The 144,179-nt window shown below is 43.4% G+C and overlaps 1 protein-coding gene across 2 annotated transcripts; it reads right to left on the bottom strand.

Moving 5' to 3' along the window:
* Positions 1-1,383: 1,383 nt before the first annotated feature.
* On the bottom strand, positions 1,384-107,478 carry xrn2 (5'-3' exoribonuclease 2). 2 transcript variants are annotated; one of them, XM_070889886.1, is made up of 30 exons: positions 107,261-107,477; positions 91,344-91,471; positions 91,151-91,262; positions 86,176-86,287; positions 85,865-85,923; positions 85,670-85,759; positions 82,112-82,184; positions 81,953-82,003; positions 81,624-81,781; positions 79,859-79,936; positions 79,630-79,763; positions 78,646-78,703; positions 78,453-78,560; positions 77,830-77,874; positions 66,034-66,165; positions 56,550-56,659; positions 43,645-43,780; positions 42,924-43,031; positions 40,515-40,604; positions 39,334-39,406; positions 36,081-36,164; positions 35,621-35,715; positions 35,456-35,535; positions 35,312-35,368; positions 34,570-34,638; positions 30,367-30,498; positions 28,616-28,752; positions 10,906-10,969; positions 4,432-4,573; positions 1,384-1,821 (listed from the first exon to the last, which is right to left on the bottom strand). In XM_070889886.1, the coding sequence occupies exons 1-30, from the start codon at positions 107,333-107,335 to the stop codon at positions 1,762-1,764; spliced, it is 2,850 nt and encodes a 949-aa protein (XP_070745987.1). In that variant the 5' UTR covers positions 107,336-107,477; the 3' UTR covers positions 1,384-1,761. The 2 variants fall into 2 exon arrangements, with proteins under 2 accessions (XP_070745987.1, XP_070745988.1); XM_070889887.1 differs by lacking the exon at positions 66,034-66,165 and having other exon boundaries at positions 107,261-107,478.
* Between the last annotated feature and the right edge of the window lie 36,701 nt (positions 107,479-144,179).

Raw genomic sequence — 144,179 nt, forward strand, 5'->3', positions numbered from 1 at the left:
ACACATTAAAACAGGATGCACAGTAGTAACACCAGAATGAAGCATTATCCACAGATTGGGAACCATATTTTTGTACAACTATTACAAAGCACTAAATATAAAGGGTTGCATTTCATTGTACTACCCACTTGGTTGAACAAGTTATTCATTGGTGTGTGGGGACTAACCAAGGAATAAATCTGTTGTATAATATTATAACATTTGGGCAATTTTGACTTTTGACTTCAATGGAAATAAAAATCAGGAGAAGTGTACAACGGGCTGCCAATTCGCTATCACACAAAGTCAAAATTACCCCATTATCTTTAAACAGGCAGTGTTGCTGTCTATCCAAAGACTACACCCAACAAGCCATTTACCAATGTTTACCAAAAATCCAATTAAAACAGCATTTGTGCAACTGACAATTGCTTAAATGACAGATACTTCCCCTCCTTCACTAGTACCACATCCGACAACAAAGAGAACTGGACAAGATGGCCTGCTCCAACCCAGCCACTAGAAAAGTACAAACTGCTTGGTGAAAACTTCCCTTATTTTTTGAGGGAAGGCACCTGTCTTCCACTGGGTGCCACCTGTGCAGGAATTCATTCCATCAGCCCTAATGTTATTCCACCTCCCACACTGACAATGTTCCTGAAAGCCAAGATCAACACACTAATAGGAAAAAGTTTATTCCTCATCAAAATAATTAAACATGGTCAAATATTTTTTTAACTCAGCAAATTGTTGTTTTCTGTGTGTAGCGACCTCCTCATTCATGTTTTCAGATAAGTATCTCGACACTAACAAGCTAACTGGAGTCTGATGACTTAATAGAATTTTCTAGAAAATATTAGGGTAGATTTGAACTTTCACTGCTGGTGGTGGTGGTCCCGGATCGCCTGCCCGTTACACACCACAACAGGTTTTCCTTTCCATTGACTTTGTGGATAACGGACGGCCGATCCACTAGTAGCAGCTTACCACCAGTGATTAAACTTAAAATCTACCCCATCATTAAATTTCTTCATGCCAAGGCACATTATCCAATGTTCATTTACCTATTTAAATCCACCCTGAGAAAGTGCAGTTGTACTCAAAAGCAGAAGAAAAAGAAATAAATCGCACAACTATAGCAACCAAACAAAGAGAATTTGATGGCATTTCTGCAGTGTATCAAAAGCTTCCCAATGTTCCCAGAAATCAAATATCTATAAAGTATGAAGGTCATGAAATATACAGCTTTCAAGAATCGACACTAATCAAAGTAGAGTTCAAAAATTGAAAAATCACCACATTTGAAACATACTATTCAAGAAATGCACAAATACGATTACATTTGTATCTCAGATGAATTAGCTACAAGAAAATTAGAGAAAGAAAAACATGAAACAGAAGGAATTGTAAACGAAAAATGGTAAAGCATTTACTAAAGATCACTTCTGATGTACAGTGTACAGGAATAAAAACTCAATTGGTTTACCAATTTTACGAGGCGTACTAATCCATTATGATGTTAACAATTAAACTTGGCTGCATACATTCTGCAATATTTTTACCACGCCCCAGTTTAAAAAAAAATGGAAACTGCAGAATCCATTTTACAGCAAGTGAAACATTAAGCACAAAAATACATACAAACAAGTATTATAGTTTCACATTAAAAACTAAGTCAGCACTCTTTACAGGTATTATGGTTAAAATTCAGCTTAGATGTATGCTGAACAATTAACTGGACCCTGTAAGGCACAGCTTGTGTTGCAGAGCCAGGTAGAGCTTTTAATTCCAGCTGTGTCTTCCAGAATCTGGTGGCAATGGGTACTGTCTCCCAGAATACACCTGAAAAATAAAATGTTGCCAGGCATTTTTAAACGACTATATAATCAAAGGCAACAATTACAATAAGTACATAAAAGCACAATGATGGCATTGATATTGATAGATGCAAGTTTAAGCATATAAGATTGTACACTGCTGTCATATTTTGGGACTATTTCACCATTTTTAAACAAGAAAGGATTTGGAACCAAGTTACATTTAAGCGGTGTATTTTAAATGAAAGCAGTTCAGAGTTCTCCTTAAAGATGCATGCTGCAGTGCTGTGACAAAGGAGGAATTGGCGTGTCAATGAGTCAGTTATCCAAAGTGACTGCAGGCAACAAGTAATTTATTATCTTGATTCACACTACCAATCAAGATGGTATTCTTGGGTACCGAGCAGCAGGGTGTATGCTGGGACTACAAGCTTGGGCAGGAGGTAGTCAGTTTGGTTGACAGGTTTACTGGTGAATACCTGAATGGAGAAGAATCATGGGGAAGGGAGATGAACAAACAGAAAAAGGCTAAGGGGGTCCCAGCAGTCTAATTATGCCTGGGCCAATGAAAGAAAACCCTCTCATCTTAAGCTCAGGGTCAGTCAGAACCAAAAGGCTGCTCAGGAAAAGTTCAGTTAGCCCAAGAACGTGGGGAAGTGTGGCGTGGTTTTAAAAAAAAAACTACAGGGAGGTGTTTGAAATTAAGTGAAGCAAGTTTAGATCATCACTGTCACTCTGTAAATTCACATGCTCCCTGGAAAATAATGCAGCTTAATGATTTGTATCTGATCTCGCCTCACCACTTTGTTTCTGTTCACCTACTGAAACATGAGAAGTGCATATGTGAAAGACATGATATCCAGTTCCAATTACAAGGGGGCACTAGTGCCGTAATTCCCTTATCCCGGTTATACTATCGTATGATTAGATATTGGGTGGAATCGGTCTGCATATAACTAGCACCATGGAACCTAGAGAATATCTAAGGCACCCCCAAAATTTATAACAACCGCATGTACAATGATAAATCCTTATCTCCAATTTGTTGAGTCAGAAGCCTTAAAATAAGTCAATTTGTATTCCAACGCCATGCCAGGAGTGCAGGACTTGTGGCTATTCTAAACACCAGGACTTCATATGCCTAGCTGTTTTATTTCAGAGGAAATAGGCGCTGCAGAGAGGAGCAAAGTGAGCAAATTTAAGTCAAACAACTCAACCATGTACACTTCCCAGCAGTCAGACTAAAAGTTGCAAAGGCCCAACAGCAAATAAATAGTTTGCATATCAGCCAGGAACTACAGGTATATGGAGAGAGAAGATAATATCTCTTGTATAAAAAGTTTGCATGGACCAAATTATTCAAAAGTTAATCTGTTTTTAAGTGTGCCTAAAACTTTCCTTTGAACTGTTTAAACACGACACTATCTAAGCTTGTAATATGGAAACATTTTACAATTATGTCAAATCCTAGGTTTATTCTTTACAACAATTGTGAACATTTGTGAAATAAAAAAAAAGAGTAATAAATGTATTTTTAAACATGGATAAATGAAGTGGAAACTCCTAAGCAATGCAACTTAATCATTTTCCTATTTCTTCCTCTCAACCCACTTCAAAAAAATAATATAGCTATTTACTTTCCTCAAGTTTATGCCTAAAAAGCTATTAAAACCACCTGATGGGAAAACTACAGAATATATACAAGCATTCCACTGCTGAACTGTATAGTGATGCAAACTAATATAAAAGAAAAATCACCTTCCAAGGTGCTTTTCCTGGTAGGAAATGGGAGGCAATACAATGTAAAGAAAGCTAGTGATAATCAAGCCAGACTCTTTTGTAGCATAATCAATTTTGCTGGCAATCAAAGACATAACTATCCACACTATTTGCACAAGTATGCATGCTAACTAGAAGCATTGCTTCAATAGATCTTCTACAGTGATATCAGCAGATTAAGACAAATCTTGACATTGCCCATCCTGTTGTCCAGGTAGCCTAGTGCATACGGGAGACCGCCTCATTATATATGTCACTGTAGTGGGCAGAGGTGGTCGGCTGAGATGAGGAAGCACCTCTCTAACATTTGAAAACAGATTTTAAAATTGTCTGGAAGGATGAGGGCAATTTAGAACTTTGATCAAGGTCCTTCAGATCAAATACGGCATAGATCAGATTTAATACAAAGTTTCATAACTCTGTCAATCTCAACACTTTGAGATGGGCTGCACAAGATGTTGCAAGTTCAGCATATAGCAAATAACTATTATAGTGACGATGAGTAAAAATGCCAAAACCGTACAAGTTCCTACACTGCTTTTTTTCTTGAATGAACTAGTGCCAAAATTGAGGACCGTTTTCTTCTTTTAACTTGTGCCCAAAATTGGATTGAGGAGGAGGGAAGTGAAATAAATTGGAGAACCAGTGTGGGCTGTAAATCGTACACAGAAGAGAAGGGAGACAGCCATTTTTTTTAGCATGCAGGATTCAGAAGCTGGAACTTGGACAATTTGAATTCAGGCACTTTAAATTATTTAGTTATCCAAAAGATCAAACATTTTCTTGAAATTCTAATGCAGCTTCAATGAAACACTGTAGTTAATTAAAAGAAAGCAATTATTGTTGACTTTGTTACCTGTCGCCCTCTACGATCATCTTGCCTCTGTTGGTAATAGATTGGCATTCCTGATCCAAGCCTTTGCTGATTCTGCTGGAACATACCAGCCTGAGACTGCATGATACGATTCCATGCCAACTGCTGCTCAATCCCCTGGTTTCTATGAAGTAAAAAAAAAAGTTAAGTTTGTTGTTGCTTCTTCCTTTACAATGGCTTACATTTAATTGCTAAGTTCAAAATTTTATGCCCCTCAAAAAAAAGGGGAAAATACAATACAACTTATTTTGTGGAGGAGATAGGGGGCTATGAATCTACCGTCCAATTTTATGGGGGGAAATAAAGGAGGGGAAATGGCCAAATATCCATATAAAAGGCAGACAAAAAAAAGTAGTCCATTACCCCAACCCATTGGAGGATTCCCGGATCTTTGCCAATACCGTTCTAAGTAGCTGCTTGTAAATTTATAAGCAGTCAAGGGACATTTGCCAAAACTACACTATCTCCCTTCAAGGAAGGGTCAGGACTCTTGTTGAATGGATCAGCAATGAGGCAGCAGACGTCAATAATTTAACGGAGGAAAAAAAATAATACAAGTCTGAACTCAACTCCTCCCACAAGTTCTTGTGCCATTAACTTTTCAAGTCTATAATACCAGCAAGTAATACAGAGAAATGTAGACATTAGCCTCGCTCCATTCTAATTTGTTGTTGGAATGCTTTTCTCAATGATTTAAATATACTTTGTGCAATACCATGCAGCAAAACTCTTCCATACCAAGTTAGTAGAATTCAAGTAGATGCTACAAAGATTTCAGATTTTGTGTTTTTCTAAATCTCTTGTTCTCAATTTACTGACCCGGAACATCCTAGTTAAACCATGCCTTTGAAGTTCATCTTAAACAGCTATGTTTTCTGACACCCAAGATCAATGATGATTCATTTGACATCAACTGCGATTCATGAATATTCATATGCTGGTTTTCCAAATGTGCATATACCTGTACGAAGTTTGAATGCTTACAAGCCCACAAATATGTTAAAGTCTAACCACACAATTTGTCCAAACTATTACATATATACAAAATCGAAAACGATGGGTGAACATTAGTGTTTGGAGATTTAATCTTAATAGTTTGATGAGAGTAGTGATTTATTCTTAAGAAGCTTTGCTCATGGTAAAACTTTGTATAGTCCAGCAACTTTGCATAAAAAACCCTTGTATCAACATGCATTATTTATAACTAATGAACTCGAGCCCTTTTCTGATGGCTCCAAGAAGGAAAAAATCTGTTTTGACTGAATCCAAAAAAGACGACAATCCACACAAATAGTAAACAAATCCACCCGTAGAAGGGGGCTTTATTTTCTAAATAGCCAGACACTTTCATGAAGCCTATTCTTTCCAGTTAATTGCAGGTTGTAAATGAATTCTTGCTGCCGAGTATTTTGAATCTAGGGTAGGGCTGTGGCTGTATTTTCCCATCCATTATGCTACTCAATATGTCAGAAGGTCTGATCGGGAAGAAACCTTTTCAAGTCCTATTGATGCAATTTCAATTGACCGTGGTGACCTAGCAACACAAGCACTAATTGGCACAGACTGACTGACATTTGGTGTACAGTTTATATGGGAACAAGAATCCACATCAATTATAACTCAGTTTGCCAGCTTAGATTCCCAACAGGAAGAAATTATTTAATTGTCACCATCACCCTTAAGATGGATATGAAGGAACAGGTATGAAAGCACTGTTAAAGTACCAAGCCCGAAACAGTTAAATTGCATCAATCTATAATATTAAATCAAGCATTCAATTTTGCCTGCAAAAATTGTACTGAAAGTTCAAGATGCTTAAACCTATAGTTTTTAAATACAAGCAACTGGTTAAAACAGAGTATTCATATCCTAGTATTTTCAGGTTATTTCAACTTCCTCTGTTTAGTTATGAATATATAAATACACAGGCATGATCACCATGTACAAGTTTAACGTTTCTTAAGGGGTCAGAGTTGCACCCTCCTTGACAAAGATTCCCTCATTCAGAATAAACAGTTTCCCAGATTTCAAAAAGGTGGTGCATATAGTCGACCCTCCCCCTCCACTTTCTGGAGTTCATGCCAAGGAACCTCCCTTGTTCTCACTTCATGTACAATGATTAATAGACAAGTACTTCCTTTGAGAGAACTTAAAAGCATGGATAAAAACTACTTTTGATCAGCAAATATCAAAAGATTTTTGAAAACTACAATTCGCCCCACTAAATTGTATTGCAACAGTAAAAGTGTCCACTTTGAAAGGTAGGATACAAAAAGGTACAGCATTCATCTTGGTTCAGTAAATTCAAATTGGGCGGGTACAAAATGTTTGCAACTTGTCAGTTATTGTGGTAGCTGCCACTTAAGTAGCCCCAGAGTATTACAAGATGCAGCCAATACTTGCACGTGGTTTGTGCATTACTCCAAAAAATGTGTACAATACACGTGCAACACTAATAGCCTTGGATTAGTAGAGCGAGAGATAGATATTCTAATCACTTTCCTTGACTTTGGAAAGGCAGTCTCTTTTTATGCTGCAGAAACAAATTAACTAGACAACACAGAAGAATGAACAGAGCACAATTTGTTCTTATTTTTCAAATTACAAGAGGAAGAAATGCATGGAACCTTCAACTGAAGATGGCTATCCTGTGTGGAAATATAATACTGCGGAACTGTCTTGAAACCAATAACTAGATTTATTTATATAGGTCCTTCAAAGTAGAAATATTAACATTCAGAAACTGAAGCCACTAAAGATGCATCAACACCCTGGAAATATTTTCAGTTGAACTTACAAAGTTAAAACAATTTCTTGTACAAAAATTTCACATCCAGGCAACATCCCTTACAAAATCCCTTATTACAAAACCATGTCACATTCATTCAACTGCTCAGTACTATTGAACTTTACAAATTCAGTAATCCTCCTCCAGGTTTCTTCTGTATTTAATTCAGTTCAATCTTAAGTAGTTAAAGAAACTGTTTTCGGTTGCCACTAATAACTACTGACCTACAGTGACACCGCTCCACAATAGGCTTGTCAGGCCTGAAAAGTTGTACCAAAGAAGCTGATTAGTACTTGAAGAGGTTACTTGTAGCAAGAATCAATGGTTCGTCTGTACTAATACTGGGGTTCCAGCACAAAATGATAATAGTGGAACACATTAGTTATGCCTCATTAAGCTCCACGATCCTCAAAAGAAATTTGTTTAGCCTACCCAAAAATCTAATGCAGATTTAAGCTACCAATGCTGAATTTTATAATTACACACACAACATACAATAAAGTCACAGTCAATAGGCCGCAAAGGGAATAGCTTCCAAAGATAGATAAGTGATTTTTGTTAAGTTTCAGAAATGTACAAATTTTATATCATAATTGATGCATTGTTTATGTATTTAATTAAATAAACTAAAAGCCAATATTTTTTCTCGTCAAGACACTGAAATAAGGGGAAGGTCAAAGCAAATTAAATTTTAAAAATGGAGTAGGCATTGGCCAAAAACAAGAGACACTATTCTGAATATGAAGGTTAGACACAGGTGGTTAGTTGTTAAGAACACAAAACTACATAATCAGTTATCAGAAAACAAAAGCACTTAGAAAGTTAACTAGCACTTGGAATTAAAAGGGTTTTTCTTATTTTAGCAAATGGTCTCAACTTTGTGTACTTTGCATTTATTCAATGATTGCTTTGTATTAATAAATCCACTAGTCAAGTTCATTAAATCAAAATTAAATGGGATGCAATGGAGTGAAAATATTCAAGCAAAGCAGAGGGTATTTTGTTGAGCTCATTTTTCACCGGATCTATATGTAGTTTGCAAAATGCTGAACAAACTGATCAAGATTAAAGAGGGAACAAGTCACTGCTAATCGGAGGGTCAAATCAAAATGTTAACTGATTACCTAATGCAGATCTGATCCATCTTACTCTCCAAATCACAGCTTTAATTATATGAACAGAATAAAGATCCAAGGCAAGACAAGAAAAATTAAGTTCTCTGAAGCAGAATTACTTGCCATTAGAATGGAGAAGCTCAAGGCCAATTTGTCCAAAAATAGTCTAAGTATTAGAACTAGAACAGGAGATTTCCTAATTGGGGGAAAGTTATTTTCCATATAGCTAATGCCAAAAGTCACTTTGTATGAACATCGACTGAATCTTAGAGCTGCTGAAGAAGGAATGGAATAGCCTCCTTGATTCTGACATCTGATGAGATACATAGCCACTCACCTGCTATCCAGAGAAGATAGTCATGGCAACTCACTGTTGGAGGATAGAGGCAGCAGCAGCACCATCATATGCTACTTTCTTTCTGGGCTCTCATCTGTCTTCTGGCAGAATCTCAAAATCTGGACAGGAAGTCTACTCTGGCACAAAAGCAGCATGTCCAGCTGCATGTAAAGCTCAATGGGATATATTTGGGCGTTGCTGTTTTTTTTTTTAAATATAAAGTAAAATAACTTTTACAGCACTGTTTACTTGGTCACTGAAGAGAAGGTTTCCTTTCAGCTCAGTGGGAAACTGGATATCCTGAGTAAGATATGTCTGCCGAGCAGTATCTCAAGGCACAGATCTAATCCCTGTAATCAAAGGAGGACGGCTGCTAGAGATTAGCAATCTGATTAGCTTGGAGTGTGCCTTTGAGAGACAAAAGCTTGACTTACAGTAACACAGTTCCTGATTGGGAACCCAATGGACCCAAAAGGATGCCAACCTCATTTGGAGGTTGTCTTGAACAAATAACATTTGGATCTAGTCAATTCATTTCTTTCTCTTGTTTACAGGGGACTCAAAAGTATTGTGCTCCAGCAGCTGTGATTTTGTTAATCCCACCACATACACAGCAAGGCGTTCAAGGAGTTGAGTTGTGAATCAAAGCTTTTTTGTTAAGAGCAGGTTATCCCTATGTGAATACGATTCTAGCTACAGCAAACGATTCAGTCCAGGCCTCCACCTAAAAAGTGTTTAGGAATATGGGGGAGACGAATGACAATGTGGTTCATCAGGAGTTGCTGTGGAATAAGTTGGTCCTTGCAGTTTAGGAATTTGGAGAAGAAAGAATTAATAAAAGTAATGGACCAGCATGCCATCTCCCATCCACTATCGGCATCAGTTAAAAGAGCAGAGTAACTATTTGTATTAAGTCTCCCTTCTGCAGGGGGGTGGTGGTGGAGTCGTTGACGAGCCTGCGGGGCAGAGTCGACAAGCGAGAGAAAGTGTTTAGCGGGGTGGGAGAGAGAAAGAGCGCGCTTGGGGTGGGGGTGGTTGAGAGGGGAAGAGGAGAGAGATACAGGTTGGCGGGAGAGAGAGGCAAGTCAGAAGACGGATCCATCCTTCCAACCCCCTGGTGCATACAAGCTTGGTGCATGTGTTACAAGGGACATTTTTGGGGTGGATGAAATCCAGAAGTCACGACACTCACTATTCACTTCATATGCAACAAACCTGTTAACAATCCACACACAATGCCCCATCTATGGACGGTGGGTTAAGGTCCTGCATTTGGATAATGGACTTCGGTTGGAATTTGGTGGCTTTTGGAGAGATCTAGCCTCTGTGGCTTCTGAAGTCAAAATGGATCCAATTACAAATTGGAAAGTCACTCAGAACTAGGGTTGGACAGTCCAGTTATATATTCCAGGGGAACTTCAGGGTGTGGCTTATGGCTTATCTTCCAAGGGGACCAATCAGCAATAGATCATGTGAAAATGGAGAGCCAATCAGAGAAACGGCTGCCTTTCAGTTAGCCTTAAAAAGAACCTTATGGTATAATGCACCACTGTTACTTCAAATATCTGCACATGAACAGGATGATGTAAACACATTGTGTGGAGGAAAGAGAAAAAAAAAAAGAACCCTGGACAATAATTTCCTAGACTACTTATCAAGGAATGCACTTGTGAACAGCACCTAGTGTTCCAAGCACACAAGTAATTGATGGCGCTTTAGGTCCACGAGGTTGATTCCTGAGATGAAGGGGTTGTCACATGAAGAAAGATTGAGCAGGTTTAGAAGACTGAGAGGTGATCTTATTGAAATGTATGATTCTGAGGTGGCTCGACAAGGTAGATGCAGAGAATGTTTCCCCTTGCAGGGGAATCTGGAACTAGGGGGCATAGTTTCAAAATAAGCGGTCGCCCATTTAAAAACAGAAATGAGGAAGAATTTTTTCTTCTAAGGGTCATGAATCTTTGGAATTCTCTACCCCGGGGAGCTGTGGCGGCTGGGTCATTGAACATATTTAAGGTGGAGATAGACATATTTCTGAATGATAAGGGAGTCAAGGGTTATGGAGAGCAGGCAGGGAAGTGGAGTTGAGACCAAGATCAGATCAGCCATGATCTTATTGGATGACGGAACAGGCTCGAGGGGCCAGATGGCCTACTCCTGTTCCTATTTCTTATGTTCTTAACACATAGCCTTAAAATTGCATTAATCAATCTTACCTCTGAGGTATAAGCTGCTGAAAAAGCGGCTGTGGACCCCGCCATGAATCTTGGGGTCTCAAACCTGGAGATTAAAAAAAAGATTTACATTTATATAGCGCCTTTCTTGATCACCAGACATCTCAAAGCGTTTACAGCCAATGAAGTATAACTATACAGGGTATTAACATAACACAATTCTAGAAATTCTTCCCAATATTGCAGTTTTCTAGTGTGAAAAATGTGGTCTTAAAAAAAATCCAACATAAATCCGTTCAGTCTTTATTTGGAACATTACAACTAAGTTTCACTAATACAAAAAATCAGATATCCAACGGTCAACTAAATTTTCATGAAATATCTCATACTAAATGGCAAATCCACACAGCTTTACTACCGGCAATTTACCGTTTCTATTGACTGTAAAACACTTGTTTAAAGTGGTGTTGTAATGCTTCAAAAATATTTTGTAGCATTAAAATATCACACTAGATGTGTAATGGGGTCAGACACTGGCATTTAATCTCTGGTGCCTATGTTCAAATTGAACTTAAACTTTGCTACGTGCAGATAGCCTATATAAAAACTGTGTTAGGCTAGTCTCAGGCTACTTCAGTGCCTAATTCAGCACCAGCTGATACGGAGTGAGACTGCTAGCAATGTTACTCCAAAGCCATCAGGTATCTGGTGTGGGAGATGAAAAATTCTCTCACTGATACATAAGTGGATGCTCGAGTTTGGGGCTGAATTACATTTTTGAAGCGCTCTCTGTTCTGCACCTAGCTATCGAGACTGGCAACACCGTGATTTATGCTGGCACTAGGTCCCCAAAATGGCAAATGTTGAACTTCCATCTTAATCATCCCTCACCTTGATTAGCACAAAATTCAGATAAAAGGTTTGAATTTGCTTTGGATTCGTTTATTGTGCTACCCTTGCAGCTAAGACATATTCAGCACATCATTCAATTTTGTTTGACCTTGCTCAGAGCTACTTGTCTGCAGTTTGCTCAGTGGTTAAGCGACAAACAGTCTTGGCATTTACAAAATGCATTTACATGAAGAAATTAGGTTACAGGGCATACCTGTATATTTATACAAGAACAGAATGTAGATCATAAATATAAATAGTTTGAAGACCCAAGTCATTAATTAGATTCTGGTCTATCCCGAGCAACACTGGAGATGCAGCAGTCAGGTGTACTCTTGGATACATGTACAGCCATTTCTCTCCTATTATGCGCTCCGACATCTAACCTGGGGTTCATGAGGAGGGATACCATGGAGCCTACTAACTCTTCCCACCACACAGATACGTAGCACTTCCTCACAGCAATATTGCAGAAAGAACTCAGCAAAAGGGTGTAGGGAATGCCCACTATCCACTCCACGTCACATTGGTACTCCAATGTATCACCTCATAACAAGGCTCCTTTTATGTAAAAGAAAATTAATACATTTAAAGGCGGTCTCTCATTTAGAAATAATGATTAGAAATAAAGCATCAATTGTGTCAGCCCAGGGAAGTACAGAGTAAGTCATATTCAATGACAATAACTGCACTGCTCAGAGGAAACAAATTTGAACATCTTTGTTACTAAAAGTACAATTATGCTAATATCACTTTGTTTCTAGCATACTTTGTGGAAATTATGGAAAGTTCCTTACAGGTAATCATTTTTCAAGAGAGCAAGCCTCTGGTTTTAGCGGCAGTATTCCTGCCTGAGTTCAAACCCCACTTCAGCACATGGAGACGAGAGCTCTGGCTCTGAATCCAAGGTTACCCATACAGAAGGTTACTCCTATCCAGGTGGCACTTTTCATCATATGGGTTGTAGAGCCCATAAAATCCTCCCGCCATACAGGATTAACCACCCTATCAGCTAAGATAGTTACAGTCATGGACTGTTAATCAACCTGGGAAGGTATGAAAACCGCACAGTTCTTTCAAGAAACAAAATTGAAATCTTCCATCTCTCTTCCTTCCTAATGAAATTCCTCAGGCATCTTTTAACTTTAGTTGAATCTCTCCCAAAAATAGCAGATATTAAATGTGGGAAGGATGCAGTTATCTGCTTTATTTTACTCCAAACACTGGAGCAAATGTCTCAGCAAGCACAGTATGTCACAAGCAAAACTCACGTCTTCTGAATCAATTAAACAAACATTGAAAAAGGTCTCTGATCAATAGCTCGTCTCATTTCAAAACAAATTTCAGTTCAGTCAAAATCCTTTAACAATTCTTATTTTCTTTAATGAACGCGTGATTATCAGAAGTAAAACTGCTGGCAACACTTGTTGTCTAATGAGGCAGGAAGAAAGAAAACATTGGCTGGAATTTTTACCTGGAGACCCGCTGGGGGCGGGGTGGAGTGTGGGAAACACGGCTGTGGAGTTTTAACTCCACGGCATGCATGTGACCCACCTGACTGACAGGCTGGCTTCCAGTTGGTAGGGGTTCGATCCCTGACCCCGGGGGGCTGTTGGCGTGGGAGCTTGGGGACTGGAAGGAAGCGATCCTGCTCCTCCCAGCCCACAAGGATTGCTTCCCGAGGCTGTCCTCGCCTCGCTGCAGCTGCTGGGATTCCCGAGGCCTGGGATCCCTGGCTGGCCAGTTAAACCTGCAAAGCAGTTTTGATCAGAGGCTACCAGTCTCAATATTTAAAGTGTCAATTAGCCTCCAGCCAAAACTGGGAATGGGTGGGTTGGAGTCGGGATTATGATTTAACACATTAACCTCCCACCCGACACCAAAACACCCATTTTTTGGTGTTAAAATTCCCCAAATTGACACTTTTCCGCTGGGTGTTTGCACCTCTATGAAAGCAATAATTAATTCTATGCATCAACTACTACCCATAAAAGTGCTATAATTTGAAGGTACAAGTTCATCCTCATGCAATTACTAGAGCCACAAATCAATATTCCCCCAAGTTTAAATTTGTGTGCGCGACCCCAAAGTTTTGCACATGCTGGAAACTTGACATTGGAAATGCCAGTTGCGGGCTATACGGGACCAGCAGACAGCTGCACAAATTAGAGGGAATGTTAGCTACAACGAACCAAATGTAATAATTGAATCCCATTATTTCGGTTTCCTTTTTCGGCCCTTCTCCTCCCTTTTATTTCACCCAGCCACACCACCTTTCATTACTCACAACACACACACTGGGGACTTAACCTCACCAACCTCCTTCCGGTCCTGATCACCCCACCTACCAATGCCCCCATGTACTCTGCCAGTAGAAAAACAAACCACCGCCCTATGAATTTCTCTCCAGAAGATCTATTCACCAACGAACAAGGTTCTTCCCATCCACTTTATCTCCTGGCTTTGACTGAAACTTGGCTCACGGGTGGAGACATCTCCTCTTTTATGGAAGTCTCCCTGTCTGGCTATACTTTCTACCAACTGACTTGCCTTCGTGGTGGTTTCACCCCGAGAACCAAGTCACACCATGGCTTCTCCCTGCCATCTGCTCATTCAAGCATCTCACCTTGTTACAATCTTCTCACCTAGGCTTTCAAATCCTCACTGTCTTCAAGCCTACGAAGGTTCTCCAAGATATCTTTACTCTTCCAGCCTCTACACGGAATACCACTTCAATTTCTGCTCCCTTTACCCTCGCTCCTCTGAGTTCACTGCCTATCAGTCATCCCTAAACCTCTCCCTCCATAAAAACTCTTCTACCCATAATCATGGTTTCCCCTTTGACCTCGCCACCACCTGTGGCCTCTCTAACCCCACAGTCTTCATCACTGACAAGGCCACCTCCAACCAATTAGTTGTATTCATCACCCTCCCTTCCAACTTCATTTACCCGTCCCACCTCTGGAAAAATTCTTCCACAAGTTTCCAATTCCCACGGTCTCCTATCCTCGTGATTCCCTCTGGTAAGGCCCCTATCTTCAATTCATAAAGTTCAAGGTTGTAGATGAGAGCATATTTTGGTTTAGCCATCCATCACCAGATCCAGCTCGACCACTGGATCTCACTCATCACTGGATCTCACTCATCTCTGCTAAAACTGCCCACGACAGTTGGATCATCCAACATAGCATGTGTCTCTTCAAATGAAATGCAAATTCATTTTGAAAGCTCAAATTACCACTTGTCCCTCCCTCCTCCCTCCCACCCCCCCACCCCGCCGCCAACCACCCAGTCCATCTCGCTGTCCAACCGGTATTCTCTTCTGAGTACTGGTGGGATTCGCGACAGTGCTTCTGGGGAGTGCAGCCAGAGCCAAGTCCACGGCACCATGGGGGTAGGAAGAAGAATGGACAAGCTAGAGTGTTAGGGGATTCAATGGTCAGGGGAGCAGACAGGCGTTTCTGCGGCTGCAGACGTGACTCCCGAATGGTATGTTGCCTCCCTGGTGCCAGGGTCAAGGATGTCACTGAGTGGTTGCAGGGCATTCTGGGGGGGGGGGGGGGGAAAAGAGAGACAGCCAAAGGTAGTGGTCCATATCGGGACCAATGACATAGGTAGAAAGATGGATGAGGTCCTGCAGGCAGAGTTTAGGGAGCTAGGAGAGAATTAAAAAGTAGGAACTCAAAAGGTAGTAATCTCCGGATTATTCCCGGTACCACAAGCTAGTGAGTACAGAAATAGGAGGATAGAGTAGATGAATACGTGGCGGGAGAGATGGCGCAGGACGGAGGGCTTTCGATTTCTGAGGCATTGGGGTCGCTTCTGGGGAGGCGGGACCTGTACAAGCCGGACGGGTTGCACCTCAATGGAGCTGGGACCAATATCCTCACGGGAGGGGGTTGCTAGTGCTGTTGGGGAGGGTTTAAACTAGTTTGGCAGGTGGATGAGAAACAGATTAGAATCAGTAGGGAGGGGAGTAAAGCTGGAATTGGAAAGCAAAAATGTAGAGTGAATTTGAAGGACAGAGGAAACAAGCAGGAAAAAATGGTTAAAATTTTTTTTTAAAAAAGCTTTTTGGCTAAATGCACATAGCATTCGTAACAAAATAGACGAGTTGACGACACAAATAGGTATGATCAGATAGCCATTACAGAGACGTGGTTGCAAGGTGACCAGGACTGGCAACTAAATATTCAAGAGTATTGAACAATTTGGAAGGACAGACAGAAAGGAAAATGAGGTGCAGTAGCACTGTTAAGGATGAGATCAGTGCGCTAGTGAGAAACGATATTGGCTCAGAGGATCAGGATGTTGAATCAGTTTGGGTGGAGTACATTGCAGAACCAACCAGGGAGCAGGTTATCTTAGACCTAGTACTGTGTAATAAGGCAGAATTAATAAATGATCTCGTAGTAAAGGAGATCATTTCTCATTCCTAGACGATCGAGTGACCATAACATGGTTGAATTTCAAATTCAGTTGGAGGGTAAGTTGGTTCTCAAACCAGGGTCCCAAGCTTAAATAAAGGAGACTACAAAAGGTATGAGGGCAGAGTTGGCTAAAGTGGACTGGGAAAATAGACTAAAGTATGGGACGGTTGATGAGGAGTGGCAGACATTTAAGGAGATATTTCATAACTCGCAAAAATATATTCCAATGAGAAGGAAAGAGTGTAAGAGAAGAGATAACCATCAGTGGCTAACTAAGGAAATAAGGGATGGTATCAAATTGAAAGCAAGGGCACACAATGTGGCCAAGAGTAGTGGGAGGCCAGAGGATTGGGAAATTTTTAAAAGCCAGCAAAGAACGACTAAAAAAAATGAAAGGGGGAAAATTGATTATGAAAGTAAACTAGCACGAAATATAAAAAGATACCAAGAGTTTCTACAGGTACATAAAAAAGGAAAAAAAAAAAAAGAGTGCCTAAAGTAAATGTTGGTCCCCTCGAGGATGAGACTGGGGAATTAATAATGGAGAACAGGCAAATGGCAGAGACGTTGAACAAACATTTTGTATCGGTCTTCACGGTAGAAGACACTAAAACCATCTCAATAGTAAATAATCAAGGGGCTATAGGGAGGGGGGAACTTAATACAATCACTAATGAAGTAGTGCTTGGTAAAATAATGGGACTAAAGGCAAACAAGTCCACTGGCCCTGATGGTCTGCATCCTAGTGGATGCATTGGTTGTAATCTACCAAAATTCGCTGGATTCTGGGGTGGTCCCAGCAGATTGGAAAACCGCAAATGTAACGTCTCTATTTAAAAAAAGGAAGTAGACAAAAAGCAGGAAAGTATAGATCAGTTAGCTTAACATCTGTTGTTGGGAAAATGCTGGAGTCCATTATTAAGGAAGCAGTAGCGGGACATTTGGAAAAGAATGATTCAGTCAAGCAGAGTCAGCATGGTTTTATGAAAAGGAAATCATGTTTGACAAATTTGCCGGAGTTCTTTGAGGATGTAACAAACAGGGTGGATAAGGGAGAACCAGTGGCTGTGGTGTACTTGGATTTCCAGAAGGCATTCGATAAGGTGCCACATAAGAGGTCACTGCACAAGATAAAAGTTCACGGGGTTGGAGGTAATATATTAGCAGGAATAGAGGATTGGCTAACTAACAGAAAACAGAGAGTCGGGATAAATGGGTAATTTTCTGGTTGGCAAACAGTGACTAGTGGGGTGCTGCAGGGATTGGTGCCGGATCCTCAACTATTTACAATCTATATTAATGACTTGGATGAAGGGACAGAGTGTAATGTAGCCAAGTTTGCTGATGATACAAAGATGGGTGTGAAAGCAAATTGTGAAGAGGACACAAAAAATCTGCAGAGAGATATAGACAGGCTAAGTGAGTGGGCAAAAATTTGGCAGATGAAGTATAATGTGGGAAAATGTGAGGTTATCCATTTTGGCAGAAATAATAGAAAAGTAAATTATAATTTAAATGGAGAAAAATTGCAAAGTGCTGCAGTACAGAGCGACCTGGGGGTCCTTGTGCATGAAACACAAAAAGTTAGTATGCAGGTACAGCAAGTAATCAGGAAGGCAAATGGAATATTGACATTTATTACAAGGGGGATAGAGTATAAAAGCAGAGAAGTCCTGCTACAACTGTACAGGGTATTGGTAAGGCCACACCTGGAGTATTGCATTCAGTTTTGGTCTCCGTATTTAAGGAAGGATATACTTGCATTGGAGGCTTTTCAGAGAGGGTTCACTCGGTTGATTCCGGAAATGAGGGGGTTGACTTATGAAGATAGGTTGAGCCTATACACATTGGAGTTCAGAAGAATGAGCGGTGATCTAATTGAAACATACAAGATTATGAAGGGGCTCGACAAGGTGGATGCAGAGGGGATATCCCCACTCATCGAGGGAACTAAAATTAGGCGATAGTCTCACAATAAGGGGCCGCCCATTTAAAGCTGAGATGAGGAGGAATTTTTTCTCAGAGGGTTGTAAATCTATGGAATTCTCTGCTCCAGAGGCTGGCTCAATTGAATATATTTAAGGCGAAGGTAGACAGATTTTTGAGTGATAAGGGAGGTAAAGGGAGCAGGCAAGGAAGTGGAGCTGAGTCCATGATCAGATCAGCCATCAAAGGTAGGGGTTAATAGGAAGAGGAATAGGTAGTGGGAAGATGAGAAATAAAGTTCACAATGGGAGCAAGAGGTGGGAGAAGAATAAGTGATTCAACGAGGGGATGGGATCTTCCCCAAAACCCCACCCTAAACGCAATATACAGCTGGTAGTAACTCCTTCCCCTGCTATCGCCTCACACCCAAATGGAAAAAAGAAAAAGACAGAAATAGATGATGAGAGGGAGAAGCAAAATAAGTCAACAGGGGAGAAGCTTAAGAGTAGAGAAAGAAGAAAAAGCAGAGACTAACCATATTCTCCGACTTACTACACACAACGCCATGGGAAATTTTCATATTCATAGAACTGTATCAAATCATAACAGGGACTGAACAGTTGACAAATAGGAAAGAAAACTATTTCAAGTAAAAAATATAATTAGGCAAATCGCTTCAATAAGATAAAGGTGGTCAACCAATCTTAAATCCTTTCTGCCACCATCTTGGCTCCCCACAAACTCAGCACATCCTCTTGGAAAAAAAGGTTTGTAACAGACCTAAAAAAGCTTAAAAAAAAACCCAAAAATGACAAGAAACTCACCTATGTTACAATTCCCTATAACAATGTTTCTCATGGCAAGCCTGTGAGATGCCTGAATCTCGGGTTCATACAAGTTCGCAGAGCCATCACTGTTAGCTGAGGAGACTAACCATGACAACAGCCTATAAACATGCATTCGTTACAACTTTTAGAATTTTTTGATTGACAAGAATGGACATTCACGAAGCATGCTAGATATTTCTGTTTCTAAACCCCGCTCATCCAATGGAAAATTGCTGAATGGAAACTCCCACAGAAATAATTCTGACAATTAAAGTAACTGTAATCTGTTTTTTCTTTTGCATAAAGGCAATATGAACTCCAACTTTTTTTCCGAGGCATTATATTTGAGAACAATTTACATTACTATATTCAAATAATTATTTCCAGCATGTTTACATGAGAGAAATAAAACTTTAAACCATGTCAAATTTCAAAGTTGAATCGTAACCTTTAAAAAAATTAGTCCCGTCAGCATATAGCGGGTGCGTTCATGCCAACACAATTTGCCCGCCATACGCGGTGGAAAGTAAAACCACCTGAATGAAGCTTCCCAAAGACTCCACTTTCTGACCGCCTCCCATAGTTGTTAAGTGAGAACAGCCGCTTGAAGTCTCAATCAGCAGTTTGCACTGTTACCAGTTAACAACTGAGAGCCAGTTGCTTACAGTGCAAACAGATGCTTGAAGTTGCTTGAAGACTTGACTTTGCCCGAATTCAGCACAGCTTTTAAAAAGATAAGTATTGAGCTGCCCAAAATAGTCCGCGCACTTGATACGTTTTAAGCGGCCCCATTGTAACTGACGCTTATGGTGATGACAAATGGTTTGCACCATTTGCCAAATATAGGTGGCTCTCCGTGATAAGCGCAGATAGTGTAAGTGGTGGGGACTGTATTCTGTTACAGCAGCTGCCTTTTATTTGTACTGAACTTGAAAACAATGGTATATAATAGGTAGTATCGTCTCTCAACGCTGTAATATTTTTCGACAGCAGCTTCAAAACCCATGATCTCTGCTGCCGAGAATGAAATGGGCAGCAGGCACATGGGAACACCATCATCTTCATGTTCCACACCATTGTGACTTGGAAATATATCGCCATGGGATCAAAATCCTGGAATCCCCTCCCTAACAGCACCGTGGAAGTACCTTCTCCGCATAGACTGCAGCAGTCACCACTACCTTCTTGAGGGCAATTAGGGATGAGCAATAAATGCCAGCCTTGCCTGCGACACCCACATCCCAGAAACCAATAAAAAAATCATTAAGTTATGGGGGATATTCTGATGCATACCTTGCATTTTGACACTGCAACCAATAATTCACTGAGAAAAGTTACAGGCATGTGTCTCCAGAGGACTTCAATTCATATTCACTACAAAGATACACTGCATAGGAATGAGCTTGCCTCATGCTCACAAGAACCACGCAAATCTAACTCTAGGAAAGGGTAGATGTTGGGATCTTGTAATATGGTGGGACAACCCCCAACATCCTGAAAGGGTTTCCCAGTAGCTTTACTGACATTGTACTATATCGTACTGTGACGAACAAAGAAACCCGAATGCATTCTAGTTCAAATGTTGAAAAATAACTTGTATCTGGAACGTAATGTTGTGGCAACTGTATGTTTAGGTATCAAGTACAATATTTAAATCAGTCGACATAGATACGCTTTTTGAACATGTTTGTATAATTTAATAAATGATTATAGGAATCCAAATTGTCAAACTGAATAATGCAAGTACTACAATGAACTAAATATCTAACAGCAACTTCTATTTGCAGAAACTATCTGCATGATATTGATCATTCTCCTCACATGCAAGCTTCACACATGTTCAAATGAGGGTTTGAACTCAAGCTTTTCATAACTTATAACGAAGACTGATTAGGTTTTAAGTTTGTGAAAATCACTGTACAAGATTCTTGGAACAATTATCCACATTTTTGGGGGATAGGAGAGAGAAATCAAGATATCAATCTGTAAAATGAATATGCTGATTTAACTTGAGCAGCACAGGATACATTACAAGAAAATACCCTGGTTCACCTCGAAGCAATGTTTTGGTTAAAAAAGAAAGCATCCTTTTATACAATTGAGCACTAAATTGCAGAGAGAAAGCTCATCACTTTTCAACCCTATTAGGCCATATTTTTAGATGCTTGTTAATATTTCCATCGTGAACTGAAGTGAGAACTCTTCTAATCAGTGTGACAATCAGGAAAAGCCTTGGTGTTTACTGATTGCACTAATCAAAACCAATTTTCAAATGCAGTTAATTGGCGAGCTTACAATGAAATGAAAGCATGTCATAAATCAGATTCAATTTTGGATCGCAAAAAACAAATATGCTATTCACATCGAGTGCTTGCAGACTGCACTTGACTCCCACAAGTTATCAGCACTCAGACAATTCATCAGCAGCACGTAGACTGAAATATCCTAGTCAAATCAAAGATTGCTGATGGAAACGCCCACAACATATATTTTAGGGTGGAGGGGGGAAAAAAATAACATCCTGATTGACCGCACTGCCCTTCCACTATCTATAACCAATTCTCAACACCACTAACCTTTGACATGATTTTCCACAGGCAGTAAGTGAACTGCAGGGGTGCTGATGACAGCAGAAGACTTGCAATGATTCTATTGCATTAACAATTCAAAATTAAATGTTTTGTAGCACCAAAATGGGAATTAACTGGTTGGAGAAAATTTCAGCAGGATTCTATGTAAATTTGAGTATGTACTGGCAACTGGAACTGAAAAAGCATATTAATTCTAATAACTACACAACAGAAACAAACAGATACACCACAGGGGATGCGCTCATACCAATGATGTTATTGACACGTATTAGGAAGACTGGAGTACTGTGCAGTTGTGGTCCCCTTCCTGAAGGAAGGAGATACTTGTTTTAAAGGGCATACAATGAAGGTTCAGCGGACTAATTCCTGGGATGGGTGGGGACGAAATTGTTCTATGAAGAGAGATTGAATTCTTTACGCCAGAGGGCTGTGGATGCTCAAGTCATTGAGTATATGCAAGACAGAGATCGATAGATTTTTGGACCCGAAGAAAACCAAGGGATATAGGAATAGAACGGGAAGTTGAGGTGGATGATCAGCCATGTACTGAATGGCAGAGCAGGTTCGAAGGGCCGTATGGCCTACTCCTGCTTCTATTTCTTATGTTATGAAGAGAGGCATAGGGAAAACAATGGCAAGATTGCAAGATCAGATATTACAATTTGCTTTAAAAAAGCACTCCCCTTTAAAGGCCACCATATAAACAGCAGGATGGGATTTCATAGTAATGCTACTCAAGATCCAGCAAGTGCCTAAATGAGTAAAACCATCAACAGCAGGTGCCAAACATTCCCAGAGATGGGAGAAATGATTCTATTTGAATGCCACCGTACCTAACTCACAAGATACTGTAGTCACAATGTTCTGTGCTGTATATAAATCCAGCATCTGCGTAGGCTTGCAAGTGCAGCTTATAATGTTATTGAAAATGGACAGGACCCGCTGGTTTACAACTTTAACCTTTTTTTTTATAGCCATCAAAAACTCCCAAGTTACTAACCTGCTATCTTCGAAGTGGTGACAGAAACACCAATATTCACCAGGAAATACCACGTTAAATAAACTTTACAAAGAGCTTGTATTACCCTCGCCCAGTCTGGCCTAAATGTAACTCCAGACCCACAGCAATGTGGTTTATTCTTAACTGCCCTCTCAAATGGCAACTCACCACTACCTTCTCAAGGGCAAATAGGGATGGGCAATAAATGCTAGGCTTGCCAGCGACATCCACATCCCGTGAATGGAAAAAATACTGGATCCTGGTTTGCAGCAGTTTCCAAATAACTATGTGCTAAGAAACATTCACCAAAAAGGTACTTGAGACAGAATTTTGAGGAATGCAGTATAAAGTCTAGAACCAAACAATATTTTCTATATTAAAGACACTAAGTAAGTACAGGTGCAGCGTCCCCAATCCGGAACCCTCGGGACCGAGGCCATTTCCGCGTTGTTCTGGACTTTGGAATGTCTTTGACTTCACGAATCCGGAAACACCCAAGCCCAGGTTCAGGTATTTCCGGAGGGGGGGGGGGGCAGGGCGGTGCGGAGGAGAGAAGAGGCGGGTGCTCGACGAGGAGCTGTTCAGGTTGCCAGCACCGTCGATGAGGTCGCCAGGCAGGGCTCAGCCACCAAGGAGTTGTTCAGGCAAGCCCTGCTGTGGTGGAGCTGTTCAGGCGGGACTCTGCCACCGAGGAGCTGTTCAGGCAGGGCCCCATCGATGAAGTGTTTGGGCAAGTCCGCCGAAGAGGAGCTGATTGGGCAGGGCCCCGCCAAAGAGGAAATGTTCCTATGGGGCCCCGCCAAAGAGGAGCTGGTTGGGCGGCCCCATCATCATGGAGGTGAGACCCAAGGTTGGGCAGTGGCGAGGGGCAGTGAGGCAAGGCGTGAGGTCAGCAGCAGCGAGGAGAGGCTTGAGGTCGGGCAGCGGCGGGACCTTGAGGTCGGCGGGTCCGAATTCCGGAACATTTTACGGATTCAGGATGACCCTGCCACCAATCCATCCGTAGTCCGGATTCCGGAACTCCGGATTTTGGACGCTGCACCTGTATATCAACTTAAGGCAACAATGAGTTTGAATCAGGAACAATTGGTTTCCCATCGCTTAATCAAATAATTCATTGAGCAGCATACTTACTGTTGAGTTCTTAACATATGACAAAAGTGACCTGATGTGTCAAACTTGATCATTGGACTTTGGATCCTCAATTGACTGAAACCAGGTCCAAAGCCAGTTTTCTAGCCATCAGTGTTCAGTGTTAGTAGCGGCGAGAATGTGGAATTCTATTACATGGAGTGGTTGAGGCGAATAGCATAGATCCATTTAATAGGAAGCAAGATAAGTACACGAGGGAGAAAGAAAGAGAAGGGTATGTTGATAAGGTGAGCTGAAGTAATGTGGGAGGCGGCTTATGGAGCATAAACACCGGCATACACCTGTTGGGCCGAACGGCCCGTTTCGCTGCTGTAAAATTCTGTATTTTGACATGGGTCCCAATTCCACCCAGGAGACAGAAGAGAATAGCCAATAGTTAAAATTAAAACAGAATGTGCAGGAAATATCTGAAAACAGAAAAGTCAGGTGAGCATTTTAGTAGACACCTTTCAGATTTCCAACATTTGGAACTAGAGTTTAAAAAAAGGTTCCGTTACAAAAAGGTTCCTTATGGTTAGAAATTAGTATGCAAAAACAAAAAAGCTGGAAAAAAAGTACATAAAATCTAAGTTTTGTTGTTAAGATTTAATATTGCAACCTGGCACAACAGAGCTGTGCGTCATATCTCTCAGAATACACGTAGGGCGCTGCTACAAGGGAACAAGGGCAGGAAATCCAATATCTGCACAGCAACAGTGATGAGGGCTAACGAAGAGGTCGGGGGCTGGTTGAATAATTCAAGAGACCCTTCTGTAACATCTCGCTCACCTTTATCCCACTTTGCTTTTTCTCATTTCCCCTTTCTTCGTCCCACTCCTTTTAATTTTTAGCTTTCTCCTGTTGCTGTCTGCAATTACTTCTTCCTTGTTTTTCTGTGCAGCAATTGAAAGTAGAGAACATTGGGAGATGTGGGGACAGTGAACGGAATTCGTCTTGGGCGGTCGCGAATCCCAGGCTATTAAGCGCGTGCCCAATTTGGAAAATTAGACAGGAATGCAAGATAGGAGACCAATTCACTAGATCGTTTTCTGCCACTGCCAGAGACAAATGTCACTGCCATGTTGTTAAAAAAGTCCACACAGCAAGCAACAGTATAATAGAATGCTGTTTTGATTTAAGAGGAGACAGCAGCATTTGTTTTAAATATAAAGATGCCCAAGTGAAGGCCTCCAGATCATCAGGATGGCAAACAATCATACATACGCACTCCACCTAGGGGCAAAAAAGCAGTACGGAGAGGCACCGAGCTTTCAGTAAGTCATCATCATAGGCAGTCCCTCGACTTGCTTCCACTTCCTAAGTGAGTTCTTTGATGGCAGAACAGACTGATACGAGAGCCACAGACCCTGTCACAGGTGGGATAGACATTCGTCGAGGGAAGGGATCGGTGGGGCTGGTTTGCCGTGCGCTCCTTCCGCTGCCTGCGCTTGGCCTCTTCATGCTCTTTGCGTCGAGACTCACTTGGATACACTTTCTCCAATTCGGGCGGTCTTCGGCCAGGGTCTCCCAGGTGTCAGTGGTGATGTCGCACTTTACCAGGGAGGCTTGGAGGGTGTCCTTAAAGTTTTCGCTGTCCTCCTTTGGCTCGTTTACCACGAAGGAGCTCCGCATAAAGCATTTGCTTAGGGAGTCTCGTATCTGGCATGCGAACTATGTGGCCTGCCAGCGAAGCTGATCGAGTGTGGTCAGTGCTTCAATACTGGGGATGTTAGCCTGGTCGAGGACACTGATGTTGGTCCGCCTGTCCTCCCAGGGGATTTGCAGGATCTTGCAGAGACATCGTTGGTGATATATCTCCAGCGACGAGGTGCCTTCTATACATTGTCCATGCCTCAGATCCATACAGCAGGGCAGGTATTACTACAGCCCTATAGACCATCAAGCTTGGTGGTCGATTTGAGGGCCTGGTCTTCAAACACTCTTTTCCTCAGACGGCCGAAGGTTGCACTGGCACTTCGGCCATCAGAGGCACACTGAAGGCGATGTTGAAAAATCCGCATCAGTGTCTGCCTTTGTTGATAAGAGGCTCCCAAGATATGGGAAATGGTCCACGTTGTTGAGGGCCGCGCCGTGAATCTTGATGATTGGAGGGCAATGCTGTGCGGCGGTGACAGGCTGGTGGAGGACCTTTGTCTTACGGATGTTAAGCGTAAGGCCCATGCTTTCATATGCCTCAGTGACTATATCCTGGAGTTCAGCCTCTGAATGTGCGCAGACGCAGGCGTCGTCCGCATACTGCAGCTCAACGACAGAGGTTGGGGTGATCTTGGACCTGGCCTGGAGGCGGCGTAGGTTAAACAGCTTCCCACTGGTTCTGTAGTTTAGCTCCACTCCAGTGGGGAGCTTGTTGATTGTGAGGTGGAGCATGGCGGCGAGGAAGATTGAGAAGAGGGTTGGAGCGATGACGCAACCCTGTTTGACCCCGGTCCGGACGTGAATTGGGTCTGTAATGGATCCATTGGTAAGGACCACGACCTGCATGTCATCGTGAAGCAGGTGAAGGATGTTGACAAACTTTTGGGGGCATCCGAAACGGTGTGTGTGGAGGCATCGAAAACTTCACAACTCAAGGGCCAGTTCACACATTATAACTCCAGGAATGGATCAGCTGGCAAGCCAAGAACCTTTAAAAAGTAAAAGGTCCAAGTGAAGGAAAGCTGAAGTATTAAAGCAATGAAAGATGGGATTGGCTCCCCATTTTGTCTGCCCTCTCCTGGGTCCAGGGTCAACAGTATTCTTTTTCTCCTTATTCTAAGGTGCTCTGACATTTGCCCGCACATAAAGAGTACCATATAAATGAGTAGTTGCTGTTTTTTTTAAAAAAAAAAGTGAAGGTGATATTTGAACTAATCAGCATATTTGCAACAACAATGTAGTAAAACATCCCAAGGCGATTCACAGGAATATTATCAAACAAAATTTGACACCGAGCCACATGAGATATTAGAACAGGTGACCAAAAGCTTTGCCAAAGAGGTAAGTTTTAAGAAGTGTCAAAAGGAGGAGATAGGGGTAGAGAGACGGAGAGGCTTAGGGAGGAAATTCCAGAGTTTAGGGCCGAGACAGGGGAAGGCACTCCGCCAGAATTGGAGGAGTGCAAAGATCTTGGAGGGTTGTAGGGCTGGAGGAGGTTAGAGAGATAGGAGAACAAAAAATACAAATCTCACAGTTACAACTTACATTTACATTGTTCATTGCACTTAGAAAAGCACCGAAAGATGCTTCAGAGATGCAATGTGATAGAAATCTACACTTAATAGTGTAGATGAACAAAGGGACCTTGGAGTGCTTGCCCACAGATCCCTGAAAGTAGCAAGCCAGATGGATAAGGTGGTTAAAAAGGCATACGGAATGCTTGCTTTTATTGGCCAAGGCATAAAATATAAAAGAGTAGGGAGGTTATGCTTAAATTGTATAGTACTTTGGTTAGGCCACAACTGGAGTATTGCGTGCAGTTCCGGTTGCCATATTATAGGATGTCATCAAGCTGCCTAAGCAGCCAATCACATTGAAGAGTTCTCACTGACAGCAAACCAGGAAATAAAAGGCACAGATTAAATTTACTTTTAAAAAGTTTACAAAGAGCAAAAAAGATTGGGACATACACATGGGGTTAAGGTAGAAGCTGAAATATCAAACTTTAAATTGTATTTTTTTAAAAAGGCTATTATTTTAAATAATCTAGTAATTTTCTATCATAATGATGGAGAAATTTGACATTCCACTAATATAACCTGTGTTTTTCAGGGCCAGAATGGTTGTTCAGCACTCAATATTCCATTAAAACCCCAGTTCCAACAAGGCATAACTTTTAATGAGGTCGTTAACAGCGATATTACAGCAGAAAAGCTTAAGTTCCCATCAGTTCAATCGATTTCACTGATTGCTGGTGATGAGGAGTTCCACAGTGCAGCCTGTGGAAAAGCAGGGAATGACGGACCACAGCTTAAAATTTTTCACGTTAATCTGTGCATGCGCCAAATCCAGAAGTTACAATCAGTTTCAGAGGTGTAATGAGGGCGAATGGCAAAAGTTTGCTGTTATTACCACCACAAAATCCGGGCAAATGGCTTTGCTCTTCCCAAGGGTTAACTGGAGTTAACTGTGGCTCATCGAAGACTGTTGGTCAGACAAGCAATCTGACAACACAGCGGCAGTGGAATGGCTGAGTGTTATAAGCATACAAGTGGAAGCTGATCTATGTCTTCAGATGATGTTACCAAGGGATAGCATGTAGATGAGGAACAGGAGGCAGCCAAAGATAGAACCTCGGGGGACTCCAGAGTACGTGTGTCGGGGTGGGAAGAGAAACCATTGCTCTGATGCTCTGGCTACGATTTGATAGGCAAGAGTAGAACAAAGCAAGAGCAGTGCCACTGAACTGGCGAAAGGAGATGTTTTAGAGGAAGATGTTGTTTGTAGTTGACTCTGTCATAGGCTGCAGAGAGGTTGAGAAGAACAGAAGGAATAGTGCACCATGGTCACAGGATATCATTTGTTTCTTTGGTTAGGACTGGTTCAGTGCTACCGCAGAGGCAAAATTTAATTGGAGGTTCAGACATCGAGTTGCGAGAAAAACGGTCATATATTTGGGAACTTTGGGACTTTGAAAAGGAAGGGAGATTGGGTGTTAGTTTGTAAGGATAAAGGTATGAAGTGTGGGCTTGTTGAGTGGGAACCATTTAAAATGTCAATTAGCATGGAGATCAGGAAGGGAAGTTTAAATGGATTTTTCAACTAAATTTCAAAATGGCCCCTGATTAAACATACCAATCAGGTCATAAGTTTATAATAGCTACCAAGAGTGTTCAACTATTCACACAAGTTTTATTTTTCATTTGTAAAACCGTATCCTAAACCTGCAAATTTTAGACCTAAGTTTATGATACATTTACTATTTATTCTGTAAAATAACAGGTTCAACAAATAACTTACTTGGCAGTGGGACAGTAAGAGATGGTGGTGCTCTCATCAGTGGGGGCCGAGAATTTTTCCCTTGTTGATAACTAGGCGGAGGGGTGTAACTGTAAACACCACTTCCTCCTTGAGCGCGGTCTTTTGACATAACATGGCTAAAACAAAATTAAAGAGAGAATATGTACACTTGTGCATATAATACAAACCAGGTTATTTTTATTTTAAAACAATTTAACTAATAAAATTGCGGTTTGCTCGGAGTGATGGGGACTGAAGCAAATAGCTTATTCAATGATCCATATCCTGTAGCTTTACACAATGTTAAACATTTCTCCCAAAACCAGATATTAATATCTGAGAGTCCATGTTCCACATCCAAAACACAATCCCACAATCACAGAAATACTCCACAATGAAAGCCATAGCCACACTTTCTGATTTATGATTGAGAACTGAACTGAGACGTTACACCGATCAGGAAAGATTGAACAGGCTGGGACTCTTTTTTTTTTAAGAAAACAGAAGACCGAGGGGTGACCCGATACAGATCTTTCAAGATTATGGAAGGGTTTGACAGGGTTGACGTAGAGAAGAGGTTTCCACTTGTGAGGAGACCAGAACTAGGGGCCATAAATAGAAGATAATCAGTAATAAATCCAATTGGGAATTCAGGAGAGAAGTCTTTACCCAGAGAGTGGAACTTGCTACCACAAGGAGTAGTTGAGGCAAATAGCATAGATGCATTTAAGGGTAAGCTTATAAACATGAGGGAGAAAGGAACAGAAGGAAATGTTGATGGGGTTAGAAGAAGCTTGTGTGGAGCATGGACTGGTTGGGCTGTATGGCCCATTTCTGCGCTATGTAACTTTTCAGTCTTGCTGTCCCCACAAAAGGTACTGGCACATAGATTGCACATCACAATGTTAAAGTTGCACTCGAGCTTAAAAATTGCACATGAATGCAAAAGATAAATTACATAAACCATTTCAGGAGCTGATGTGCTGCTTCAGGCTGTACTAAAATATGTGTTAATACCATTACCTGGATGATAAGGAATGTATGTTCTGCTCCCATGGCCAATACGAACATGGACCAAAAGGGAAGGCTGATTTATATTCAATGCTGGAAAAGTTTGTGGGACTAGCCTCACTCTAGTCTTTAAAAATTAAATTTTGCAAAGGATCTCCACTCACATTCCAATCTCTGTCTGACCTGGTGTTAGAGAATCAAATCCCAAGATCCCCCTGCACTAGTACAAAATCCCAAATTAAAACACAAACATACTGAAGGCATTGTTTCCACCCAACAATCAAGTTAATCACATTAAGCCCTTGAATGGAGTCTGGAACTAGCTTCACTGCGGGATAAGTTGTGCGATGATGGAAGGCAATAAGGACAATGGCTGCGGTGCTGGTATCAACTAGGATCCGATTGATAGCGATTGGAGCAGGCAGTGATCAGAGTTGGCTGTAGATCACTTGACTCTCCAGGGAATAAATTTTCTTGAACAGACATTGTTCTTGTGGAATAAGACCAATTCTTAACAGTACATGGAGGTTTAACAGATGGGGTACAGGGGAAAAAGGTAGTTATTGGTACATATTGCATCAGCATCAAGACAAGTAATTCCTGCTTTAAGTCTCTATCTTAAGTAAATTAGGAGGCAAACTCAAAGCTGGAGAGATAATCTTGCAGATGCTGAAATGATCTTGCTAATCATAGCCTATTTAATTGAACTATTACATTTGATGGTTTGGAATGTCACTCACCCCAGTTTTCTAAATGACGACTGGTCCAAGTGTACCTGTTGTCGATTTGGGTTAAAGCCAAGTCTAGGCCTCCAAGGCTGCCTCGAGTTAGACTGCTCCCAGTCACCTGGTTTCAATACTTTAGGAGGCTTTCTGAATAAAAGAAATGGTGAAAACAAAATTTATTGATCATTTCATAGAATTTACAGAATAGGAGGAGGCCATTCAGCTGTCTAATTTAGTCCCACATTTCAGCTTTTTCCTCATAACCCTGCAAATTAGTCTTTCAAGTACACATCCAATTGTCTTTTAAAAGTTCCCATGGGATCTGCTTCCATCACCCTTTCAAGTACAGACAGAGCGTCTGAAATCCAGAAACCTTGGGACCGATGCCATCCCGGATTTCGGAACGTCTTTCTGACATCCCGAATCCAGAAACGACCGGGCTGAGGTTCGGGTATTTCCGGATTTCGGAACGTCTTTCCGATGTCCCGAATCCAGAAACACCTGGGCCGAGGTGGGGGAGGGGAGTTTGGCAGCCCAGCGGGGAAGGCGGCGGACTGTCCGGATTTCGGAACATTTTCCGGATAACCCTGCCACGGATCGACCCGGTGTCCGGATTCCAAATTTTGGACGCTCAACCTTTAGTACATCCCAGAACTTAATACCCTCTGTGAAAAAATTTCTAATTTCCCATCTAGTAAGTTTGGCAATTATTTTAAATCTATGATCTCTGGTTTTCGACCCACTTGCCAGAGGAAATAGTTTCTCCCACTATATCAAAACTCCTCATTCTTTTGAATACCTCCATTACATCTCCCCTTAACCTTCTCTGCTCTAAGGAGAACAATCCCAGCTTCTCCGATCTCTCCACATAACTGAAGTCCCCCATATCTGGTGTCATCTTGCTAAACCTTCTCTGTACCCTGTCCAGGGCCTTAACATCCTTTCTAAAGTGTGATGTCCAGAATTGTACACAATACTCCGAGGCACAAAGGAGATATTTGTAAAATCTTAGCACGACTTCCATTGTTTTTGTATTCAATGCTCAAAGATTTGGGAATATGTACCTCCAGGTCCCTCTATTCTTGCACCCTCCCCCTCAAAACAGTACAATTTAGATTATACTCACTCGCCATGTTGTTTCTCCCAAAGTGCATCATTTCACACTTATCCACATTAAATTGAATCTGCCATGTGTCTGCCTATTTCACCAATCTTTATGTGTCCTCCTGAAAGCCCATATATATATCTATATATAAATATATATATAAAAACATCTACTGCAAAAAATGCTGGCAACCTCAGCAGGTCAGGCAGCACCTGTGGAGAGAGAAACAGAGTTAACCTTTCAGGTCGATGACCCTTCGTTAGAACTGGCCAGTTCTGATGAAGGGGCATCGACCTGAAACATTAATTCTGTTTCTCTCGCCACAGATGCTGCCTGACCTGCTGAGATTTCTAGCATTTTCTGTTTTTATTTCAGATTCCAGCAGTATTTTGCTTTTGTAACATCTACTGCACTACCTTCATCAGCCCCTCCAAAGCAAGGGTCTCTAGTAGTTTTCCCACCACTGGATATTGGACTGATAGGCCTGTAGTTACCAAGTTTTCCCTCCTCCCTTTTTTGAACAAGGGTGTTAAAAAAAAACTGGAATATTGCAAATTTAAGTTTAAAAAATATATATTTTCATGGGATGCGGACGGCACTGGCAAGTGCCAGCATTTATTGACCATCCCTAATTGCCCTCGTGAATATGGTGGTGAGCCACCTTCTGAAACTGCTGCAGTCCTTGTGGTGAAGGTACGCCCAGTGCTGTTGGGGAGTTCCACGATTCTGACCCAGCGACGATGAAGGAACGGCGATATACTTCCAAGTCAGGATGGCGTGTGACTTGGAGGAGAACGTGGAGGTGGTGGTGTTCCCATGCTCCTGCTGCCCTTCTAGATGGCAGAGGTCACAGGTTTGGGAGGTGTTGCTGAAGAAGCCTTGGCGAGTTGCTGCAGTGCATCTTGTAGATGGTACACGCTGCAGCCACGGTATGCCAGTAGCGGAGAGAGTGAATGTTTAAGGTAGTGGATGGGGTGATAATCAAGCGGCTGCTTTGTCCTGGATGGTGTCGAGTTTCTTGAGTCTTGTTGGAGCTGCACTCATCCAGACAAGTGGAGAGTATTCAATCACACTCCTGACTTGAGCCTTGTAGATGGTGAAAAGGCTTTGGGGAGTCAGGTGGTGAGATACGTGCCACAAAATAGCCAGCCTCTGATCTGCTCTTGTTGACACAGTACTTGTGGCTGGTCCAGTTAAGTTTCTGGTTAATGGTGACCTTCAGGATGTTGATGGTGGGGGATTCGGCGATGGTAATGCCGTTAAATGTCAAGGTGCGGTAGTTAAGACTCTCACTTGTTGGAGATAGTCATTGCCTGGCACTTGTGTGGCATGAATGTTGTGGTCAGAGCTTCTGCAGTCTCCATCCTAGCTTTCCTCAGCAATCTAGGATCCACCTCATCTGGACAAAGTGGCTTGTTAACTTCGAGTGATGCCAACCTATTTAACCTCTGCTTTCTATATTTTTATCCTATCCAATATTTCTACTCAATATCTCAGAATTAGGAAGCAAAGGGTAATGGTCGATGGGTGTTTTTGTGATTGGAAGGCTGTTTCCAATGGGGTTCCGCAGGGCTCAATACTAGGTCCCTTGCTTTTTGTGGTATACATAGACTTGAATGTAAGGTGTATGATAAAGAAGTTTGCAAATGATAAAAAAATTGGCCATGTGGTTGATAATGAACAAGAAAGCTGAAGACGGCAGGTAGATATCAATGGACTGGTCAGATGGGCAGAACAGTAGCAAATGGAATTCAATCCGAAGAAGTGCGAGGTAATGCATTTGGGGAGGGCTAACAAGGCAAGGGAATACACATTAAATGATAGGATATTGAGAAGCGTAGAGGAACAGAGGGACCTTGGAGTGCATATCCACAGATCCCTGAAGGTAGCCGGACAGGTAGATAAGGTGGTTAAGGCGGCATACGGTATACTTGCCTTTATTAGCCGAGGTTATCCAAGTACTTTTTAAATGTGGTGAGGGTTTCTGTCTCTACCACCCTTTCAAGCAGTGAATTTCAGACCCCCACTACCATCTGGCTGAAAATATTTCCCCTCAAATACTCTCTTAAACCTCCTACCAATTACTTTAAATCTATGCCCCCAGGTTGTTGACCCCTCTGCTAAGGGAAATAGGCCCTTTCTAGGATAAGAGCAGTGAGGTTATGCTTGAACTGTATAAAACACTAGTTAGGCCACAGCGAGAGTACTGCATGCAGCTCTGGTCATCACATTACAGGAAAGCTGTAATTGCACTAGAGAGGACACAGAGGAGATTTCCAAGGATGTTGCCTGGACTGGAGAATTTTAGCTTTGGTATGAGGAAAGATGGGATATGCTGGGGTTGTTTTCTTTGGAACAGAGGAGGCGGAGGAGAGATCTAATTGAGGTGAATAAAATTATGAGGGGCCTAGACATAGTGGATAGAAAGGGCCCATTTTCCTTAGCAGAGGGGTCAACCACAGGGGGCATAGATTTAAAGAAATTGGTAGGAGGTTTAGAAGTATTTTGAGGGGAAATGTTTTCAGCCAGATAGCAGTGGGGGTCTGAAACTCTCTGCCTGAAAGGGTGGTAGAGGCAGAAACCCTCACCACATCTAAAAAGTACTTGGATATGCACTTGAAGTGCCCCCCGTATCCTGCAGGACTACGGACTAAGAGCTGGAAAGTGGGATTAGGCTGCATAGCTTTGTTGGCCAGCATGGACACGATGGGCCGAATGGCCTCCTTCCATGCTGTAAACTTCTATGGTTCTATGATACTCTCCTCATTCTAGTCTTACATTAACTTCATCCTCTTCTTTTGTGAAGACTGATGCAAAGTACTCATTCAGTACCTCAGTTAGGCCCTCTGCCTCCAAAAGACGATTTTCTTTCTCGTTCCTAACTGGCCCCACCATTCCTTCAACGATTCTTTTTACATGTTTATAAAAGATTTTTGCGTTCCCTTTTACGTTAAGCTGCTAATCTATTCTCATACTCGCTCTTTGCCCTTCTATTTCCCCCTGCTGATTTATTTTCATGATTCAAAGTTGCTACCTTGAATGTTAAAACTTAAAAAAATAAATAAAATCGCAAACCCCAGGAAAAATGTATTGTTTTGAGAAATGCTACTTACACTGCTCCAGGTAAGAAACAAGCTTTGAATATGTAGTTGTCTTCAAACTGAGGGTCCTTGAATAGTATACTGCAAGGAGGGAGGGAAGAGTTTGTATTAAGCAAGACTTCTTTTATTATACACATCAACAAACATAACATAAGAAATAGGAACAGGAGGAGTAGGCCATACGGCCCCTCAAGCTTGCCCCGCCATTCAATAAGATCACGGCTGATCTGATCATAGACTCAGCTCCACTTCCCTGCCCGCTCCCCATAACCTCTTATCATTTAAGAAACTGTCTATTTCTGTCTTAAATGTATTCAATGTCCCAGCTTCCACAGCTCTGAGGCACCAAATTCCACAAATTTACAATCCTCTCAGAGAAGAAATTTCTCATCTCAATTTTAAAAGGGCGGCCCCTTATTCTAAGATCATGCCCTCTAGTTCTAGTCTCCCCCATCAGTGGAAACATCCTCTCTGCATCCACCTTCTCAAGCCCCCTCATAACCTTATACGTTTCGATAAGATCACCTCTCATTCTTTTGAATTCCAATGAGTAGAGGCCCAACCTACTCAACCGTTCCTCATAAGTCAACCCCATCATCTCCAGAATTAACCTAGTGAACCTTCTCTGAACTGCCTCCAAAGCAAGTATATCCTTTCGTAAATATGGAAGCCAAAACTACACGCAGTATTCACAAAACAGACTAAATTGGTGACCAGAAACATTAGAAAGTAGTGATAATTAATTTTCACTTACCTGCATGCATTATTCTGAGCAATGTCTTGCAATGCTGGTATAGGAGAAACTACTACCCTAAAGATAAATACAAAAATAGATTAATGCAACCAAATGCCAAAGATGTGCCCCCCTTAGCTGATTTTTGGTAGACTGAACACTTACTTTCCTGGTTGTATTACATCGCTCTGTAAAGTTAGATGACCTTTTATACCATGGCAAAGTTCAGGAGGCATTTCTAGACCCTATAATCACAAATTTAATTTAGTAGAAATACTTATTTTTAAAAAAGCAGTGAGCAACATTACAAATACACGATTGCACACCTACCTCAGTATCACCTTTTTGCAACTCAACAATGAAGTCAAATATCTTGTGGTGTTTTCCAACAAACAGCATATCGCTTCCAAGACTATTTCGTCGAGCTGCAATTAGGATATTCAAAAGTTTAATGTTATTTAAATATTTCCAGCATCTTTTGTTCAGATTTAATCATGCTATGTTATGTTTACTTACTAAATATAGTAACTAGAGAAGAGATCCTAAAATTAAAGAGGCTAAAAGCCAATACCTTTTCACCAAACTATTTTCATAATCACTAGAGCCAATTAAAAAAATATTTTACAATGCACATGATGTATCATTAAATCAGACATGGGTACAGTGGTTACTGAATCAATAACACCCATCCATTATTATTGGCTTTCCAAGGCATAGTAAAGCATGCAAGTAAATTCTGAAAATCTAAATGATTGCCCAGTTAACCTGATGCAGTTATCAGAATGCTTACTTTCATCAGCAGTGAGATTAGGGTAAACCTCTTCCAGAGCTGCTCTAAGCCGTCGCTCATCAACAAACGGTAGAAGTGCAACACCTAAAGGCAGATAAGCAGTCAATTAGTGCTGGAAATAACTAGACCACAGACATTGATGGGCCTTGCATAAGCAGTTGAATTTCTAGTTAACCTTGCTATTTTCTAAACAAAGCAGCAATTCAAGCTGGATACAAAATGTCTGCAGGGCAAATTTCTGCAAAAGCTTTTTTTCTGTAAAAACACTCGAGTGTTAATCATACTTCAAAATTAACCATTCAGGCATATAAATTCTGAATCAGCCAGGCAGTGGTTATGCACCATTTTATATGTCCAGGGAGATGATGTCAGGGTCCCACTGGGCTTTACCCACTCACCAACATTAATCCTAAACTTGCATAAGTGGAACTAGTGTTTTATTTTTGTTGTTTATTCCATGGCTGCATAACAGTCAATCTGATCAAGCGCTCAAGGCACACAAATCTTTTATCACTCAGGCAGTTTAATTGAGACTTCAGCACAGACCAACGAAGTCATCTGCAGCTCAACATCAGATTTGATCCTGCTGCATTTTTTTGGGAACAATGCTTGCATAAGCATGATTCCCCATCTGATCTGGACAATTGCTCCTTCAACAGAACCAGGATTAAAACCGTCCATATCTGGAGTTAGAACCCCTATAGCAAGAATAGGCATCAACAAATTAAGAATTAGTCAAGCTCTTTTGCTGTGCTTGAAACAGACTTCACGGTTAAGATCGTTCAACATTGGAAGGCAGCAGAAGGCAAACAGGTACAGCGGCTTGGAGCTAGTGGCAAGAAGTCTTACCACACCAGATTTTAACTGGTAGCTAGGCTCATCAAAATAAGGATGAGTTGACTAACATCCAGTAAAACTGAACTGTGGTATCCTATTCATCAGGAGAGACACAGTTCAACAACGATTGGTATGACCGCAGGAATTAACTTATGTAGGAGGAAGGGGAGTCATGGAAATCCAAGATTAAAACATTGACTTCTTTGAGGAAGCCCTGCAAAGAATGTCCATTGCATGCAGACAGTTGGATGACATTAAAAAAGGTTTCGGTTCATTATAAAACTTTCTTCACGGTAGTGGAGAACACCTCAAGTACCAGAGTCTGCAGAATAAGGAATAAAATAAAATAATTGAAATGCTACAGCGATGGTGATGCAATGGGATTGAAAAGGTAAATTCTTTTAATATGCAAAGATGTTCATATTCGACATGACGGTATATCGGAAGTGGTAGAGTGAGCTTCCATATCAGAGTCTGCCTCTCCACAATATTAAATGCTGAGGGCTTGGCTGCAGGAAGGTGGTGGTGTTCCTCCCAATCTTCAAAGAGGAAAAGTGGAAGTTGGACAAATCAAGCAAAATCTGGAGGTTATAGAAATAAAGAGGGAAAAGAGATTGTTGTACTGCTAACTTGTACTACAGTTGCAATTTCTTACTAAACATATACGCTGCTATACGTAACCCTGTCTGCAGTTTGTTCTGAACATGTCCAAGACCGTATGTGGGTCTTCACATGTCAACCACAAATTGTCAATTGGATCTGATGTCACCAGTCCACTCAGGCTCATATCCAATTTGTAGGAGTCAAAGTATTGTAAACATGCCCAGTTTCAACACCTCTGATTCCTCTTAAACAGCTAGCTGGAAACTCAAATGAATATTACAAATAACATGAGCAGCTGGCTGGATGTAAAACGGTCCTTAATTAACTGTAAGAGTCGAAGCTCATGGGTACAAGGCTAGTGATACAATGGACTGGGCATCAACAGGCAGTGGTGAGGTAGGAAGAGGACAGCGAAGAGAGAATCTGTTTACTTTTTAAGATGTGTTTTGACAGCTAGATATTTAGACAATGATTCTTGTCAGAAAGTTGTGAGCAAAATCTTAACTGCTTGTAAGGTCATGTTTAAATTGTATTATTCACGACGTGCAGCAATAACTAAATTAAACTTGCTTGGCAAGTCCTACTTTTCATGATGAAATCTGTGCAACTCAGTAGGGCAAGCGTGTCAAGTATCCTTTGGCAAGAGATTAGAGCAACACAAAAACACAGCCATGTCAGAAAAAGTTTTAGAAACAAAATCTGAGAGCAGGCTATTATCCCACTCAGACAGAGAGACAAGTTTGTCCATTAACTATCATAACAGCAGCTCATTTCAACCAACCACTGTACAAGCAAGAAAATAAGTAACTTTGTTGTCCAAATTCTGTGGTTTGCAAGAGGAAAGGAAGTAACTACAGAAGACTGGATTTTGAAAAACCATCTGAATTTTCCAAGCATGTCTAATGTGCACATTTTCTTTTGACTTGTAGAAACAAGTCATTGGTTATGCCGTTGTTTATGCTCCACAGGACCCTCCGCCCACCCCTCTTCACATAACCTCAAGATATCCTTCTATTCCTTTCTCCTTCATGTATATATCTAATTTCCCCTTAAAGGTATCTATGCAATTACTCCCTGTGGTAGCGAGTTCCACGTTCTAACCATTCTCTGGGTAAACACATTCTCCTGAAATTTTGATTGGATTTTAGTGACTGCCTTATATTTATGGCTGCTGCTTCTGGTTTAACAGCAAGTGGAAACATCTTCTCCACATCTACCATATCAAACCCTTTCGTAAGCTTGGAAGACCTCGATTAGGTCACTCCTCAGTGTTTGCTTTTCTGGAGAAATGAACCCCAGCCTGCTCAATCTTTCCAGATAGGTATAACCTCTCAGTTCTGGTATCATTCTAGTAAATCTTTTTTTTAAAAACCTTCTCCAGTGCCTCTATGTTCTTTTAATAATCTGGAGACCTTCAGTGGTGCAAAGCTCCACCAAGTCTGAAAAATTAAAAATTCTAGCTCATTTCTGCACCTAGGAGTTCAATATTTCTGAACTAGTGGCTGACTAGCTAGATTGAGAAAATAAAAAGTATTTTAAAATTTAATTATAATATAGCGCTGCCACGTAAGGAACAAAAAAAAATTACGCCATTGCATTCTTATTCTTCTGTCATTGTTGATCCTTGCTCAGCTCCTGAATCATAACAGTCAACTTGCTTCCAACAAAAGACAGCCTTTCTCAAACCTACTTCTGCTTTTAATCTAAGCATTGGGTCATGCAAAACACAGCTGTCTTCAATACACATTTAAAACTGTAATATTTAGAGAAGTACATTAGCATGAGAGAATATACATTAAAATCCAAATCCTACCTTGCCAAGCATATTTCTTTCCATTTAAATCAAGAGCAAAATCATCAGGATAGAAGTCAATGATTGAAGAGTCCTGTTAAAAAAATACACATTTTCTAGCTCCAGACTGTCCAATCTCAATTTATACAAATACACGATCAAACTAAATTTTTTTCTCTAAGAAAATAAGTCTCAATCTGGATCAGTATTTCATGTAGATTAGAACCAAATTCACAGTATATTTATTTTGTGAAGAATCTTACAATATATTCCTGTCAATTTTCAACCCATTTAAGTAATTAACAAGATAATACATTTAAAACGGCTATTTAGACCGATCTTTGTTTTCATTAAGGTGCATTAGCATTTGCTTCAGAAGATCTATCATTTTCCATGAAAATCAAATGACCAAGATTTGCAAATTACAATTAAAATTAAAATAGTGTTCCAAATTTTAGAAAAGGCATTAGCAGTTCAATCCAACATTAGAACAAGGATTTTTCCCATCCTAGTTAGATACATTACAGATTATAGTTGCTCAAGACTTTTTGAACAAGACTTGCTATCAATTGTGCTACAGTTAGCTAGGTTTAAGACTAAAGATGGCATGTAGAAAAAAGTGCAGCTGGTAAGCAAAAATGATGCACAGGTTTTATTCAGTGCACGGTTTGGGTTTTCTTAAAAGGTCTGGTTCTTTACTGTATATTTTAAATCTTACATCAATTAACTTAAAATCAACAGCATTTTATTTTTGGTTAACTGCAAGTTTGTCAAAACTAGGTTTCATAACTCATCTTCGAGCAGAGGTACAATGCATATATTAAGATTTGTATTATCTAAACCTCTCGCATTATAATTATACTGCAGACTGTTATCCAATTTCTATTTGGCTTGACTACCTCCACAATTGATTGTATGCACTGTATGCTCAAGCTTCATGCAGAAGATAGAGAATGAAAATCATCGATTGGATGGAAAGGTTAAGTGATGAAAATGGATGTTATAAAGTGGTTGCTGTAAGACAAACAAGTTCCATATTTTTCATCACCAATTATTCCATTTTTAAATCTAGTTGAAAATATAAAATTTTGATTTCCATCAACATCTACTATATGTATGTGTTAATTTCAGGTAGATCATTAGAACATCCATTTTGAACAACAGTCATGCCAATACTCTGACATGTTCCATAAAAAACCCACCAGATCCTCCATCAGTACCCGCCAAGTCGCAGGGAGGAAGTTACCACTTGCTGCAGGGAACACTCCCATCAACTGTTCTAGTGGTTTGAACTGCAGACAAAGATTCAAACATGTTTATATGTAAGTAGTCAGAACAACAAATTTTGCACCCGCGTGACAAGCTATTCTGATGAAAATATTCTGCTTAACCTAGAAATTAAATCCTTTGTAAAAGGAGAAGAGCAGGGACAAGGGAAGGGGAAAACGAGGGATGAAAGAAGCGGAGGACAGCAGAGAGAGAAGGGGAACAAAAGCTGGAAGTCTGGCTCATCGGGGGTGGAGGCAGCAGGGAGGTTAAGGAAAAAAGTTGAAGCTTAAATTAGGATAATGAAGGTTGTTCGCTGCAGACTGTCTACCAAAAGCAGACATCCAAAGAAACATGGTTACGTGGCCAACAGTACCGTGATTTGGCAAACAATGTGTAAACAAACGGGCAGTTAGAAAATTTGCATTGCCAGAGGAACAATCTAGATCATTTTCAATTTAGTTAAACATTATCTGTCTTGTATATACTCTTTTCATTATGTTGAGAGGGATCAGATTAATAAAGGACAGTTCCAGAGAATCCCTTTCTTGCATCAGGGTGCTCATGGCCAAGTCAGCCTGCTGAGGGTTCCAGACAGGGAGAAGGCGCCAAGGACTGGGATGGGAAGGGGAGGCGCCAAGGACTGGGATGGGAAGGGGAGGCCTAGGTACTGCCGCAGGCACAGAGGGTTAAATTTCTGAGGGTTCAATTAGTACAAGAATTGCGTACTTGTTGGATCCTAAACAATTTCACAGGTGCCACCTGGAAGGGGGACTATGACTGGAAGCTAAAAGAAAGACAATAACCAGAGGTGGAAAAAAAATGGAATTTAATATTTAATTTTGTAAATGGGGCAGGGGAGGGAAAGAGGAGACAGGAAGGTTCAGGGCTCTACAATGGCAGATACAACATTTAAATTGACAGTGCAAAAAAAGGAAAATGTTTAAACTTGCATGTAAGTAAAGCAAGATTGCTCTGAAAATTTTAATAAAGGGAGACTCAAGTTGTTTAAACTGGGGACATAGGAGAGAAATCTCCAGTGGTGAGATTGTGCAATTGTAGCGTAGCAAAGTTATATAGTGAAAACCCAGTATTTGCTGGAGCAGGTCATCTCGCGGTGAGCCTCATTAATTAAACATTTCCCCTCATACTTCTGCTGGAAGTGCGAGCTGGCAATGTGGACAAAGTACCTGGGATCTTGGTGAACGAATGGGCCACCAGTCTTATCACCTTAACCAATGAGATTTAAGGATTGGAAAAGAAACAAAAAGGAACCGAGAAGGAAATAAGGTGGATTAGTCAAATCAGAAAGATAAATAAAGTGAGGGAAAGGAAGATTGGATTACAAGAGATAGATAAAAAAGACACAGAAAAATTTGATAATTAAAAAAAATCTTTAAAAACAAATTATCTGTAGGACGAAGACTTCAGTTTCAATTGTTCCCTTTCTGTGCCAGAAAGGTTGAAAGGCATTGCAGGAACATAAATCTTGTAATGATAAAAAGGTACTTGCGCCATTAAATTCCAGCCCTAACTTTCTGCGGCGAGTTTAACTGGAAATTGATGTGCAACTGCCGCAATTTCTTGAAAGTCATGGGAAGGTTGAGGGCAAGCTACTGCTTTTGTGAAGCCAATGGCGGAGCGGTACTAATTGTCCAACAATTTGCACCAATTCACAAGGTATCTTTTCCTTGCCATAAGTTGCTGGACAATTTACATATTAATAACGGTATTCGCATTAAACTTGCCATTGCTTTGGCAGCAAATTCTGGCCGATTACAAATTTGTGCACAGGAAGTTACAATGGGAAGAGTCATCAGGACAACGCGAAGTCAAGTGTACAAAGCCATGATTCTAGATGCATGTATGTATGTATGTATGTACGTACGTACGTACACACAAAATTATACATCCATATGCGTGCACAACACATACACACGCTCTCATCCAATAAGTGCATTCCTGTTAAATTAATGTCTTAAATCAATATAATCTGAAGTATCGTGACAATCCAACAACATATGCATCTATACATATTAACTTTATGGCCTACAAATGCTCTAAATAAAATACTGGAGACATCACAAGCACCTGAAATCTTCACTCCAGTATACATCGGGGATGGTATGATCTAAAATTGCCTTGAATGTTACATACCAAGATTAAAAGATTCCTTCAATCAATTATGAGAATCAATAGGTTGCCCGTGATTATAGAGTTCACTGACTTTTATCTCAAGACTATAAGCATTATCAGGAAGCATTTTACCATTGTAGGTTATGGAAAAATAAGCACAAAACACAGTATATACTTATTCCAGAGGGCTGAACACTGCAAAATCTTACCGGTTTTGTTCCCTTTTCAAACGTGGAAGGCATATCTTTAATGTCTGTGAAGTCCGAAGCAAATGGTGCATAGTGGAATGGGTAGAACCACTTCCAAGAAGCACACCCCTGTGAATCGAATTTAGCTTTTTAAAATCAATCCTTTTATAGGCAATCTTGCTTAAAGTAGAGGGAAATTACTTCTGGTACATAATGCTTTCGTTTTAAAATCTACTGCAAAGACCCTCAAATAGGATCACTCGCCATCTTGGGTTGTTCCGGTGACACATTAGTGTGCGCTGGATAGCTCCATTGTGAGCAGCAGTGGCCACAGCATCAAACTTCTCCAGGAGCCAACAACCCACAAAAAAACTACAGTAAAAACTGGGAATGCAGATTGCCCAGCCTGGAGTATGATTTCCCAGGGCCGAGTAGCTGTCGGGATGCTTTGAAGTCACTTCTTTCCCACCGCCTACTGTGTGCAATGGAGTGCTCTGGGACATCCCCTGTAACTTGCATCACCAGAGGAATGTAGGACCGACATTGCCAGACTTGACTTTTTTTTTTTTAAAAAGGTGGCAGCATCTCTGATAAGATCACTTTTTTTCCTATTAAACAAATGTACTCCCCACACTATTCCTTCCCCTTGAATGTTCATTGATAAAAACTCTCAATTTGGAATAATCCACCATTCACTGCAATTCTACGTCAATAAAATGTCAAAAACAAAAAGCGCATGTACCTGGTAATAGTACTGAAGAACCCAACACAGACCTTCGACATACGATTCTACAACTTTTCTGCGGAATTTTTCATCAGTAGCATCAACATCAAACTTGTTTTTATAGTAACGTTGTTTCCAACCACCTTCCCAAAGCCTGCATCATAAAAACGTTTTACAATATTAAATAAAGCGCACACCAACCTTGCAGCAAAACAGCTTAAGTCAAAATACCGACCAAATTTTTAAAATCTAGGTTTTGATTCCATTTCCCTTATTCTTCAAATGCAGTTTTATCCTCTGCATTCCTTAAGGCAGGTGTGTTCAACCTGCAACCTGCAAGCCCTGACAATCCGGCCACCAAAGGCCAAGGCAACTTGATCCTATTTCCAATTACATTTCTTATTTGTTGGTGTGTCCCGAGTCAATTGCTGGGCCTGGAGCTCCTAAAATGGCTCATTTAGCACAGTCCCCTCATCAGTGAGTAAGTTATAATATCAATTAGCACCAGCAACTCGATAAAAATGAAAAATAATGGGAACATTTATTGAAACCACATGTATTTCCCACCCTGCCCCCGCCCCCTCAGGTACATACCAATCGGGTTCAAAATGGAAAACACTTGGACATGCCACCTTAAAAACAACCATAATTCCGTTCATTCAAATTAAGGGCCGGGGGCAGGGAGGGTGAAGAAAGGGAAGTGTTTAAAAATCAAGAATTTTTTTTAAATGCAAGATGTTTTGTGCTCATTAATGTGAAAAGTCACATTTTCTCTATTCAGGTACCAACCATCCACATCAAATGTTCCCAAGCCAGGTACAGCAGAACACCATTCTACCATGCACCAATTAATCTCAGAAGAATGCCCTCTATTGTAACAGTGTGATATTTCTATTTTCCACAAGTCATGCTTGTAATCTGAGTGACATTTCCCAGTTTTAATACCAACTGGTGCCCATCAGGAACTGGTTCAAGACTGCCCAACTCACCTGGCTTAGAATCCTTACAGCCAATAGAAAGAGTAAGAGATTTACATTCTGTCCAAAAGAGCTGAATTTTAACAAATTCCAGAGGTTATCTCCAAAAGGCATGTTCTACATGTCACATAATACACAAGACTTCTCTCCAATTTTGGAGGCAGCCAGGGGGTAAAACAGTCACCGTTTTAAGGGGTGAAATTCATAAATTTGGCATCAAGTTCAAATTCTACACTCTCCTAGTATGCTGAAATATTTGAAGCTGTCTCATGGTAGCAAACTATGCCCAGAGCTGCCTGGAATACAGCATTTAATGAAGGGTCAACCCTTGACTGGCTCTGGTTGGAATTTCTATCAACTGATGAGAAACCAGAGACAGAAACTCTGCTCCTTCACAGCATATAATTTGAGCATTGTGGCAATGGAAGAACCGGAAATTAGGGTGGTTTCTGATCACTGTCACATTAAGTTCCAGTGACCGGGGCGGGGTGCAGAAATACTCCTTCTGCCTGCCTCCCTTTGACCAGAAAATCCCACCAGTTATGCCATTCTTTCAGCCAGCAGTACATACACCTTCAAGAGGGCGGCCTTCCTGGGCTACATGTGGGCCCCATCAACACTTCCAACTGCAATTGATGTCAGAGAGATCGCTTGCCAGTGAAAAGGGTCCACAAATGAAAGCAGCCTCCAAAAGGGCCTACAAATGAAAGAAGCATCCAAATGAACATCGGAGCATCCACAGTCCTACTGGCCTGTTGCGCCTTACGACAGCGTGGCAAGGAACTCAGAAGCCCTGGCCATTCTGGTAGATGGGCATCCCTGCAACGCTGCTACTGAAGTGTGTGCCCACCCCAGGATGTAAATGTAACCATCTCCAGGATTTGTGCCGGTTATGGAGTGGACAACGTGGCCGGATGTTCCACACTGGCGGCTCAATGGCTCTCCAACGATGACAATGCAGCAATCCTCCGAAATGCCCTGAGGAGCCAATCACCTATCTAAACACTGGTATGAAAAGAAGCCAGTCACTAGAAACAGCACTTTATACACACTCCAGACACTTACGACAGACCAAACTGGTGACCTTTGTGTTGACAATTCACTCAGTGCATTGATTCAGTTTTTCCTGTTCTTTTTTTTCCCCCATCCTGAAAGTACACATCAAGTGCTGCAACTGCTACTAGCTTGAACATTTCCTTCGGGGGAAGCGGGGGGGGGGAGAGAAAGAGAGCGAGAGCAAATGCAGAGTGAAAGTGGGAGCACAACTAAATGACTGAGAAGAGAGATATATAGCGAGAGAAAAAGAACAGAGAAATGAGACACAGAAAAACAGAGAACTGACTTGCATTTATTTGCACCTTTCACACCCTCGAAGGCCTAAAGTGCATCATAGTTAAAGAAGTACTTTTGAAGTCACCCATGTAGGGAAATACAATAGCCAATATGCTTGCAGTAATGAGATACATGACCAGTTAATCTGTTTTTGGTGGTGTTATTTGAGAGATAAATGCTGTCCTGGGCGCAGGCAGAACTCCCCTGTTCAAATTGTGCTATGGTGTGTTTCATGTCTCATCCAACAGAGGGCACTTCAGACAGCACAGCACTCCTTCACTAGATTATGTGCTCAAGTCTGGAGTAAGGCTTGAGACCTCAACCTTCTGACTCAGGCAAGTTTGCGACAACTGAACCAATTTGACACACAAAGTAGTCTGAAAGCTTTAAGCTTTACTAAGGCTGGAACCCACCCTTCCTTTTGGAACAAAGCAGCTATTTTATTGGCCTAAATCATTTTCCTTCTATGCCCCATTTTTGGTAGTCGAAGCAAAGGACAGAACCAATTGCTAAAAATAATTATTTTTGACCTGGCATCAGTAACTGTCCCCTCCACAATATAGATGTGCTAAAAGAAAGGAGACAGAGACCACTTAGCAATTAAATGTTCCAACTACAACAACAAGCGTTTATATAGCACCTTTAATGTAGTAAAATGTCCCAAGGCGCTTCACAGGGGCAATTATCAAACAATTTGACATCGAGTCACATGAGATGTTTGGGCAGATGACCAAAAGCTTGGTCAAAGAGGTAGGGTTGAAGGAGTGCCTTATCGGAGGAAAGAGAGGTGGAGAGATGAAGACTTTTAGGGAGGGAGTTTCAGGCTTAGGCATTGCTGCCAATGGTGGACCGATTAAAATCAGGGATGCACAAGAGGCCAGAATTGGAGGAGCGCAGATATGAAAATTGTAGGTGGTGTCAGAGATAGGGAGGGGCGAGGGCATGGAGGGATTTGAAAAGAATTGAGAATTTTAAAATCGAGGCAGTGCTTAACTGAGAGCCAATGTAGTTCAACGAGCACAGGGGTGATGGGTGAATGGGACTCGGTGCGAGATAGGACACGGACAGCAGAGTTTTGGATGACCTCAAGTTTACCGAGGGCACAAGATCGGAGGCCAGCCAGGAGAACAATTCAGTGATAGAACTGTTCTCTGCTCCAGCTCACATCGCTCAGTTTCTCCATTCACAAAACAGAATCCCCAACTGTTCATAATAACACAAGAACACGAGAATTAGGAGCGGGAGTAGGCCATACAGCCACCTGAGCCTGCTCCGCCATTCATAGGCAGTCCCTCGAAATCGAGGAAGACCTGCTTCCACTCTAAAAGTGAGTTCTCAGGTGACTGTACAGTCTAATACGGGAATTACAGTCTATCACAGGTGGGACGACAGTCGTTGAAGGGTGGGTGGGGGGTCCGGTTTGCCGCATGCTCTGTCCGCTGCCTGCACTTGTTTTCTGCATGCTCTCGGCGACAAGATTCGAGGTGCTCAGCGCCCTCCTGGATGCTCTGTCTCCACTTAGGGTCAGTCTTTGGCCAGGGACTCCCAGGTGTCAGTGGAGATGTTGCATTTATCAAGGAAGCTGAGGGTGTCCTTGAAACGTTTACTCTGCCCACCTGGGCCTCGCTTGCCGTGTAGATGTTCCGAGTAAAACGCTTGCTTTGGTAGTCTTGTGTCGGGCATGCGGACAACGTGGCCCGCCCAATAGAGCTGGTCAGTGCTTCGATGCTGGGGATGTTGGCGCATCTATCCTCCCAGGGTATTTGCAAGATCTTGCAGAGACATCGTTGGTGGTATTTCTCCAGTGATTACTGTCTATTATATATGGTCTCAGCCATACAGGAGGACAGGTATCACTACAGCCCTGTAGACCATGAGCTTATCTCAACTTCACTTGCCTGCCCGATCCCCCATGAGTCCAAAAATCTATCTATCTCAGCCTTGAATATACTCAACGAATGAGCTTCACAAGCCCTTTGGGGCAGAGAATTCCAAAGATTCACAAGCCTGAGTGAAGAAATTCCTCACTGTCTCAGTCTTAAAAGGCCAACACATTATCCTGAGACTATGCCCCCTGGTTCTAGACTCTCCAGCCAGGGGAAACAACCTTTCAGCATCTATCTTGTTAATCCCCCTCAGAATCTTGTATGTTTCAATGAGATCACCTGTCATCTTTCTAAACTCCAGAGAATACAGGCCCAATATAGTCAATCTCTCCTGAAAGGACAACCCCCTGATCCCAGGAAATCAATCCAGTGAACCTTTGTTGCACCGCCTCCAAGGTATGTATATTCTTCCTTAGATAAGGAGACCCAAACTGCGCACAGTGCTCCAGGTGTGTTCTCACCAAAGCCCTGTACAATTGTAGCAAGACTTCCTTACTCTTATACTTCAATCCCCTTGCAATAAAGGCCAACATGCCATTTTCCTTCTGAACTGCTCGCTGTACTTGCATGCTAACGCAGCGTTTCTTGTACTAGGACAACTAAATCTCTCTCAACACCAACATTTAATAGTTACTCACCATTTTAAAAAAAAGTGTTTTCCTATTCTTCCTACCAGTGAATAACCTCACATTTATCCACATTATACACCATCTGCCATAACACAAATGCAAAATACCATGGATTCTGGAAATCTGAAATAACAACAGAAAATGCTTGAAATACTCAGGTCAGGCAGCATCTGTGGAGAGTTAACGTTTCAGGTCGATGACCTATCATTCGAACATCATCTGCCACCTTATTGCCCACTCATGATCTGATTGTTATTACAGAGACGTGGTTGCAAGGTGACCAAGGCTGGGAACTGAATATTCAGGGGTATCTGCCATTTCGTAAAGATAGGCAGAAAGGAAAAGGAGGTGGGGTAGCCCTGTTAATAAGGGATGAGATCAGGGCAATAGTGAAAAATTATATTGGTTCAGAGGATCAAGATATAGAATTAGTTTGGGTAGAGACAAGAAATAATAAGGGAAAAAAGTCACTGATGGGCGTGGTCTACAGGCCCCCAAATAGTCGCCACAATGCAGGACAGAATATAAATCAAGAGATAATGGAGGCTTGTAATAAAGGTACGGCAATAATCATGGGCAATTTTAATCTTCATATTGATTGGACAAATCAAATTGGCAAATGTAGCCTTGAGGAAGAATTTAGAGTATATGCAGAATGGTTTCTTGGAATAATACGTTGTGGAATCAACCAGGGAGCAGACTATTCTAGATCTGGTAGTGTAATGTGTCTGGATTAATTAATGATTTCTACAGTGAAGGATCCTCTTGGAAAGAGTGATCATAGCATAGTAGAATTTCAAATTCAGTTGGAGAGTGAGGAAGCTAGGTCTCAAACTAATGTCCTGAACTTAAATAAAGATAATTACAAAGGTATGAAGGCAGAGTTTGGTTAAAGTGGACTGGGAAAATATATTAAAGGGTTAGACTATAGAAAAGCAGTGGCAAACATTTAAGGAGATATTTCATAACTCTCAGCAAAGATATATTCCAATGAGAAAGAAAGACTCTACGAGAAGGATGAACCATCCATGGCTAACTAAGGAAGTAAAGGATGGTATCAAATTGAATACAAAGGCATACAATGTTGCGAAGAACAATGGAAGGCCAGAGGATTGGGAATTTTTTTAGAAACTTGCAAAGGACGACACCCTTAGACTGGAGAATTAATAATTGGAAACAGGAAATTGGAACAAATATTTTGTATCGGTCTTCATGGCCGTAGACACTAAAAACATCCCAATAACTGATAATAAAGGAGCTAGTTGGGGGGGGGGGGGGGGGGGAAAGAGAGGGGGGACATAAAACAATTATCGCTAGTGAAAAAATATTAGGCAAACTAAATGGGACTAAAGGTGGACAAGTCCCCATGACCTGTTGGCCTGCATCCTAGGGTCTTAAAAGAAGTAGCTGCAGAGATAGTGGATGAATTGGTTGCAATATGCCAAAATTTCCTGAAATCTGGAGGTCCCAGTGGACTGAAAAACCACAAATGTAACGCCCCTATTTAAGAAAGGAAGGTGACAGAAAGCCGGAAACTAGAGACCTGTTAGCCTAACATCTGTCACTGGGAAAATGCTGGAGTCCATCTTTAAGGAAGTAGTAGCAGGACATTTAGAAAATCAAAATGCAGTCAAGCAGAGTCAGCATGGTTTTATGAAAGGGAAATCATGTTTGACAAATTTGTAGGAGTTCTTTGAGGATGTAACGAGCAGGGTGGATAAAGGGGAACCAGTCGATGTGGTGTATTTGGATTTCCAGAAAGTATTCAATAAGGTGTCACATAAAAGGTTACTGCAGAAAATAAGAGCTCAAAGGGTTGGTGGTAATATTAGCATGGATAAGAGGATTGGTTAACTAACAAAGAGAGTTGGGATAAATGGGTCATTTTCAGGTTTGCAAACAAAATAGTGGGGTGCCACAGGGATCAGTGCTGGGGTCTCAACTATTTACAATTTATATCCATGACTTGGATTAAAAGTACCGAGTGTAACATAGCCAAATTTGCTGATGATACAAAGATAGGTGAGAAAGCAAGTTGTGAGAACGCTGTAAAGAATCTACAAAGAGATATAGATAGGCTCAGCGAGTGGGCAAAAATTTGGCATATGGGAATATAATGTGAGAAAATAGAAACATAGAAAATAGGTGCAGGAGTAGGCCATTCAGCCCTTCGAGCCTGCACCACCATTCAATAAGATCATGGCTGATCATTCACCTCAGTACCCCTTTCCTGTTTTCTCTCCATACCCCTTGATCCCTTTAGCCATCAGGGCCATATCTAACTCCCTCTTGAATACATCTAACTAACTGGCATCAACAACTCTCTGCGGTAGAGAATTCTAGAGGTTAACAACTCTGGGTGAAGAAGTTTCTCCTCATCTCTGTCCTAAATGGCTTAGCCCTTATCCTTAGACTGTGACCCCTGGTTCTGGACTTCCCCAACATTGGGAACATTCTTCCTGCATCTAAGCTGTCCCATCCCGTCAGAATTTTATATGTTTCTATGAGATCCCCTCTCATTCTTCTAAACTCCAGTGAATACAGGCCCAGTCGATCGAGTCTCTCCTCATATGTCAGTCCCGCCATCCCTGAAATCAGTCTGGTGAACCTTCGCTGCACTCTCTCAATAGCAAGATCGTCCTTCCTCAGATTAGGAGACCAAAACTGAACACAATATTCCAGGTGAGGCCTCACCTAGGCCCTGTACAACTGCATTAAGACCTCCCTGCACCTATACTCAAATCCCCTAGCTATGAAGACCAACATGCCATTTGCCTTCTTCACCGCCTGCTGTACCTGCATGCCAACTTTCAATGACTGATGTACCATGACACCCAGGTCTCGTTGCACCTCCCCTTTTCCTATTCTGCCGGCATTCAAATAATATTCTGCCTTCGTGTTTTTGCCACCAAAGTGGATAACCTCACATTTATCCGCATTATACGGCATCTGCCGTGCATTTGAGCACTCAGCTCACCTGTCCAAGTCACCCTGCAGTCTCTTAGCATCCTCCTCACAGCTCACACCGCCACCCAGCTTAGTGTCATCTGCAAACTTGGAGATATTACACTCAATTCCTTCATCTAAAATCATTGATGTATATTGAAAATAGCTGGGGTCCCAAGCACTGAGCCTTGCAGCACCCCACTCGTCACTGCCTGCCATTCTGAGAAGGACCCGTTTATCCCTACTCTCTGCTTCCTGTCTACCAACCAGTTCTCTCTCCAAGTCAATACATTACCCCCAATACCATGTGCTTTAACATGTGAGGTCATCCACTTTGGGAGGAAAAATATAAAAGCAAATTACTATTTAAATGGGGAGAGATTACAAATGCTGCAGGAGAGAGAGATCTGGGGGTCCTTGTACATGAAACACAAAATGTTAGTATGCAGGTACAGCAAATAACCAGTAAGGCAAATGGTATGTTGCCCTTTATTGCATGGGGAATGGAGTATAAAAGCAGGGAAGTCCTGCTCCAACTGACAGCTGGAGTGCTGTGTACAGTTTTGGTCTCATTTAAGGAATGATATGCTTGCATTGGAGGCAGTTCAGAGAAGGTTCACGAGGTTGATTTCCGAGATGAAGGGATTGTCTTATGAAAGAAGTTGAACAGGTTGGGCCTATACTCATTGGAGTTTAGAAGAATGAGAGGTGATCTTATTGAAACATATAAGATTCTGAGGGGGCTGGACAGGGCAGATGCAGAGAGGATGTTTCCCCTCATGGGGGAATCGAGAACTAGGGAGCATAGTTTCAGAATAAGGGGTCACCCCTTTAAGACAGAAATGAGGAGGAATTTCTTCTCTGAGTGCCGTGAATCTTTGGAATTCTCTACCCCAGTGAGCTGTGGAGGCTAAGTCATTGAATATATTTAAGGTGGAGATAGACAGATTTTTGAATGATAAGGAAGTCAACGGTTACCTGCTCCTATTTCTTATATTCTTATGTTCACTTCATATATATATTTAAATATATTGGAGTTTTGTATGACTTCAGGTTTATGGAGGGTGGAAGATGGGAGGCCGGCCTTGGGGCTCAATTTTGGCACACCCCTTTTTTCGACGCACTTAGCAGAGATGCGCCGCTTTTCTCCGTTCAGAAGTGCGGCGGAACAATTCCTCCCCACTCTGGCCGCTGTCGGCCTCTCCCCGGTTGTCGCGCAGCGTGGCCAGTCGAGTCAGGGGTGGAACCAGCGCCCTGCCGGGACGTCTACACATGTGCATTGGAGTCGGGTCGCGATGTCCGCGCATGCGCAGTAGTGCCGAAATTTGGCAACCGGCCATTTTTAAAAAGGAATCGTAGCTGCTTGTGTTTTGCCATTTACTTGCTGCAGCCTGTCCGGTGAGTTTGCTTCCTGCAGCCGCTGTGTGTGCTCCAATGTCGGCAGTTCAATCGCTCCCACCCCATCCCTGGTCGAGTGGCCTCCCGGTGCGTTGTCGTCCCGCATCTATTCCAGGCCGAGTGGCCTCCCGCACCAGCCGGCCCACTGCCTTCCCGGACCGAGTTTTCAGATGAAGGTAGGACTGACTTCTATTTTTTGTGTGTTATTGAATGCTTATTAATTTTTTTTGCTTTGATTAGTGCTTTAGGTGCAGGTCCTCTCCGTTTCCCTTCCCGCCCCTATCCCAGGCCGAATGCCCTCCGATGTACCTAACTGCACTGATTTCTTAACTCTCCGCAAGGGTTTTCTGAAGTGGCCACATACGCTGGGCTAAGTAGATTTGGAGTAACTATTAGCTGGCCAAAGTGGCATAGGTGGCTGTTAACGCCCTCTTTTGAGAAAAACTAAACTAAAAAAAAATCATAACTAACTCACTTACACTGCCGCAAATTGAATGTGCAAAATGGGGATTTTTAAGATACGCCAGAAAAATCAAGTTACTCAAAAAAAAAAACAGGGCAACTCCTGGCCAAAATTGAGCCCTTAGTTGCTCCGAAAAGGTTGTAGTGGGTCTTCTTCCTGAACTCTTGGTAGCCATTTCGATACAACTGAGTGGCTTACTCAGCCAGTTAAAAGTCGAGCACATTGGTGTGGGACTGGAGTCACATTTAGGTCAGACCAGCAAGGAAAGCAGTTCGCCTAGTCATTTTTACAACACAAATTCATGGGCACTGTTAGGTTTTTATTCACAGATTTTTTTTTTTTTAAAATAAACTAAATTCAAATTCTCAAACTGCCATGGTGGGATTTGAACTTGTATCCCAAGAACAACGGCAAAGGGCCCCCCCAAGCCTGTTCAGTCTTTCAAACAAGATCTTTGCTATCTACTATATCAATCCCACTTTCCAACCCTATCCTCATATCCCTTGATTCTCTTAGTGCAAAAAATCTATTAATCTCAGTCCTGAATATGCTCCCAACGACTGAGCACCCACAGCCCTCTGGGTAGAGGAATCCAAAGATTCACAACCCTCTGAGTGAAGAAATTTCACCTCAATCCTAAAATGGTCGACCCCTCTCTGGATTATTAATTTAGGCCACGGGATTACTAGTCCAGCCACAAAAATCACTACACCTATATCCAGCAGTACTGACAAATTCACATTTAGCAGTGGACAGTACTGTAAATCATGTCCTACAACAATTGGTTGCTTTAACTGGAGGCAGTGGAAGAACCTGAATTTACAGATGCAGGTGATTGGATAGGTTTTCAGTTCTGCCATATGACAAAGCTAGGTTTTAAATGACTGGTTAATGAACTAAATCCCTTAGCATCAAGTGTCTCAGATGCTTTCAAGATTGAGGTGGATTGAATTCTGTATCCAAAGTCAGTAAGGCAAACAATGGAAAGACCTACAGTTAAGTTCTGCAGAATCCGGAGATTTCTGATCTACATTATGACCGTAATGAGTTTAAGACCAGTACAATGTGGCATCTTTACCCAAACAATCCTACTCAGTGCTGACACCTCTCCTGCACCTCACGTTGCTAAGATTTAATGGTTCAAGTAGGAAAAGGCGTGTAGTGTTAAGAAAAAAATATTTTCTCTTTGAAGCAGGATCCATATTCATTTGTATTACCAAACAGATTATTTCCTAACCACGTAGGATGCTCTAGGCAAACTTCCATCACTTGGAATATACTTGGGTACAAATTGGTTGGAATCTGTAATGTGAGGTAGCAAGTCATTTATGGGCACAAGCATTTGCAGGTTGTTCCCAGCTCACCCAATACTGAAAACCGATCAAAGAAAAAATTCTTTTAAGTGTGTGAAAATCAAAAGCAAATGTACAAAATGATTGAGGCAATGTTTCATGGATTGTCTCTTTCTACCCCTAGCAAAATAATGTTAGTGACAATGTCTATCTCAGTTTTCAAAGAAATGTAGAAACATAAAACTCCATCACTTAAACTAGGATGTAAACGATACAGTGGCATGTTCTGAAAAGCAGAGTGCGAAGAATGTTTAGGCACATTCATTCAAAAGCAGAGTACCATTTATTTTAAGAGATTATCAGGATTAGCTGGAGCTATAGGTAGATTGAAATTGCCAGCTCATCAAGAGTCAGTACATGTCACTGGATTATAACCACAGCATTGATGCTAAAATCGCAAAGTACAAAATAAGCCTTCGGTATAAATTGACATCACTTTTTTTCACCCAATACTGCCGTCAGACAACTATTTTATTGTAAAACCAGTGCCACTTCCAAAGGGTCAATTTCAGTTCACAATATTTCGTCTTGAAGTCTTCTCTCCCCGCCCCCAGTATGTATTTTATAGTTCTTCCCCCGCCCCCCCCTCAAAGTATAATGCTAACTTTTATTTATATAGTGCCTTTAACGTAGTAAAACGTCCCAAGGTGCTTCACAACAGTGTTACAGACAAACAGATAAATTTGACACTGAGCCACAGAAGAAATGAAAGGTAAATGATCAAAAGCTTGTTTAAAGAGAGAGGTTTTAATGAGCGTCTTAAAAAGGCGGAAAGAGAGCCGTAGAGGTTTAGGGAGGCAGTTCCAGAGCATAGAGCCCAGGCAGCTGAAGGCATGTCCACCGATGGTTGAGCAGTTATAATGAGGGATGTTCAAAAGGCCAGAATTTGAGGAGTGCAGACATCTTGTGGGATTGTGAGGCTCAAAAAGATGAGAAAGATTAGGAGGGGCAAGTCCATGGAGTGATTTGTAAACAAGGATGAGAATTTTGAAATCGAGGCATTGTTTAACTGGGAGCCAATGTAGGTCAGAAAGCACAGGGATGATAGTTGATCGTGACTTGGTGCGCATTAGTACACAGGGTGCTGAGTTTTAGGTGACTTCAAGTTTACGTAGTGTGGAATGTGGAAGGTTGGCCAGTGAGTTGGAGTAGTCAAGTCTAGAGGTAACAAAAGCATGAATGAGGGTTTCAGCAGCAGAAGAGCTGAGGCAGGGGCAGATGCGGGCAATGTTCCGGAGATGGAAAAAGGCGGTTTTAGTTATGCCATGGATATGCAGCTGGAAACTCATTTCAGGGTCAAATATGAGACCTAAGCTGCGAACAGTCTCGTCCACGCTCAGATTGATGCCAGGGAGAGGGATGGAGTCAGTGGTTAGGGAATGCAGTTTGTGGCGGGGACCAAAGATAATGGCTTCGGTCTTCACAATATTTAATTCGAGAAAATTTCTGTTCATCCAGTACTGGATGTCAGACAAGCATTCTGACAATTTAGACACCAAGCAGGGGTCGACAATAGTGGTGGAGAGATAAGAGCTGGGTATAAAATATGCATTTTATATTCGCCAGTGATAACTACACAATGAAAATGAACAGAACTGGTTAGTGCCTGTACCCGTGGCTGCACTCAGATTATATATTCACGTGAGCATAAAAAGGAGATGTCTATCTAATTTATAGTTTGATCTCAGAGGGAGAAGGAACTTTTAATAGGAAACCTACTTGCATACTAATTTCACTACTTATAATCAACAGCCACAACATCTGAAAGTGCTTTGCTCAGCATTCCTGTGCGTTCCACATTAATTACTACTCAATAAATGGAAAAGCAGTTATGGGAGAGATGATGAGATTTGCTACTTCAAATTAAATGGTATTAATTAGTGTGCCTATTTTTGGAATTTGCTGAACAGCTAAACAAGGCAACCAGCCGACAACTGTACCTAATGTTATCTGGTGGTTCGTCGTCATCGTCATTATCCCCATTCTTCCTCTTCATTCCTAGTGGAACTGGGCTCCCATCTGAATTTGAAGTGTTGTTCTGAGCTGGAGTCTAGAAAATGAAAAAGGCAAAATAACAAATTTTTAAAATTGCTTCGCAAACTGCAAAGAGCAGTGAATGACATAACTGGCTCAAACAAAATCACAAATTAAGGTGGAACTTTGCCTGCAATGATGCTGGAGTTCTATGTACTTCTCATTAAAGCTGTGATGTATAAAGTCACAAATTCATGCCAACATGAACTTTCACTGGCACTCAGATCAAAAGAAAAACTACACAAACAGGCCAACAAGTTCACAATCGAAAAACAGTGCCTCTAGATATTGAAGTCACATGACACAAACACCTCAGTCTGGAAGGGAACAAATTTTGTTTCTACCCAAAGTCAGCATTGCACATTTGCTGTTCAACCAAAAATTGGATGCAAGATAAAGTTTCCTCGAGAATGCTCCAACAATTGCTTCAAGTACATCCCTTTTTACTCAAGTGCCACAATTCAATTTTTCTCACGAGTCAAATGTAGTCCAAGAGTGCCAACTCAGTTGTGGGTTGACAATTTGAATTGCTTACTGCAGTTGCTACATAATAATTGCTTAGCAATATTGCTTGTTTCCAGGACTGAAATATCTGAAATCTACTCCACTGGCTACTGGTTAAGGCAGCAAACAGCTAAGCCAATGAGAACAGGAAGGTCTTAGGTTCAATCCATGTGTTGTGTTGAACTTAGCTGATCTCACATGGGGCAGTACAATTAGCTTTAGCACCCATGTGTGGAGAAGCAGAGGAACAGGAATACACACACACAGACAGAGAGCCTGGGATGCTGTTACAGATTACTATACCAGTAACCAGTGCTGGAAATAAGTTTGTATAGACATCAGATGAACACGTTGTTATGATGTCCCCCTTGATCTATAGCCAGTCAACATTCACTGTAAGCTCACATGAAGAATTTCTACTGGAAAAAGTGCCAGAGGACACTCAGCAACATTTTCAAGAGGCGAAGTGACGAAGTGACAAAAACTGACAGAAGGAATGAGAGTTTGAAACTGAAAATATATATGAAAGGTGATGCTCAATGTTAACAAGAAATACTTCATTCCTGAGTTGTCCACTCAGCCTCGCATATGAAAATAATCTTATGTACACCGCTGAGGTGAAAATGGTGTTCTCGGATATTAGAATACAAACACATTTGCATGAAATTCCTTTGTCTACTACATTAAAGAAATCATTTGTGTATTTTAAATAGGCTAATGCCCCATTAAAATGGCAGCCAGGGGTTTACTACAGATGATTTAGTGCAAGTTTATATAGCGTAACATTATTTTATGCTGCCTGACCTGCTGAGTATTTCTAGCATTTTCTGTTTGTATTTTATTCAACAGATGTCTCTTATACGAGATCCAAATTTTATTCGTTCTGCAATTTCAGGCATATTTATTAAATGCAAACTATAGGACGGTTAATGGAGGACTTTATTTGGCAATTAACAAATATGCTTAAAATACTATCCCATTTTTAATCTTTCCCTTCTTTGCACCTCTTCTCATCTAGAGCGCGGACCGATGACTTTACACCAGATACCTGCAACTGCCACACAAAATATATGAGTCATAAAGCAGCCCTGGAATGACTAAGCCAGATTTCCAATGTCATGCTCAAGATTAGGGCTAACAGATATGAACATACATCTATCAACTATAGCACAAATAGCTTCTGATATTTAATCACAACAAAAACATCTTGTACAACAGCAATTCTGTATAACTACCACATTCTTGGGAACATTTCCCTCCCCCCCCCCCCCCCCCTGCCATCACCACCCCTATTTAAATAAATCAGAGCTAAAACACAATTGCAGCTTCAGGATAGTACTGAAACAGATGTTGCTGTATTCAGAGCTCAATTAGCTCGCACATTTATTTAATCCCACAGGAATGGTTATGGTGGCAACAAAAAATGTGTATTACTAACTGGGGGTAGTACTGTTTCGACTGAGAAAACATTTGAAATTAAACAGATAGTTTATTAATTTGAAGTTAATGCAGTAAGTTATTCAACCAAAATAAATTAGCCAAGATTGTCCAAAAAGATGCAGCAGTAGCACAAAAAACTCAGTGCCCAATGAGGGATTAGACCACCCCATGTTACCCTTAGCCACCTTCTTTCTCTTGGTATATTTGTGAAAACCTGCATCTCCCTCACAAGCTTTTTCTCATATTGCCTTTTGGCAGCTCTAAACACTTTCTTTTCTGCCCAATCAATTATGGTCAATTCCTGCCTCACCCCTTCAGCCAACCGTACCTAAATTTAAATCCCTGGTTCGTGACTCATCCATCTGTTAACTTGGTGTTCCCATACAATTATTATTGACTAATTCAGGCTCAGTACTGGTCATTAAATTTAATATGGCATGGTCTCTTGTTGGTTCAAGAACATATTGTTCCAGAAAACTGCCCCGAATACACAAGAAATTCGTTGCTTTTGGGACGCGAGCTGTTTTACTTGAAAATTAGTCTATGAAACTTAAAGTCTTCCATTTACTCTTTTTGCAACAAGTTTCTCAGATCTCCACATTTATATAATTTCACAGCTTTATCACTGCTATCTGGAGATCTATAAACAGCTTCCATAGATTTCTATTCCTCAACTCTACCAAAAGCATTACTACTGCCTTCTCGCTCTTACTGATAATTGCGCTTTCTAATGTTGCAATAATGCCCCTTGTCAATATTGCTGTTCCTCCTTTTCCAATATTCCTGCCCTTTCTAAAGACCTTACTTATAAGCTGTAATATTCATCTCCCAGTCATGCCCAACTTGTAGCCAGGTCTCAGTGATGGGCACAACATCATATCCTTTAAGCTGTATTTGCGTTTCTGAATTCACTTGTTTTATTTCTCATGCTACATGCATTAGAGCGCAGACCCTTCAATTAGGCAATGGACCCTAGCCCGATGTTGTGCCCTGATGTTTTGAAACACAAATTTTAACTTATCACATGCCTTGTTTTTTTTTTAAAATCACTTGTGTTATATTTTTATCGGTTAATTATTTCTTAAACATATTTTCTGAACCTGAAGTATGTATATTAACTTTACTGCTTATGACCTGGGCTTCACTTACGCACCTTTTTAAAATCTTTAGGCTATTTTTATTTCAGCCTGAGCCAATACTATTTAAATAGATAAATCATATTGACAGGGATTACAAGCCCGAAATGGTGTTAGAGATTTCAGTGGACATCAGATTGAATATCAAATATAACCCAAGCAAATTATTACTTTTTTTTTTAAACTTTGAAATATTTCCACCGAAATGATACGATGCTAACACTGGCCTGGTGCCCCATTGACCTTACAACAGCAGTCATCCTGATCATATACTTTCTACAGCAATCACTTAGCATGTGATTCACAAGTTCAACTTAAATTAAGATGCAGAAAAAAACAATGATCTATACAATATAAATAATATTTGCTTGGATCATGCGTTCTTAGGATGCAATGCATATTTGAGTTGAAATGACTCACTGTTCAAAGCATCGTCTGAAGCAATGGATTAAAGATCTAACAGTTAAACCCTATCCCTGCCATTTTTTATACAGTATCATCATAACTGATTAATTCAATTTTGTTCTGTATTTTAAAAAAATCTAACGAATGGTCAACATTGTTTATTGAAATCAACTGATAACTTCATAAAATTGCAACAGTGAGAGAAAATTCATTTGTTGCATGGTTATCCATCTCAACAGGATTCTTGAAATAACTTTACTCTTTAATTGCTACAGATTATCCCATAAGAAGTCTCCATCAGGGCAGCAAGAATCCTTGCTGGAATGTAGGGCAACTTCTACGGGCCGAAACGATGCTCATCAAGATGGGGGAATGTTAGTGCTGGAGAATTGTGCTCCTCTCATTTCAGGCACCGTTGTCACCATCAAGCACTGTGGTCAAGTACTGTGCAGTCAGGTGCAAAGCAAAGCTCTCTCCACTCAATCTCATCAGTTAGAAATGGGGCAGTCAAATTAGTGTTAAACTATTGGACACATGTGTGCTGCAAGCCTGCCCACTTGGAGCTGGATTGAGACTGCCCAAAGTCATGGGCCCCTTGCAGCTAGACAAAAAGAAAAAGAAACTTTATTCTCACCAGTCTGTACTTGAATCCAGGTCCCAAAAGTATGCCACCAAACCATCACCTGAGCAGTGTATCAGCAATTTAGAGTTGTTGAATAAGGCACTATCTGGTCACTGTGCACAGTCCTCTCCATCATTTTATAGAGAGCCTAGAAGCACATTAGGAGCTCCTAAACAAAAAGCCATGGGTAGCTGCCACTATTCAAAATAATGAACGTGCCCAGCCAGGTCAGCCCATCAGATGAAATTTGCTTTCATATCAAGCAGACAAAAGAATGGGGATCTCACACTTCGTATTCTTTTTATTTTGGTTTTGGTATTTTATTTTGTAGACTCACCAGGCACAGGTTAGCACCAAAGAACTGATATAATATCCAGATGTAAGGCCTAATGGAGCATTCATTAAAGATGTCTAATTGTACTAAAATTCCTTGATCAATCTATTTTCTAACTACATCATTAATACAGATTAAGAACATGAACATATTCTATACCTTTATATCACTTATATCAAGCATGATGTTCCATCACAAATGTCATACATCCATTATTCCCCAGCAAGGGCCTCACCTGTGCAATCCCCTGACAGAATTTTAGCCACACATCAGGAAGGGAAACAATAAAGTTGAACAAATACAGTTGAGGGTTGGAATTAGAAAAGGTCACTTGGTCTACTAAGTTTACTCGATCCATGTTCATATGAACCTCCTCATTTTCATCACTCTCCTGCTTTAGCACAATGTCCACATCTACTTATTCAATGTAAACCAAAACCATATTCATGCATTTTATTTTTGAATGCTTCAATTGTCCTTATATAAGTTAGAGGTAGGTAAGAAGAAAAATGGTTGAACATCAAGGAACTTCCTAAAATGAACTTCAAAAGTTAATTACTAGCTTCAGCCAGAGCCAAAAATGATGAAATACAAGAATAAATATGACCTCTTCAAGCCCATATCCCCCGTTTCTCGAGTTTGTCGCAATCGCAAACATGTTAACAGTTCAATTTCTCTAGTTCCTGAAGAACCATGAATATTCAAATATCACTCCTCTCGGGAGTCCACAATCTTCACAACCAAGATGCTATCAATCGGCTACAGATCAGTTTGGTTACCTTTTTTGCACTGCCTCCAATGCCTGGATACCCTTACGATAGTACAGCAACTTGAATTGTGCGGTTATCCAGCTGTGGCTGTAGTCATTATCACCTTATTTTGCCACAGTTGATAAGCCTGCATAGACTTGCTGTCTAGGCTGACACAAGAACAGTTGCCACTTGAAGAAGCTATCATGAATATTTTTCACCCATGCAAAAATACCAGAGCAAGGAGCCAATATTTGCCACAAGAGTGAGCAAAAAAAATACTGCCAAGAAAAGTAAATCCCATCTCTATGGCTCATTACAGCAAGTAAGTTACACTTCAGGCTAAATTAGTCGGGGCAGAAATTGCCCTCCGCTCCACTTGGGTGGATAATTTGAATTAAATGGCGAATTACCTCCAGTACAGATGGGGCGGGGGATAAAGGGAAATTGGGCACTTTTGACTGCACAAATGAATGGGGCTGTGTTGGGGGCAGCAGAGTCAGGAGTGGGGCAGAAGGTGGGCTGTGTTGCTAAAAGAGGAGGGATACTGTGAGACCGAGCGATGTCTCCTTGGTGCCCACTGGGCCACCAGGGAGGGCTTCAGCTGGGCCAACGGCCCAGCAGCTCAGAGGGGATGCCAGGCTGCCTGTTGGTGGCCTGGCTGACTGCAGAGTCGGCCAACAAATAAAACTAAATGTCAGCCGCAGCGGTGGGCCCTCCCCTTTAAGGGTGGGCGAACCGCCCAGCCACTGGTAGCTTCACGCCACGCGAAGATGTCAGGGGCACCAACCGGCAGCGCCGCACGGAAACCCATTTCCGCTGATCTGGGCCCGGGGACAATTTCAGGTGAGTCCGCCAGGCCCTGGTCGGAAAGGCCTTGCCGCCCCATTACCGCCTTAGAGGTGGTAACAAGCCTTTAAAAAAAAAAAAAGGGGCTATTTCGGCCCCACAATCTTTAAAAATGCCAGAACTAATGTGAAACAGGAACCTAACTTATTACATCGTTCATCTTTAGAGGTACCTTATCAAATGTGTGTTCTGAAAGCAAAGACTTAAAATCCAATTTTTCATCTACTAACTACTGTATTCAAAATTGCAATGCCCTATTTATCTTACAAAAAAACCATATGCTAGCTTACTTCCTTTTTAAGATGCCCTAATATTTTTCTCACTACAGATGTCAAGCTAACATGCCTATAAAATTATTTATCCAATCTTTTGAAAACATTAGTCAACATTTTGATGCTCAAATGCTTCACAAAATTTCCTCCACCCTAGTTCTTTTAGTGTTATTGAATTCTTTTTATACGGGTCAGTTGCTTTATGCACCTTAAAGTATTTCATTTTCCGATCAAGTCACATCACTATATATCCAGCACTATTTTGGTTATCCACTTGGGAATCTAATTGGAGAGTACTAAACCATCTGACCTTTTATAACCTTTGGCCCTGGTGCTGTGGGAACTGCTCATGTATTTTTCAGGGCTGTTTGAGCAGCTGATCATACAGCAGATTTTCAGTTTGAAAATTTTATTGCTGGCTGCCGTGTCTCATCAGGTGGCTGAGAAAAACACACACAGTCCTGGCCAGCAAGCCAAAAACTGCTTTTACTGGCCTGGCCAAGTAGGCCAAATCTCTCAAACTTTCAGCAGCAGAAAATATGGCTGCCTTTGCAGCAGCTGAAGAATCCATCTCGATCCTATTCAAGGCAACAATACTACCATGCTGAAAGGGCAGTTGTCACAACACCACAATATAATGTTTCCAGACATGAAATCAGTTTGTACACAAGCAATTTGTAAATCTAGGCAAGGCACTTAAATACACAATACATACAAAATAATAAAACCATAGATAGATGTTAACCGAAAAGGAGCTAGTATGCTTATTTAATCCAGTGCACAAAGTCTCACCTGCTGCTTTCTCCTTTGCACACATGCGGAAAGGAGGATGGAGCATTTTCCATTTCGACACCCCCCCGCCTCCCCCATACACTTACTAATTTGCTACATTTATGCATCGGGTAATTTTTTATGCTCATTAAAACAAGGCAGTGACTGCTGGAGAATGACAACCATATCTGCCTTTTGCTCCCAGTGTTAAGCATTCTTGCGCTCGAACGAGTCACTTTAACCCAAACCTCAGAGTTGCTCCTTCTGCAACCGGTATGCATTTTTCCAATTCGGATAGTACTGCTGCTCATGACTTCTTGGAGGAAAGCCTGACAATTTGCATAACATTGCGCATAGTTTATACAATGTACTTTCAGAAATCATTTCACTAGGTGCACAACAGCCAAATGGGCTGGAGTCAACATTGTTTTAAAAAGTGAAAAAAAGTTAGTAACCCACGAACTGCCTATTTCTTAACTTTTCAGCATCACTGCTTTTCTCTAATTTCTCCATTGAAATGGCATTTAACGTTCCCTTTGCTGCAGACGTTAAAATTTTCCAGCTCCATGCAATTGCACCCTCTTGTACAAACGAAACACAGTGCAATTACTCCCTAGCCATTTTTTCCACATTCCAAATTCTTTTGCCACCATGAAGGAAGCGACCTAGAATCACAAATCTCCATGAGGCTACATGATAATTAAATCAGGTTATCTCCCAACAGGTGGCATATCTTTTAAATGAGATAGGGTGGGTGATAAGAAAGGAACACATGGTATAGCCTAGCCGTTACAAAACTTTTCATCTACAGCACTACATTACTTTTTTTTGAAAAAACACTCAAATCAGATAATCTTGTAAAGTAACAGTTCTTTTTAAAAAGATTGCAGATCAACTTTAGGAGAACATTTTTTCAGTATGAACATTTACAGAAAATATAAACATGCCCAATATTTTCTCCCAAAAGTAATGATTTAAATGTTCAGGAAGCAGGAAGGGGAAAATCCTGACATTTAAATTATCAGATAGTTTTAAAAAAGTCCAAAGGGGTCGAATATACCCCCTTCAACACTTTGAAAACTATGTTCAACACCACATGACGTGTCAAACCCAAGCTCCACGAGGCAACCTCTACCAACCCCAACTCTGGATTTATATTAACTCAAGTCGCTACAAAGCAAGAATCACTTTGCATCGGCAATAAACCTGAAGTACATTATATTGATACTATGTCAGTTTGTGGATAAAACAATACAAGCATATTTACTACCAGGAATTATGACATTGGAGTAATGTTTATTGTGAGCAACACAAAGTTGTTAGCGTACCGAGTAATCTTTAGCTAGAATATGGGTGGGCTTGGAATGCAAAGTTACAGTATACACAAATGCCGATCACTTAACTAACTAAAATGAAAACTGCAGAACACCAACATCCAATACAACAGCAACTGAGGTCTTCGAGCTGTTTAATGAACAAAAGTTATTTGCAAGACATGCTCTACTTCAAAGATATACCAAAGAAAAATAATCAGAACTTCTCAAGATATTTTCCTTGTGGAGGGAGATGGATAGGGAAAGGAAGGAGAGTTGCTGAAAAAACTACAACTCTAAACCGTCAAAACTCTTGCAATATGGCTCACCTTTGAAACAAAAACTGGTAAAAAGCATAATAGGCCAAGAGCACCTACTCAGTTCAGATCTCTCCCCAACTTTAGAATAATCTTTCCCCTCAGATTTCCTTCAACGCAGCCCTGTAAACATTTATTTACTTCAGTAGCTTGAGAAGAATGTGCAGAGATAAAGTACAGCAGAGGAAAACGCCTTCAATGAGAACACTATTTAGTGCAAGATAATATGCAATAGAGATGAATAATTTAAGAAAACAAAACACACCCACACTTGGAATCTGAGACCAGCAAACAACATTATGTGGATTGTTAAAAACGTGTGTTTCTAGGGGACTGCAAATAAACTCCATGACTAAAATGTAAATGTTAGTGATGAGGCACCTGCTCCTATTTAAAATGTTTTTACTATGTTAAGTCCATTTTTTGGAAATAAAATCCAAATGCATTCTACATTCAATGAACAAACATGACAATGCTTTAACTAAACTATATCCCTAACAATGTAATTTAACCTTGAAGCAGCTCAGGAGAACTGTACAAGAACTACAGCATCTTACAACATGGTTAGAATCATCACCTCTGATGTAACAGTTGTTACCTCATTAGGCAATAAATCACAAACATCTGATCATTGTCGCAACTTCTTGCTTTGGCTCCTAAAGCCTATCATAATCTCACCCTATTCTGTACTCTCATTTCATAGGCCGTCTGTCTTGGATTCTGTATGGCCTGTGGTCTACCTCCGCCACTCCGCTGGCCCAGAGCTTGTGGAGCAAGCTGTCCACCTGGAATAGAGGATGGTGCATCGGTCTGATGAAAGAAAAAAGTTACAGGTATAGCAATGGTTAAAAAAGTGAAAAGGCGCAATTTAGGCAACAAACTAGCAATCAAGAACAGTTTCGAAATAGATGAACAGGATACAACAGAAGCACAAAGCACACCAAATTTCCATAAGGTCCCAGGAGGCAGATCGACGAGTCTCAAGTTTCACAAAAAAAAAATCAGGCAAGTTGCCATTCACAGGTGGACAGACAGACCAGACCAACATAGGTCAGCACATTTTTAGGAAACAACATTTTCCCAGGACCTCTTTTATATTTAACCCAATTAAAATAAAACTGAAAGCTACACTGAAGGTGTGCACATATTCTAGATTAACAGAGCAAATTTATAGATACTCAAAATATTTTACTTCAAAAATTAGTACAATTTAAAAAAATTAGTTTATTTCTTCAAACTACTTTTTAAAAAATCTTTTCATATCGAATTCTGAAATTTTATAACTATTTAATTTTACCCCATACTACAATTTTACAAACAATTTCAAAATTTCAAACAAACATCGTAAAGATAAAGTTTGTTTGGGGATCCTGACCCTGCTTGGAAAAGAAGTTTAATTTAAACTAAAAACAAAATGCCAGCTCGTAAGTTGACAGGCTCCTGAAATGATAAGCCTGAATAAAACATCCAGAGAGAAAATTGTTGTTTTCCCACCATTTTGTGATTAAGGTGAGTGATAATACTGGGGAGGGATATTACCTACCTTAATTGAATCTTAATTTATTTTCTATGAGAAAATAGTCCAAAATAATTTAATAAGCGAAAACTCTAGGGAAATGCCTTTTCTAGATATTTGGGGCAAAGATTTCTGGGAATTCGCCAACGGTGGGTCTCGCACACAGTAAATTGCAAGGTCTCGTGTATAATTCCACCCTCAAAGTCATGATCTGAAATGACCATCCCCTTTCCATGTTGTACACAAGTCCCAACATTTCTCTTGTACTTTCACCCAAGTACCTGATCTTCGTTTTTTTTAGAAAATTGAAACATCTAAAGCATCAAAACTTCTACAAAATAAAAGTAGGAACAAACATATAGACCAAGCAACAGATCTGCACTACAGATATGCAGTTAGCAACGACTTTCTAATTTGTAAATTTTCTTTTGCAGACCAATTCAAACACCAACAGACCTGTTCTGGATAGCAGCCTTGCAAAACCCAGAAATGGGAAACTGCTGGACACTAGAAAGTATATGCTTTTGTTAAGTGCCACTCATGCTTTCCTTCCTCTATGAAATGAAAAACCTCACTACAATCCCATACAGATGAATCAATCAAAACCAAGCAATTGCTCTGTCAGGAATTACAGGTGAAGCCATTTTGTGGCACTCCACATTGAGCACCTGTTATGACGAATGACATTTATGCGACAAAGAAGTCCCTTACTAGTCGTTATCCATGTAGAGGGCATTTCCCCAATGACATGAATGCCAATAAAAGAAGTTATGTAACTTTCTTTACCAAAGCTTATAGCAGCATACAAAGAAACCCATGTTCCATCTTAAGTACATGGAACTGAATTAAGCACGGCATAACAGTTTTGTGGCAAACAAAGCTAGCTTTAGGGAGATATTTGAGTCATGATACAACAATGCCCTTTCATAATGCCGAATGAAGTAAAAAACTAGAAGATGTAAACCACAGAATGCAATTAATTAACCAAAGAGAGACTTGAGGAAAAGTTGTCTTCCACATTAGGAATTTTGTTGATTCAAAAAAAAAGGTTGTGCAAAACAAATTAATTCTCCAAGAAAGATCAATGGAAGAACAGTTGCAATATGAATCATCTATGACATCCTGTTCCACCGTGAACTGAGCTTTCAACCCCACATTCTATCAAATCACCATCACTAAAAAAGGAGGGAGAGAGAAAACAGGGAATTATAGACCGGTCAGCCTGACATCGGTAGTGGGTAAAATGATGGAATCAATTATTAAGGATGTCATAACAGTGCATTTGGAAAGAGGTGACATGATAGGTCCAAGTCAGCATGGATTTGAGAAAGGGAAATCATGCTTGACAAATCTTCTGGAATTTTTTGAGGATGTTTCCAGTAGAGTGGATAAGGGAGAACCAGTTGATGTGGTATATTTGGACTTTCAGAAGGCGTTCGACAAGGTCCCACACAAGAGATTGATGTGCAAAGTTAGAGCACATGGGATTGGGGGTAGTGTACTGACATGGATTGAGAACTGGTTGTCAGACAGGAAGCAAAGAGTAGGAGTAAATGGGTACTTTTCAGAATGGCAGGCAGTGACTAGTGGGGTACCGCAAGGTTCTGTGCTGGGGCCCCAGCTGTTTACACTGTACATTAATGATTTAGATGAGGGGATTAAATGTAGTATCTCCAAATTTGCGGATGACACTAAGTTGGGTGGCAGTGTGAGCTGCGAGGAGGATGCTGTGAGGCTGCAGAGCGACTTGGATAGGTTAGGTGAGTGGGCAAATGCATGGCAGATGAAGTATAATGTGGATAAATGTGAGCTTATCCACTTTGGTGGTAAAAACAGAGAGACAGACTATTATCTGAATGGTGACAGATTAGGAAAAGGGGAGGTGCAAAGAGACCTGGGTGTCATGGTACATCAGTCATTGAAGGTTGGCATGCAGGTGCAGCAGGCGGTTAAGAAAGCAAATGGCATGTTGGCCTTCATAGCAAGGGGATTTGAGTACAGGGGCAGGGAGGTGTTGCTACAGTTGTACAGGGCATTGGTGAGGCCACACCTGGAGTATTGTGTACAGTTTTGGTCTCCTAACCTGAGGAAGGACATTCTTGCTATTGAGGGAGTGCAGCGAAGGTTCACCAGACTGATTCCCGGGATGGCGGGACTGACCTATCAAGAAAGACTGGATCAACTGGGCTTGTATTCACTGGAGTTCAGAAGAATGAGAGGGGACCTCATAGAAACATATAAAATTCTGACGGGGTTAGACAGGTTAGATGCAGGAAGAATGTTCCCAATGTTGGGGAAGTCCAGAACCAGGGGTCACAGTCTAAGGATAAGGGGTAAGCCATTTAGGACCGAGATGCGGAGGAACTTCTTCACCCAGAGAGTGGTGAACCTGTGGAATTCTCTACCACAGAAAGTTGTTGAGGCCAATTCACTAAATATATTCAAAAAGGAGTTAGATGAGGTCCTTACTGCTAGGGGGATCAAGGGGTATGGCGAGAAAGCAGGAATGGGGTACTGAAGTTGAATGTTCAGCCATGAACTCATTGAATGGCGGTGCAGGCTAGAAGGGCCGAATGGCCTACTCCTGCACCTATTTTCTATGTTTCTATGTTTAATCTCTGTCTTTTGTCATCCTCAACGACTCTAATGCTCGCCTTTTCTGGCCCCTACTCAACTTGCACTAAACTCTACCACATGTATTGTCCCACATCAAGACTTAGTTACCCATCTGCCTCCGGCCTTCTCCGGATCCGTCTTTTTTCACCCCATTAGTTGGCCATCTCAGTCCTATTCTCTAGTAACTAACTCTTACCCACTCTTATCCTTAAAGGCCTCTCTTCCAAGCGTTTACTTATCTCATGGTCATCACCCAGCTCACCTTTCCCACTCCTCCCCTTTTGAATCATTTCAGTCCAGTATCCGCCCAGCCCACAGCATGAAGACTGGCCCAATCAAAGTCACCAAGAACAGTCCCTGCAACTGTGGTGCACTACTCTCCTTGTTCTCAACCTCTCTGCAACACTCAACGTGGTTAACCACACTGTCTTTCTCCACGATCCACCTCTGCATGGAGTGCCTTCATTCCACTTTCAGCTCCACCACAAACAGCACATCTCTAGCGATGGGTTTTCCCTCCCATCCTGTTCCCCATTTACATATTGCATCGCTGAAATTATTAAGCATGGAGCCAGTTTTTAAAAACATGACGAGATTGAGCTCTACATCTGCCGATCACCACTGTATGGTCATGACAGCTTCAAGTGACAGATGAGCCAGAATTTTGTTTAGCCTCATCAATACTGCAGCCATCCTGAAAAATAACTCCCCATCTTTGCCCCGATTCTATCCTCTATGCATACATAGGATATATGGCACAAAAACAGGCCATTTGGCCCAACCAGTCCATGCCGGCGTTTATGCTCCACTCAAGCCTCCTGCCATCTTTCCTCATCTAAATCTATCCACATAACCCTCTATCCCCTTCTCCCTCATTTGCTTGTCTATCCGCCCCTTAAATGCATCGATACTATTCGCTTCAACCACTCCCTGTGGTAGCGAGTTCCATTCTCACCAGTCTTTGGATAAAGAAGTTTCTTCTGAATTCTCTATTGGATTTCTTGGTGACTATCGTGTATTGATGGCTTCTAATTTTGTTCTTCCCCACAAGTGGAAACATTCGCTGCATCCACTCTAACAAAACCTTTCATTAGGTCACCCCTCAGCTGCCTTTTTTTGAGAAAAAAGACCCAGCTTGTTCATCCTTTCCAGATATGTATATCCTCGCATTTCTGGTAAAATCCATGTAAATCCTGCACCCTCTCCAGTGCCTAGATATCCTTTTTATAATAATACGGCAACCAGAACGGATGCAGTACTCAAGTGTGGTCTAACCAAGGTTTGATACAGGTTTAGCATAACTTCTCTACCTTTGAATCCGATACCTCGAGAAATAAACCCCAGGGTGTGTTTTTTTTTTAAATGGCCTTGCTAGACTGTGTCGCAATTTGTGTATTTGTACTCGGAGATCCCTTTGTTCCTCTACCCCACGTAGACTTGGACCCACCGAGTAATAAGTGACCTCCCTATTCTTCCTTCAAAAATGTAATACCTCACATGTATCTGTGCTGAAATTCATTTGACAATTATATGCCCATTCTGCAAGTTTATTAATGTCCTCCTGTAATTTGTTGCAGTCCTCTTCGGTATTGACTAACCCCAATTGGTTGTAATCCGCAAATGTAGAAATTGTGTTTGATTCCAAAGTCTAAATTGTTGATATAAATTGTGAACAATAGTGGTCCCAGCAGTGATCATTCTGTCACTGTGACTAGCTACCTTTTCCCCTACTCTCTGCTTTGTCTTGAAGCCAGCTAGCTATCCATTCTGCTACTTGTCCTCTGACTCTGCATTCTCTGATCTTGTTCATCAGTCTATTATGGGAAGGCCTTTTGAAAATCTAAAGGAATTACTTTGACTGCATTACCATGGTCTGCTCTCTGTTACCTCTTCAAAAAATTCAATTGAGTTTGGTCAAGCCAGACTTTCCCTTTTGAAATCCATGCTATTAGTTATTAGATTTTTGATTTCTAGATGTTCCTCTATTTTCTCCTTTTGTAGGATTCCATTATTCTTCCTACCACCGATGTTATGATTGGTCTATAATTCTCTGGACATGTTCTATCCCACTTCTTAAATATAGGTATTAAGTTAACTATCTGCCAGTCCTCTGGCACTACACCTTTTGCTAAGGAATTAAATTTGTCGTAAAGCTCTCTCTTCCCTAGCTTCTTTTAAAATGCGTGGATGCAATTCATCTGGACCAGGGGTTATATCCTGAATTTGATTAGTTTATTTAATATCACCTTTTTTATTTTAAACATAATCATCCAATGTCATGTCCACCTGTTCTATATCCCTGGTAAATACTGAAGCAAAATAATTATTTAATATTTCTCTCGATCATTACCTGTGGCATTATCCAGTCTATCCCTTAATGGCCCTATTCCCATCCCAACCTTTTTTTATTGACGTGTCTGTAAAATATTTTACTATTTTGTTTTATGTTCCTTGATAATTTAATTTCATAGTTCCCCTTTGCCTTCACAATTGTTTTTTTGATTTCTCTTCTCATCTTTTTGTATTCTCCCTTATCAGGAACTCCCCTGCTGTCAATGTACTTTACGTCTGCCTCTTTCCTTACCCTCAATTGTTAGCTAATGGCTTTATTCATCCATGATTTCTCATTATTGTTTTGTTTGTTCTTTCCTTTTAGCAGAATATATGGTTCCTGCACTCTGTTGAACAGTTTAAAATATTTCCCAATGCTGCTCTACATCGTTTTTTTGCCGCTTATTCAGGCTGGCCAGAGTGAAACCCCAGTATCCTGCAACCTCAGCTTCAACCTCCATACCCTACTGATGACCAAGACGCTATGGGCCCAAGTTTCCACACGCGCCTAGAACGGCGCAGTCCCGACCTGGACGCCCGTTTTTCACGCCACAAAGTGCGCCTAAAAAAATCCTCGGTATTCTCCACCTACTTGCAGGTCCTCTGGCCCTCGGCGCAGCCAGCACGAGCTGTGGGGGGGCGGAGCCAGGTCCCTGCGCTGAAAACAGTGCCGGGACCTCTGCACATGCGCGCTACAGTGGGCACGCAAGTGCAGTAGCTCCAGGCGCCGAACTGTGTGGGAGGTGCCCGAAGCACGCAGCCCCTAGCCCTGTCTGAATGGCCTCACTGGGGCGGAGTGAATAAGGCTCCTCCCACGGCCAGCTCCTGCTCCCCCCCCACCGACCAGACCCGACACCTGCTCCCCCTTGCCTCCGGACCAGACCCGACACTCGCTCCTCGCTCCTCGCCCCCCCCCCCTTGCCTCCGGACCAGACCCGACACCCGCTCCCCCCCGCCTCCGGACCAGACCCGACACCCGCCACACCCCGTGCCTCCGGACCAGACCCGACACCCGCCCTCTCCCCCCCCGACTGACCCGACCCGCGCTCCTGTTCCCGCTCCACGCCTCCCCGACCCGCACTCCTGTTCCCGTTCCCCGCCACCCCGACTGGACCCAACCCGACCCGCGGTCCCGCCCCCCCCCACTGGACCCGACCCGACTCCTGCTCCCGGACTGGATCCGACCGGACCCCCCCCCGACCTCCCTCCCTTTCCCCCCCTCCCCTCTCTCCCTCTTACCCCCCCCCTCCCCTCCCCCCTCCCCCCACCTCTCTCCCCCCTCCCCTCCCCCCCTCTCTCTCTCCCCCCCCCCTCCCTCTCTCTCCCCCCCTCTCTCTCCCCCCCCTCCCTCTCTCCCTCCCCCCTCCCTCTCTCTCTCCCTCCCTCCCTCCCTCCCCCCCCCTCCCTCTCTCTCTCTCCCTCCCTCCCTCCCCCCCCTCCCTCTCTCCCTCCCCCCCCTCCCTCTCTCTCTGCCCCCCCCTCCCTCTCTCTCCCCCCCCCTCCCTCTCTCTCTCTCCCCCCCTCCCTCCCTCTCTCTCCCCCCCTCCCTCCCTCTCTCTCCCCCCCTCCCTCCCTCTCTCTCCCCCCCTCCCTCCCTCCCTCTCCCCCCCTCCCTCCCTCCCTCTCCCCCCCCTCCCTCCCTCTCTCTCCCCCCCTCCCTCCCTCCCTCCCTCTCCCTCCCTCCCTCTCACCCTTCCCCCCCCTTCCTCCCCTCCCTCTCACCCTTCCCCCCCTCTTCCTCCCCTCCCTCTCACCCTTCCCCCCCTTCCTCTCTCTCCCTTCCCCCCCTTCCTCTCTCACCCTTCCCCCCCTCCCTCTCACCCTTCCCCCCCCTTCCTCTCTCTCCCTTCCCCCCTCCCTCTCACCCCCTTCCCCCCCCTTCCTCTCTCTCCCTTCCCCCCCCTCCCTCTCACCCTTCCCCCCTCCCCCCCCTTCTTCCCCCCCCCTTCCTCTCTCTCTCTTCCCCCCCTTCCTCTCTCTCTTCCCCCCCCTTCCCCTCTCTCTTCCCCCCCCCTCTCTTCCCCCCCCTCCCCTCTCTCTCTTTCCCCCCCCTCCCCTCTCTCTCTTCCCCCCCCCTTCCCCTCTCTCTCTCCCCCCCCCCCTTCCCCTCTCTCTCTCCCCCCCCCCTCTTCCTCTCTCTCTCCCCCCCCCCTCTTCCTCTCTCTCTCCCCCCCCCCTCTTCCTCTCTCTCTCTCCCCCTCCCCTTTCTCTCCCCCCCTCTTCCTCTCTCTCTCCCCCTCCCTCCTCACTTCCTTCCTTCCTTCCCCCACCCTCTCCTCCTTCCCTCCTTCCCCCCCCCCCCGCTCCCCGACCCGACGCTACCTACCTGTAAATCTGGTGCTGGGGACAGGCCCTGCCCGAAGTCTCGGGCCGGCCCGTTCAGCCTTCAGTCCCGAAAGGCCTGCCTGAAGCACTTTCACACAGGTAGGAAGATGGTTTATTTAATCTTTTCTTTGCTTATAAATGTTTATTCAGGTTGGATTTATTTGTATAATATTTGTATAAGTATAAATAAGGATTTATTATAGAATTTAATGACTTCCCTTCCCCCCACCCAACCTCGTTCTGGATGCCTAATTTGTAACCTGCGCCTGATTTTTTAATGTGTAGAACAGGTTTTTTCAGTTCTACAAAAATCTTCACTTGCTCCATTCTACTTTAGTTTGGAGTACGTTTTCACTGTGGAAACTTTCAAATCAGGCGTCAGTGGCCGGACACGCCCCCTTTTGAAGAAAAAATTCTGTTCCAAAGTAGAACTGTTCTACCCGACTAGAACTGCAGAAAAAAAAAATGTGGAGAATTGCGATTTCTAAGATAGTCCGTTCTCCACCAGTTGCTCCTAAAAATCAGGCGCAAATCATGTGGAAACTTGGGCCCTTTACTTCTAACTTCAGAACAAATACTTGCAGCCTCAACTCATCCCCACTGTAGCTAAAACCCTGGTCAATGTTTTTGTTACTTCCAGGCTGTACTTCAACATTCCCCCTCATCAGCTTCCCAAGGTCCACTCGACATGCTTCCCAACTCTTAAAAAATAATTCCATCAATACACTGCCGAACACCAAATCGCACTTGGCCATCGCCTGGCCCCATCCTAACCTGCACTCCCCTTCCCACCTCCAAACACCTTGAATTCAAAATTCAAGTCCTCACTTCCAAAACGCTCAATAGCTTCACCCACCCTACCACTGCGACCTCCTACAATCCTATCAATGTTGGCCTCCAATGCATTCCCTTCCTTCCGCTCCACTATCAGTGGCACAGCTATCAGCTATCTTAGCCCCACCTGCTGGAACTCCCTTTCTATATCATTCCGAATTGCCAATTCCCATCCCAACTTCAAAAGCCTCTTCAGAACCTGTATCTACAATCACAGCTGTTGAAGTTGTATCATCAGCGGAGGGAAACTATTGTCCAGGTCTCAAAGAAGTTATATAGTGCCATGCAATCTTTAATGTTTATGTAGGTGAAACATCCTCATACAGGAGTTGTTAAGCTGCAGAATTCACTTCCAAGGTTGGTGGATGAGGCAGAAATTATGTCAGCATTCAAGATTAAATTGGACAGGTGGAAGAAGGAAAAAGGTTTTAAGGGATATGGGAAGAGGGTGTATAAATGGGATTAGAACTATTTGCTCATGTGCAGGGTAAACGTCATGATGGATTAGTTTGGATGAGGCCCGTTTTCATGTTGTAGTTCCAGCTATGTAAATGACCAAAACATACAATAGGATCTCAGGTTAGTCAACGGTTATGGGGAACAGGCAGGAAAGTGGAGTTGAGGCCAAGATCAGATCAGCTATGATCTTATTGAATGGTGGAGTAGGCTTGAGGGGCCGTATGGCCTACTCCTGCTCCTATTTCTTATGTTAATGTCTCAACCAGAAGACAGCACCCAAATAAAACGAGGACACTCACTACCAGCTGAGCCAAGCCACCACAACCAGCTGAGCCAAGCCATCATAAGAGGAAAGATACGACAGTGTCCATTTTTGGAGGAGTCTAATTTTAGGAAAATATGCAAGCACGTAAGCATAACTTAATTACACTTGAGTTTCATGAGGTGCCTTACAATTGACGTTCTTTGATGTAAAGTATCTGACAATTTAGTGGTTGAAACTCAATAGAGATGTGAAATATGAATCTTGAACAACTATGGCAGCTAGCCAAATATATTGAGTTCCATGTAATGAGATAATTACCATCCTGATCTTAGTATTCAAATAGTACATAGTGAGTCTTCGTCCTCTATCACCAGTCCAAGCGTGATGCAAACAAACAGAAGTCAAGCCCCTACAAACTTGGGAATAAAGTGTCTACCTCCAATAAGAGTAGGTATGATACTATACAAACCAACCCATCAAATAATCCTTCAGAGAAGAAAACATCCACACCGAGATCCTCCACCTCCACCTTTCGGGGGGGCGGGAAATCAGATGGTGTCCTGTAACCCTTTTACTTTTTACAACCAAGCCTTTACCAAAATTAATTGCTCCTCAAGCAATAACATTCTGTGGAGTCCAGATGTTCCCAGGACATTTCACACTTGGGGCGTTTTTGCAACTGTTCCAATATTATTGTGCTAGAGAAAAGACCCGCTGCCCAGTGAATAGAAACTGCAAAAGCTTCACCCGTAAAGAAAAGGAACCTGAAGGAAGGCACACACACCAGAGAACACAATACAATACAATACATTCATATCAGAAGCATTCATTGTGTGCTGCTCCCATAGTAGGATGAACAGTTAATATTATTCAAACAAATGTATCTGGTCCTTTTCAATAAGATGCATCTTGTTATACAGATCTTGTGCGTTAAATCTGGTATATGGGCATTTGAAGGATCCCTTAACTATTTTCTTTTCTCAAGAACCAATTTGTTGACTTCCTTTACAGGAGGGAGTAGAGAGTAACCAGATGTAGGTGACTTCAAAACAGAACCTCTGTACTTGAAAAACAACCTACGAGCGCACGGCGTGAACTGGAGAACTCTCAACAGTTTGAGCATGGGGAATGAAAGTGGTAGGCAATTCTCGTTATCATAACCCAGGCAGAGACCAGACAACATTGCAGAGAGTTACAAGTTAGTAAGCTTAAGAGACAGATCTGGAAATCAGGTTGAAAATTCAATCCCACCTCATAGCAGAGGTCTACAAAACAACCAAGAATAGAAGTCAACAGCCAAACTCAAAATTACATTGAGCCTGGGTTCAAGCATATAAAAAGGCAGTCTCTACCCTTGGTAATAATTCATCCTCCTTTTTCAACAAGTGTCAGTTATGAATTGTGATTTCTCAATCCAATCAATTCTGACATGGCCTTAGCTATGAGTGAAAAAAATGCACATTTACAACAAAACTGCTGTCTCAACCAAAACAGGTAATATCACACTGGTACCCTTTTCCCGAGGATGGGAAAATCCTTCATCAACGACTGAAGAAACAGCTGTACTTCAACACAAATCAAGATTGATGCTTTGATGCAGAAAACACTTAGTAGGGCCAAGAGAACTTTGCCTCTTTTTAAAGAGTGCCAATACCTCCAAATGTGCTCCAGTTCTCACTCGTATCCTAGGCCCCAGCAGATATAATTCACCACTGCAGGGAGCACAAAAGTTCGCTGAAGGTAGATGAGCATCATATTGCTGATGAGGAATCACTGAGACAACAGTGCCTGGAAGGCTTAAACTTTGGCTCTGCCAACATGTACCTGAATTCTCTGGATTAGGTGAGTCGAGCATGTTCCTATGGGGAAGCAGCGTACACGCCATAATCTGGCAATAGAAATTCGACAGACTCTAATAGCTTGGTTCCGAAGCTAAACAAATCAATGGATTTCCGCACATGTCCGATCAAAAATAAAATCCAAGCAATTACCTCACCAGTGATATCAATAACTTCCAAACAATCAAATCTAGTTTTTTTTTAAATCCTCACTTTCAAACTAACAGAATACTGGACACTCCTACAACTGTTAAGGTTCACTTCTATAACAGAACCAGGGAATTACTTACTTTCATCCTTTTGTTTTTTTCCTTTTGTCTTCTTCTGAATGACACCTGTAAGTCGTAAATTTCAATTGTAATACTTGTATATTTAACAGATGATTCAAGAGCAGCTATTTACTGTAGCCTCATGGAATACAATTCTATTAGGGCTCATTCACACTAACTGCGGCAATAGTGTGGAGCAGTTACACTTCATCTGCAGCTTTACTCCAATATTGTAGTTACAACACAAATGCAAGAGTAAGGAGCAAAGCTCCCTGGAGGTAGCAGTTTCAACTGACCTCTGAGTCAGTTCAAGCCTTGATACCTGATTTGCACTCCACAAGTTTAGTAACTGCATGAAGCCAAGTAGACAGTAAACTTGTCTATGAAAGCATTGTTAAAATAAAACCTCCATTAAACAATTGTTTCATATAGCTTTTAACAAGCATCAAGTGTGCTTTTATGTTTGAATGGCAGCTACTGAAAAACCTGTGCTTACTTTGCAATTTTATGTCAAAATAGCAATACCTGAATAACTTATCCACAAGTTAGATCAAATATAACTTTGTATTTTACTGTAAACAGATACAACTAATAAATAGCATATCTTTAACATAATATAGATTGCAAAACCAGTGACAGCCTACATCATCGTCTCTTCTCTTCTTAAAGATGTTATCCTCAGCTTCTCCAACTGCAGTCATAATCATTTGCACTCGTTCCAAGTTGACAAAACCATTCTCCGTAAGGTATCCCTAAAAAGAAACAAAATCTTTGCATTTTATTTGAAATGTTTTTGCAATGAAATGCCATTGGTCATCAATACTTTGCTTTACTTACCCCAGTCTTGTGCACTACATTCTTGTAAATGCCAACCAGTCGATCAATTGCACCCTCCCTGAGAAATAGACAGTACTCAATTCAGCTTCAAGAATGAAATGCCAAATATCAAAATTTTAGCCACCAGCTTTGAGCTCATATTAAATATTGCCAATTTTGCAGAACTGTTTCCATTTCACACTTTGTCACATATTTGTAAGACAACCCAATCCACAAAAGTGCTGAACTGTACTTTGCAAATATGTACACCTCCCACAGAATTTTCCTTGTGCAAATAAAAAAATCCACAATATCTTGATTTATGCAATATCCACTAGCATAATAAATATTAAAAATAAATTTGAATCGCCTTTAATTTTCTATTATTCATGGGCTTCACTATTAACACCCCCCGCCCACCCTTAGCTACCAGCCACGTGCCATTTAGAATCTTAATCATTCGGAGCAATTATCTTATTTTAATCAAAGTAAAGTTCTGAGAATGCAGTGAAGCCCATTAAGACCTACTTAACACCCAGGAACACAAGCCAATGTGATAGAACTGCAAGCCTCATATCTCTGCTCCTCGAGATTGTCCAGCTTCCAGCACAAACCCGCCTCTCGTATGGAATAAGTCAGCACTAAGTGTTTTCTCCTTACAGTAATAAGCACAATAATGGAAAGCATTTCAAGATATTAAATATAAATTCAGCTCCACCAGTCTGCTCTCTAATTCCTCTATGCCAACATTCCAGAGGTCATCAGAATATACTGATCAAAACATTTTAAAATCTGAGTAACAGAGCAAGGTAACCATAATTGTTTAATTTTTAGGGAATTGAATGGTGAAACTCAAAATTGTCTACAAATTTAAAGTGAAAAAATTATACAGCAGTCTTCAAAATAATACTGCCAATCCTGAAATTACATATTCCTTCAAGAAATCAATTTCAACATCAAAGAAATGGTCACAAGACACTGCAAAAATTAACTGAATTAGCATACCTAATTTCCAGGGACGGCAGATGAGGCAGGAAATCATTTCCCACAAAGAAACACATAAAAACCCAGTCATCAATGCTCCTCTCAAAATCGAATTTGAAGGGCAGGCTCGCCATAGTTAATTCTTTTTCTAGGTACTGGTTAAAATTTAAAAAATATATCTTTAGTTGTATTATATGACAAACATTTTATCAGGGTAAATATAGCTATTTGTTTTTTTAGGTCAACCTACCTCACGCAACACAATTAATCGGATAAATATGAACTCCACATCTGAACCAACTGGATCATTACCTGCGAATTGATCAAACTGAAAGGAAAAAAAATGAAAGCATCAGTTTGATATTGAAACCCTCTGGTCTTATCCCACCAAATATTTTCCAACTCAGGCCAAGCTTCTGGCTACTGCTAAACTTGCTCTACCAGATGGAACATCTCCATTATGTAGCAGCAACATCCAGAGGGAATATCTCCATTGTGTAGCAGCAACATCCAGAGGGAATATCTCCACTGTGCAGCAACAACATCCAGAGGGAATATCTCCACTGTGTAGCAGCAACATGATAATGTTACACACATGCCCAATTTTCTTCGCTCCACCATTGGCGACCATATCTTCAGCTGCCTCTGCCCCAAACTCTGGAATTCCTCCCGAAATCACTCCACCTCACTCCCTTCCTTTAAGACGCTCCTTAAAGCCTACCTCTGATCAAACTTTTGGTCATCTGTCCTAATATTGTCTAATAAAAATGAGAAACACTCCAAGACGCTTCACTAGAGCGTTAACTACATTAAAGATGCTATATAAATGCAGGTTGCTATTCCAGTGATCTGTGTAGTAAGTTGTTAACATTGCAAACAATATGTCAAAGAACTGCTCCTTTTGGAGTTGTAGCAACAATGCAGTGTTACTGTAACTGCTGTAGCATGAACTTGGTATTTTTTTGGAAAGCTGCACCAGTGTGGCAAATAAAGTTTAACTGAAGATACCAGGCTGCAGAGCTATCCGATTCTCATTAGCACAGTGGCAGAAAATAGAAAGGCTTAAAGCAGCTCTTCTCATCCTTAAATGCAGCTTAGACCTTTCAACATGATACACAGGAGTGAACCACCTAACTCGTTAACTGCAGCAATAAGGTGCATTGTGCTCAGAAAATATAATTTTATGCTAGCGCTCAACTTACAAGTAGGGCTGGAGTTGAGCCACCATTTTCTGTAGGGGAAGAGCAGATGGTAGCGTGCTGAGTGGGAAATGATGCCCAGAGAGCAGCAGCAAGTTAAGTGGTAAAACCTGGTGACATTGCAATAAACAAAGCTTGAGATTGGCTCCAAAATATGGCTTGTTTCTGATAATACAACAACTTGACAACAGATTGTGGGAATTCACGGTTAGTAACACTGATATGTTGAAACTCAGATGTCAGGTTTCCGTAATTGTTTCTTTCTAGGGGGCGTGATGTGAAAATTGCTTTCAAATTGATAACACATCTAAAAATAAGCACTTTCACAGTATAAAGTCCTGTCTTTTCTGTAGATGCAAAAGTGGGTTCTTTTTGAAAGAGGTGTAGGAAGAAATAAAGTGGAGTGAAATCATGCAGGGTGCAGCACATGGGTGCTTTAAGCTTAAATGCTAAGCTGAAGTCACTTCTTTATGAAGTCTAAAGCTCAGGGTGCAAGATGAAGCATCTTCTAAATATTAGTTCCGAGCTGAATCTTGGAAGTCTGTGGCAGGTGAGAACAGAGACCACTGCCATTTCCTGACTGAACATACGAGTCGAACTGTGTGTAGAATTTTTTTTTTTTTTTAAAACATACCTTCCACATGCACATGTTCTAATTCTCGTTGCACAGTTGCTTACATCTCAAACCTTCCTCCATTTGATCAATAAAAGAGGTCCCATATTTAAAATATCTAGTGATATCAACTTCATTATTTTCAGATTGGTGATTAGGACATGTAAATGACAGCAACATTTTACAGACTTCTACTACTGTACCTCTCCTTGTTTTTCTTTCGGAAGACCCTGGCATTCTTTGATTTCATGACCAACTTGACCGCAAAGAGCACATGGCCGAGGCTGGTTTGGCTTGAACTCTTCTCTGATTATAGTGAAGTTTGGTTCATGAGTTGCCAATCCCAACATGATAAGATCCGCTGTCAGAAGAAAACATTTTGAGTGCCATATTAGGCATTTATATTTTCAGGTTGCGATCATAATTGCTGTCTGCAAAACAAATATGATCCTCAACAGGAAACAATGATCAATGCTACTTTCCATTACAGCTACACAGTCCACAGCATGAAGACAATAAGAGAACTACTCACCATCAGCCCCACACAAACAATGATGAGTGTTTGGATCATGATTTGGTTGAGCTGCAAAGTAAAAATTAAGAGTTATAATAAAAGACTATTGCCAATCCTCCCTTCAGCAACCCCTCTCCTCCCTCTCTCTTCCCCCCCCCCCAAATGTAGAGCACGTACCTCGTTGTCTTCTTATGTAATCCATGATCTTGTGTTCACCCTCACCAGGAACACTTGCATCTGACAAAACAACCTGGGTGAATTTTTTAAAAGCAATTCAATTATGATGTTGCGACAGGATTTAGATTAACATATTGATGGCATTATAAAGATTACCAATCCACAGAAGTTTCTTCACCAATAGATGCAGTTTCTCTCTACCTGTAATTCCACTACAATATATCTAGTCTGTGAGTTTTCATTCTGAAAGACTGCACAATTCAAATGCAGTGGCAGCAACAAGCAATATTTTGAAACCTACATATTCAGATGTGTATTAAACAAAACTTAGTGCCACCATTTCAAACAACTGGGACTGGCGGTGGAGTATGGTGGCAATATAGCCCAAGGTCCTAAACTGGAACAGGGCGAGTTACAGCTTGAGGAGATAGCACCAAGTGAGTCACAGTAACTAATTGAGGAAAACAAGAGGTAGCGCCAGTGGAAAAAGCAGGAAGGTAACAACCTGCTGGCAAATAGCTACCAATGACTCAATTTAGTTTGGGAAATTCAGCAGGACAATAAAAAATATCAGCTATGTAATGCTCCCATCGCTACTCTAGCAGCAAAGGAGATGATAGTTCTGGCCGTCTTGCCCAATGTCTCAGGCACCTGTGCGATATATGTGCAAGCAGCATATTGGCCGATACTATAGTGCAAACCTGGAATGAGGCAGAAGCATAAAGGTTGAGAGCAATGCAGTTCTCATGGTTTATGTTGGCTCAAAGTATCCTTTCAGTAGATGGCATAGCTCAACAACTGCCTCCTTATTGTCACACAGCTTGCAGAGACAGCTGTTTTCTGTCATTGCTGGACATATATACCACAGCCTGGATATATGATTGGCAATTTGTTGCTGCTGGCAGTCGAACTCTGGTGCCTACTGGTTCCCAATGCTTTGTTTCATTGAAAAGTCTTGAAGCTTTAAAAGCAACCCAATTCCCATCTTTTTAATTTGAATTGCTGACTTGTGTGAGATTTTGCAGCTTACTGTGAGATGACTTGTTACTCTGTGACCTGCATGTAAAGTCTATGGGCCCAAGTTTCGAGCCGCGCCAAGAACGGCTCGTTTTTCGCGCCACAAAGTGCGCCTAAAAAAACCCTCCAGATTCTCCACTTCCCTGCAGGTCCTCTGGCCCTCGGCGCAGCGCAGCAGGAGCTGTAGGGGGCGGAGCCAGGTCCCTGCGCCGAAAACAGTGCCGGGACCTCTGCACATGCGCGCGACAGTGGGCGCGCAAATACAGTAGCTCCAGGCGCCCGGAACTGTGTGGGAGGGGCCCGAAGCACGCAGCCCCTAGCCCTGGCCAAATGGCCTCACTGGGGCTGCGTGAATAAGGCTCCACCCACGGCCAGCTCCTGCTTCCTCCCGACCCGACCCGACTCCCGCACCCCCACCCCGGACCGGACCCGACACCCGCCGCCCCCTCCCTCCCCCCCCCCGGACCCGACACCCGCTTCCCCCACCCCCAGACTGGATCCGACCTGACCTCCCTTCTCCCTCCTCCCCCCACCGACCTGACCTCCCTCTCCCTCCCCCGCCCCCCACCCCCCTGACCCGACTCAACGCCACCTACCTGTAAATCTGGTGCTGGGGACGGGCCCTGCCCGAAGTCTCGGGCCCGGCCCGTTCAGCCTCCCTCCCCCTTCTCCTTCCCCCCCCACCCCCCTCAATCTCCTTCCCCCCCACCCCCCTCAATTTCCTTCCCCCCCCACCCCCCTCAATCCCCCCCACCACCCCCCTCAATCTCCTTATCCCCCCCACCACCCCCCTCAATCTCCTTATCCCCCCCACCACCCCCCTCAATCTCCTTATCCCCCCCACCACCCCCCTCAATCTCCTTATCCCCCCCACCACCCCCCTCAATCTCCTTATCCCCCCCACCACCCCCCTCAATCTCCTTATCCCCCCCACCACCCCCCTCAATCTCCTTATCCCCCCCACCACCCCCCTCAATCTCCTTATCCCCCCCACCACCCCCCTCAATCTCCTTATCCCCCCCACCACCCCCCTCAATCTCCTTATCTCCCCCCCCACCCCCCTCAATCTCCTTATCTCCCCCCCCACCCCCCTCAATCTCCTTATCTCCCCCCCCACCCCCCTCAATCTCCTTATCTCCCCCCCCACCCCCCTCAATCTCCTTATCTCCCCCCCCACCCCCCTCAATCTCCTTATCTCCCCCCCCCACCCCCCTCAATCTCCTTATCTCCCCCCCACCCCCCTCAATCTCCTTATCTCCCCCCCACCCCCCTCAATCTCCTTATCTCCCCCCCACCCCCCTCAATCTCCTTATCTCCACCCCCCCCAATCTCCTTATCTCCTTCTCCCTCCCCCCCCCCAATCTCCTTCGCCCCCCCTCCTCCCCCTCCCCTCGCTGTCAGAAACACAGACACTGACAGAGAATGAGAGACACACAGACAGACAGAGAGATAGAGACACTGACAAAGACACACTGAGGGTGGCATCCCAGCACGCTGCTGGAGGGCTCCCGGTGCTGCAGTCGGTAAGTAGAAAATGTTTTATTTATTGATTTTTAAAAAAATGATTTCTTATTGATTTTTTTTGATTGATTTATTGGTTGATTTATTGATGTATTTATCATTTATTATTGATGATGGCTCTTTATTTGTAAAACTGAAGTGTTTAATGTTTGTAAACTTCCCTTTAAACACCCCCCCCCCCCCAACCATTCCCTACGCCTGATTTGTAACCTACGCCTGATTTTCTAAAATGTAGACAAGGTTTTTGAGCGTACAAAAATCTTCACTTGCTCCATTCTAAGTTAGTTTGGAGTAAGTTTTCACTCACGAAACTTTTAAATAAGGCATAAGTGGCCGGACACGCCCCCTTTTGAAAAAAAATTCTGTTCCAAAGTGAAACTGTTCTAACTGACTAGAACTGGAGCAAACTAAATGACGAGAATTCCGATTTCTAAGATGGTCCGTTCTACACCAGTTGCTCCTAAAAATCAGGAGCAAATCACGTGGAAACTTGGGGCCTATATTGCAAGAGACCCATTCCATGACCTCTATTTTCCTTCCTGTTCTGCTAAACTCTTGTAAACATTTCAGTCACAGCCCACATTTTGGTGACAAAAAATGCAGGCAACCAAGTTTTTCAGTCGAGAAAAAAATATCGACAGGAAGAGGGCTATGACCACTATTTTGAAAAGATTGGAGAATTTTGCGTAAAACAAAGATCAGAAGATTCCGAGGACATGATTCAACCAAAGAAACCGCAAGCTGAACCCAAGGATTAATATGTTCGGTTAGTTGATCTATGGAATAATCTAACATCTAGTAGTCGATGCTTCAAAAGTTGAAGAATTTAAAAGAGAAATAGATTCATTCCCTACTCAGCGAAGAGTACAATAATGCAAAATGTAGCAGGAATAGGATGAGATTGTCAGATAATATCCAGAAATATGATGCGTGACACAAAGCAAACTGAATAGGCTGAATTACATTCTCTCACTCGCTCATTATAAATGCTTTTATGATTTAAAATGAGCGGACACTTACAGTTAAGTCTTTCCATCCGGGATCAGTGTTTAAGCGATCAGCAATATAGTACCGAAGGCACTGTGCTAGGTTGTCCATGAATTCTGTACCCTTAAAGAAATCAAAAGGAATAATTCAATATTAAAATCTTAACCATAAAGAAACACAACCTAGACTGTAATTTCACATGTCTATTCTCAAGTGATTAATACTTACTGGCGTAATGCAGTTGCTGTCAAACCGCTCTTTTTTTTCTTCTGGAGGTAGATATCCACCTGCAAAATGGGAAGACCAGTTTTACATTACGCAGAGTGGCGAATAAGCACAGAAACTGTTCAAAGATAATCTTTGTAGTCACTCCTTTAAATGCTACTGAATTCATATTTAATTTAGTTATATTACTTGATACAAGTTTAACACATATAACTTCCCAAAAGTGCAGGTTGATCAACTGTTGCTTCCAGCAATAAGATGGATGGGGGCAAAGAGAGAGAAATAAATGCCACCATAATACAAATATGCTGTACCTTTAGAAAGCACTTCTTCCCTCATTTGTGCCTTCTCCTCGACCAGCTCCATTCCTTCTTTGGATGCACGAAAACGTCTCGATCGCTGCTGGTTCATTTTGGCACGAGGAGCCTAGAATAACCAGTACACTTGTTACTTGTACACTTATGACTTAAACTAGGTTCGATTCTTCTACTCTCTATTTCCAACGGTGGGTGTATTGTATATTTATACTGCTGCCATGTGCAATATTTTTTATGACTACTGGCCTGCATTTTTGGCTGTATTTATTATAAATTGATTGCTGCTTTGTTCAGTTTTAGAATGTTATTCCTAGGATACAGTTGTACTTGTATGTATTATTGCTGTGAGCTGCCTGAATTATAAATTGCATTAGTTATTATTGCTTATTATTAGTTATTATAGCAATAATAACTAAATCTGCTAATGCGCAAGGGATGAGAAAGCCAGGAGGAGTACGAGGATAAAAAAGAGACAGCGAGTTTGCAGTCAAAATAAATAGGGTCAGGAGATCGGTGTACGTTATGCTTTTCCTTCTGATGACAATTAACTCGATACCAAATGCAGATAACTTACCACAGCAATAAAAAATGTATAGTTTATTCAGGTCTAGTTCCAGCAATTGTTAACCAGAATGTCCCAAAGACTTCCCACCTCCATCCAAAAGGTAGACAACTAAACACTGTGGGATAGTCCACTTTATTACAGTGCAGACCGAATTAATTTATTTCAGCCATTGAGTTTTCAGAATTAAACGGTAATGCTACACCACCAGGAAAAGAGCAAGTGCAAGAGAAATTTTGAGGCACAAAAAAATTGCTCATTTATCATAGGTCGCAAAATAGGTGAAGTGTCATTAAATATTATTGTAAGCATTGAGAACTTGGTCGACCTCCAAGCTCAGACGGTTTTTACAGGGGGCTCGAAGTTAAATAGGCAGACTTACAACTTTTCCTTTCAGATTATTTGATGCACTTTACCAATTTAATTTTCAGACATACATAGTCAACAACTTGAAAGGTAATATGGCTGCTAAAAGTAGGATTAAAAATCTGAGTGATTTGATTGCTGAATTTTGTACTAAAAGCATGCAACAGGTCAGACTTTTTTTTTTTATATCAGACACCACCAGTGCCTCAACGAACAGAAATCCGTACCATCACTACCTGTGTAGTAGGTTAAAGACCTGCCTAGTTAATATACAAAACTCAAAATTAGTACAAAAGATTACTATGGAGTAAATTACTACTCCATGCTCAATTTCTTGAATTTACAGCATTGCCTCTGTGCCAGAGCAATTTTGCTTTTACAGGTGAACATGAAGTATATGGGAGAAATTTAGAACTCAGCAGAGGAGGACAAAGGGTTTGATTAGGGCAGGGAAAATGGAGTACGAGAAGAAGCTTGCAGGGAACATTAAAGCGGATTGCAAAAGTTTCTATAGGTATGTAAAGAGAAAAAGGTTAGTAAAGACAAACGTAGGTCCCCTACAGTCAGAATCAGGGGAAGTCATAACGGGGAACAAAGAAATGGCAGACCAATTGAACAAGTACTTTGGTTCAGTATTCACTAAGGAGGACACAAACAACCTTCCGGATATAAAAGTGATCAGAGGGTCTAGTAAGGAGGAGGAACGGAGGGAAATCGTTATTAGTCGGGAAATTGTGTTGGGGAAATTGATGGGATTGAAGGCCGATAAATCCCCAGGGCCTGAGGGACTGCATCCCAGAGTACTTAAGGAGGTGGCCTTGGAAATAGCGGATGCATTGACAGTCATTTTCCAACATTCCATTGACTCTGGATCAGTTCCTATTGAGTGGAGGGTAGCCAATGTAACCCCACTTTTTAAAAAAGGAGGGAGAGAGAAAGCAGGGAATTATAGACCGGTCAGCCTGACCTCCGTAGTGGGTAAAATGATGGAATCAATTATTAAGGATGTCATAGCAGCGCATTTGGAAAATGGTGACATGATAGGTCCAAGTCAGCATGGATTTGTAAAAGGGAGATCATGCTTGACAAATCTTCTGGAATTTTTTGAGGATGTTTCCAATAAAGTGGACAAAGGAGTACCAGTTGATGTGGTATATTTGGACTTTCAGAAGGCTTTCGACAAGGTCCCACACAGGAGATTAATGTGCAAAGTTAAAGCACATGGGATTGGGGGTAGTGTGCTGACGTGGATTGAGAACTGGTTGTCAGACAGGAAGCAAAGAGTAGGAGTAAATGGGTACTTTTCGGAATGGCAGGCAGTGACTAGTGGGGTACCGCAGGGTTCTGTGCTGGGGCCCCAGTTGTTTACATTGTACATTAATGATTTAGACGAGGGGATTAAATGTAGTATCTCCAAATTTGCGGATGACACTAAGTTGGGTGGCAGTGTGAGCTGCGAGGAGGATGCTATGAGGCTGCAGAGAGACTTGGATAGGTTAGGTGAGTGGGCAAATGCGTGGCAGATGAAGTATAATGTGGATAAATGTGAGGTTATCCACTTTGGTGGTAAAAACAGAGAGACAGACTATTATCTGAATGGTGACAGATTAGGAAAAGGGGAGGTGCAATGAGACCTGGGTGTCATGGTACATCAGTCATTGAAGGTTGGCATGCAGGTACAGCAGGCGGTTAAGAAAGCAAATGGCATGTTGGCCTTCATAGCGAGGGGATTTGAGTACAGGGGCAGGGAGGTGTTGCTACAGTTGTACAGGGCCTTGGTGAGGCCACACCTGGAGTATTGTGTACAGTTTTGGTCTCCTAACTTGAGGAAGGACGTTCTTGCTATTGAGGGAGTGCAGCGAAGATTCACCAGACTGATTCCCGGGATGGTGGGACTGACCTATCAAGAAAGACTGGATCAACTGGGCTTGTATTCACTGGAGTTCAGAAGAATGAGAGGGGACCTCATAGAAACGTTTAAAATTCTGACGGGTTTGGACAGGTTGGATGCAGGAAGAATGTTCCCAATGTTGGGGAAGTCCAGAACCAGAGGTCACAGTCTAAGGATAAGGGGTAAGCCATTTAGGACCGAGATAAGGAGAAACTGCTTCACCCAGAGAGTGGTGAACCTGTGGAATTCTCTACCACAGAAAGTAGTTGAGGCCAATTCACTAAATATATTCAAAAGAGAGTTCGATGAAGTCCTTACAACTCGGGGGATCAAGGGGTATGGCGTGAAAGCAGGAAGGGGGTACTGAAGTTGCATGTTCAGCCATGAACTCATTGAATGGCGGTGCAGGCTAGAAGGGCTGAATGGCCTGCTCCTGCACCTATTTTCTATGTTTCTATGAAATACATTATTCTCTTTAAAGCAGAGAAGGCGAAGAGGAGATTTGATAGAAGTAGTTAAATCATGAAGGGTTTAGAGTAAATAAAGAGAAACTGTTTCCATTGCTCAAGGGTAAATAACCAGATGGCACAGATTTAAGGTGATTGACAAAAGAACCAGAGAAGACACGAGGGAAAAACTTTTTTTTAAATGCAACAAATGGTTAAGATTGGAATGCACTGCCTGAAACGGTGATGGATACAGATTCAAAGAAGCCGTAAAAAGGGAACTGGATAAATATTTGAAGGAGAAAAGATTGCAGGGATATGGGGAAGAGCAGGGGAGTGGGACTAACTGGAGTGCTCTTCAAAAGAGCCGGTGTAGACTCGACGGGCTTCCTTCTGTGCTTTACTATTCTATGATTCTCTACTCATTTAAAAACGGAATTAACCGATAAGCCCAATCATGTTTAAAAAAAACTATAGAGTGTAATTCTTTTGAAAATATGTTAAGATCACTTTATACATTGCTGCAGTTTTTGCACAATAAATATATTAGTGACAATTCCTCCCTGGCCCACTAAAATATAAATTAAATGTTCACTTGTGTTGGGCTCTTAATTTGTAATGCTGAGTGATACTGATCAAAAATCTGTGAAATTTAGTTTGTCAGTTTTACATTAAAAAAAGTATACTGATCTGTAATTAACAGAGGCGGTAAATCTTCAATACTTTTGTTTATTCAATTCACAATACAATTATGCTACTGTGCTCGTGAAATTAAAAATTCTGACTGAAACTCCACTTCCCATCCCACACTATAATTTAGCAATAATTATACTTTTGTGGGCCATCTAGCTCCATGAAACTATATTTACTGCAAAAATAACCAGTTCTACAGTATATTCTAAAACAGCTCTTGCTACACAAAGATAAAAGTTTGTTTTTATGATGCCAAGAACCTATCAAAATGAACTTAAATCAACACTTATTGAGAAAAGTTTAATATATGCCAATATTCCTTTTAGACACTGTAAACTGTCATTCATCCAACAAGTTTTAATGTTTATATAAATATTACACATTAAAACACAATCAAGCACCAGCAACATAATACAATACACATACAAAATATGTTTCAGCAGTCAACCTCATAACAACAATTTACTATCCTAAAACATCAAAATGCAAGCCTATCATTTTCAAATTCAAATATCATGCTGGGAGGATGTTTCCCCTGGCTGGAGACTCTAGAACTACGGTCCAGTCTCAGAATAAGGAGTTGGCCATTTAGGACTGAGATAAGCAGAAATGTCTTCACTCAAAAGGTTGTGAAATCTTTGGAATTTTCTACTCCAAAGAGCTGTAGATGCTCAGTCATTGAGTATCTTCAAGGCAGATATTGATAGATTATTGGGTACTAAGGGAATCACAGCATATGGGGACAGTGCAGGTAGATGTTGAGGTAAAATATCAGCCATGATCTTATTAAGGCTTGAAGGGCCAAATAGCCTGTTCTTGTGCTATTTCTTATGTTCTTATGACCTTTAAATCTATAGGTATAGATTCATTAAAATAGGGTACTTACTAATGCAAAGTTAACTATAATAAACATTTGTACATTGAGAAGGATCCCTCTGGTGTGAACATTTTAAAAGCATATCAATATTTCAGACACCCTCAAAGCTCATGCAACCAAGAAAAATAGGTACTTACAACGCCATCTATTGCCATATAAAGCAAGCGCCTTGGTCTAATAATGTTAAACAAGCGATCAATATACTCAAATATGGCCACCATCATTTCATCCTCATTCTTGGGAGCTGGCCTGTAAGGTACATTCAAAATAAGAATCAGAATTTTGTACAAATTGACAGAGGCAGAAAAGTTATTGTAAGAGAAATAATACTTGTTTTCAGGATGTGTGCATGGATGAATAATGCCGTTCATGTCCAAGTACAGATTATCAAACTCCACTTCATTCGGATTAGGCTTGCTGCCGTCTACGGGCGCTGTAACTCCATTGACTTCTTTACCCTGCACAAGGTTGAATACAGAAAAGTTATAAATACATACACTATCCCGTAAAACTTAATATAGGAAAAACTGCTAAAATCTAAATTTCGACTTCACATCAACAGAGACTCAACTGGTGCAAAGGCAACCAAAGTACACAAGCAAGAGATGACAGGCTATCTTCACAAGTATTCGCACACCACTTGAGCTTGGTTGTTGCTGTGATACAATTGCAGTCGCTGTGAAATTAGGCTCAAAAAGTTCCCAGACAGTCCACTGGAATAGAGGATGGAATTTTAACCCCACCCACTGGTCAGAAAACAGACGGGCAGTTAAAATGGCCAGCATGACTTACACCTACAGGTCCTGACATTAATCTGTTATTAGCATTCTGAGCATGTCGCTTTAAATATGCAGATTAGGCTTGATTACATCATCAGGGTGTGTATGTACTCAGTGAGGCCAACTCTCAGGAAGTGGAGCCAGAACAGAAGCAGCCCAGAAGTTTAAGTTTCTTTAAAAGATGTTTTGTTTTCTTGTGGGCCAGGGCTCTTGACACCCTCAGTGCTTCTTCCAAGTGATGTTCAACATGGAGGAGTACTGATCTGTCAGCTGAGGGAGGGCGGTAGGTGGTAATCAAGAGGTTTCCTTGCCCATGCTTGACTTGAAATCATGAAACTTCATGGAGTACGGAGTCAATGTTGAGGACTCCCAGGGCCACTCCCTCCTGACTCTATACCTCTGGTGAATCTGTCCTGCCGGTGCGACAGGACATACCCAGGGATGATGATGGAGGAGTCTGGGACATTGGCAGAAAGATACGATTCTGAGAGTATGACTACGTCAGGTTGTTTCTTGACATGTCTGTGGGACAGCTCTCCCAATTTTGGAATTAGTCCTCAAGATGTTAGGGAGGACTTTGCAGGGTCGACTGGACTGGGTTTGCCTTTTTCATGTCCGAAGCTTTGGTTAATGCCAGATGGTTCGTCCAGTTTTATTATTGCTTTTCGTAGCGGTTTGTTACAACCCGGTGGTTTGCAAGGCCATTTCAGAGGGCCGTTAAGAGTCAACCACATTGCTGTGGGTCTGGAGTCACATAAGGCCAGACCAGGCAAGGACGGCAGAGTTCCTTCCTTAAAAAGAACATTAGTGAACCAGATGGGTTTTTAATGACAATCCAATAGCTTCATGGTCACTATCACGAGAATGACTTTTTAATTCCAGATTTATTTAATTAACTGAATTTAAATTCCCCAGCTGCCATGATGGAATTTGAACTCGCATCTCTGGCTCATTAGACCAGGCCTGGACTACTAGTCCAGTAATGCAACATTTCCCAATTATGACGCGAGAGTTAAATTCTTGTGGGCCTCGTGCTAGAGGGCCGAACAGCTTTCCATCCACCTTGGTCCACACTGAACTGATCACACTTTTCATTAAAATCACCCCCATACTTTCTCAACTTCATTTTTAACGAGTGATTCTCTGTAGTTTTGCTTATACGAAGTCAGATGGAAGTCTTATCACAACAATAGCATTGTGGCATGTTACTCCACTGGTGAGGTGGAGCTCTCTCCCATGAAGTAATTGTTTGCAAAATATAAAGAGAGCCTCAGATGAATGAATGACTAGTGCAGTGTGACAACAGTCAAGAGTTTAACCGCTCTTCAGGCTGCAGGTCAGAAACTGGGAGTAAAAGTCTGGCCTTTTTTTTTAAAAAAGAAAATGATTGCTAATCTTATTTTTTTTTAAGTTCTAGGTTAATAAGGTACTTTGTGCTCGGGAGGAAGCTCCTCTGTGCATTCCAAGTGACTGACTTTTACAAAAAAAGTTATTTTTTTTTTAAAAAGTGCGTCCAGGCCAATCACCCGCAAGAAATGTCCTTATAAAAAAAGTGCGCCAGAAGTCAGATATCCAAATTCACTGACGACGACAAGTTAGGTGGCACAGTAAAACGTGTAGATGGGAGCAGGAAGTTACAAAGGGAAATAAAAACAGAAAATGCTGGAAATACTCAGCAGGTTAGGCAACATCTGTGGAAAGTGGAGTTGAGGTCGAAGATCAGCCATGATCTTATTGAATGGTGGAGCAGGCTCAAAGGGCTGTATGGCCTCATCCAGCTCCTAATTCTTGTTCTTAAACAGAGTTAACGTTTCAGGTTGCTGATCTTTAGTCAGGATTCTGATGAATGGTGAAAGTTATGTTACAGTTCCCACATTGCAACAGTGACTACACTCCAAAAGTACTTCATTGGCTGTAAAGCACTTGGAGACATCCGGTGGTCTTGAAAGGCGTTATATAAATGCAAGTCTTTCTTTCATATAAAGCTCTAGTTAGACCCCATTTAGAGTAGCGTTCACTTCTGGGCACCTCACATCAGAAAGGATATAGTGGCCTTGGCAGGGGGGTGCAGCACAGATTCACCAGTTTGATACAGGAGCTAAACAGGTTAAATTATGGAGGACAGTTTGCATAGATTAGGCTTGTATTAGAAGATTAACGGGTAATTTAATGGAAATGTTTTTAAAGGATTTGATAGGCTGGAGAGAGAAAAACTATTTCCTCTGGTAGTAGTCCAAAACAAGACGACATAACCTTAAAATTAGAGCTAGGCCGTTCAGGGGTGATGCTAGAAAGCACTTCACACAAAGGCTCGTGGAAATCTGGAACTCGCTCTCTCTCAAAGCTGGTGAGGCTAATTAAATTGAAAATTTAAAAACTGAGATTGATGGATTTATTATGCAAAGATATCAAGGGATATGGATCGAAGGTGGAGTTAAGATGCAGATCAGCCAAGAGCTAACTGAATAGTGGAATAGGCTCGAGGGGCTGAATGGCCGACTCCTGTTCCTATGCAAGTGGAGTAACTTTTCCCACAATCAAGTCCAAGAGAAGGGTCAGTAAATCCCCCACACTGCTGTTCACAAGTCAGAGAATGAGTTATTATAACAGGTCACAATACCATCTAAAATAAAATGCAAGTATCTGTCAGTTCAAACTTAAATGATGCGATTGCTCTGCATTCTTAAAATGAATGTGGGACTCAAAGAACTTGCATTTCACGACTTCAAGATATCTCAAAGTGGTTTTTGAAGTACTTTTGTACTGTTGCAATGCAGGAAACACGGCAGCCAATTACCATACAAGGTCCCACAAACAGAAATGAGATATAGGACTGTTTTAGTGATGTTGGTTGAATGATAAATATTAGTCAGGACACCAGGAAGAACTTCCCTGGTCTTCTTCAAAATAGTGCCATGGGATCTTTTACATGCACCTGAAAGGGCAGGCAGGGCCTCAGTTTAACATCTCATCTGAAAGACGGCACAGCATTCCCTCAGTACTGCACTGAAGTGTCAGCCTAAATTTTTTGCTCAAGTCTCTAGCGTGTGACTTAACACCACAACCTTCCAACTCCGAGGCAAGCATGCTACCAACTGAACCACAGCTAACACTTACAGATTACAGATGGGGACCCTTGTCGTGTTTTGATTTGACAGATCAGTTATGTTGTTGGAGACATTGTGGAACTAATTTTGTTGGAGAAAGTTTACAACAGTTTAAGGCAGCCACACACAGCAGGGTAGAATTGTAATAATCATTGTTTAAAAAGTTTAAACTTTCCAATGTTGATATCTAAATTGCAACTGCTCTTTTTGTCAGTTTACTAGTTTTACTGTGTCATTGCTAACAGTTCCATTTTATAACAGGAATGGTGCCAACACAATGATGGAGAAAGTATTGTACATGATTGTGCTATATGCAAGACTTTTGAGTGTATTATAGGGAATAATTTACTCCTGTGGTTCGCTATAGCTCGAGAAAATGAAAGTCAGGAAAAGGAGCAGGGTTAGGAATCAATCACATGGGATGGGCGAGTACATCGAGCTGGAGGAATGAAAGTTACTGTAATTGGCCTAAGAGGCATAGGAGGATAACAAAGTTCAACAGAAAACATGTTACAGGAACTAAGTACAATATAAAGTAACATATTGTATACACAGATGACAGCAAACTGTCCCAGCGGGAAGAAAAGACATGCAGAGAGCCTGGTCACGTCTCAAAATGCTTCACGTACAAAACTACTTTGAAGTGCATTAACTGTTATGTAGCCAAAAATATATACAATGGAACAGGAAATATTAAAAGTTAAGTTTCAACTAATAAATAAATATTTCTCTGTTAATAGACTTAACCAAACACCCAAAACTATATTCACAGATATTTGATAGATAGGACAATTTTCTGCACATTTAAATTGATAATACCATCAGCCGCCTTGTCTGATTTAATTTTCCAAATCAACCAGTTAATTAAACCAACTGGACAGCCCAGCATGTGTTGCACTTACAATTATCTGATTCTGCACTATAATAGATAATACGTCCAATACTGGTGTGGTACTAAATTGGACAGCTCTTTCAAAGAGCTGGCAGAGACACGCGGGGTGGCCTCCTGTGCTTGAAAATTCTATGGTTACTTAACGCTGTAAAGCAATGTTCCCCATACTGTTTAAACAACATTTGATTGCATCTACATTGAACTCCTGCCAAGTCACAGAATCACAGCGTAAAGCAGACCATTCAGCCCACCATGCCTGTGCCATCATTAGCTCCAGTTGCTCTATTTCAATAAACTGATTTTAAACAAGCAGCAACTTCTAATCGCTAGCAAAACCAACTGAGCGCCATTTTAAAACTTGCAAGGGAAAAATTTAGAGCACCTTTCACAACCTCAGGGATTCCCAAAATTCTCCGCAACCAATGAAACATATCTTCAAGTGTAGTCACTGTTGTAATGTGGGGAAGTGCAACAACTTGCACTCAAAAATCCCACAAACAGCACTGAGGTAAATGACCAGATCATCTCTTTTGGTGGTGTTAGTTATTGCTAGAGACGGATGAGAGGCTAATCATAACCCATGGACATAATGGATAGTTTTCAACAGAAAAACACATTGAAGCAGAAATTGCAGTCTCCATAGTGGCGTGTAATCCATCTGAAAGCCCTGCACGCGTGAAACCTGAAACTTGCGATCTGTAACGGTACGTCTCGACAGATTGCGATAAGAACCAAAAGTAAAATCAGTAGCGCTAGCGCAGAGTTGTGGTATTGCCCAGGCACAAGGCCTCCTTTCATCAGCGTAAGGGTGATTAATACGTCAGTTTTAGTCTGTCCTGGGACGGGAGCATGTGGTCTGGACTGAGTGACAGTTGCACCAGCCAATGGGTGATCAAGGTCCACCGTCAGGGGCGGAGGAAGAGGGGTGCGGGGGTGGGGGAAAGGGAGGGAGAGCATCAGTGTTGTTGATTCTGTAGACGAAGATAATGATATTAGTCTAAACAAGTTCTACTGCAATAAAAATATTGGCCCTGAAATTCTGGTCAGAGGCTTCCTTCGGACGAACGCCTCCGACCCAAGAATCTTTTGCTAAAATGCCTGGTGGTCCTCGGAGGTGCCTTCGATTGCAAATTCACTGCACTTAGATTCAAATAACTATATCGATATTTGATGTCCCCCAGATAAGAGGAGACTAATTAATGTCCTGTTACTGACTGCTGCATTTTTGCTTGGGCCCAGGGCAGCGAGGGCCCAGTGCCCCAGGGGCGGCGAGGGCCCAGTGCCCCAGGAGCGGCGAGGGCCAGCCCACACTGTGATCTATGGATAGTAGGAGCATGTGTGCACATTAGGTCTGTGCAGCAGAGCTTGGTCTCCAGTCGTCTTGGTTAATCCTTGCCACTGGATCAAGACCTAGCTCGATCAAGCCCATGTGGTGGCTGGTGTGCAATTGCCACCCTACGTTAAAAGAATCCACGCACGGGCATCTTCCACTCTTCAATACGTAGTTCAGGACCTAAGAATGTCAGGTCCCTCATTGAAACACCTGTGAACTCATCCCTTTTTGGTGTGGAAGCAGGTCATCCTCGATACCAGGGACTGCCGAATACTATATACTAGATTGCGGCGGGAGGCCTTCTCTTCCCGCACATCAGAGCACGTCCACGTCTTCAATACACATTGAGAAGCTGGAGTCACGTGGGCCTGGACAACCAATCACGGTACAGTATTCTCATTGATAGCAATGGGAACTCCGTAACACCCAAACACGACAAACAAAAAAAAACACAATTCTAAAACCAATTGAAATTAAAGTTAATCAAATGTTTTATAAAAAATATAGTTTTTGGATTTCTTTTTTTATGTCTTAATATGGTCCAAAATAAACTGACCTTAATGGACATGGCCCCCACTCTAAAAATGTGTTTAAATTTTATTTTTGTGCATTTTAAAACTCTTGTGCTGGTAAAAGTAGGCTATGCGCCTGCTTTTTACCAGGTATAAAAGTTTTAAGGCTATTCGCTGGTCAAGAAATGGACAAATAGCCCAATCTCGCCAGCGCGAATGTTCTTCCTGCGGGGATGCGGAGGATCTGTCAAAATTAATTTTGACAGATCGGAATGGCTGGTTTTCGGCGTATGTGCATCGCGCGCCGAAAACCAGCTTTTGAGAGGCTTTGCCATGGTCCGTACAGACCCGGTGAGGCCTAAATGTTTTGCGGATTTCTGCTAGTAAATCATAAATTAAACATGAAAACCAACACATTTCAAGTTTGTAGATTACAAATGTAAATTGATAACTCGAGCTAGTGAGAATAGGAAGTCTATGGTTAACTGTTTAAATGGCCAGAGCTATCGCATTCAATCACTGACTTACTTCATATTGTCAAATATTGGTTATCCATAGAACGCGAGGTTAACATAATAGGAATGGCAATATTCCCTCTGTTTTTAGGTGCGTGGCCCCTTTAAGGGGCAGTGTGGCCAATTCACAGTTTTGCACACAAACAAAACTTTACACTGAAAAAACTGGTCCCAAGCTGCGCAGGACCAGCAGAGGTGAACGGTAGGGGACATTGGGAATAGGCCATTCGAGCCTGCTCTACCATTCAAGATCATGGCTGATTTCCAACCTCTACTCCACCTTCCTGTAATATCCCATATCTCTCCGTTCCCTTCTTATCCAAAAATCTATCGACCTCGGTCTGGAATATACTCAACGACAAGGCAAGTATCAAAATTGTACACTGTTCTCCAGGTATGGTTTCACCAGGGTCCTACATAATTGCAGTAAGACTTCTTTATGCGTTGTAACGTCACCACGACTCCTCCACTGATTGACAGCGGCGGAGACCCCGACCGACCCATTTTCAGCCAGTCAGCCTGGCTTTGAGTCGAAGGCCCGCCCCATTATGATCCGTTTCCTGTAGGACTTCGACATTTTTTTAAAGTCCTGAAAATGGATCTACTTACCGTACCAGGAGTTCCAGCGCTAAATACCAATCCAAAACTCATAGGTGAGCCAGCTTTCTGGTACACCTGAATTTCAGCCCCCTTTAATCTTATACTCCAATCCTTTTGTAATAAAGACTAACATACCATTTCTTAATTGCTTGCTGTACCTGCATGTTAACTTTATGTGTACAAGGACACCCCTGTCCCTCTGAATACCAACATTTCCCAATCTCTGACCATTTAAAACATATTCTGCTTTTGTTTATTCCACCAAAAAGTGGATAACTCACATTTCTTCACATCTGCCATGTTCTTGCCTACTCACTTAACCTGTCTATATCCCTCTGCAGCCTCTTTGCATCCTCCTCACAACTTACTTTCCCACCTAGCTTTTTATCGTCATTAAACTTAAGATACATTATACTCCATCCCCTCATCTAAAATCACTGATGTAGACTAAATAGCTGATGCCCAAACGCTGATCCTTGCAGTACCCCACTAGTTATACCCTGCTAACCCAAAAATGTCCACTTTATTTCCAGTCTCTGCTTTCTGTCGGTTAACCAATCATCAAGCCCTAATAAGGCTCTTGCATGGCACCTGATTAAATTCTCTCTGAAAATCCAAATACACTACATCCACTGGTTCCCCCTTATCTACCCTGCTAGTTACAACCTCAAAAAAACATTTGTCAAACACTATTGCCCAATCATATGATTTTCCAATTGCTCTGCTACCACATCCCTAATAGTATAAATCAGGAAATTAGAGGTGCATGTAACAAGGGTAATACAGTAATCATAGGGAACTTTAATCTACATAGACTGGGCAAACCAAATATGCAGTAATAGTGTAGAGGACTAATTCATGGAATGTTTTCAAGATGGTTTTCTAGATCTGAAAGTGATTTAGTTAAATCTGAAACTAGGGTCTTCAATCTAAACAAAGGAAACTACGTAGATATGAGGGGAAATTTGGCTAAGGTAGATTGGGAAACTACATTAAAAAGGTAGGACAGTCGACAAGCAATGACCAGCATTTAAAGAATGAATACATAATTTACAACAAAAATACATTCCTTTAAGGCACAAAAACCCTACCGGAAAAGTGGACCAACTGTGGCTAACGAGAAGTTAAAGATAATATTAGGTCAAAGAGGAAGAGGCTTATAATGTTGCCAAAAAGAGCAGTAAGCCTGAGGATTGGGAGGATTTTAGAATTCAACAAAGGAGGACCAAGAAATTTTAAAAGGGAAAATAGAATACGAGCATAAACTGGTGAGACACATAAAAACAGGCAGTAAAAGCTTCTATAAAGGTATGTAAAAAGGAAAAGATTAGCGAAAGTAAACGTGAGTCCCTTACAGGCTGAGACAAGAGAACTTATAATGGGGAATAAGGAAATGGCAGAGAAAAATCAAACAAATATTTTGTGCGTCTTCATGGAAGACACAAAAAACCTCCCAGAAATAGTGGAGCACCAAGGCTCTAGCGAGAATGAGGAACCCCAAAAAATGAGTACAGGTACAACGTCTGAAATCCGGAATCCTCGGGATGGAGCCCATGCCAGTGTTTGTTTTTTTCCAGATTTCAGACAAGAAAATTAATGGCCCTGAAATTCCAGCCTCCCCGGGATCGTATGGAGTGTATTCGGCTCCAGGGAGGCATCGGAAAAGCTGGTTTTCGGTGCGCAATGCACATACGCCGAAAACCAGCTTTTCCGATCGGTCATGTTTCTGACTTGACAGATGGCCGCATCTCAGGGAGAAGGACATCCCACGGCAGAGATTGAGCTATTTGCCCATCTCTTGCCCTGCGAATGTCCTTAAAACTCTTGCGCTTGGTAAAAGCAGGTACATAAACTCTTACACTGATAAAAGTAGGCTAACAACATATCAAAAACATTAAAATAAAATTTTAAAATACATTGTTAAAAACCTTGCCCACTCAGGTAAACCATTAAAACTTTTTTTTTAAATCGTCAAATTTTTTTTTCAAAAACTTTTCCATCAATTTTAATTTCTATAATGTACTTGAGGTGATATTTTGATTTTTGATGTAGTGTTTGGGTGTGTTTCTCATTCATAGTAATAGGAGTTTCGGACTTACAAAACTCCTATTACTATGAATGAGAAAATACTTACCCATGATTGGGTGTCCAGGCCCACGTGACTCCTGCGGACGTCACAACATGAATGTGTCTCCGTTGCGCAAGAGGAGGCCTCAGGACTGGGATCTTTGGTGAGTGTTCGACCAAAAGGTAGATGCACATCTTTTCTCCTATTTTTTAGTTGAACACCCACGGGAAGAGAGAAACCGGGATTTCTGCATCAATAGTCGGAAATCCAGATTATGCTGGATTTCAGACCTCACTACGTTCCGAATCCGTGCCCAATTTCGGGTTTTGCCGGATTTCGAGCCTCACCATGGACCGAATCCGTGCCAGATTTCTGGTTTTGCCGGATTTCAGAACTCGCCGCCCGCTAATCCTCGCCAGAATGTCCGGTTTTCAGAATTCCGAACATTGCACCTATATTAGTAAAAAAAAACAGTACTGGAGAAATTAATGGGACTGAAAGCCGATAAATCCCCTGGACCAGGTGGCCTACATCCTAGGGTTTTGAAAGAGGTGGCTATAGAGACATTGGATGCATTGGTTGTCATCTTCCAACATTACAGATTCTAGAATGGTTCCTTCAGATTGGAAGGTAGCTAATGTAACCCCTCTATTTAAAAAAGCAGAGAAAAAGGGGAGCTACAGACCAGTTAGCCTGACGACAGTAGTAGGGAAAATGCCAGAATCTATTATTAAGGATGTGGTAACAGGGTACTTCTAAAATAATAGGATTGGGCAGTCAACATGGATTTGTGCAAGGGGAAGCTATCATTAAGGAAGAAATAGCGGGATATCTAGCTAGGAATAGTGCAATGAAGCAGACGCAACATGGATTCATGAAGGGGAAATCATGCTTAACTAATTTACTGGAATTATTTGAGGATATAACGAGCATGGTGGATAGAGGTGTACCGATGGATGTGGTGTATTTAGATTTCCAAAGGCATTCGATAAGGTGCCACACAAAAGGTTACTGCAGAAGATAAAGGTACCCGGAGTCAGAGGAAATGTATTAGCATGGATCGAGAATTGGCTGGCTAACAGAAGGCAGAGAGTCGGGATAAATGGGTCCTTTTCGGGTTGGAAATCGGTGGTTAGTGATGTGCCACAGGGATCGGTGCTGGGACCACAACTGTTTACAATACACATAGATGACCTGGAAGAGGGGACAGAGTGTAGTGTAACAACATTTGCAGATGACACAAAGATTAATGGGAAAGCGGGTTGTGTAGAGGACACAGAGAGGCTGCAAAGAGATTTAGATAGGTTAAGTGAATGGGCTAAGGTTTGGCAGATGGAATACAATGTCGGAAAGTGTGAGGTCATCCACCTTGGGGGAAAAAAAAAAAAAGAGTAAAAGGGAATATTATTTGAATGGGGAGAAATTACAAGATGCTGCGGTGCAGAGGGACCCGAGAGTCCTTGTGCATGAATCCCAAAAAGTTAGTTTGCAGGTACAGCAGGTAATCAGGAAGGCAAATGGAATGTTGGCCTTCATTGCGAGAGGGATGGAGTACAAAAGCAGGGAGGTCCTGCTGCAACTGTACAGGGTATTGGTGAGGCCGCACCTGGAGTACTGCGTGCAGTTTTGGTCACCTTACTTAAGAAAGGATATACTAGCCTTGGAGGGGATACAGAGACGATTCACTAGGCTGATTCCGGAGATGAGGGGGTTACCTTATGATGATAGATTGAGTAGACTGGGTCTTTACTCGTTGGAGTTCAGAAGGATGAGGGGTGATCTTATAGAAACATTTAAAATAATGAAAGGGATAGATAAGATAGAGGCAGAGAGGTTGTTTCCACTGGTCGGGGAGACTAGAACTAGGGGGCACAACCTCAAAATACAGGGGAGCTAATTTAAAACCGAGTTGAGAAGGAATTTCTTCTCCCAGAGGGTTGTGAATCTGTGGAATTCTCTACCAAAGGAAGCAGTTGAGGCTAGCTCATTGAATGTATTCAAATCACAGATAGATAGATTTTTAACCAATAAGGGAATTGAGGGTTATGGGGAGCGGGCGGTTAAGTGGAGCTGAGTCCACGGCCAGATCAGCCATGATCTTGTTGAATGGCGGAGCAGGCTCGAGGGGCTAGATGGCCTACTCCTGTTCCTAATTCTTATGTTCTTATGAATTACGCTTGACAAATCTATTCAAGGGGAGCGGGCAGGGAAGTGGAGCTGAGTTCATGATCATATCAGCCATGATCTTATTGAATGGCAGAGCAGGCTCAAGGGCCCAAATGGCCGACTCCTATTTCTTATGTTCTTAGAGGTTGTAAATAGTAGAATATACAAGGTGAAACCAGTGGATGTGTTGTATTTGGATTTTCAGAAGGCATTTGATAAGGTGCAACACAATAGGTTATTGCACAAAATTAGGGCTCATGGGATTGGGGGTAATATACTAGCATGGATTGAAGATTTGTTAACCAACAGAAAACAGAAGTAGGAATAACTGGGTCATTTTCCGGTTGGCAGACTGTTACTAATGGGGTGCGGCAAGGATTGCTGCTTGGGCCCCAGCTATTCATAATCTCAATGATTTGGATGAGGGACCATATGTAATATATGCAAAGCTAGGCGGGAATGCAAGTTATGAGGATTCAAAGAGGCTTCAAGGGGATATAGACAAGCTAAGGCGAGTGGGCAAGAACATAGCAAATGGAATATTGGGTTCAATTTTGCCCAATCCCTTTTTTCGGCGCACTTTGTGCGCTGGAAACGGTGCCGGAAAAAAGTCGCCCCATCTTGGCCGCTCTTCCGAGTGCCCGCAGCTCCAGTGTGGCGTGCATTGTGAAGTGAGGGGCAGAGCAACAGGCCAGCGCAGAAAGCACTGCCGACAGCTATGCGCATGCACAGTGAAGTCTGCGCGCATGTTCCTGCCCTCCCAGCGTGTCCTGCAGGCTGTAAGCAGGACCTGAAGCTCGCAGCCCCGATCCCCGATCCCCGGCCAAAGGAATGCCCCGATCTCATCACACCCTATCCCCGGCCGAAGGGATGCCCCGATTTCGTCGCACCCTATCCCCCGGTCAAATGGCCGACCGCACCGGCCAGCCGGCTCACTGAGTTCCTGGGCCGAGGTCGAACTTCAGGTTTTATTTATTGATGGTTGTGCTTGAGAGTTTTGATTTGGGCAGGGGTGGGGGGGGACTTTTTTTTAAAAAAAACTTGATCCTGGCATATTTTTTTTATTTGTTATTGATTATTACTTTTTGTGGTTTGTTTAGTGCTTTGTAAGTTTTGGTGCAGACCCTCAGCTTCCTTCTATTTTTTATTTGTTATTGAATGCTTATTTTTGTGCTTTGTTCAGTGCTTTATAAGTCTTGGTGCTTTAAATGTACTAACCTGCGCCAATTTCTTAACTGCCAGCGAGGTTTTTCAGAGCTGGCCACATACACTGACCTAAGTCGATTTGGAGTAAGTTTTAGCTGTACAAAGTGGCATAAATGGCCAAAACTGGCATAAGTGTGGGGGAACGGCCACTTTTGACAAAAAAAATCGTACCTAACTGACTTACTCTGGAGCAAATTTTGGGGGGAAAATGGCATTTTTTAAACTTACGGCAGAAAAAACTTACTCCAAAAAGTCACGGCCAAAATTGGGCCCATAATGTGGAGAAATGTGAAGTTATCCACTTTGGTAGGAAAAATTAGAAAAGCAGAGTTTTTTTTTTAAATGGTGGGAGTTCGGGAAATGTTGGTGTTCAGAGGTACCTGGGTGTTCTTGTACACGAATCACTGAAAGTTAACATGCAGGTACAGCAAGCAATTAAGAAATCAAAATGGTATGTTGGCCTTTATTACAAGAGGATTTGAGTACAAGAGTAAAGACATCTTACTGCAATTATAAAGTCTAGAACCAGGGATGAAGCATTTAGGACTGAGATGGGGAGAAACATCTTCACTCAGGGTGGTGAATCTCTGGAATTCTCTACCCCGGAGTGCTGTGGAGGCTCAGTCTTCGAGTATAGTCAAGACGGAGATCAATAGATTTTTGAATATTAAGGGAATCAAGGGATATGGGGAAAGTGAATTTGAGGTAGAAAGATCAGCCATGATCTTTTTGAATGGCAGAGCAGGCTTGAGGGGCCGAAAGGCCTACTCCTGCTCCTAATTCTTATGTAATAGATTCTAATATATTCGCTACTACTGATGTCAGACTAACTGGGCTATAGTTCCCTGCTTTATCTCTCCCTCCTTTCTTGAATAGCGGGGTTACATTTTCCACATTCCAATCCACAGGGACCGTTCCAGAATCAAGGGAATTCTGGATCATCAAAACCAATGTATCCACTATCTCTCGCCACCTCTTTTAAAACCCTAGGTCTTAAAACCCATTGGGTTCAGGGGATTTGTCAGTTTTTAGTCCCATTAATTTCTCCAGTACCTCATTCTCACTCGAGCTTTGGTTCCCCATTATTTCCAGAATGTTTTTGTGACTTCTTTCATGAAGACATATACAAAGTATTTGTTTAATGTCTGCCATTTCCTCACTTCCCATAATTTCCCCCATCTCTGCCTGCAAGGGACCCACGTTTACTTTCACTAATTTCTTACTATTTACATACCTATAGCAGCTTTCATCATCATAGGCAGTCCCTCGAAACGAGTATGACTTGCTTCCACACCAAAAAAAATGATGAGTTCACAGGTGTTTCGAACAAAGAACCCGAACTACATCCTCAATGGTGGAAGATGCCTGTGCGTGGATTTTTAACGTGTGGTGGCCGTTGCACACCAGCCATCATACGGGCTTGACAGAGCTAGGTCTTGGTCCAGTGGCAAGGATTACCTAAGATAACTGGAGACCTGCTCTGCTGCAAGGACCGAGTGCACACACATAATCGCAGTGTGGGCTGGCCCGTGCTGCCCCCGAGCCCCTGGCCCAGAACTCACGCCTCCCCTGGGCCCTGATCACATCCCTCCACAGTCTCTCGCCGCTCCTGCTGCATCTGCCCACGCTCCAATCACCGACTTGAACCTTGCTGACGTCACTCTTCACTGCCGGTGCCTCCCTGCACCAGCTCGCGCCGTACCTTGTAGTGGCATGCCTCCACGCTGCTCCTTATGCAGGTAGAGCATGTAATCAGGAATGTAAATGGAATGCTGGCCTTTATTGCAAGGGGGATGGAGTATAAAAGTAAGTCCTACTACACTGCTTACAGTTTTGGCAGCTTTAACAATCTGCTTTCATGACACTTGCTAGTTTACTCATTCTATTTTCTCCCTCTATCCATTTCTTGGCCCTCAGTTGTTGAATTCTAAAATCCTGCTAATCCTCAGGCTTACTACGCGTTTTGGCAACATTGCAAGCCTCTTTATTTAATCTATTATCTTTAACTTCCCATGTTTGCCCTGGTCGGTTCAATTTTCCTTCAAGATTTTAATTCCGTATGGGAATGTATATTTGATGCGAACTACAAATTGTTTCTTTGTGTTTGCCATTGCTTATGTACCATCATATCTTTTAATCTAGTTACCTAATCTTCCTTAGCCAACTCGCCCTTCATACCTATGTACTTTGTTCAGATTTAAGACGCCTTGCTCGTGACACCCAGGTACGAATAAAAAGTCATTGGACCCATCGTGTATGTGCTAGATCTTTGCTAGAGCAATCCCACTGCCCTGCTCTCCCCACAGCCTTGTATCTTCTGCTGTAAATATTTATCTAACTTTCCTTCAAAGATACCATGGAAAGTATTTTAGTCATTTCCTGTGGCAAATAGTGTGCCATGTAAAGAAATGTATCTTAACTTCTCTCCTCTATTCGTAATCCAAGGCCAATAGCTGCAAAGTACCACGTCTAGTTAACCCCACTCGAGTTATATTGCAGACTGGGATTCACTGCCTACCTGCTGGTCGCGCGCATATAGATGCTGAGTCCCCGGATGTTGGCGTATTTAAATTTTCTTTCAAAAAAAATGAAACCCTCCCAAGTTTCTAACGTGAGCCAACAGGCCTCCGCAATAAAACTGAGGGCAGAGAAGAGCACAAACTGCACCGCGATAAAGATTACTCCACAACACGGCAGCAAGTAACTCAGAACATGCATGAGAGTTTTCAATTGAAACAATTAGTCCAAAAACCTACAGAAGGATTGATAGACGTTTCAGTAAACGTCCGCCATGCGAACGATTGTATAAAAACAGGTTACGAAATTAGAGCCTCTAGCTTCCGTGTTATCACGTGACTCGCGCTCTTTATTTTTTTTAAATAAAATCCCAAGCACAAACTGCCTGAAGATTTCAGATTGATCGGCTCCCACACCGAGCTCGGAAACAAAACCATCGGCCTGGCCAGCACTGAGCCCGGCTCGGCAGGCGTGGGGGAATATACACCGCTGGCCGGCTCCGGGCCTCGTCGGACAAACAAGGCCCCCCGCTCCGCCACGCACAACACGCACCTTCTCCTCCACACAGTGCACCACGATGGACGGATACTTCCGACTCAACCAGCGGAAAAAAGCCGGGACTCCCATCTTGTCCGCGACTGAAATCAGAGGTGGGAGGGGGGCAGCTTCTTTTCCTTTTGTTGTCGCGGCTGCTGTGCCCGAAAGGCGCGTTCCCTCGCCGTCTGCTCGCACCGCCGGATACAGCGAGGGGGGAGGGGGCTGCGCGGAACTCTGGGGCCCAGCCCGGATACCCGGTCCGCGTCCGCGCCGCTCCACCAATGGGAAGCCGACAATTCCCCGCCGCCCCGGTCGCGGGCGGAATGCGGCGCGAGCAATCTGGGCAACGCACCCAGCAGCCGCCCCTGTGCAGCGAGGCAAGCTCTCCCAAACCCCCCGGGAGAGCGTGGCATCAGCGTGCCGATGCCAATTCTAACACGTTCTGTTTCTCGCTGTGTGTTTAAAAAAAAGTCAACAATAACCATATTAATGCATTCTAACTCACAAATAAGGAACACGATGCTTCCTCAGCTTTATAAATAGAGCACAAAAGCCAGGAAGTTGTGCTAAGTCTTTATTTAAAAAAATATTGGCTAGGCCCCAGCTGGAGTATTGTGTCCAATTCTGGGCACCACACTATTAAGAAGCATGTCAAGACCTGAGAGAGGGTGCAGAATAGATTTGTGAGAATGGTACCAGGGATGAAAAACTATCACTAAGCATGGAGGCAAAGGCGCATGGCTGAGGTAATTCTTCTTTCGTTTGGTAGTAGCAAAGCAAATCAAGTGTCAATATCTAAATTGGATATCCAGGCAAAAGCTTCCAGTATAACAGTGTGGATATCTTGTACGCTGCTTGCAAATTTCCTCTTAAGAGCAGTACTTGTTATGTCTATAGAGTACTTATGAATTACTCCACAAGGCAATGTGTTGTACTTGAACTGTAGTGACCTTGGTCCTTTATTGCAAACTCCAGAGTGCTGTGTAAGCATGGTGTGCAGCCTTTTATACAGGGCGATGCCACCAGGGCAGGAAACCCCCGGTCTCCACCAGTCGCACCCTCTAGTGGTGCCAGCATGTATGTACACAGTGTGAACCTTATTGATAGTACATCAGGTATACAACTCTCCATCTAAGACAATCTCATTTAGGACCGAGATGAGGAGAAACTTCTTCACCCAGAGAGTGGTGAACCTGTGAAATTCTCTACCGCAGGAAGTTGTTGAGGCCAATTCACTAAACATATTCAAAAAGGAGTTAGATGTAGTCCTTACTACTAGGGGGATCAAGGGGTATGGCGAGAAAGCAGGAATGGGGTACTGAAGTTGCATGTTCAGCCATGAACTCATTGAATGGCGGTGCAGGCTCAAAGGGCCAAATGGCCTACTCCTGCACCTATTTTCTATGTTTCTAACCAGTCCAATCCCGTCAGAATTTTATATGTTTCTATGAGATCCCCTCTCATCCTTCTAAACTCCAGTGAATAAAGGCCCAGTTGATCCAGTGTCTCCTCATATGTCAGTCCAGCCATCCTGGGAATCAGTCTGTGAACCTTCTTGGACATGCTCAATAGCAAGAACGTCCTTCCTCAGATTAGGAGACCAAAACTGAACACAATATTCCAGGTGAGGCCTCACCAAGGCCCTGTACAACTGCAGCAAGACCTCCCTGCTCCTCTACTCAAAACCCCTAGCTATGAAGGCAAACATACCATTTGCCTTCTTCACCGCCTGCTGTACCTGCATGCCAACTTTCAATTGACTGATGTACTGACAGGTCTCATTGCACCTCCCCTTTTCCTAATCTGCCGCCATTCAGATAATATTCTGCCTTCATGTTTTTGCCCCCAAAGTGGATAACCTCACATTTATCCACATTATACTTCATCTGCCATGCATTTGCCCACTCATCTAACCTATCCAAGTCACTCTGCAGCCTCATAGCATCCTCCTCGCAGCTCACACTGCCACCCAGCTTAGTGTCATCTGCAAATTTGGAGATACTACATTTAATCCCCTTGTCTAAATCATTAATGTACAATGTAAACAGCTGGGGCCCCAGCACAGAAACTTGCGGTACCCCACTAGTCACTGCCTGCCATTCTGAAAAGTACCCATTTACTCCTACTCTTTGCTTCCTGTCTGCCAACCAGTTCTCAATCCACGTCAGCACACTACCCCCAATCCCATGTGCTTTAACTTTGCACATTAATCTCTTGTGTGGGACCTTGTCGAAAGCCTTCTGAAAGTCCAAATACACCACATCATCTGGTTCTCCCTTGTCCACTCTACTGGAAACATCCTCAAAAAATTCCAGAAGATTTGTCAAGCATGATTTCCCTTTCACAAATCCATGCTGACTTGGACCTATCATATCACCTCTTTCCAAATGCGCTGCTATGACATCCTTAATAATTGATTCCATCATTTTACCCACTACTGATGTCAGGCTGACCGGTCTATAATTCCCTATTTTCTCTCTCCTTTTTTAAAAAGTGGGGTTACATTGGCTACCCTCCACTCCATAGGAACTGATCCAGAGTCAATGGAATGTTGGAAAATGACTGTCAATGCATCCGCTATTTCCAAGGCCACCTCCTTAAGTAATCTGGATGCAGGAAGAATGTTCCCGATGTTGGGGAAGTCCAGAACCAAGGGACACAGTCTAAGGATAAGGGAAAAGCCATTTAGGACTGAGATGAGGAGAAACTTCTTCACTCAGAGAGTTGTTAACCTGTGGAATTCCGTACCACAGAGAGTTGTTGATGCCAGTTCGTTGGATATATTCACGAGGGAGTTAGATGTGGCCCTTACGGCTAAAGGGATCAAAGGGTATGGAGCGAAAGCAGGAAAGGGATACTGAGGTGAATGATCAGCCATGATCTTATTGAATGGTGGTGCAGGCTCGAAGGGCTGAATGGCCTACTCCTGCACCTATTTTCTGTGTTTCTATGATGGGGACGCTTTAATTTTCCACATGTGGAGAAAGTGGTAGCATCTACCATGACCAGTTCTGAGGCGGTTGATGGTTGTCTACTGTTTGTGAGGAAGGTTTGATCCTGCAGGTTGTACTGTGGGGTCCTCGAAAAGGAATCCACTCTGAGGTACGAAATGAGTACTTTTCATCTGTCTTTACCAAGGAATAAGATGCTGCCAACGTCGAAGTGAAAGAGGAGATAGTTGAGATCCTGGATGGGATAAAAAATGTTAAGGAGAAGGTACTAGAAAGGCTGGCTGTACTTAAAGTAGGTAAGTCACCAGGACCAGATGGGATGCATCCTAGGGTGTTGAGGGAGGCAAGGGTGGAAATTGCGGAGGTACTGGCCATAATCTTCCAATCCTCCTTGGATACGGGGGTGGTGCCAGAGGACTAGAAAATTGCAAATGTTACACCCTTGTTCAAAAAAGCGTATAAGGATAAATCCAGCAACTGCAGGCCAGTCAGTTTAACCTCGGTAGTGGGGAAACTTTTAGAAACAATAATCTGGGACAAAATTAACAATCACTTGAGTAAGTGCAGATTAATTAAGGAAAGCCAGCATGGATTTGTTAAAGGCAAATTGTGTTTAACTAACTTGATTGAGATTTTTGATGAGGTAACAGAAAGGATTGATGAGGGCAATGCGGTTGACGTGGTGTGCATGGACTTCCAAAAGGCATTTGATAAAGTGTCACATAATAGGCTTGCCGACAAAGTTGAAGCCCATGGAATAAAAGGAAGAGTGCCAACATGGATATGAAATTGGCTAAGTGACAGGAAACAGAGAGTAGTGGTGAACGGTTTTTCAGACTGGAGGAAGGTATAAAGTGGTGTTCCCCAGGGGTCGGTACTAGGATCACTGCTTTTCTTCATATATATTAATGACTTGGACTTGGTTGTACAGGGCACAATTTCAAAATTTGCAGATGACACAAAACTTGGAAGTATAGTGAACTTTGAGCAGGATAATGATATACTTCAAGAAGACATAGACAGGCTGGTGGAATGGGCGGATAAGTGGTAGATGAAATTTAATGCAGGAAAATGCGAAGTGATACATTTTGACAGGAAGAACGAGACAAGGCAATATAAACTAAAGGGTACAATTCTAAAGAGGGTGCATGAACAGAAAGACCTGGGGGCACAAATTGTTGAAGGTGGCAGGGGAGGCTGAGAAAATGGTTAAAAAAGCATACAAGATCCCGAGCTTTATAAATAGAGGCACAGAGTACAAAAGCAAGGAAGTTATGATGAACCTTTATATAACACTGGTTCGGCCTCAACTAGAGTATTGTGTTCAATTTTGGGCACTGCACTTTAAGAAGGATATGAAGACCTTAGAGAAGGTGCAGAAAAGATTTACAAGAATAGTTCCAGGGATGAGAGACGACAGTTACATGAATAGAAACTGGGGTTGTTCACCTTAGAGCAGAGAAGGTTGAGAGGAAATTTGATAAAGGTGTTCAAAATGATGACGGGTCTAGACAGAGTCGATAGAAACTGTTCCCATTGGCAGAAGGGTCAAGAACCAGAGGACACAGATTTAAGGTGATTGGCAGAAGAACCAAAGACAACATGAGGAAAAACTTTTTTATGCAGTGAGTGATTAGGATCTGGAATGCACTGCCTGAAAGGGTGATGGAGGCAGATTCAATCATGGCTTTCAAAAGGGAATTGGATAAGTACCTGAAGGAAAATATTTTGCAGGGCTACGGGGAAAGGGCAGGGAATTAGGACTAACTGAATGTGCTCTGGCAGAGAGCCAGCACAGGCTGGATGGGCCGAATGGCCTCCTTCTGTGCAGTATCCAGTCTATGGGCTCAATTTTCCCCAGTGATTTGCGCCATTTTTTTTGAGCAGGCTGTTTTTTTTGGCCTGTTAAAAAACCACAGTTTCCCCAATCAATTTGCCCCAGCATAACTCAGTTAGTTCCATTTTTTTAGGTAAGTTTTTTTTTCAACCAAAGGGGGCATAACCTGCCACCCGTGCCAATTCTGGCCATTTAGGGAAGTTTGGCCAGCTGAGAGTTACTCCAGTTCTGCTTAGGCCAGCGTATGTGACCTCTGCAGAAAAACCTTCTGGAGAGTTAAAGAAATCGGCGCAGGTAAGGAAATCGGCGCACGTAAGTGCAGCAGATGCCTGGACAGCAGCAGCAAGAAAGATAAGAGAGAGGTGGGAGGGGAGAGGCGGGGGGGGGGGGGTGAGTAAGGGGGTGTGGGGGCGAGAGAGGGGGTGGGGGGAAGCCTTTCGGCTGTAGTTAGATGCGGGAACTGGGAGGGAGAAGGCCGTTCGGCCTGGGATAGGGGCAGGGGAGCAGACCAGCAAGCCCTTCGGCCAGGGCTAGGGGCAGGAGACCGAGTCTGGCAAGACACTTGGGACTGGGGTGGGGGCGGGAATGGCAAGGCACTTGGGGCTGAGCTGGGCTGGGGACGGGGAGCTGGACCGGCACAGGCAAGGGGCTCAGGGCGGGCTAGGCAAGTAGATCGGCAAGCTCTTCGGCCAGGGCTAGAGGAGCGGGACCGGCTTTAATAAGTAAGTTGCTGCAATATATTTTAATGTGTTTTTAAGTTGATGCAATATGTTTTAATGTGTTGCGAGCTGGCTATATGTTTCATTTAGCAGCCTCAGCCCGCATTGTGTCCCTGGTTACTGTGGCAACCCGATCTTTTTGGCGCAGATCAAGGCTCCGCCCCCAAAACGAAAGGACAGGTTAGGCCACGCCAAAATGAAGAAATCCAACGGGGAAACTTAGAACATTTTTTTTTGGCGTACTTGGGCCCCCAAAAAACGGGCATAACTCTTCAAGTATGCCAAAAAAAAAGCTTTGGGGAAAATTGAGCCCATAGATTCTATGTTAGGGGGAGAGACGAGATAAACTGTGGTTGTTCTCCTTAGAGCAGAGAAGATTAAGGAGAGATTTGACAGAGGTGTTCAAAATCTTGAAGGGTTTTGAGAGAGTAAATAAGGAGAACTTGTTTCCAGTGGCAGAAGGGTCGGTAGCCAGAGGACACAGATTTAAGGTAATTGGTAAAAGAACCAGAGGCAACATTGAGAGAAACAAATACGCAAATGCAGTGCCTGAAAGTGTGGAAGCAGATTCAATTATATCTTTCAAAAGTGAATTGGATAAATACTTGAAACAATAACAACTTATATTTATATAGCGTCTTTAACGTTGTGAAACATCCCAAGGCGCTTCACAGGAGTATTATGAGATTTTAAAAACTGGCACCGAGCCACATAAGGAGAAATTAGGGCAGGTGACCAAAAGCTTGGTCAAAGTGGTAGGTGTTAAGGAGTGTCTGGAAGGAGAGAGGTGGAGAGATTTAGGCAGAAAATTCCAGAGTTTAGGGTCTAGGCAACCGAAGGCACAGCCACCAATGGCTGAGCGATTATAATCAGGGATGCTCAAGAGGGCAGAATTAGAGGAGCGCAGACAGCTCAGGGTGTTATGGGGCTGGTGGAGATGCAGAGATATGGAGGGACGAGGCCATGGACGGATTTGAAAACATGGATGTGAATTTTGAAATTGAGGCGTTGTTTAACCGGAAGCCAATGTAGGTCAGCGAGCACAGGAGTGATGGGTGAGCGGGACTTGGTGCGAGTTAGGACACGGGCAGCCAAGTTTTGGATCACCTCTAGTTTACGTAGGGTAGAATGTGGGAGGCCAGCCAGGAGTGCATTGGAATAGTCAAGTCTAGAGGTAACAAAGGCATGGATGAGGGCTTCAACAGCAGATGAGCTGAGGCAAGAGCGGAGACGGGCGATGTTACGGAGGTTGAAATAGGCGGTCTTAGTTATGCTGTGGATAATGTGGTCGAAAGCTCATTTCAGGGTCAAATATGACACCAAGGTTGCAAACAGTCTGGTTCAGCCCCAGACAGAAGTTGGGGAGAGGGATGGAGTCAATGGCTAGGGAACGGAATTTGTGGCGGGAACCAAAAATAATGGCTTTGGTCTTCCCAATATTTAATTAGACAAAATTTCTACTCCTCCTCGGATAAACAGTCTGACAATTTAGAGACTGAGGAGGGGTCGAGAGAAGTGGTGATGAGGTAGAGCTAGGTGTCATCAGCTTCCATGTGGAAACTGACATTGTGTTTTCGGATGATGTCGCCAAGGGGAAACTTGTTGATAAGAAATAAGATAGATCCTTGGGGGACACCAGTGGTAATGATGCAGGGGCGGGAAGAGAAGCCATTGCAGGTGATTCTCTGGTTACGATTAGATAGATAAGAATGGAATCAGGCGAGTGCAGTCCCACCCAGCTGGGCAACGGTGGAGAGGTGTTGGAGAAGGATACAGTGGTCAACTGTGTCAAAAGCTGCAGCCAAGTCAAGAAGGACAAAGAGGGATAGTTTGCCTTTGTCACAGTCACAAAGGATGTCATTTGTGACTTTGATGAGAGCTGTTTTGGAACTGTGGCAGGCACGGAAACCGGATTGGAGGGATTCAAACATGGAATTGCGGGAAAGATGGGCACGGATTTGGGAGGTGACAACACGTTCAAGGACTTTAGAGAGGAAAGGGAGGTTGGCGATGGGGCGGTAGTTTACACGGCTATGGGAAAAGTGCAGGGGGGTGCGACTATTGGCGAGCTCTTTCAAAGAGCCAGCACAGTAACGATGGGGCAAATGGCTACCTTTTGTGTTTTATCATTCCATGATTTTATGAAAACTACTTTTTTTTCATTTTTGTGCTCAAGGTGAGAAGTGTTATGCTGGGGAATTAGAACTCGTCCTATTTCAAGCACTTAGTGGCAGTATCAAGCACTCCAGCTGAGGTACAACACAACCAACGCATGACTCTGTACCAACAATGTGCCTCACCCCAACCTCAGAAGAGCAACTCCTACTGCACTGGTGTGCCTTTTCTTGATAAAACTATAAGAAGACACTGGGTTGTCACAATGTCATCAAACGGTAAACCTATTAAAAGCGCCTCCTTTTTAGAGGTGCATAACTAATAGAAAGCTAAACCATAAAAACAAAGGAAACTTCTTGGGGGCTAAATTGGATAGTCACTGAAAAAGGGCGTGAGAATCGCGATGTACGATTAACCCGTGCCTGTTGATTGAAATGCAGTCAGCATGCCAACTTCGTGCTGCCTGCTCATTTACATGATTTTTGCGTGTAGCCAGCGCTAACTGCGCTGTTCATTGGCTGCTCACATCAGCTGCGAGCCCAAATTGTAACTTCCTAGCTCCACTTAAGACTAGCCTGCACTGCTTAAAGCTAGCCTGCACCTCCTAAAGGGGAGGTGCATTGTGGCTGGAGCAGGTGCTGAGAGTCATGCTGGAAGTGAATCTGTCCTGGGAAAGAATGAGGAATGGCACAACATGGAAGAGAACGGGCTCCAAGGTTTGCAGACGCTGCACTGGAGGTCTTGATGGAGGAGGTGGAAAGGAGGACAGATGTCCTGTATCCACAGGGGTCCAACAGGTCACCCAGACACCTGCTCAAAAGGCAGGTGGAGCAGATAGCTGTGGAGATCAATGTCAGGAGTCAAGCCCCAAGGACCTGGTTGCAATGCCGCAAGCAGTTCAATGATCTCACAAGAATGGTCAAGATGAGTGAATGCATCTTCAAATGCCATATCCTACCAACTGCACCACTAGCTTCGGCCAGTGCTCTATTTGCCACATCCACATCACTCACCTACCAACAATCTCTTATCAATCAGGCCTCATACCTAACATTCATATGCTTCACCTCACCCTCACACACTTAGCACTGCTGCAAGCCTCACACCCACAACTCACAGCCTGCACACACTGCTATCTATTCAACCATGACAGCCACATCACCCAAACAGGTTGCACGACACACTTCCCCTCTCTCTTGCAAGATAAGGTCGTGCACAACGGGAGGCAGCAGGAGGAAGACAGGTGCACCTGCATGTCCAAGCCCCCATGGAGGAGTTGGTGCTGGCCATTATTGGAATGGCTATTGCTGAGGCTGTGGCCTATCGAAGATGACGGTACCCTCATACCTAATCCTCCTTGTCACATCTCACTTGCCCTCATCCCACAATCTCTTCTGATTTGTAAGCTGCAAATGGTGTAAGCATGCACCTCTTACTCCCCCCGACCCCTACTCCCATCACCACAACCTTACCCTTGTGGCTTTTTCCTTTCAACTCCCCAAGAGGTGCACCCCGGCCTGGCAGTGGAGGAACACCAAGAACATAGAAAATAGGTGCAAGAATAAGCCATTTGGCCCTTCGAGCCTGCACCACCATTCAATAAGATCATGGCTGAGCATTCACCTCAGTACCCTTTCCTGCTTTCTCTCCATACCCCTTGATCCCTTTAGCCGTAAGGGCCATATCTAACCCCTCTTGAATATATCCAATGAACTGGCATCAACAACTCTCTGCAGTAGGGAATTCTACAGGTTAACAACTCTGAGTGAAGAAGTTTCTCCTCATCTCAGTCCTAAGAAGAGAGTGCTGATGAAGACATAGCAACGTCACTTGATTTCACACTCACAGTCACCAGCTCAGATACTGACATTGTGTATCTTAGAGGATAGATTAGAGGCGGGACCTACACGTGGTGAGACACTGGGCACGAGTGCGCTGCAGCCAGGGCAAGGGTAAAGGATAGCCCAGGTTCCAGCTCGCCAGAGAGCGAGGTCGCAGACAGGTTCCGCTACAGAGAACTCATTTGAGGTCTTCGATGAGGCAGCCTACAGAAGAACACTGATGAGTATGTACAACAAAATGCTTGTTGCATTGGGAAGCCTGCCAGAAAGCCTACATTCATTGTCAAAACAGCATGGAGAAGTCCAGCACCAACTTGGCACAGGGCTTTGAGCAGAGCTTGGAGCCCATCCTTTTCAGCACATTTGTGGACCTTAACATGATGCAGAGTCTGATGGCTGATGTTACAACTTCCATTGCAGCACAAGCAGCAGCCACCCAACATCTGAGTGATGCAGTGCAAGCTCAGACTGCTGTCATGTAAGGCCAAACTGCTGCAGTCATGACTGTGGATTACAGTGTTCAAAAGGGCTTGCTGGGTGTCACAGCAGTCCAGCAATCAGCAACTAGGATTGCTGAGATGCTGCCCCGGGGGAGTGGTAGTAGCTCCATGAAGCACAAACCTGCTGTCCTCTCTCAGGATGACATAATTTGTCGTGCCACTCTGCCGGTGCCTTGCTATTGCCTGTCGCCAGCCAGCCCAGACTGCTGCCGCCCATGCTGAGATGGTGCAGTCTACAGCTGCGCCTTCTACACCCAGAGCTACTCGAAGTCGTCCTTCAAGGTCATCTGCAGTCTCCTCCATTGAAAGTCAGCAGCCTTCCACCAACCATGCTGCAGCCACTGGGCTAACACTGCGTAGGAGCACTAGGAGAGGCAAAGCCACCTGGAAGACAGACACTAAGGGAATGCAAAAGGGTAATTAGTTGATTTTTGTATGCAATGTGGCATGATTTTATTTATAAATGATTTTGGATGTTTATTTTGTGATGGCTTTTATTACAGTGTTCAAAAGAGCTTGCTGGGTGTCACAGCAGTCCAGCAATCAGCAACTAGGATTGCTGAGATGCTGCCCCGGGGGAGTGGTAGTAGCTCCATTGTGGCCAAGCGGATGCTGTGCTGGTCAGTGACAGAGGGAAGGTAAGGTGTAGGACTGTTGGTGAATGGGGAATTAGGATTGTGGTTACTGGTATCGCACTCGAATTAGTTCTTCGTGGACAGCCCAGGCAGAAAAGGGCTGTCTAGGTCGTCTCTTCCTCTTCTTCCTCCTCGTGCTCTTCCTCCTCAGTTGCTCGTCGTACAACTGGTGGCAAGGGCTGCCCCCTCATGATGGCAAGTTTGTACAGCAAGCTGCAGACTACCACAAATATTGGCACCTGCTCTGCCGAGTACTGCAGGGCTTTTCCAGAGCGGTCCAGGAAACAAGCATTGTTTCAGCTTGCCAATAGTCTGCTCTCACATTTCGTGCGGCAACATGGCTGTCATTGTATGTATGCTGCGCACATTGTGCATGCGTTGCACACCGGAGTCATGAGCCATGTTGTCAGTGGATAGTCTTTATTGCCCAGTAGCCACCCTTTAGTTTGCTATGGTGGCTCCAATGCAGCTGGCACAGTGGACTACCGCAGAATGAAGGCATCATGACTGCTGCCAGGATACCGGGCATTGAACTGTATGAGTCGTTGCCAATAGCCACACACCAGCTCGACACTGAGGGAGAAGAATCCCTTTCAGTTCCAGTATATGACAGAGTTGACATGCGGTGCCCACAAAGCGATGTGCATGCAATCTATGGCACCCTGCACCATGGCGAAGCCTGCAATCCTAGCAAAGCCACCACCACGATCACCTTCACAGCCACTGGCAATGCGGTCCTTGTCCTGCCCTGAGGTTGCAGTTGTGGCTGCAGCAGGTGGCAAATTTCAATGAGGACATCCTTATTGAAACGCAGATGTCTCACACATTGTTCTTCACTGAGGTTCAGGTAGGAGAATTGCTCCCCGAACACCCCGGGGGGATTGGCCTCCTGTTGAGAGCCCTTCACCCTCTCCCTCTTCTAGCAGCATGTCCTGCTCTGCATGGCCTCTGCTCATTTTCTCAGTCATGCTGAAGGGGAATACCTACTAGTGCACATGTATGGGAGCAACAAGTTTGTGCCGATGCCTTGAAATCAACAAAAAGTCCTTTCGCACCTGCCACACCACTCCCTGTAGACTTTTGCAACTTGAAACAACTATAGAAAGCACCAAACACTTGTAGAATCATAGCAACAGCTTCCTTTAAATAGCGCTGGTGGGGGGGGCCTTCCTGCTGCTGAAAGTGTGTTCAGATGTGCGAGGTTAAGAGAGGGCGTCGGATAGAGTGTTGAGCTCCAAAATGGCATCACTTGCATCAAATCTATGCTCCATGCTGATTGATGTCATGATCTGCCTGCTCCTCATACATCTGGTGGACGTTAGCTGTGCGTGCACTAATGCGCTCACTAAGATGGTGTCCAGTGTGATTTGTGGCAGAAGTGTGCGCACACACATCAGACACCATTTTTGTCCCCGAATGGCACCTGTAGCACCCGAACAACAGGCAATACCAAGCCCAATTTCGCAACCTTACAGTTAAATAATAACATTGTCACACATGTCCACTATGCCCACCAGTCCCCACGGTGCCCGACAATCGCGGAACTGCACCAGTATGGCAATTTTTCCATACCATCTTTCTGAATGAACTACCAAGTAATGCCAAATTAAAGGCAGTTTTGTGCAGTAGAGTTTTTGCCACTAAGAACTAGATTGTCCAACCTTGATCATTAATAAACCTCCAATAATGTATTTTATTTCCAAACGATACTGGCTACACAAATTCTGGCGTGTGCTTACTCATTTTGCTTTCACAAATAAATGTTTATATCAATGCTAAAAGGAGATGGTGACTAACTGGTGCCCTTTGTTTCGCTGCCTTTGGAAGCGATATATGATCATTGTTATATTGCACGTGTCAATGAATTTGTGAGGTTTCGCTTCATGGGAATCAGGGATTTTCTTATTGAGTATAAGAGTTCAGATCAGATAAATGGTTCATTCTCGGGTTGGCAATCAGTAACTAGTGGGGTGCCGCAGGGATCAGTGCTGGGACCCCAACTATTTACAATCTATATTGACGACTTGGATGAAGGGACCAAGTGTAACATAGCCAAGTTTGCTGGTGATACAAAGATGGGAGGAAAAGCAATGTGTGAGGACACAAAAAGCCTGCAAAAGGACATCGATAGGCTAAGTGAGTGGGCAAAAATTTGGCACATAGAATCTAATGTTGGAAAGTGTGAGGTGATGCACTTTGGCAGAAAAAAAATCGAAGAGCAAGTTATTATTTGTCATGTATCCTACATGGCTACTGTTGGTACTATCACAAGGTGTGCCACCAGAGGGCACAGCAGTGGGAGACTTGTACGTTACCTGTACAGGTATGTCAGGCCTAGTATAAAAGGCAGGCCACCAGGTGTGATTCTCACTCTGGAGTTAACAAATAAAGGACTAAGGTCACTACAGTTCAAGTACAACACTTAGCCTTGTGGAGTCATTATTAGAGCATCTCAGGACATAACAATTTAAATGGAGAAAGATTGCAAAGTGCTGCAGTACAGCGGGACCTGGGGGTCCTGATGCATGAAACACAAAAGGTTAGTATGCAGGTACAGCAAGTGATCAGGAAGGCCAATGGTATCTTAGTCTTTATTGCAAAGGGGATGGAGTATAAAAGCAGGGAAGTCTTACTACAGCTATACAGGTTATTTGGTGAGGTCACACCTAGAATATTGCGTGCAGTTTTGGTTCCCTTATTTAAGAAAGGATATACTTGCTTTGGAGACTGTTCAGAGAAGGTTAACTAGGTTGATTCCAGAGATGAGGGGGTTGACTTATGAGGAAAGGTGGAGTAGGTTGGGCCTCTATTCATTGGAATTCAGAAGAATGAGAGATGATCTTATCGAAATGTATAAGATTATGAGGGGGCTTGACGAGGTGGATGCAGAGAGGATGTTTCCACTGATAGGGGAGACTAGGACTAGGGGGCATAATCTTAGATTAAGGGGCCGCCCATTTAAAACTGAGATGAGGAGGAATTTCTTCTCTCAGAGGGTTGTAAATCTATGGAATTCGCTGCCTCAGAGAGCTGTGGAAGCTGGGTCATTGAATAAATTTAAGACAGAGATAGATAGTTTCTTAAACGATAAGGGAATAAGGGGTTATGGACCTGAGTCCATGAACGGATTAGCCATGATTGTATTAAATGGTGGAGCAGGCTCGAGGGGCCGAATGGCCTACTCCTGCTCCTATTTCTTATGTCCTTATGCTTCGCCAGATTGGCAACACTCCACAGCCACACCATAAAGCTTCCTTACAATGACCAATCCATTCCTTTCACAGTCATCACTATTGCTGGAGGTAACGTTATGTCTGACCCTTCACTCCAACTAACTCAGCCACTTCCAATGGTGCACACAAAATTGTCCAAAACCGGAAAGTTTTGAAAAGAAAGACAATTATGATTCACATTAAATAAACTGGAACTTCATATTAACATTGAATAAAACACCTGTCATGTATCCTACATGGCTACTGTTGGTACTATCACAAGGTGTGCCACCAGAGGGCACAGCAGTGGGAGACTTGTACGTTACCTGTACAGGTATGTCAGGCCTAGTATAAAAGGCAGGCCACCAGGTGTGATTCTCACTCTGGAGTTAACAAATAAAGGACTAAGGTCACTACAGTTCAAGTACAACACTTAGCCTTGTGGAGTCATTATTAGAGCATCTCAGGACATAACAATTTAAATGGAGAAAGATTGCAAAGTGCTGCAGTACAGCGGGACCTGGGGGTCCTGATGCATGAAACACAAAAGGTTAGTATGCAGGTACAGCAAGTGATCAGGAAGGCCAATGGTATCTTAGTCTTTATTGCAAAGGGGATGGAGTATAAAAGCAGGGAAGTCTTACTACAGCTATACAGGTTATTTGGTGAGGTCACACCTAGAATATTGCGTGCAGTTTTGGTTCCCTTATTTAAGAAAGGATATACTTGCTTTGGAGACTGTTCAGAGAAGGTTAACTAGGTTGATTCCAGAGATGAGGGGGTTGACTTATGAGGAAAGGTGGAGTAGGTTGGGCCTCTATTCATTGGAATTCAGAAGAATGAGAGATGATCTTATCGAAATGTATAAGATTATGAGGGGGCTTGACGAGGTGGATGCAGAGAGGATGTTTCCACTGATAGGGGAGACTAGGACTAGGGGGCATAATCTTAGATTAAGGGGCCGCCCATTTAAAACTGAGATGAGGAGGAATTTCTTCTCTCAGAGGGTTGTAAATCTATGGAATTCGCTGCCTCAGAGAGCTGTGGAAGCTGGGTCATTGAATAAATTTAAGACAGAGATAGATAGTTTCTTAAACGATAAGGGAATAAGGGGTTATGGACCTGAGTCCATGAACGGATTAGCCATGATTGTATTAAATGGTGGAGCAGGCTCGAGGGGCCGAATGGCCTACTCCTGCTCCTATTTCTTATGTCCTTATGCTTCGCCAGATTGGCAACACTCCACAGCCACACCATAAAGCTTCCTTACAATGACCAATCCATTCCTTTCACAGTCATCACTATTGCTGGAGGTAACGTTATGTCTGACCCTTCACTCCAACTAACTCAGCCACTTCCAATGGTGCACACAAAATTGTCCAAAACCGGAAAGTTTTGAAAAGAAAGACAATTATGATTCACATTAAATAAACTGGAACTTCATATTAACATTGAATAAAACACCTGTCATGTATCCTACATGGCTACTGTTGGTACTATCACAAGGTGTGCCACCAGAGGGCACAGCAGTGGGAGACTTGTAGGTTACCTGTACAGGTGTGCCTGGCCTAGTATAAAAGGCAGGCCACCAGGTGTGATCCTCACTCTGGAGTTAATGAATAAAGGACTAAAGTCACTACAGTTCAAGTACAACACACTGCCTCATGGAGTCATTACTAGAGCATCCAAGGACACAACAATTGGCGATGAGATTACGAACTTTCACGTGAAAATGGCTACCCTTGGTACGTTGCAACAGTTCACCGATGGTGATGATTGGCCTTTGTGGAGAGGCTAGGACGTTTCTTCACAGCAAATGACCTGGCAGGAGACGACCCGGCCACACTGGCTGATAAGCGCCGAGCTATCTTGCTAACCAGCTGTGGGCCCACCGTCTATGGCCTCGTCAGGGATTTGCTGGCACCAGCGAAGACAACGACCAAGACATACAAAGAGCTCGTAATCCTGATCCATGAGCAACTCAAGCCCAAAGAGAGCATCCTCACAACCAGACACTGGTTCTATACCCACCAACGGCCCGGAGGCCAGGAAGTCGCGAAGTACGCCGCAGACCTCTGGAGGCTGGCAGCACCATGCGAGTTTGCAATCCACCTCAACGAAGCACTGCAGGACATTTTTGTCACTGGAATTGGCCATGAGGGCCTTTTTCATAAGCTACTGTCAGCGGAAACCACAGTCACACTGCAGAAGGCCATCTCTGTGAGCCAATCATTCATGACCTCGACCTGCAGCTCTAGGCAGATGACTCACCCTCAAGACTCAAACCCGGCAGGTACTGTGCACAGAGTGGCGCCGTTTAGAGGCTGGACTGTAAGCATGAACCCTCTCAGGGAAGAGAGAACAGGCCCCCGAGTCCCTTAACTCAGAGTCCGCCAGTGGGGGAGGGGGGGGGGCGGCTAATCGAGTAACCCCATGCTGGCATTGCGGAGGAAATCACAGGGTTCATCAGTGCCGCTTTAAAGACTATGTATGCAATGGCTGCAACACAAAGGGCCACCTCCAGCGAATGTGTAAGAGAAATATGACTCACTGTGTCGATGAAGAGTCTGCAGACGGCCAGGAAACCAGCGTAGATTATGAATCGATAGGCAGAGAGGCAACCCAGTTCCACAGGGAAGTACACAGCATGTTTACCTGCACCACCGAGTGTTCCCCGCTGAAAATGGAAGTCGAGATAGAGGGCGTTCCAGTCTTCATGGAAGTGGACACGGGGGTGAGTTAGTCAGTGATGAATCAAGAAACCTTTGAGAGGCTATGGGACAATCAAGCTGAACGACCAAGTTGGTCCCGGTTCAGGCAAAGCTGCGCACCTACACCGATGAAATCATCCCAGTCGTTGGTAGCGCAAATGACGGCGCGGTGCACAAGTTACCTTTGTGGATTGTTGTCGGTGATGAACCAACGCTGCTCAGCAGAAGGTGGATGGAAAAGATCCATTGGAAGTGGGAAGACTTCACCCCTCCACCAATCGACGCCCTCTGCACTCAGAGGCAAAGCAAGCCCTCACCTCAGAGTGGACCCGGCACCAAAGTGCAGACCAGCATGACACCCGAGGCACAGACCGCTCAGCACGACTGCGTGGAGATGATCCAGCTGAAGCAACCCGAACGCACCTTCCAGGCGCCAGTGGCAGGACTCCGGAAGAAGAAAATCGGATCCAGAGGCGACTTCCCAGCTTCGGAGGCAGAACCCGGGGAGAAGAGGATCACTGCAGTTGACATCGTGGATGGTGAAAAGATGGCGGCCAAACCACAAGGTGAACGCGCTGAAGACAAAGATGGCCGCGGCCAGACCACGAGGTGCAGCACTGATGGAGCAACACGTGGCACTAAACAGAGAAGCGGATTGGGGTAAAGAAAGCAAGGCTCTCTTAAAGAAGGCCGGCAACCCACTACAATTAAAGGGACAGTTCCACACAATTAAGCAATGTAATAGTAATTGTAAGTCAGAGACAAAAGATGGAATTGATCATGTAAAATGTGCAACTGATAATTTGAATTGTATACACGCAACCAGTGAGGAAAAGTCACGCGATTATGTAAAATGTGTAATTGATGATCTGAACTGTGCACATACAACCAGCGAGAAAAAGTCGTGCGATCGCAATCGGACCCACAGTGTGTCCAGCATAAGTAATGAAAAGTTGTACGATGCAGGGTTTCAACGGCATGCAGCCAATGCAGCAGGCAGGCACCCATTGGGAACACACAGGTCCAGCGAGCTACCCAATGCTGTAGCCTGTGTCCCGGGGACCAGAGTCATGCACCATGGAGTGTGGCCACAAGCAGCCGACACACACGAGCTGCAGAGCAAGTGACCTCAGCAGGGTAACGGCACCGGTATCGATACCCTGCCCCTGATCGGCTCCACTTCTCAGGCACCCAATGTCACCAACTGCCACGAGCCTGAAGCAGCAGACTGTATTAAGGTGCAGTCCCCAGACCCCATCACCACCAAGGCCATACCTGTAAATGTAGGGTCACCTGCCACAGCTCCGCCAAAGGGAACCGGCACCAGTCAGGATCCCAAACCAAACAACGCCCAGGCCAGCGAGTCAGCAGTCCCCTGTGCACTGCTAGGTGACAGCTCCTCAGGGAGCAGCAGCGACCTAGGATGCAAAGAAAGGACAGGGAGGCCACAGGCATCTGTGAATCGGCCCAGAGCTAGGGACCACGGCAACAGCCCCGAGAGCAGGCAACTCGAGCCAACCGGGTTCCCACTGCCAGCACTGGGCACCGCGCTGCCACCAGACTGCAGGAACACCATCCAGCAGCTCCGGAACTAATTTGTCCTCACGCACCGGTCACTGCATCAATAAGGCATCTAACGTACTTGTTGTACAACGGAACCACAAATGTAATGCAAAACCCATTTTCCTGAACTTGAATGTACATGAATGCTAGGAGCCCCTGCCATAATCATTGTGGTGGGGGGGAGAATGGAGTGGTCAGGGACACGCACACAAACAGCAACCACCAGCATGCTACTGCACCAACCACTCACCCAAGATTGAAATGACCTGCCAAGAGTCAACTAGACAGAGCCCACATAGAGCTAAACCCAGAGCACAGTCAGTGCAGAGGAAATTTGCACTAAAGGCTCAGGGGAGAGTGATGTCATGTATCCTACATGGTTACTGTTGGCACTATCACAAGGTGTGCCACCAGAGGGCACAGCAGTGGGAGACTTGTAGGTTATCTGTACAGGTGTGCCTGGCCTCATAGAAAAGGCAGGCCACCAGGTGTGAGCCGCATTCTGGAGTTAACAAATAAAGGACTAAGGTCATGACAGTTCAAGTACAACACAATGCTTCGTGGAGTCATTACTAGAGCATCTAAGGACACAGCAACACCCAAGTGACTACCCTTGTAAATCTACTTGAGTGGCATCTTTCTCTTACGAGTGCTTCTACATGGTGCTACCACTGTGGCTTCATCATCATCATAGGTAGTCCATCGAAATCAAGGAAGACTTGCTTCCACTTTAAAAGTGAGTTCGTAGGTGACTGAACAGTCCAATAAGAGAATTACAGTCCCTGTCACAAGTGGGACAGACAGTCATTGAAGGAAAGGGTGGGTGGGGAGTCTGGTTTGTCGCACACTCCTTCCGCTGCCCGCGATTGGTTTCTGCATGCTCTCGGCGACGAGACTCAAGGTGCTCAGCGTCCTGCTGTTCTTCCACTTAGGGCGGTCTTTGGCCAGGGACTCCCAGGTGTCATTGGGGATGTTGCACTTTATCAAGATGGCTTTGAGGGTGTTCTTGAAATGTTTCCTCTGCCCACTTGGAGCTCGCTTGTCATGTAGGAGTTCCAAGTAGAGCGCTTGCTTTGGGAGTCTTGTGTCGGGCATGCGAACAATGTGGCCTGCCCAACAGAGCTGGTCAAATGTGGTCAGTGCTTCGATGCTGGGGATGTTGGCCTGGTCAAGAACACTGACTCAGCAGAGGTAGAGGAAGGCTGTTCACTTCCCTGCTGCGTCTGCTTAGACATTTTTGGCGGTCGTCCTCTGGGTTTTGGAGCCTGTGATGGGCCCGCCAAAGTCTGCTCCTCCTGCGACTGTGCAGGGGCAGGCTCAGCCATCACGGTCAGGGGAGGTATCTGGAGCTCTGACTGAGTGGGTAGCAATGAAGGAGAAGTGTGAGTGCTCTGAGAGGAGCCCCCGCTTCCATGTTCCCTCTCACCTTCATCCCTCTCATGTACCACCTGCACTTCCCTGCTAGCAAGGAGCTGGAGCACATCAGTGGGGCCATGAGGACCCAGGTTTACACTGACATCCCTCCTAGAGAGGACATCTATGTGCCTCTGCCATCTATTATCCATAGATAGCCATCTATCCTCCATAGATAGCCATCAATCCTTTACGATAGCCACCTATTCTGCAAATATAGCATGTGCTCCTTTGAGTGGCGCGTTAACTGCTCCATGCAGGTGGCCATCCTATCCATGGAGGTCGACAGTTTCCATCGCCTGCTCATGTTGGAGATTGTTAGAAATTAAGGTTGCCTGAAAATGATACTGTGTTTAAATGATTGTGTTTTTCTGCTCGAGACAAGTAAAGGGTTAACGTATAAACTATGTTTTACTTGAGAATGCTTCATTTTCTTGGAAGACTTACCTCAGACAATGATTTTAATGAGTTAGATTCGAGAATGCATAACATTTTGACTTAGTCTTTAATTTGGCCAATGAAGGCCTAACCTAATGTTTTTTCCATTATTACTAATAAACAATTATAAGGTAGAATTTGGAGTTTGTTTAACAGAACTGCTTGCAAATATAATTAAAAGTTCATTGGTATAAAAGACGTAGGGATAGACTTTCCACTTCACATCACCCATCTATGGCCCATCTATCGCCCAAAATGGACCTCTGTCGCCCATTTTGAGCAAAAAGTGGAAACTGGGCCAGAAATATCACCGGAAAAACAGGTGCCTAAGTTTCCACTTTGATCGCCCAAATGATCACCCACACAAGGCCTATCCCAAGTTTCAGCACCTAGCATACACTTCGCTGGGCCGATGCAAGGTCCAAAAGAGTGCTGAGAAATAGTTGCTTTTACTGGGGTTAAAAGAAGGAAATGGGCACTACAGACGCCATTTTGAAGATCGGAGGAAGGGTGGAGGCATAGTTGTGAATTATTTAGAGAGAGTTAATTTAAAGATAATTGTACTCAGAATATTGGAACAGGGAATATAAAGAGGTATTATCAAGTTATTTTGTAAATAGGTTTTATATATTGACATTATTTTGGAAATAGCTTTTACATAGTGAAATAATTTACTGATATTGTTGGGGCCTATTAAACTGACTGGTATACAGTGTAGAGAGTGCAGAGTACAGTGATTAGAGAGTATAGAGTAGAGAGATTATATTAAATTAGTGAAAGTAATTATTGATAGTGATATGGGGCCCATGCTTTCCCTGCCTTTAATTGCAACTGCTCACACACTGGTTACTGAAAGGATCAATCGAAGAGGTGGAAGAGTAATGCGTTGACGGAGACGAAGACAGAGGAGGAGACCGTACAGCCAACAAACGTACTTGGAAAAGCAATCTTACCTGAACTTGTCTGAAAATGCTTGTGTTAGGAGGCTGCGATTCTGGAAGGAGGTCATCGATCAGATATGTCAACTCATCAAGGGTGATCTGCAGCCTTCCAGCACCATCCGTTGAGGTGAAGGTTACTGCTGCCCTAGCCTTTTACGCATCGGGATCTTTTCAGGCTTCAGCTGGCAATATCTGCCATATCTCTCAGTACGCTACACACTGCTGCATTCGGCAGGTGACTGAAGCCCTTTACGCTCACAGGATGGACTTCATAAGCTTCCCAATGACCAGGGAGGCACGGACCGAGAGGGCTTTGGGTTTCTCGAGAAGAGCAGACATCCCCAAGCTGCAGGGAGCAATAGACTGCACACACATTGCCCTGAAAGCACCCTTAAAGAATGTCGAGATGTTTCACAACAGAAAGGGATTCCACTCCCTAAATGTGCAGCTTGTTGTCGACCACAATCAAACAATTCTGACAGTAAATGCTACATTTCCTGGCAGCATCCATGATGCACACATCCTACGTGAAAGTGCTGTTTGTCAGTCAGCCAGAAGGTCACAGTTGGATGCTGGGGGATAAAGGATATGGCCTCGCCAGTTGGCTGATGACCCTTCTGCGTAACCCTGAAGCACAGAAACATTATAATGAAAGTCACATAGCGACTCGCAACATCGTTGAAAAGACAATTGGAGTCCTAAAGCAGCGCTTCAGATGCCTGGATCATTCTGGAGGCAGCCTACAGTACCACCGTGACCAGGTCGCAGAGTTTATTGTGGTGTGTTGCATGCTGCATAACCTAGCTATAAGAGGAGGACAAGTAATGCCAGATCGGGCTGCAGTTCCACCTCCAGAAGGAGGGGAGACAGAAGAGCCAGCCGACGAGGATGAGGAGGAGGAAGAGGCAGAAGAGGACGCAGGCGAGGCCATAGGGGAGCGCAATCAGCCTGGCGATCTAGCACCGGGACCACCAACCCCTGCCGAAGACCAGTAGCCAGGGGCAGTTACACGGCCGCTAAGCTCTTGCGTCAACAGCTAATTAATGAACGCTTTGCATGAACTATCATTGCGGATTTTCAAATGTTCATTTACAGTTATGGTATATCAAAAGTTTCATTTGCATAGATTTCTCATTGTTGTCTTGTCTGTACTGGCCTATCATCGGTATTAATGGTTACTTTAAGTAAAGTTTAAGGAAAGTACTGTTACAGTAAGAGAATAAACAAATAAGGATGAACAACTGTAAATTTGTTAACTAATGTAACAAAGAGAAAGCACAAAAAAAATTGTTGAATTAAAGGTTATTAACAAAAAAGGTTATTAACGCCCTCCCTCCGCCCACTACCTCCCCACCCACCCCCCCACCTCCGCCAAACCCACCCTTCCCTTCAAATCCCAACAAATTTAACACAACGATAACAATTAACAATAAGACAACCATAACAATAACAATTAACAATGACAATTCAAAAATTAAACAAGTAAACAAGGCTAAACAAACTCCCCACCCTACCTGCGGCCACGTTTCCCTCCAGGTCTTTTCCCGCCCCGTGTTCTTACCCCACTCACCTGTTTTGGTCTTCGCTAACCGACACCAAGACGTTGTGCAGTGTGGGACGGCAAGACTTTCTGCCGTGGTGGAGGTGAAGAAGAGGAAGTTGAAGCCTGAGGCTTGATTTCCGAGTCCGGACGAACGGTGTCCTCCGTACTCGCTTGCGTGCTCGGGGTCTCGCTGCGAGCTGACACGACACCTTGGGGTGCAGCGCCGTGTTCAGCCAACAACGCATGCCGAAGGGCATTGGTTGTGGCGGTCTGCTCACGAACTGCCTCTGAACTGCTGTATGTGATTGCACGGAAGACCAGTTGGAGAAGTTCGTGCTGAACTCACTCCAGGTTTTCGGAAACTTGCACCAGTTATCGGAGAATTTGCTCCAGCTTGCGGAAAACTGGTTCCAGTTTGCGGAGAAACCTGTGAAACCCTGGATAAGGTCGCGACCGATTGCGACCATCTCCCTGCACAGGGATAGCAAGCTCTCCGTTTGACCCACCATGGTAGGCGATTGCCCACCCCGCTGACCCGACCTCCGTAGGGTTGGCAAAATTTCACGCCTTGGCGTCACCACCTGTACACCGCTTGGTCCCGGTGCCTCTTCCATCTCTATTGAGATGGCCGCAGGTTGTTTTCCTGCCCCCCCACAAAAACAAGATCATCTTCCTCCTCCTCCTCCTCCAACACCGCCTCCTCCAACGCCTCCTCCACAGTTTACATGTGTTCCTCCTCTTCCTCCTGCAAGTTCATTGATATTCCTGCTCCTGATTTCAACAACACTTGACCTTAAAAAGACAAATGACATTTCTAAACATTTATAAACATTTAAATACAACTTATTAGGACATTAACGGTGCTCATTATTATTAAACATACATATCAATACATACCACTTTTTCAATAACCCAATACATATGACTAATTTTCAATACCCCATATGCACAATGGTTCACCAGAGATGACATGATCTCATTCGTGAATCATGAATACCTCAAAAGTATATATCATAAAGCATTATCATTGCAGGACATTACAAGAGTAATTTTAAAGATGTATTTGATAATGTTTGATGCATTGCACAGTTCCCATTACTCACGAGACTCGAGGATGGGTTCACCCACACCACGGGTTGTGACCGAATGGCTGTCAGGCCCCACTAGGGTGACCGCAAGCTCCTCATATTCACTTAAGATTTGCTTTTGAGCCGAGCCACCACATGTCCTCCTTTGCTCGGCTCTATTTAGTGAAATCTTCTTCTGCAACTGATAAGATAACATGGCATGGCATAAGCTAATTGACTTGGTAATAAACATTTCAGATTGACATAATTAAATGTTCGATTAGAACCTTGCATTGAATATGAACAATATTCCATAATATAAAATTAGTCTTAGGATGCATAAATTATTTCATAATTTAATTAATTAATACTATAACGAAATGACATTGAATATTTCAATTTAAATTTCTAAACATCATTTAAATATAAAATATCTATAATTTTAAATATAAAATGCAACTTACTCTGGCTGCTGACAACAGACTGGTCCAGTGTCTGCACTTCATTGGATGCCGATGTCACCACATCGGCAATCTCTGCCCATATTCAACAGTATGCACGGGGTGAAGGTTTCCCCTGCCCACCCCATGTTAAGTCCACCCACCTGCTGCTCACTATGCTCACCAGAGCCTCGTTCGCCCCCTCGCTAAAGGGTTAGCCCTTTTACGGTCCAATTCAGCCTCCATTCACTTTTTTGGTAAAATTATTATTTTACACAATATATTTCGGTTTATAGTATAGGGTTAGGTAACTTTGAGTGCTAAATAATAGTTTAAAAACAGTTAATCTTTGAAATTTAAAAAAAAAACGGTTATTCTACAAACACAAACTTAGCTGGTAATGACAACACTTCTTTTCCTCTCTCTCTCTCTGTCCCTCCCTGTGCTTCTGAGCATGTGTGATGACCCCTGACCTCTCAAAACGTGGCAAAAAAAAACTCCACACATGTACACAATAGCATTGCTAGGGAAGCTTTTTTTTTCCACTGTTTTTCACGTTTTGGGTGGGCGATCGTGAGATCGCCGAAAAATCACATCACCCATTTGACATCGCCGGGATAAGGCCAAGTGGAAAATCGCCAAAAAAAAATGGGCGATGTGCCAGCGATCAGCAAGGCCGAAACGTCCCACATCGCTGGAACATCGGCCATTTTTTTGGGCGATGGCCCCCTAGTGGAAAGTCTAGCCCATACGGCCAGACTTTCGGCTTCATTGTCACCAATTTTCTCGGCACTACAGCTGCTTTTTTTTTTGCTCGGTGAGAGTTTGCACCCAAGTTTTTTCCTTGGTATCGCCCATATCAGAAGTCGCCCACCGGGACCAGACTGCCCACGTGCAACGCCGAGACTAACCGCCAGGGCGTAAATTTGGGCTCATCCGCTGGCATCCAGATCGCCAAGAGAACTGCCCTGTAAAGCTGCTTTTACAGGGAGTTAAGGTGGGGACCCTGCAAAAAAAGGTATGAGAAAGATTATTTAATTTTTTTTAATTTTACCACAGCGATCAAGCTTAAAACTGTCTTGGGAATGTTTTGTATGTGTTTTTTTATAATAATTTTTTCTTTAGGTTTTCCCCCCTCCATAGGCCCAACCGCAGCCTCGGCCTAAATTTTTGTACTTACCGTCCATTCCGGTAATGACCGCCCATTTGGCTAACTTTCCACTTACCCGCCGAGAATGAATGTGCAACGCTGACTTTTTTCGCCGGGCGATCAGTTCCCCACACTTTTACCCTTCTCAGTGGGCAATCGGGCGTTGAGGGCCTTTATGGAAAGTCTGGCCCACAGAATAGAAAGAATGGGAGTTAGGGTATCCATGATGACTGGCTGACGTGAGACAGTTTTAACCTGGGGCTTTTGATTTAATGGCCTAAGATTGCGCCTGAGACATGGAGCAGGGAGGATAAGACAGGATGAGATAAGAGACTAAAGCTATGCGGGAACAGGGCCTGACGAGATAATGGGAGGTCTGTCATGCATCCTACATGGCTACTGTTGGTAATATCACAAGGTGTGCCACCAGAGGGCACAGCAGTGGGAGACTCGTAGGTTACCTGTACAGGTGTGCCTGGTCTAGTATAAAAGGCAGGCCACCAGGTGTGATCCGGACTCTGGAGTTAACTAATAAAGAACTAAGGTCACGACAGTTCAAGTACAACACATTGCCTCGTGGAGTCATTACTAGAGCATCTAAGGACACAATAGAATCCAGATGGATGGATTGGCCTTCAAAACTGTAAACAATAAAAGATGTGAATGGTTGTAAAGACCCCTCCTTCGGGGTAGGTCTTCATTGACAAGTTGAGACAAAGAACTAGAAATACTATTGGGAAATTAGTTTTTAAGGAAGTCTCCATAAGTCAAATAGTCCTGTCAACAATTCGATCTCAGGCCCACCCCTAAAAAAAGGATAAAAGAAACACCATTAGGGCTCATTCAGACACATCGGGAAGGGGGAACCACACAAGGGTGAGCGCTGGTTGAACACTCTTTCGAGAATGGACCCCACTTGTTGAAGTCAATGGGGCCGAAATTCAGGTGGGCCAGAAAGCTGGCACACCTATTAGTTTTTAACTGTTACTCATGGCTGGAACTCTTGGTGCGGTGAGTAGATCCATTTTTAGGACGTTGAATTTTTTTCAAAGTCCTACAGGAAATGGATCATAATGGGACGGGCCTTAGACTCAAAGCCAGGCTGACTGGCTGAAAATGGGTCGGTTGGGCCTCCGTCGCTGTCAATCAACGTGGTGATGTCACAGCGCGTGTGCGACACCACTCTCTCTCCCCTCCATGATAGGGGAGAGATTCGATCGTTTTTAAACTTTGACCACTGTGGCATCAGGGAGGGTTTCGGCCAGGCCAGCGGCCTGGCAACCAAGAGGGGATACCAGGCTGCCTGTTGGCGGACCGGCCGAACCTGGAGCCAGTATTTTGCCGGCCGATCTTCCATTGCGGTCGTGGCAATAGGCCCTCCCCTTTAAGGGCGGCCATACTGCCAGCCGCACACAGTCTTCAGAGGGTGCACCGGCAAAAAAACCTGTTGGGGGCACTGCGCAGCGGGAAATCGTGGAATCGAGCTGAAAATGGACAGGTAAGTATTTATTTGATTTTAATTTGGCGGTGCATCTACTTGGGCGGTATGGGGTCCAGGCCGAGAAATCCCTAACCTGAATTTTGATTGGGTCGGCCTGTTGACCCCAAAGTGGCGGCCAAAAACAGGTTAACGGGTTTCTTTGAGAGCCTGAATTTCGGACCCAATCACTCTTGGGGTTTTAAATGAAAGGAAGAGAGGCCATAAGCCGGAGAACTGCTCGTCACGGTCGTATGCTTTTGCTTGATAACTCACACATTATATTCCATCCTAAACTCTGAATAAACACAATGGGGCCCAAATTCAACCCCTCTGGAAACCTGGTGCACCTACCTTTTTTTAAGTGTTTTTACTGCCGTTTTGGATGAGGTTGCCTCTTTCCCGAAATTCAGCTCTTTGTCTTTTTTTATGTGGCCAGGAAGTCATAATGGGGGCAGAAATGTGGCAGTAAGTGCTGGTGAGGGGCGGAAGTGGAGACAGGACAGATTCTCTGCCACTGTCACTCAGCAGCGGAGCGGTGGTGACATCATTGCGCGTTTGCGTCACCATATATCTCCCCTCCTTTAAAGGGGAGAGAATCGGCGATTATTTAGGATCGGCCACTGGGCTACCAAGGAGGGTTTTGGCCAGGTTAGTGGCCTGACACCCAAGAGGGAGTGCCAGGCTGCCTATTGGTGGCCCAACCGAACCAGGGGGCACAATAGTCCGACCGACATTGAAGTCAGCTGGCAAAAAATAAAATGGCAGCCGCGGGATTAGGCCCTTGCCTTTAATGGCCGCCGCACAGCCAGGGTTGACAGAGGGAATGAAAGGTGCACCGACAGAAAAAGCTGTCGGGGGCACCGCTCAGCGGGTAGAAGATTTTTTTGGGCTGAATTCCGAGGGGGATGCCAGTGGTGCGCACACTGATGATGCACTCGCAGCCGGTCGGCAGCGGCGGAGCGGAAGTGGGAACCACCAGGAAAAGAGTAGGGTTGGAAAGGCAGAGTGATGGGGATGTGATGAGAGGCACAGCAGAATGAAGTGGGTGTGGCTTTGGACTCACTTTTTTCCTGATCTAACAAGATCGTTGAAGCGTTTGTGGCACTGCACCCAGGTCCTCCTGACCACATCCCTACTGTTCACCTCCTCTACTATTTGGAGCCAGGCTCCTTTTCTCTGTCGGGGGAAGTCTCATCCTCCCATCAGCAAGGAAGAGGACCTTCCTGCGTGCTCTGACTCCCTCCACAAGCCCTCTGCCTCTGTTCAGTCATGTCTGGTGGTGTGTGCAATAGTGGAATAGTGAAGTGCACTGCCTGCACACTCTGAGATGAACCGTCAAATGCAATGCGGTCACGGCTCCTTTAAATATTGTAACTGCGTCATCGATTACGTCCCCAGATCCGCACCTTTTAATTGGGCCGGATAAAGTGCAGGGCAGGCTTAATAGGCCCCATTAACGTAAAGTCATTCTGTGGTGCAGGATGGAGCCAGTATCGGGCTTGCCCAGGTAAAGAAAATTCCGGCCAAAGCTGATATCCCATACAATGCACAAAGTATTACAGGGCCATTCATTTACGGTGACTAAATATGGCATACTGGCATTCATAAGAACATAAGAATTAGGAGCAGGAGTAGGCCATATGCCCCCTCCGCCATTCAATAAGATCATGGCTGATCTTCAACATCAACTCCACATTCCCGTCCCATATCCCTTGATTACCTTAGAGTCCAAAAATCTATCGATCTTGCCTTGAATATACTCAACCACAGCATCCACAGCCTTCTGGGGCAGAGAATTCCAAAGATTCACAACCCTCTGATTGAAGAAATTTCTCTTTATCTCAGTCCTAAATAGCTGACCCCTTATCCTGAGTGTATGCCTTCTAGTTCTCGACTTTCCAGCCAGGAGAAATTCAGCATCTACCCTGTCAAGCCCTCTAAAAATGTTATACACCTCAATAAGATCTCCCCTCAGCCTCCTCTGTTCCAGCCTATCCAATCTTTCCTCATAGCTAATATTCTTCAGTCCAGGCAACATCCTAGTAAATCTCCTCTGTATCCTCTCTAATGCCATCATATCTTTCCTGTAATGTGGTGAACAGAACTGCATTCAGTACTCTAGCTATGGCCCAACTAGTGTTTTATACAGTTCCAGCATAACCTCCCTGCTCTTGTACTCTATGCCTCGGCAAATAAAGGCAAGTATCCCGTATGCCTTCTTAACCACCTTATCTACCTGTCCTGCTACCTTCAGGGACGTGTGGGCATGCACTCCAAGGTCCCTTTATTCCTCTACACTTCTCAGTATCCTACCATTTACTGTGTATTCCCTTGCCTTGTTAGCCCATCCCCCCTCAAATGCATTACCTCACACTTCTTCGGATTGAATTCCATTTGCCACTGTTCTGCCCACCTGACCAGTTCACTGACATATTTCTGCAGTCTACAGCTTTCTTCTTCATTATCGATCACACGGACAATTTTTCTGATCTAACCACTTTTCTGTGAGAATCATAAATGAGTGGATGTTACATTTATGGGTCTTTTCTAACCTTCTTAGCTTAGATTATTTTGGCTCTCATATCTTAAATCACTCTCATGAGTGAACCCTAACTCCTCATGTGTTCTTGAAACATAAAAACATAGAAAATAGGTGCAGGAGTAGGCCATTCGGCCCTTCGAGCCTGGATACACTCAGGATAAGGGGTCAGCTATTTAGGACTGAGATAAAGAGAAATAGGCCATTCAATAAGGTCATGGCTGATCATTCACCTCAGTACCCCTTTCCTGCTTTCTCTCCATACCCTTTGATCCCCTTAGCCATAAGGGTCATATCCAGCTCCCTCTTGAATATATCTAACGAACCGGCATCAACAACTCTCTGCGGAAGAGAATTCCATAGGTTAACAACTCTCTGAGTGAAGAAGTTTCTCCTCATCTCGGTTCTAATTGGCTTGCCCCTTACCCTTAGACTGTGACAGCTGTTCTGGACTCCCCCAACATCGGGAACATTCTTCCTGCATCTAACCTGTCCAGTCCCATCAGAATTTTATATGTTTCTATGAGATCCCCTCTCATTTTTCTAAACTCCAGTGAATACAGGCCCAGTCGATCCAGTCTCTCCTCATATGTCAGTCCTGCCATCCCGGGAATCAGGCTGGTGAACCTTCGCTGCACTCCCTCAATAGCAAGAACTTCTTTCCTCAGATTAGGAGACCAAAAGTGAACACAATATTCCAGGTGAGGCCTCACCAATCAAGACAGCTGCAGCAAGACCTCCCTGCTCCTATACTCAAATTCCCTAGCTATGAAGGTCAACATACCATTTGCCTTCTTCACCGCCTGCTGCACCTGCATGCCAACCTTCAATAACTGATGTACCATGACACCCAGGTCTAGTTGCACCTCCCCTTTTCCTAATCTGCCGCCATTCAGATAATATTCTGCCTTCGTATTTTTGCCACCAAAGTAGATAACCTCTCATTTATCCACATTATACTGCATCTGCCATGCATTTACCCACTCACCTAACCTGTCCAAGTCACCCTGCAGCCGCTTAGCATCCTCCTCACAGCTCACACCGCCACCCAGTTTAGTGTCATCTGCAAACTTGGAGATATTATTCTCAATTCCTTCATCGAAATCATTGATGTATATTGTAAATAGCTGGGGTCCCAGCACTGAGTCCTGCAGCACCCCACTAGTCACTGCCTGCCATTTTGAAAAGGACCCATTTATCCCGACTCTCTGCTTCCTGTCTGCCAACCAGTTCTCTATCCACATCAATACATTACCCCCAATACCATGTGCTTTAATTTTGCACACCAATTTCTTGTGTGGGACCTTGTCAAAAGCCTTTTGAAAGTCCAAATACAGCACATCCACTGGTTCTCCCTTGTCCACTCTACTAGTTACATCCTCAAAAAATTCTAGAAGATTTGTCAAGCAGGATTTTCCTTTCATAAATCCATGCTGACTTGGACTGATCCCGTCACTGCTTTCTAAATGCACTGCTATTTCATCTTTAATAATTGATTCCAACATTTTCCCCACTACTGATGCCAGGGTAACCGGTCTATAATTACCTGTTTTCTCTCTCCCTCCCTTTTTAAAAAGTGATGTTACATTAGCTACCCTCCATTCCAGAGGAACTGATCCAGAGTCGAAAGACTGTTGGAAAATGATCACCAATGCATCCACTATTTCTAGGGCCACTTCCTTAAGTACTCTGGGATGCAGACTATTAGGCCATGGGGATTTATCGGCCTTCAATCCCATCAATTTCCTGACTAATAATGATTTCCTTCAGTTACTCCTTCTCGTTAGACCCTCGGTCCCCTAGTATTTCCGGAACGTTATTTGTGTCTTCCTTCGTGAAGACAGAATCAAAGTACTTGTTCAATTGATCTGCCATTTCTTTGTTCCCCATTATAAATTCACCCATATCTGACGACAAGGGACCCAAGTTTGTCTTCACTAATCTTTTTCTCTTCACATATCTATGGAAACTTTTGCAGTCAGTCTTTATGTTTCCAGCAAGCTTCCTCTCATACTCTATTTTCCCCCTCCTAATTAAACCCTTTGTCCTCCTCTGCTGAATTCTAAATTTCTCCCAGTCCTCAGGTTTGCTGCTTTTTCTGGCCAATTTATATGCCTCTTCCTTGGATTTAACACGATCCCTAATTTCCCTTGTTAGCCACGGTTGAGCCACCTTCCCGGTTATATTTTTTACTCCAGACAGGGATGTACATTTGTTGAAGTTCATCCATGAACTCTTTAAATGTTTGCCATTGCCTATCCACCAACAACCCTTTAAGTATCATTCGCCAGTCTATTCTAGCCAATTCGCGTCTCATACCAATGAAGTTACCTTTCCTTAAGTTCAGGACCCTAGTCTCTGAATTAACTATGTCACTCTCCATCTTAATAAAGAATTCTACCATTATGGTCACTCTTCCCCAAGGGGCCTCACACAACAAGATTGCTAATTAATCCTTTCTCGTTACACATCACCCAGTCTAGGATGACCAGCCCTCTAGTTGGTTCCTCGACATATTGGTCTAGAAAACCAGCCCTAATACACTCCAGGAAATCCTCCTCCACCGTACTGCTACCAGTTTGGTTAGCCCAATCTATATGTAGATTAAAGTCGCCCATGATAACTGCTGTACCATTATTGCACGCATCCCTAATTTCTTGTTTGATGCTATCCCCAACCTCACGACTACTGTTTGGTGGTCTGTACACAACTCCCACTAGCATTTTCTGCCCTTTGCTTTTTCCACAGCTCTACCCATACCGATTCCACATCATCCAAGCTAATGTCCTTCCTTACTATTGCGTTAATCCCAATTATATCATATTCGTTAATAGCTGCCTGCGCAGTTAATTCGTCCACCTTATTATGAATACTCCTCGCATTGAGGCACAGAGCCTTCAGGCTTGTCTTTTTAACACATTTTGTCCCTTTAGACTTTTGCTGTAGTGTGGCCATTTTTGATTTTTGCCTTGGGTTTCTCTGCCCTCCACTTTTACTTTTCTTCTTTCTATCTTTTGCTTCTACCCCCATTTTATTTCCCCTATCTCCCTGCATAGGTTCGCATCCCCCTGCCATATTAGTTTAACCCCTCCCCAACAGCACTAGCAAACACTCCCCCTAGGACATTGGTTCTGGTCCTGCCCAGGTGCAGACCGTCTGGTTTGTACTGGTCCCACCTCCCCCAGAACCGGTTCCAATGTCCCAGGAATTTGAATCCCTCCCTTCTGCACCACTCCTCAAGCCATGTATTCATCTTAGCTATCCTGCAGTGGCACTGGTAGCAATCCTGAGATTACTACCTTTGAAGTCCTACTTTTTAATTTAACTCCTAGCTTGCTAAATTCAGTTTGTAGGACCTCATCCCGTTTTATACCTATATCGTTGGAACCTATATGCACCACGACAACTGGCTGTTCACCCTCCCCCCTCCAAAATGTCCTGCAGCCACTCCGAGACATCCTTGACACTTGCACCAGGGAGGCAACAAACCATCCTGGAGTCTTGATTGCGGCCGCAGAAACCCTATCTATTCCCCTTACAATAGAATCCCGACCACTGTAGCTCTCCCACTCTTCTTCCTGCCCTCCTGTGCAGCAGCACCACCCATGGTGCCATGAATTTGGCTGCTGCTGCCTTCCCCTGATGAGTCATCACCCCCAACAGTACCCAAAACGGTGTATCTGTTTTGGAGGGAGAAGACCGCAGGGGACCCCTGCACTACCTTCCTTCCACTGCTGTGACTGATGGTCACCCATTCCTTATCTGCCTTTGCCTGCGGTGTGACCAACTCACTAAACGTGCTATTCATGACATCCTCAGCATTGCGGATGCTCCAGAGTGAATGCATGCGCAGCTCCAGTGCTGCAATGCTGTCTGTCAGGTGCTGCAGCAGGATACACTTCCTGCACATGTGGTCGTCAGGGACACTGGAAGCATCCCTGGCTTCCCACATAGCACAGGAGGAGCATGACACGTGTCTGAGCTCTCCTGCCATGACTTAACTAACTATCCGTGCCTCAAGATCCAGTATGCTTTCGATAACATGCCTGACAAATGAATAGCAAACTGCTTGCTAATTGCTTTTAGCTATAGGACTATCCTATACTTCCATAAGATCTCAATCCAATTTTCAAAAAGAGTACAGGATCTTTTTTTTAAGTTTAAAATGTCAAATAAATTTATTTGACAAAAAGTAAAAAATTAGTTATAGTTTAACAAAGGACATTTTCCCACTTAACTGCTTAAGTGAACAAAATAAATGATTATGGCCAAGAAATTTGGTGGCGTAGCACCCATTGTTTGGGCGCTAAAGGTGCCAAATTGGGATCAAAATGACGTCCGAGCAGCGTGCATACACTTTTGGTGCTGGGCTACATCGGGCGCCAACTTGGTGAGGGTGGTAGGGTGGCTATTAGGAGCATGCACTAGAAGTATGGTAAGTAGGTAGATTGACACCAGCCCTGCCACTTTCATCGTTATCGCTGGAACTAACGCTCTCTCTTAACTTCGCACAGCTGAACATGCGTTCAGCAGCAGGCAGGACCCCCAGCCAGCTGTATTTAAAGGGATCTCCACCAATGTTCCCTCTAAGTTGTGCGGTCAAAAGGTCCCGCGTAGGCAGCTCACCAGCTTCTCCATTGTCAATACTGTCCAGGTGCAGAAATTTTAAGCAACTGTGCTCTAAAAGAAACTGGCCGCGCACAACAAATGTAGCTTGTAGGGAACATTGATCATCATCAACGTTCATCATTAACTTGCTTTTTGATTTCTACTGGCTCTAAGTTTCTGGAACTGTTTAGAGCTTTCTCGAATTATTTAACATTAGTGAAGTGACGGGAGTGGTGCTGCAAGTGGAGAAGGTCTTGCTTCTGACTTCAAGGGTCTGGTCAGACCACTTGCGCCCAGTCATGGGTGCTCTATTTGTCATTCCCCTTGGCCTGCAGCATGATAGGGAGAGGGAGCAGAGGCAGCAAAGACGAGGACAAGCTGCTCACAGAGGGAGGAGGAGGAGGGGGAGAAGTGCTCTCAGCAGGAGGCTTTATCCAGCTAGGGTCTTCCGCGAGCAATTCTCTTACCTCAACCTGAGCCAGGAGCAGTGTGTAACGAGTCCGCGCATTACGAAGGAGGTGTTCACAGAACTCTGCCGCCTCTTGCAACCAGACCTGCAGCCTCACAGCAGGCAAGGACAGCACTGCCAGGGGCTGTGAAGGTGACCCGTGGCCCTGAAACTTTTTGCGTCGGCATCCTTCCAAATTGGAGCAGGCGACATCTGTATCATCTCCTAGTTCGCCGTACACTTCTGCATAAGAGAGGTGACAGAATCTCTTTATGCCAGGAGAGTGAATTTCATTGTCTTGTCTGTGACTAGAGAAAAGCAGACAGAGTATGCACGCAACTTGCCAGGATAGCGGGGTTCTCTGTAGTGCAGGGCGCCATCAATTACACGCACGTGGCTTTGCGGGGCACTGTATATAAATGCTGAGATGTACCGTAATCGCAAAGGTTACCACTCGCTGAATGTGCAGCTGGTATGCGACCATTCTCAGCACATCATGATGGTGAATGCCCAGTATCCTGGCAGCAGTCATGATTCTTCTATTCTGCACCAGTCCGCTGTTCCCTCAGTCTTTGAGCCGCCAAGACAAACTAAAGGGTGGCTACTGGGTGACAAGGGCTAGCCCTTGACCATCTGGCTCATGCCTCTGCTCCGCAGCCCAACCACACATGGCCAGCATGCTCACAACGAGAGCCATGCTGCCACACAATACATCATAGAGCAGACCATTGGCATCCTTAAAGAACGCTTCTGCTGTCTGGACCACTCTGGAGGAGTCCTACAGTAGTCACTGGAGCATGTGTCCTGATTTGTTGTGTCTGCTCTATCCTTCACAAGCTGGCCATCATGAGGGCACAGCCCTTGCCCCAGAGATACAATCACCAGCTGAGGAGTAGGAGGAGGAGGAGGATGAAGAAACGAAAGAAAGGAGGCAACCCAGACAGCCCCTTTCTGGCTGGGATATCCGGGATGGAATCATCCACCTGCGGTACCAGCGAACATGTAATGTATGTACATAAGGTCTCCCCACCACCAGGGGATACTACCGTTGGAGGTCCAAGGGTCATTGGTACACTCGTGCTGGGCCCGGTTTATAACCTGAACTTCACCTTTGTATCTTCACTTCTGGAAGCCATTAAAGACTGACCAGGTTACACCTGGTCACTGGTTCACAGTACGGAGTTCATTATATCATTTCATACACCACAACTGGCGACGAGGCAAATAGGAACCCACGCAAAAGTATGGCGAGCACAGTACGATCAAGTACTGTTGGAATTCTCGAGAAATTCAATGAGGGAGAGGATTGGGGAGATTTCACGGATCGTCTTGACCAGTATTTCGTGGCAAACGACCTCAACAAAGACAAGGATGCAGAGAAGCGCAGGGTAGTTCTTCTCACTGTCTGTGGCCCCAGGATCTATGCACGCATCAAGAATATGCTCTCACCCACTCTACCTACAGAAAAGGATTACAAAGAACTATGTGCTCAAGTTCAGGAACACCTTAAACCTACGGAAGGAATCCTCCCATCCAGATATCGCTTCTATACGCATGTTCGTACAGAAGGCCAGGACGTAGCGGCATTTGTTGCCGACCTGAGACGTCTTGCAGGGCCTTGCAAATTTGGGCCTGCATTGGAAGACATGCTGTGTGACATTTTCGTGATCGGGGTCAACCACGAGGCAATCTTAAGTAAGCTGCTGGCTGCAGAGACACTGGTCCTCAGCAAGGTAACCACCATCGCCCAGGCTTGCATATCCATGCAGAAAAGCACGCAGCAGATATCGCGACAAAACAGGAACTCCACGGCAAGTACTGTGCACAAAATTGTACCGACGGTTGGCAGAGCTGCACGTGGCAGGGCCTACTTGAGTGCGTCTGCAAGACCGGGAGCCGCTCAAAGTTCGCCATCGAGGGCCTATTCGACTGCGTATGCGAGAAGGGGAGCCGCTCAAAGCCCGCCATCGGGCGCAAATTCGAGCTCAACGTCTTGGCGTTGCGGGGGCAATCACCGACCCCATCAGTGCCACTTCAGCCAGTATGTATGTAGAGGGTGTGCGAAGACAGGGCATCTTCAGCGGACGTGTCCACAGCAGAGCAAGCGAGCGGCGACACACCACTTGGATGATGATCAATTCAGCGTGGTTCTGGCGATGCAGCCGAATGCATTTGAGAGCTCCGAGGAGGAAGTGTACGGCGTACATGCGTTCCTAACAAAGAGCCAACCGATAATGATGGAGGTAAAATTAAACGGCCTGCCGGTATCCATGGAATTAGACACGGGTGCGAGTCAATCGATAATGAGCCAGAGAACAATGTGAGAACAAAGCTGTGAGAGACCAAGGCAGAGAGACCCAAGCTGAGTCCGATAAATGCGAATTTGCATACCTACACCAAAGAGCTCATACCAGTGATCGGTAGTGCAGCAGTAAGAGTGTCGTACGAGGGAGTGGTTCATGATCTACCATTATCGATTATCCCGGGCACTGGCCCATCGTTATTTGGCAGAAGTTGGCTCAAGAAAATAAAATGGAAATGGTACGATATCAAAGCTTTGTCATCAGTGGATGATGATTTGTGTGCTCAAGTGCTGAGCAAATTTCCCTCACTGTTTGAACCGAGAATTGGCAGCTTCAAGGGAGACAAGGTTCAAATTCACCTAGACCCAGACGCAAGGCCCATCCTTCACAAAGCCAGGGCGGTCCCGCATATGATGAGAGAATTGGACAGACTACAATGCGAGGGGGGTCATCTCACCGGTCAAATTTAATGAATGGGCC

Source organism: Pristiophorus japonicus, chromosome 9, assembly GCF_044704955.1.
Source record: "Pristiophorus japonicus isolate sPriJap1 chromosome 9, sPriJap1.hap1, whole genome shotgun sequence".
In the NCBI taxonomy this organism is placed as follows: domain Eukaryota; kingdom Metazoa; phylum Chordata; class Chondrichthyes; family Pristiophoridae; genus Pristiophorus; species Pristiophorus japonicus.

Excerpts from the sequence above, each read along its gene's own strand:
- xrn2 (XM_070889886.1), bottom strand. The coding sequence starts at position 107,335 with ATGGGAGTCCCGGCTTTTTTCCGCTGGTTGAGTCGGAAGTATCCGTCC. Across the intron at positions 81,782-81,952 it reads TTGTTTGTGTGGGGCTGATG|CGGATCTTATCATGTTGGGA; the intron begins GTGAGTAGTTCT and ends TTCTTCTGACAG. Across the intron at positions 35,536-35,620 it reads TGCAAAAAGGTGATACTGAG|GGTCTAGAAATGCCTCCTGA; the intron begins GTAGGTGTGCAA and ends TTGTGATTATAG.